At 39.4% G+C, this 116,110-nt stretch overlaps 1 protein-coding gene across 2 annotated transcripts; it reads right to left on the bottom strand.

Moving 5' to 3' along the window:
- Nucleotides 1–323: 323 nt before the first annotated feature.
- FAM171A1 (family with sequence similarity 171 member A1) lies at nucleotides 324–88,217 on the bottom strand. 2 transcript variants are annotated; one of them, XM_058832910.1, is made up of 9 exons: nucleotides 88,147–88,217; nucleotides 87,501–87,646; nucleotides 37,977–38,204; nucleotides 32,101–32,193; nucleotides 26,908–27,066; nucleotides 21,813–21,989; nucleotides 7,643–7,759; nucleotides 5,024–5,138; nucleotides 324–4,399 (listed from the first exon to the last, which is right to left on the bottom strand). In XM_058832910.1, exons 2-9 carry the CDS (start codon nucleotides 87,592–87,594, stop codon nucleotides 2,698–2,700), a joined length of 2,685 nt encoding a protein of 894 aa, XP_058688893.1. In that variant the 5' UTR covers nucleotides 87,595–87,646; nucleotides 88,147–88,217; the 3' UTR covers nucleotides 324–2,697. The 2 variants fall into 2 exon arrangements, with proteins under 2 accessions (XP_058688893.1, XP_058688895.1); XM_058832912.1 differs by lacking the exons at nucleotides 37,977–38,204; nucleotides 88,147–88,217 and having other exon boundaries at nucleotides 87,501–87,931.
- Nucleotides 88,218–116,110: the final 27,893 nt, after the last annotated feature.

Here is a 116,110-nt window from a genome sequence, read left to right as displayed (position 1 = left end):
ACTGATGTATCTTCCTTGGTAAGTTTTTGAAAATTAAAACATGGAATTTATCACTGGACTTTTAGATTAGGCACAGCATACTCTAATCCTAACCTGTTACCTGATCTGTGTTAATTCTGTTCCAGTTTCATTTAGCATATGTGGATGTAGAGAAATACATTTCATAAATGATATATTTTACAAAATTAAACTATCACACCAGTTAAGAAATGCTGTTTTAAAGATTTGAAACATACCTGCATTGTGTTTGTTCAAGTATATTTGCTGTATTAGGACCACAAATCATCAAATGAAGTGTTTTGAACATAAAACCAACACAATTAAAGAAACAAAACACTGCAATTTAATAGCAACAATCTCACTTTACAAGATAGCAATGATGGAAACTTTGCAAAGGAATGTGAAAAAAGAATGTAATTAAAAATGACAGATTTAAGACAACAGAAAACTTGAAATTAAATAGCACAATAATTCTAGTATGTGGAAATTTTATTCAGAATGTTTACTTATGCAGCATTCTGATTAATAAGTGACACTGTATTACCGGCACTTACTGACATCTGATAAATACTATGCCCTTAAAATAGTATTTTTCTGTTCAGTGACCTTGCACAAACTGACAATAAGTAACCCAGAGCCCAAAACCAGTTCACAAGTGGTCAGTACAAAATTCCTAAACAGAACAGGAAAGGACCTGGCACATACACAATGAGTAAAATGTAATTTAGTGCAAAATGTGGTGATTTCAATATTCAATGCACTCCACAATATTTTAGATTCCTTTTACAACATATACCACTTTCAAACATGAACCAAACGAAAGGTGATCTGGCTTTGTGCATGGAAAGGAGCATTGACCTGGGAATTAGGAAATATCGGGATTCAACTCCTGTCTAGAGATCAGGTTCCCAGGTAAGACATACAGTAAGATGGAAATTATAAGACTCGCTTTCTATGAAAACCTTGAAATTTACTGAAAATAAAGCAATGAATATGAGTTGGGGCTTATTATTACAAATTAAATAGGAACTATATAGCACTTAAATCCCTTTGGAGATTACTTATTAACTTTAGTAAGCGCAACTGCTGCTGATCTGCATAAAAGTAACTGAATGAAACATGATAAACTGAATGTATACAAAGGATTTCACAAAAGTGGAAGTCACATACTTCCTCTTTGAACCCAATTCATGAAAAAGTGAGAAGAGTGCAGTAAGTTAGAGTACCCACAGAAATTTCAGATAGGAAACTGTCCCATGGGAAGTGTGACTCCACAGGGAATTTTGGTGATACCAGGATTTAATTTCCAATGTCTTCAATGATACTTAAGCAAATCATTATGTATTTATCAAGATAAAGAAGACGCTTTTTTGAAAAGGGGTCTAAATTTCAGTATTGACTTAAGCTCAGGAGAAGGCCAAAAGAAAGTCACACGAGCATAAATATGCATGGGAAAAATGAAACCCAAGTATTTTTCTTTTAAAATGACATTATGTGATAACCACTAACAGAGGAAAAAAATCCACAAAGATACTTTTTGCAGTTTATTTTCAATTATAATTTTTGGATAACCAAGCAGCTCTGTATGGAAAAAACACAGAAGAGTAATTCTGGCACTTTTGGATAGTACATTTGTTTTTTCCCCAAATTTTTCTAGACACATTCAGTCCACTTGCTCGGTCGATAGTCCATTTTATATGAGCATGATTAGCTCATGTGATAGAGGAAGCTAACAATATATACAGTCAATGAAACTATCTTCTTGGCTACTCTGGGCCCTTTAAAATGTCTTCTAAGTCTATCCTGGCTAAACAGAATCCACAATATACATGATAGCTACAGAATACACTGTATTGAAATGAGAAATGCTCAGCACAAAATGGGACTCTTGGCATGCAGCTTAAAATAAAAGGTAGAAGTTCAGAAGTTTATAAAATCTCAAATGGGGTCAATTAAAAGGACTTAGCAAAAGAAGGGACTGTTCATTGTTACTGTAAAAAAGGCACTTTGAGAAAATGGTACCAGAATTGGAGGAATCTTAATCGACACAAAGTTCAGTTTGGTTTCATAAAAAGGCTTCAATGCTAAGGGATGCTACTCAAGTTTCCTGCAGTTGTACATTAAAATAAATTGCTGAGTAGTTTATAATAAAGGACATAAAATGTTTACAACCAACTTGTAAAATTAAGAAAAGCATAGTATAAGCGAAATATTACTAAAAGCAGCAATGCATAGCCTTTCATTGAGATAATGCACGATTTGGGACACCATGTGTCAAACTCCTGTTTTTAAGATACTTTCAGTAGCATTATCAACATAAAATTGGCCTACAAAACAAAAGCTTTACCAGCTCCCATTCATAAGGAGATTGAGGTCATAAACCAACCAAAACAATTTGTCAGTATTTTCAACATCCTGGATGACCAGTATCAAGTATATGGAATAACAATCACACTCTTTGTTCAGCCATCTCACTGGAGGCAGCTGTTATATCAGAGGAATGATTTTAATTCTTTTCTAACATTTACACAGTAATGCATTTAAGTTCTTTCAAATGTTGCTCACCACAGTTTGTTTTTCTCTTTTCTCTCCACAACATAAAAAAAGAAGAAAAAAAGAAAAAAAATATCAAGCACTTCCACAGAAAGGATATTTGGCAATTTTATACTCCACTGAAGGGTGGATTTTCACAATAGCTCACTTTAGATTGAAAGTCATTAGTGGTCTTTCCTCTCGTTTCTGCCAAGGGCTCTTCTTATCTTCACCTTGGTCATCTTCCTCATCCTCCTCATCTTCATCATCATCTTGAACGGATGTTCCATGTTCAGGACTAGTTAATGGCTCTGGTTTGGTATCCACAGTTCTGGTTTCCTCCTGCAGGCTGGGCAGTTGCACACCACTTCTCTTACTGGTGCCTTCTAGGAGGCATCGGAGAGCATTGTCCTCGGGGCTACAAACTGCTGTTCCACACTCGCTGCCACTTTGGTCCATATCATCCAAGTACACGAGCTGTGTGTAGGCTGTGCTATCTGAAACCTTCCGCTCTCTCTGCTGGTGCTCCTGCACTGGGGGGTGATTCTGTGGCGCAGACAGATGATCTCCTCTTCCCTTTCGGGCAGATTTCGGTTCATTCATGTCAACACCGGAGTCCAAACTGGCATCATTACTCCCGTTCCTACCAGCTCTTTGGAGATCAATGTATGAATGTCTAACGTGAGCATTTGAACGCCCATCTAGAGAAACAAACCATGCTCGAGGATGAGGCAACGGCTTTCCACCTCCTAATTCCATCAAAGCCTTTTCTGTAAGAAGCTGCACTTCACTATTCATCTGAGCCAGGGATGCATCGTTAAGAGAGGCAGGAATGGAAATAGATTCAGACATGGAAGCATTTTGCTGACTCCACTCAGCTGCACCTGCATCTTGTAAATGTTGCTGAGATATTGCTTGGGATGCCAACTGCTGGGGCTGCAGCTGCTGGGCAGAGTGTGGGAAAAGCCGTGTATGAGGGTTAGGAAGCTCAGCCTGAAGTCTTTCTAGATCAATCTGCTGGTCAGCTGGGACAACCAGGGGCTGGCTAACAAAAGGGTGCTCTCCGGGCAGCTTCATGTAGTGACCTGGGATGACCAGTGCAGGCAAAACCTTTCTGTAAACACTGTCATTGACTTGGTCAACAGAATTGCAGCAGATTAACTGACCTGGTCGAGGGAAAGATGTAGGTCTTTCAAGGTGATCAACTGAACGAGACATCATACAATCAGTTGGTCTGCAGTCTAGCAGCTCTTTTTCAGGGGCTGAAGGTGTGGGGTATATTTGTTCCTGAATATTGTATTTACTTCCAGTAGCAATATGGTTCATAGATACTTGAATTTCTCTCTCTTGCTTTTCAAATAAAGGCTGAGACAGCATAGTATTGTAACTTCTCCTATACTCATCTTTGATAGGGGACTCGTAGCCTTCAGCTGTTTCTGTAGATTTTCTTGTCTTTAGAGGAAAACTATCTGCTGACTTGTGGTAGTCTTTTCTTAGAGACCCACTGGGAGTCAGGTCATCCAAGGAAATTCTGCTCTTGTCTTTCTCCTTGTCAGAGAGCAGTTCCTCTCGGGAGCTAAACTCCTGGGAAGTACTAAAGGAGTGTTTGAGCATAGGTGTATGCATATCTGCTTCTCCAGTAGGTGATACCATCTCCATGTGGACAGCACTGATTAATTCCTTTGCCCCTGAGTTTTCAGCGTGTCCATTGCTAGCAACAGAAAATCCACCTGGAAATTCTGACTCACGACGTGAAAATATTAAATTTATATGGGACATTGAGGTTGCTTGATCTTTCTTAGAAGTGTCCAGTGCTGTTGAAAGTTGCAGTTTCTTATGATGTTGACGTGGTCTTAGACATTTTCTTCTATAAAAGCCAGTAACAAAAGAAGTTATTATGACTGTTGCGCACAGAAACAAGAGAAACAAGTGTGTCTTTAAAGAAGACTTTTAAGCAGTGATTAGTATTAGGGGAATTGAACTTTTATTACATAATCTAAAAATTAAAAGCTTATCCCAGCAGCAAAGATAAAATTAAAGAATAACTAATGTCATTTGGGAAATATCGCAAGTACCAATTACACACTGGAGTAAATGTCTAAGAAGACAAATATAAAATCACTAATTAGTAGGCATTTGCTGATAATTTAATGTTTATTTTAATACAACACCAATAGAAAGATCATTTGCAAATGCGTAACAGGTACAGAGATCTTGAACCTATGCCCATGTTTGGTAGGAAGTTACATGGAAAGCACAGGTACAGATGTGTGTGATTCACTCAACTACCATCCTCCCAAAGGCAGGGTTTATATGCTGCATAGGAACACAGGAAATTTGATCTCACTGTTTCTTTCTATTTCAAGTGTTTGCTTGTCTTTTTTTGCCCCCCCAAAGGAAAAATGTTTCAATACAAAAGTTTTTAATCGCATAAGCACAAGAAAGCTTGTATTTTCAACATGAACTAAGTAACCAGGATGGTGAATCTTACCTGCAATAATACAAAAGCAGACACAGCAAGACAAGAAGTATGAGAGCCATCCCTCCTAAAATTGCCAGAAGAAACATTGTGTGATAGCTGGTAATGTCGTGTGTTACAACGGGACCTGGAAGGCCAGAAAAGAGCATTTAGACCTGTAATAATCTGCAAATAGGAAGAGAAAGAACAGTCCAACAAGGAGAGGGACACCTTCCCTTATTATGAGGGTGCTAAGCAACACTGCTGCTCATAGCCCTGGTGCCTACTGAACAGACCATCTCTGGAGAAGGGAGCAAGTTGTGGAGAAAGCATGTGCTGGTTTTTGTGACTGCAAGTCCAACTAGCTCATTCTGTGGAAAAGCAGTTAGTTTCCATGGGAGCATGCATCAGTGAATTCTGCTTTCCAGGTCCTAATGCCAACACCGTGTGCCAAAGCTCTCACCACTGGAGAAAATCCATCCCAGCATCTCCCAGCACTGTAATGCACGAAGCAACACTGTGGGCAAAACTGCTCTTTAACACCTGTGGCTCTTCACAGCAAACAGTACAGCCACTGCAGTACAGGATTTGCTGGAAGATGTGTTGGTGCTCTGAAGTCTAGATCAATCCAAGCCAAGCAGATCTTCAGTAGCTTTAATTAACAGGCCGCTAGTGAAACACTGTTGTAATTCCAGGTTTAAATAACGCATAGTAAATGTTCTAACACACAAAGGAATGCAGACATGTGGACAACATCTGTTCACAATTATGCATGTGTGACCCAGTTGATTTGTAAAATCCTTATGATGATTTTGAAATAAAGACCCAAATTTTCATCTGCAGGCAAGGAGGTACAGCACCAGCTGGCAGACTAACATTCATGTACTGTGAAGGACAGTAAACCTGGCCAGCTTAGAGGGTCTGGGTCATAAGGTTTGCAAAACCTCATTTGTGGATCTTGAGTGGTCTGTAGAGCCACTGCTAGGAAAACAAAGATAACTTTTGTCGATTTTTGAGATAAGAAATCAAATAGATTCAATTAGGAGATAAAATATGGAAAAATACATTAACTCATTAAAAGTAACATATATTATATTACATTTGGGAAATCTAAATATTTATACATTGTCCCACCACTACCATTACGTAATAGATTTTGCTGTTGCTTTAGGACATTAAGCAAAAAGAAGACAAGATAAATCACTTGAATTTTTCAGGAAAATATTGTTCCTATTGTAACAAAGTTTTATGAACTCAGATCTAGCCTCAGGGGGAAGGAAAAGTTAAATACAAGTAGAAACTGCCATACAAGGTAAATCACAAGGAAAAATAAGCCTTCTCCTGTTAAGAGTTACATGCCATGTAACCTCAGAGTTACAAGCACATTAACTAGAGTAACTTCCTTGCAATCTGGGACAGAGCTGTACTGAGAAATGTTTGGCTCAGAGCAGTTACTTTTTCTTAAAGAGCAATTATTTTGTAAAATTCCATTAAGTTTAATATGATAGCTTATTCAGATCTGTACCTGCCTCTAAATTCTGTTCAGCAATGAATCAGCTGAATATCCCAGCATTTAATATCTATGATTTAATAGAACCTCAAATAAAAAGCTCATATATTATGAAATAACTTCATGATATGTAGGAGTAGACTTTAAAACCTTTCCTCATGTAAGAATTTGTTTTGTTGGTTATATTTAGTTTATTGAGCTTGCACAGCCAAGGCAAGCATGCTTTCATTTCTACTGGATAAGATTTTTAGCTGGAAAACATAATAAAGAAAATCTGTAAGGAGTTCTGGGTTGTTTTGCTTTGGTTTTTTTGCTTTGTTTTGATTAATTGATTGGCTTTTTTGTACACAGAGGTATCTCAGATAACTGGTGGTTGAAGAGCTAATACCAAGAAATCTGAGGCAGCCACAGATAGAAAAAAAGGAAGCATGAGCTGCAGCATTAATAATCTCCAAAGCACATGTAATTAATGCCTAGTTCAAAGCCATTTTTTACAGTTATGCCGAGAGGTTTTTTAGATGACAACCAGTCAGCTCTATACTAATGCCACCCTAATATACCTCCTAAGTTATTGTCCTAGTTTAAGGACACCCCAGGACAGTTATTCACAGTGTAAATTAATCAGTCACCAAAATGATGCAAAGCATTACTCAGGGCAAAATGGGCATTTTCAGCACAAAAGGAAAAAAATGTCAATCCATCCATCCATCCATCCATCCATCTGTAAGTATCTAACCCAGGATAATGCTGGTTTTAGGTGAATCCATATCTCTGTGAGTTTCTGTACAGAAACTCCACAGCACCTGTTTTTCTACCTGCTGGAACACCAACACACTGATGTTACAACTCCCATAATTTTCTAGCAATGGCTCTGCCAGGCAGTGGTGACACAAATGCATCAAAGCAGGAATACTTTGAAATGCTACCCATTAAAATGACAGACACATTTTGAGCACCAGGGTTTCCCCACACAATTCTGAAAAGATTTTAACCCTTTACTTTCAGATTTCTGTTTTCTAATAATCCATTATTGATCAAGCTGTGGCATCTCAGATGAGGTCATTCTGAAAAATATAAACATTATATTTGAATAAATAATTACCCAGTGCTGCAAATATCAGTAAAATCCAATTCCATCTTACCTGGTATAGTAGGTGACATAGCTGCAACCCAGTAGCCCAGCTGAGGTGCAATATAAGTCCAAGTCAACTGGTTTCCTTCTTGTTGTACAATGCCCAAACTACTCTTCAGCCATGTCCCTGTAAATGTAGAAGTTGTAGGAAGATGTTACAGATATTCACACATTCCTCTGCAAAAAAGAGGAAAATAAAGCAGTAACAAAACCTATCTATGTGTGGTAGAGATTGTGTGTGCTGCTGTGAAGTGGGAAGTTGTGCCTTCTGGTCACTGGCATTTGAGAGCGCCCATGGCTTTCTCAGAAACAAAAAAAACCCAAATCCAAAACCTTTAAGATTAAATAAAACTAGTAAATCTTCCAAACCTGTTAAAAGAAAACATTTATTGTTATATTGGGTTCCCCTATTTTGAAGATGGATATTCCTGAAGCTGATTACATGCAGCCAGCCGACTTAAAAATGTAGTTCAAGAGACATCACATCTCTCAGACCACACTGGAGTTCTACACACCACCTTTCCACCAGCCCTGGCTGTTAACTTGTAGAAGACAGAGGAAAATGCTTCTTCAAAATGGTTTTCCTATACAGAAAGCAAATTATTGCCAATGACTAGAATTACACTGTACCATCACTGTGATCAACTCCATTCATCAGTCAGTATCTCCATAATACCCCCACAAATACTGTTTCGTAACACATGATTTTTTAAAAGCATGTTTCTTAAAGGAAACAAAATACTTTATTTTTTAATTTTTTTTTTAGAATTATGAAATGATAATTCCAAAGTAAGACTAACAATTTTAAAGCAATGTGTTTAAGTTCATGTAACTCTTGAGTAGTCCAGATGAACAATCTGCATTAGATAATAGTTTCTCTACTTCCTGAAGATTACTTTTGTTCCAAGAGTTGGGTTATGAAAACCTTTACAACTGTACCAGCTGAATGACTTTTTGTAATTCATTAAGACCCCTGATTCTGGGGCTGTCACCTTAGTTTCTGATGTAATAAATGCCCAGAATGGCTTGCAGACTGTTCCTGTATTCATCCTCTTTGAACAAAACACAGAACTGCTGGCCTTGACATGGAGAGCAATCACTGAGAGGCCACTCCTGGTGCCAGGCAGTGTTTCCTAAACCTGCAGTCCTGGCTTGGCACCTCCAGTGGGTGCCACAACAGAGGGCTTGGCCTCCTTCAGGCCTCACATATTTTGGTGGCCACTACCAGGGTGCTGATCTGTGTACAGAGAAGGCATAAACCCCTCTGCATTTCTGTAGAGAAGTTCTGTATTTTGTGCTGAAGGGGGAAGAATGCTGTATTTCCCTTACTCAGCCTCAAATGCTCACTTGAAAGGCAAGCTGCATCATGTATTTGCGATTCCCTTTCCTTTAAAAAAGTCTCTGCTTGTAACTCCTGAAATGGTGCTTTTCATGAGATGTCACTTAGGATTAAGCAACAGCATTTTGGATGACAGTCATCTGAAGACAGCAGTGAGTACAGAACACACAGAAGAGGTGCTGTGGCTGGGTTTGTTGTGTTTATAATACATTAAAGATGCTGACGATTTCTTCTGTGTTCCTTGGATTATCCACCTGTGCAAACCCTCTACACATAAGAATGGCTTTTTTGAGTATTCATTTCCTCCCTGCTACTGATTTTTCCTATGCAAGACCACTGTCTTAGGCTAATGATAAACCCACTTGAATACAGTACAAGTTTTGGAAGTATACATGGTTGAGAGGATTTCTAGATCTAGGTGACTACTACTGCCAGACGTCAACTGTATTTACAACCAAACTGAATTTGTGAGCAACAGGGAAAAGGAATTACTAATGTAATTATCAGTTTTCCAAGTATAATTTCCAGTCTGTAGAGGGTAGAAATCATCTGTTATTTCATAAGGAAAGTCACACAAGACAAGTAATTTTGATTTACAGTACTAAAAGGACTAAAATCTGTGTACACAGATTTGCATACGTGGCATTCATAACTGCTGCAGCAGAACATCTTGATGTAGTCACTCATTTACCTCTCTTAGGGAAACATTTTCAGGAAAAATAGAATGGAATTGTCCACAGTTATCTGTGAAGTTTCTGGAAAAGCTAGGAAAAGTACATTTATTTTTCTCCACTAACATGGCCACCAACCCTTCAGATTCTCCATCCATGCACTTTCATGGAAGATGTCATATTAATAGCCCTGAAGGTGAAAAATAGCCCTTAAGGTCACAATTTGCTTTTATCTGGTCTCTAAAATTCCATTTGATTAAAAAATTCTGTAACCTTGAACCTTGCAATTTTTCTTCTTCTGCAAGATCTGGATGATGAGAATACACACCAACTATTGAAATACACAATGTGAAATAAAACTTTGAGATAAAAAGTGCTGATTAAAAAAAAAAAAAGACCTGGGTGATGAATACATCACGACTCCTGTATTTTTCTTATCATCTCTAAGCCCTTTAAATTCACACACAAGCAGAACGCAGACATATGTAATTTAGCCAAGTTCAGTACTTTTGATGTCTATTGCTGTAGCTGCCTCCTCGAGCAGAAGCTATTACTGATGCCCTCACTAGGGGGAGCTTGTGTCCAGCACGCCTTACCCACATGATGCTGCACGCCAAAGAACGCATCCTCCAGCTGCCTCCCGAAAAGCCTTGTGCTCAGTAATACTCTGCATAATGCAGTGATCAAGAAGCTCAGAGAGGCTGCAGGCTTATCGCCGCCCGCAGAGCTCTGCTGCCGTCCTGCCAAACGAACAGCAGCTCACGTTGCTCATATTTTAGCAACAACAGGAATCGCTTATTTGCGACAGAAGCAAACAAGAGTCTACTGCACAAGCCTCAGACAGGTTTCACACTTGTTTGCTGCTCACGTAGTTTACTCACTCTTGCTCACCACTGGACATACCCCAGGCAATGTGCTGGTCTGCGTAAACCAAGGAAAAATGTAATTCCCTCTCTTTGTTATGGATAGTTAAGAATTTCAAATGCATAAAAGATATATCCAATACTGGTCATCTTTAAACAAAAGTGATGCACCTTTTGTTGACCATACCTACAAACTGGTGTATTATGACAGAAAATAGTAACTTTTAACGGCATTGTCCCAAGTTCCTTCATCAGGACAACGCCAAGTGTGGGTTCCTGTGAACCATGAGTACACAACCTTATCATCAGCCTTTTTAATACTTTCATTGTCCAACACTGTCTCTGTTTCCACTAATGAAACAGAGAATCCTCCCACATCATGGGATGAAGAAAGCAAAGAACTCCATCCTTTACAACAAAGCAACAAAACAGGTTTGAGTGGAAAGAGCTGAAAACACAAAGTCCTGTATTGTTTCTTTTGTGATCAAATAGCTGAAAGCTAACCTAATGTTTCTGGAGGGAGTTGACATACCTCCAGTATTCTGCAAATGCATCAGTATTTCCAGGTCTCTCATATTTCTTCCTTTATAGATTCTAATTTCCTGGTGTCTTGGTTTGAAAAGACAGGTGTCTGCTAAGAAAGGCAGAAGCCTCCCTTGAAATGGAAAATGTAAATTCCTTCCTTCCAAATTATTATAATTTTGAAATTAAGGGGCTGTCAGGCAAAGGTATGGGAATAGGAATAACAGTTCTACTACAGTTTACCACTATGTATAAATAAAAAAATCTTACAACTTAATAGAAAAATTAAAATAAAATGCAGTGGTATAAAAAAACACTGTCAGAGTCAGAATACAACTTGACACCCTGTTGGTCAGGGTGTTGGTAGCAGTCTGATTAAATGGTGGCTGCAGTCCTCCTGGAGTGACAGATGTGGTTCTGTTGAAGCAGTGATCCTGTAGAAGGGTATAGTTTTCCTCTGAAGGTCCAGTGGGAATGTAGAACAGTCTGGTCTTCCTCTGGGAATCCAGTGGAGAAAGGCTGCCTGTGGTGTTCCAAGTCTCAGATTATATCCAGGTAGGAATGTTTGGCTCCTCCCCCTGGGTGGAGCATCTCACCATGGGATGATGTCATTTTATCAGTCATGCAGTGAGCCTCAATGGCCCATTAACAGAAGAGATCCCTCTGGAGGGAGGATGGGTCTTGGAAGAGATAAAGAACACTGCCCCACCTGGTTTCAACAGATGGTAATAGAATACATACTTTTGGTTACATCTTGCATTGCAACTCAATACACCTGGTTGCTTTTTAAGTATCATTAAACAAGCAGTGTTCTTGCAGCTCCTTACATGCAATGCCTTGCTGTCATGAATAATGTTGGACCTTCTGTTGAGCAAAACCCAACTGCCTGGTACTGACTGGCTGTGCTCCTACCATTTCACACTGCCTTAGGTGACCAAGAGCTCATTGCTGTGCAGCCTTGAGAACAAATTCCCTATCCTGCCTCAGATTCCTCCTTGGAGTGAAAAACAAGATGTTTTCCTGTTCTAAAAATGAAGCTAATTACCCTCTATGTCCTCACACACTTGCTGCTGTAAGCAAAGGAGGAGACTGGGGCAGTCAGTGAAGAACTTTGTCCCATTTTTCTATCCATTCCTATGCAGTAGCCTGCAAATGGAAGAAGAGTAAGCAGCATTCATTCTTTCTGTGTTGTCAGGTTTACAACTGCAGAACTAAGCAGGAGGATGTAGAAAGAAGAGAGGTCTTACCTCCCTGTATGCTGTGTTCTAATAATTTAATTTGTTATTTTCCAAATATCCTGTAACATGACTTCTTCCCGCCACCCACCAAGTCAGCAAAATCAATGACCTTCACTGCTTATTAATACTTATACTTGATTTGTAATAATTGTTAAGTAACAAGCAATGCAGAATTATTAAAAAAAACAACCCCAAATCAGTAAAAAGACCGGGATATAATGGAAGCGATCATTTTTGTTCAAGACTGTGTCGTTCCAAAGAAAACTTGTCAATGCCTCTTTGGAGAAGAAACAGCAAGCTCAGTACAGTTTGTAAGCACTGCATGATTTGGGCCAATTCACCATTAATTCTTAAAGACTTTCTGGTGCTTCACGGAAAACTTCTATATATAGAGACATTCTTGCTTATAGATCATTTTTACATTTCTCTTCCTCTTTTTCCTCTCTTACTGCTCAGTGGAGCCAAGATGCTGATCCAAGATTCAAGTCAGGGGATGTTTCTCCTGGCTCAAACTAACAGCAGGGGGAGAACCTTGATGCTTAATGCTTTTCTCACCAAAATTATACTGCCTGTTACTGACGTTTTGGAATAAATGATGTAATTTAAATTTATTCTTCATTCTTTCTTAAAAAGCTTTTGAAGTATCTACCCATCACTCTTTCATATATGGAACTCAAAAGCAAGGTAAAAGAACACAGCAAAGAATATAGACATTAGAGTACTTTAAAGACACACAAATCAAAATATGATCAGATAAAGAAAACTGATGTCCATCAGACTGCAAAAAATATCATAGAAGTTCAAGATTTCAGGAAAGCAGGAGAGACAAATTCTGCTAGTGAGAAACATCTTAATTCTTTGCAGTACCTTTTATTGTGATGAACATGCTTATTTATGTCAGGCAGCATTTAGGACTCGCCAATCTCCACTGGCAAGTCCTAAATGCTGCCTGAGATAAATAAGGGGGGTTATCATAAGCAAATTTAACAACAAATGATTTGCACATTAAATCTCTATGTCAAGACACATTCAACATCAAACAACACCCTTTTTGTAACTTAATTTGGTTTACTTCTGAATCAGACTGAAAAATGTTGCTTTCAGCAAGGAGAGTGCCCAGATGTGCAGCTATTGCAGAAAAGCCATTGAAGAACAGCTATTCTAGACTTTCCCCCTGCACAATCAGGTCACTGCAGGTATGGCTGGTTTGCCCACAAAAGAGATGTCCTGTTGTCTTCAAAGACATCAACTATTTGATGTGACAGCTTGCTGGAACCAGGCAGCATGAATGGATCTGCTTCCACAGTCTAGATACAAAATGCATCTGAATAAGACATTGTTTCCATATTTTAAAATGAGACTTTATTATTTTAAATTGATCTGTAGTGAAGTCCAGGGAATTGAATATCCCTCTGGCTTCCATGCATGACTGTGGACACTGATAATCCCATGCTGCTCCAGCTCAAGCAAATGGCAAACTTCCCACTGGCCTTGTGAGGCAGGAGTGCCCCACAGAACCATCTGCTCCAGGGATAGATGCACGGGACTCTTGCTACAGCCAAGAAGAGGGGGGACAATCTCCCCTCCTGTTATCTGGCTGCGATGGGAGTTCTCTTGCTGGCACCCCAGCACAGAGCTTGGCTGTCTGGGTGGATGTATAATGCTACCTGTTTCAGGTTTATCTTCCCAAGCTGACCATTTCAGAGCCTTCCAGATCACCACCGCTGCAGGGACTTCTGCTGATGTTGCCTGTGTGTTCTTTCTATCACTGATCAAAATAGTTCTAGTAAATGACTGTCAGATGAGAGTGCTGCAGCCATCAGCTTCCCCCAAGGACAGTCATAAAGCCTAAAAATTGCTTGTGTTTAAATATATGGTAGCTATGGTGGTTTACTTCCATAAATTACTTTTACATGTGAGCTTTTGGTAGAAAATTCTTCCATTGATCAAATATAGTTTGTTTTTCATTTTGTTTCTTTTAATTTGCAATAGGATCATCCAATCCCACTCAAGCAGGGAACCAAAACTGTCTTATTTACAACATTAATTATTTCCATCCAAGAGGTTTGACAAATAAAATTATTTAATTAGTAAGAAAGCAAATTAAACATAATCCCATTATATGAATTTATTTTTAGTCACAAGATTATCTTCCCTGGACAAAAGCACTTCGGAAAGAAAAGAAAGGTACTTTTAACTGTACTGCTTTATAGCATAGATATTTTAAATAAATATTCCTTAATGAGAAGTGCTTTTCTTTCAGCATGGATCTCTTTTGTGCTGTCTACTATGTCTCGTCAGATTGCCCTGCTTAGGCAGAGATTCATAGTTAAACAGAGATATATGTGTCAAAAGGAATGAGGCAGGTTGTTATCAGACCGTGTAGGACAGCAAAGGATATTCAAAACATACTAAAAGTGATTCTAGAAGTAATTGATTTAGACACTGCAAATGGCAGCGTTATTATGAAGAGTTAATCAAGGGCAAGTTTGTGAAAAGAACTTCCTAAAGCATGTTATGACATACATAAATTGTAGCTTTTCATTCTACCAGTTGAAAGCTGCTTATCAGATTTCTTCTTCCAACTGAAAATCACCTCTAATCTGCATCAGGAGGGGAAGTTTTAGTAGAGAGGGATGGGATTTTTGGTTTTACTTTTGTTAATTTTCTAAAAAGCTAAAAGCTGAAATGGAAGTTGAAAATTCCTTTGTGAATATTGGTGGAGCTTAATCTCCTCCTTACCTTCCCCCCAATACACATGGGTTTAAAAATTCATAGTATTTAAGTTAATATTACAATTTTGTTTTCAGGGTTGCTAGGCAACATCAAAAAATAAACGTCCCTGCTCTGAGAGCCCATACCCTCATTATTCTTCCACTCTTACAGAATCTGTTACACAATCCTTCCAGGACTAAATCCTGCTCCTGTTCTAGCAGCACCACCATTACTTCGTTAACTAAAAGGGAAATGCTTTTACCATCATACCTTGAAGATTTTGGCAAGGAAATCTATGAGTTCAATTTATCGTTTGTGTCTGAGAAGCTCTGTGGGTTTTTCCATCTCATCTTGTTTTTTCTCTTAAATCACCTGCCAAGTGTTTAACAAAAGAACACACCAGTTTTCATTATTTAATATTTAATAATCTTAATTATATCTGGGCAGAAAGCAGGGCATATTACACACAGAACTGCTCACATTGCTTTGGTCCCCTCAGTATTTCCTTCCAGAATGCCAGAACAGAAGTGACATATTAAAGAAAATTACTTCCATACATAATTACTGGTTAATAATTGTATTTCAAAAGGAAAAGCTTAGTTATGCCTGTTGGACTACCATCCCTAGTTACTGGTATACATGAAAGATACTGCCTTTAGAATTTGCTTTACCATATTATTAATCATATTCAGTTGGTTACTAACAAAATTATTAGAACAAGTAATAATTAAAGCACATGCACAAAACCCTGCATGCCTTTTCCTACCTTCAGCCTCACATCACACAATCAGTTCCTATTTTTCAAACTGGAAGTGGAAGCAGAGGCGCACTGGGATTTGACCTAACATTGCAAGGCTGCAGAGGGAGGGGTTCCCAGGTCCTCAGCCTCTTCCAGCCCCATGCAGGCACTACCCACTCCTTCCTGGACATTCCCACCAATCTCCAGGTCCTCCTCAACTGGAAGTTGCACAAGCACAAAGGTCTTTTCTCCACTTCTGAAGTTTTAATGCCTGCCTCTTCCCACCTTCTCCTGCCATGGTTTCTATTGGTGGAGCTACAGGGCTATCTAGATGATACTACATTATTAAAACCTGCTCCCAGAAGCCAGGAATCTGTTTCCAGTTTTATTTCCTTGACTACATATTAGTAGATTATTTGCACAAAGATCACTCCACTTTGGCACCAACCTGATTCCTTCAATGTTCCTTTAAGCATCACCATCATGCCATACCTCATCCACTTGGCTATAAATGCAGTACAAATGGTGTACGAGGTGAGCAAAGGATTAAACAATCCATTCATTTCCTTTTATATGTGTAAGCCACAGCATCCATTTTGAAAACACACACTAATAAATAAGCACAACTGTTTCCTATGAGCCTCTCCAGAGGAATCATGAGAGTGAGAACATACCTCAGTGAGCTAAACTGTGAAGCATCAGAGGAAGAGCTTCTTTTCCTTTCAATGCTGAGGACTGTCTAATACTCTGAAATAGTATCGACACCTATTATGTAGACATTGTACATGGTAAAAAGCTGGGTTTGGTAGCTGCCATTTCTATGGCAACACACAAAATATGAAATTATTTGAGAGCAGTTAAGAACCTGTATTCTTTAGTGCATTTAGTCTTTAATTTAAGCTTTCCAGCTGAGATTAAAAAGGAAGTCAAAATCAAATAGTCAAGGATTTTTAAACTACAGAAATAGCTTAACTTTGAACTTCTGTGGTTCTCACCTTTGCAAACCAATCTCCGTATCACTGATGAATCTGGTCTAGAACCATGTATCTGATTATACTAAGCTCAAACCTTTGGAGGTGAGAGATGTGATTTCCTGAGCACATCCATTTCTCATGCACAGAAAACCCACTAAAACTCATGGAGAAGTGTATGAAGTCCCAGGTCCTGTGTGCAGCTGCATGCACTCCAAATGCAGATCATCCCTCCATGGTCAGAGACACAAACTCACACCCAGTGTCAACTCCAGTGACAGGCTGCGACTCTTCCTGTTAAATTATTATTTTCTGTCAGTCACACAAGGTTATGAATGTGGTGGCAGTCAGAAATTAATCAAATTCACAACAAAAAAAAAGTTGTATTTTTAAATTATAAGGCAGTATTTTCTCTGGCTGGATTATCACTGCTACCACATGGGAAGCTTAAATCTGAGACTTTTATAAATCATCTTATTTGCAAACAATGCACAATGAACTAGACAGGTAAATGTACAGTTATCTGCTTACAATTTCTGCCTGACAGTAGCTGTCACCCTCTCCATAATAACACTATAAACAAAGAGCATCATTTCACCTCTATGAAATTGTAGGCAAGTTTAAGTAGGCACCAATACTGCTTACACATAAATATATCCTCATGACTTCTTCTGAGCACAGAAAACATTATCTTGATTTTGCTGAGGAAGGAACATCTGGAAATTCTGGTTCTACAAAAATCAATACAAATTTACCACTGACAGTGGAACGTCACCCAGAAAAAACAAGTACCAAACTTTTAAATGCATTTCGAAATATATTATGGCATTAAATGCAGACAGAAAGCACCAACCAAGAAGAACAGATTATGTAAAGTATTGTTTTTTATGAAGTTACAGTGAGTTCCCCAAGACGCTTTTCCTCATATTCTGCTCTTACTCTCCATGAACACATGGCTGAAATTTCAGGCACTGGGGAAACTTCCTCCTCTGCAAAGAAGCCAGTCATTTAAAGACAGCAAGGTCACGTCAAAGACGTACAACCAAGTGTCTGGGGAGAAGGAAGAACAGAAACACAGTATTCCAAACTTCATTTACATGTAGTGCAAAAGGAACAACATGTTTTAAGGAGGATGAACAAAAGGACTAAGGTTAAACTCTTCCACTCCAGAGTCCTTTGCTGCACAACTGAAAACAGTGTTGAAAATATTTTCCTATTATTTGATGGGAATAATTAACTATCAGCATCATGTTAATAAATCTTATTTTCATATTACGCATACTGGAATGTTTGGTAGAATTTTCAAGTCTTTCATACAGCTCCAGATGTGGATCTAGAGGTCTAGGTGCAACATAATGCCTTCACACCACATGGAATTAAACTGAGGACTTTAAATGGGGAATGCTGGACTTACAGTTTTGCTCACTGAATCCAATGAAAACCAGATACCTTAACATAAAACATAAACCATTTAAATGGAGGCTGAGGAGAATACAGCTGAGCAAGTGCTGTATTATTCACTCCAGCTGGTGGGAGCTGGAGATGACACAGGAGGCAAAAAGTTTCATTTCTACTGGGATCTGTGGTATTTCTGACCGAGGAGGACAAGGCTAGAAAGAAGTTTTGAACAGAAATTTGGTGTCCAAGAATAGAGAGATTAATTATACTGCTGTAAATCCTACTGACATCAAGGCAAATATACACGAAAGAAGTCATGATCCCAACCATCTGTTTACATATAAAGAAAAAAATGATTTTTTCAGCCCCCTTGGATTTTGAGAAATCCAACACAGCACTTGTTAGGAAAAAAAAAAACCAAAACCAAACCCCAGAAAACCCCACTGAGCAGTCCTGATTATAGAAATGAGAATCCCTGTCTCTATGTCCAAACCTTTTAAGTGCATACTGTGAAATAAAACCACTGTCCCACAGTAGTGTGAAACATAAGACTTGGGTGTATCCACAGCATGGAGCGATTAAGTTGCATTTCAGCATGTAATGTCTCCATAACATCAACGCATCTGTGTTTATTATTGCCAACACTCAAAATGCTGCAGGAAAAGGTGGTGGACCAACACAAGAACAAGGTTACATGTATTCACTTACCCTTAAAACATCTCCAGGGCACTGACAGCTGATCTTTATTTTATTAACTCTTCAAAATGGTATTATTGCTTTAATTTGCTTGCTGTGCACACAAGGCAGTAGGTTTGTTTCACAATGAAAAATCTCATTTGGAGCAGTATGAAATAGATGCAGCAGATTGTCTTGTTTTGATGTCAGCCTGTTTTTTCTGGCTGCTTGTTTCATCAGTGTCAGCAGAGCCACTCTCAGCCTTAAGCAGACTATACTGCTTCTGCTTCTCTCCCAAGGATAGAAAGCATGGTCATGAAAATACAGATTGTTTATGGTAAACATCCTAAAAAGCCATTAGTTATTTTTGGCTGCCATGAGATGTAAATACGCCTCATTTTTGTGGAAACTATGAAAATCTCTGCACTTCCAGTCAGATGCCTCTGGGTTCATATTAGTTCATCTTGAACTCAGCAAAATGTAGGAGATACTAAGGATTAAAATACCTCTGTAGTATTTCTGTCACTTCTCCACGTCCTCTAAAAGTGAAAAGTACTTCTGCTTTTGAGTGCAGAAATCGTATTTCATGCAGTAATGATGACAACCGCATGGACTCTAAACAAAAACAATGGCTTGCACGAACAAGTGTCCACTGTACTGCTAATCCATGAGAGAGAAGTGCTGTAAGCGCCCGGTAAGGCAGTCACAGTTTTCTATCTGTGGCATTTACTCACTGTTCACATAAAAGCATGAAAATTTAATCTGCTGGCAATCTATTAAGGAGAGACCAAAACATAACCAGCACTGAAAAAAGCAGCCATGAAATGAGAGACAAAATCAGAATAATAAAGTTAGAGGTCCTGTCCTGACAAGGCACAGATCTGGCAGTGCAAATGAGTTACAACAACTTACCTGCCAGCTGAGGATTTCTCCAGTATGGAGCCATCCCAGTCATTATCCATCCATCGCACTTTGTAGTCCAAGCACAATAGGGATGTGGAATGACAGGGTACCACCATGTTCATGCTACATATGGCTAGTTTGACAGCCCTTAGGGTGTTAGAATAGCTTGCACAAGATAGTGTGGCTGCTCTACTTATTGAATTAAGCTACTCTAATTTAAATTGGTTGGGATGTGGCCAAAATTCTACTAGAACTGGCATGCTGCAGTCAGGGCTTAAAATGCATCTTTGTTCAACATCTTTGGCTGCACAGAAAGGTGCTTACTTCAGCTGAAGTGTGAGCTGGAGCCTGAGCGTATCATCTTCAATACCTTGCTATCCAAGCTTTGTGAAGTTAAGTGTCCTGACAAAGATGCATTTTGTTTAGTCGTCCCTCATGCCTTCTCCTGCCAATAACATAAGTGCTCCAGCAATTTGTAATGAATCTAACGAGGCTGGACGTGTCTCAAGATTGGGAGGCTCAAGCCTGCAACACTAATTAAACTAACCCATATTGATCTATACTAATATATATATATATATATATATATATATATATATATACTGCACACAATAGGATAACTAGCTCTTTATATATGAAATTAAAAACCTTATTCCATACTAAGAGAGAGCTTTTGTGGCCTCACTGCAGGGGCATGGAAATTTGGTCATAAATGAGAAAGCTCCATAATCAAAATCAGAACCATTTACTTGTAATTACGAGTAACTAGCAATGAAGCAGGTTGCAGCTAGCACAGCTGACAGGAAGGAATGGGGAAAGACTGCTTCTTATGGGGAAAGTAAACTCAATCTTCACTGTTTTGCTTTTTTTTAACAAGGGGAAACAAAATAGTTTCTAGAAGAATTATTCAGTTTCAGGAAGAACGTAGTGAAACTTATTGCCAGGTCAGCACAAGAGTAGCTTCATTTCCACAGTTAAGGGAAAAGCCAAATCCATTCATTGCACTATTTTTCTACTATTCTACTTTAAATCATATGCAAACTTAGTCTTCACTACATCATACTGCTTTACCCTCTAATACAGGCAACTTCTGACAGAAAATTCATAGGCATGCTGTTTGAAATTACATCATTTTTTTCAGTAAACAGAGGCAGTTAATAAAAACATTATCTCCCCCTTCACCTCTCTCTTCCTCCTTTCCTTCAACACACTGCTTTCATGCTTGTTCCTCCACTTCTAGGTGTGATGATCAGCTGCCTCAAAACATTTGCTTGCAGGACAAGCCCACACTGACTGTCTATACAGACCCATATTTCTGGTTCATTTTTCCTTCAGCATCTACCTTTCTCACCTTCCATTCTCCTTTTTCTTAAAAACCATCTGGTACATATTTCAGAAGGCACAGTACACTAACTGAAGAGGGATCACCAAGACAAGACTCATGCACTCCTTTGTCCTTTAAAATCCGAAGCTGTAAAGAAGGCCAGTACAGTGTACCAGCTAGCAACAAAATAAAGAAAATAAATTTGAAATAGAGCCTAAAACATGTATTTCTGGGAAAAGTCCTGTTTGCAATGGCAAACACTATTCTGTAGTACAAAAACATGAGTGCACTTTACAAATTTTATTAATTAGTCATTCTGCTCTTTCAAAATATTTAATGAATTTTTCTTTTTAAAATTCATTTAAATCATTTACATGTATTTTCCTGACAGTATTCATAAATCTCAAAGTGATTTACAAAAGAAGTCAGTACTATATTTTCGATCTGGCAGGCAGGAAACAGAGCCCGAGCCAAGAGGGGGACCCAAGGTCAGACAGCTGGCTGCTGGCAAAGATAAGGCAAGTTTCCATTTCTACACATTTCCAATTCAATGCTGTAGTGAATACATCTCTCTTCTCAGTATGTGTGTGAAATGCAGTTCTCTCAAGTTTTTAAATAAAATTATTTAATTTATTTTATATAATATTTAATAGTCAAAATATGGTACAATTACCAAAACTTTTGTTTAAAATTGGCACATGATGCTAAGTCAAGTATATCTGCATATAAACCATATATTACTTAATCAGTAAAACTCAATTGTCTCTTCTTTTAGACAGAAAACAAAAGCCATCTAGGGAGCCACAATGAGATGTTACCTACCAAATTTTTGGTCAAACCTCCATGCTGGAACATGTGCATTGTGTTTCAAGTTGCTGTTTGCTGGCAGAGGCACTGTTACATAGATGGGGCCATTCACGGGGACGGGGGTGCCATCGCTGCTGAGGAGGTGGACGCTGACAGCAGTGACAGGGGTGAGGTCGTACCTGGTGCTGTTTCCTAACGAGAGAGTGAATGAACACCATCACTACAGAATGTACAGAATTTAAGGGATACCTGTGTGATACCTGTGTGGTTCAACACCGCAGTACTGCATCAACGTAAATCTCAAGGGATGGTAGCAGCAATTTCCTCCCTGCCTCACAAAAAGAACTTTAAACCAACCAACCAGCCATCCAACAAACAACCCTCCCCCTGCCAAAAAAAACCAAACCCAAGCCACAAAATTGAAGGAAGATGTATATGGTCTTTTTTTCACATAATTTGGAAAAATGTGAAGAGAAAAAAACTACAGTGTAAAAATCTCCTGCATGTACTTTTTCATGTTAATTCAACTTAAATAAACCTGTATGAGTAACAGTTTCATCGCAAAAAAAAAGTAATTTTACAAGTCTTTATTATAACCTCAGGTGCCCATATTGTTAACTAACAAACACTAAAATAAACAGTGGCATCTCACCAAAGATTGGTCACATGTTTAAGAATGCCAAGTTGCATTTCCTTTGGCCTTTCACTGAAAAGAACCTCGCTAAATGGATTATTAGCATATACAGTTATTGTCTTATCTAAGCCAGTAATTATTCTTTATGTTTAAACTGCATGCCAATGAATGTTGCTTCATGACAACATACTTTTAAAAAGCATTATAACCATTTAATGATTTAACCAAATGAATGAATGACAGGGATAAATATCTCAGATATATGTAAACAGGAGAAAAAAAACATATTGAGCTTTAAAACCAAGATATGGAGCTCAAAGCAAGAGCATGAGTAGTTCAAAGTGGAAGAGATGGAGCTTCCAGTTTTGTAAGGGGCTTGAGCCCCACAGGCCCACGGAGCTGCTAAGAGCACCATCCCTGCTGCCTCTGTTGTGCTGGCCCTGGGGCTCTGCAGCTGCTCTTCCTGCCAGGGGGTGAATCAGGGAGAAGGGAGAGGGATGCCTGGCTGGTAGGGATGGGGTACTGCCCCACTGTAAGCCTGGTGCCTTACAATGCACCCTCCCAGGCATACTCACACCCAGCAGTGGTGGCACAACCACGTGGCCTTCGTGTATCCTGAGGTCTCCCGGCAACAGTGCTCAATATGATGAGTATGCTTGAGGGAATGGTGGGAAAACATTGAGACCTTTATGATTTCCTGTAACTCTGGTTAAATCTCCAGGAATGGCCTTTATTACATTTGATGTCTCTGAGCAACAGCTCACCAAATAAAGACATTACCAGGAAAGGGCTTGGGGAAGTGGTAAAGCAAAGGGAAAAAAAAGGTGACAAAACCTTGCTGAATTTTAAATTCCTTGGATTTTGCAAGACTGGCAAACTGAAGAAATGGAAAATAACCAGAAGTAATGTTGTATGTGGCTCCTTTATGAAGGCATCTAGTCTGATGCACACTTTGCCCGGATTTCCAGGTGGGTGTCAGTGTTACACAGCTGATGTGCAAGGGACACACGCTGCCCTCAATGACTGTGAATGGAGGGGCAGATGCTGGCCTTACAGGGGAACTAAAGTACTTAGAAAACAGGCATTCTGAAGGTGCCCATGTAGGAGAGACACAGAGCTAGCAGATTTAAAACAGACAAGTAAGCTTTGAAAATTCAGCTAGGGTGTAGGGGAAGGTTGCCAGCCTACCCATGCATCTGTAAACACAGGCTCCAGTGGTGCACAAAATTGGTCCCTTAACACATTAGAATATAAAACAGTGAGACAGAGGAAGGAATTGTTGAGGGAAAAGTTGTTTCTTTATTCCTGATCAATACACTGCCTGTGCCTGCACCTATAACTTCTGTCAGATTGATGCTTGACCCCAGGTCTTGGGCCACTAAGGTTCTCAGGCTGATATCAGAGAAAATCCTTTTGCCAAGTACTGTATCCTGAAGACATTCTTGTGTATACAAATTTTAAATTCCAAACAAAAAATGGTATAAACTCAGATTTTAGATTAATATAAAGGATTAAATAATGTTTTATATTTTGCATCTTTTTAGATACTGAAAGTTTTGAAGTTTTCTTTTATTACTGTCTTGACATAGCATATATGTGAAAAAATTACCTTTCAGTCCCAGAAGAAGCATTCTGATGGTGAAGCACAATTTTAATTAAGATGCACTAATACTTTGCTCAGCACTGGACTGAACAATTTATATTAGATGATGAAGAAATTTCTGAAATCCACTGACCTCTAGCAAGAAGAAATCATTCTCCAGTTTGCCACCTTGGACAGTATGTTAATGCTCATTAAAAAGATAAAATGTTTCTTTTTTTTGTTGTGAAGGCAAATTAAAATCAATGCTTTTGACACTCTCGCATCCTATAAAACTGATAAGCACACACACAGATTAAATGGGAAGGAACTTTGATAAATGCCAGCTTTGATTTATTTCTCGTCATTTTTGACATCTGGTGACCTCTAAAGAGCTTTAAAAATAATCAGATAAAATTCACTGTCAGGTAAGACATGATGCTTTATAAAGAAACAATCAGGCACACAAAAAGCAATGGTTATCATCCAGCTTTGTCCATAGAGGCAGGTGATGAAAAGTTTCTTTAGTTGGGTTGAAAGGACAAGATTTTGGGAAGCCATCCTCCTGCTCTCCAGCTGGTGATTAATATAAACAATAAGCTAACACTATACAGGCTTGTCACTTGCAGTGACACTTTAAGTGAAATTCTTCAAATTTTTATGTTTACAACATGCTGATTCATCCAATGAATTTTCACTGCTCTGTATTACTACTTCAACACCCAGTTGGGATTTTATGAAAAATGCTGAACTCATAGAGAACCGATATTATCTAAAACTACTATAAAGCCACTCTGGACAAATACTTAGGAAAGTAAATGAAGGGACCTCACCAAAACACTACAGACATGTAAATAAACTGTGAAAGAACAGAAAAGTAATTGTGGGGGAAGGGGAGGAGGGAGAGAGGGAAGACAGTGTCCTGTGGAATTCCAAAATTTCCCATTCAAATCAATGTTAAGCTTTTTTAGAATTCTAAAATTTGTAAATATTCTTTTTCTCTTGAGAACAAAAATATTCTCCAACAGGTGTTGACCTCATTTTTTTACGCTTTCAAAAGTTTTCCAGGCCAAGTCTTCACCAAGTCACTTGCAGATGCAGAAAAGGATGTCAATCCAACTTCAGGATTTTAAAGTTTCATATTTCCACATCAGGAGAGGATTCTACTAGAGATAGAGGACATTTCACTTCTACTATACTGCATAATAAAACACATTACATTTGTAGTCTGTGTTACACCATATTGAATACTACAGTATTCAGAAAACAAGGCTCTTCTCAGTCACTTAAACACCATTTCTTTGACCGCAACTTTGGTCTTTTGCAACAGTTTTACCTGAAAACTAGAAGTCAAATCCAGGGTTCCTGTGATCAAGCAGAAAAGTTTCTGTTGTGCAACAATATAGAAGACTGAAAAACCTAAAGCTGCATTAATCTGTTTTAAAGGGGGCTGTTTTAAAGGAGATGAAATAGGAGAAAAACAATATCCTGGTTGTGCATTTCCCATGAGATGGGATCATCTGAAACCTTGGCAAGACCTGTGATTACTAAGTAAATGCAAGAATGGGAAGCTGGGTTGCCGTGTACTTAAGAAAGGTTTGGGAAAGAGGAATCCCACACACACTGCCAGCAGTTTGTTCAGTTGGTTCACAGATAAAAAGAAAGGAGATGAGGAAGTAGACAAATGAGGAAGATCAAATGCATTCCTTCAATTTAGAAAAGATAAAGAGGTTTTGATCATGTCTGAGTATGAAAAGTCAGACAAAATGGAAGGCTGAAGATGAGAATAGGAAAATGACAGGAAGAGATGTACTCACTGGAGCAGACAGAAGGACTGGAGTAAGGTTGCAGACACGTTTCTTGTTGTAATAGAAAAGGAGATGTGCAGATTTGTACAAAGGGAAGAAGGGGGAAGCTAGCAAGCTACTGTTTACACACATGACCTAGCATTCAAAGTCACTTAGATCAACATATCACAAGTAAATGCATCCTGAGAAACAGGAGGGAGAGATCTCAAGGGGATATTCAGATGGCCTCTGCCATCCTCACAGGTGACTGTCTAACTCTGTGCAACACCCTCTAAAAAGTAAATCTACAGCCTAAACTATCCTCACCATAGCAAGGTTTTCCTAATCACTAGCCTGACTCTCTTGCTACACTGCATGGCCACTGATATCTTTCTAACCCACTATGGGCACAGAAAACAAATTACTCTCCTTTTCACACCAGCCTTTTAAGAATTTGAAGGCTTCTGCTCTTGATTCTGCTATTCTTCTATTACCTATGAAATACCAATTGTTTCACTCAAGACTGGATGAAAAGTGGAAAAAGACTAGCAAGCAGTTGCAGTTGTAAAAATGTATTACAACCTTGAATTTAACAGTGGTTGTGCTTCTACTATGAACATTCATTGTTTTCTCTTTGGTGCTAGATGAATTTGCACATTTTGGCTACATTCAAAAGTATCAATGAAGCCATTGAAACAATGCACTATTAAATTCTTGGTATGTACACATTTTATTTTTAGAAAAAAGAGATGAAGAATTTTATGGCATCCTCAAGTCAAATCCTCTCTTGTTCCTTCACATTAATTTCCATCGTTTATGTGCATATGCAGTGCATTTGGAGACTCAGCTTTGAACTGAAAGTGTGACCAACTTGTCTGATCTCCCAAGGCCAAAGAGTTTTCATCTTTGCTATTCAGTGGTCCCATTTAAGGGACAGCAGACCTTGCCCTCTTGCTCACTGGAACAGCATATTGGTAGGGCAGTTGAAAATATCATGTCACCCAAATATGAAAGAATGTTTGCTGGAATGGGGAATGGAAAAAATTAGAGGAGCAAAAGCCAAGTCCTGGACCAATATGAAATCAGAGCAAAACCAAAGCAGTGGGTTACCTGTTCCATTTCCATCTAATCCCTGCAAATAAGGGAAACTGTCCACTTCCCAGGGTGAACTGGCTGCAGTCAGATATGCTGTCAGATCACTGTAGCTAGTGTTCTCTGGCAATTTCACAGATCTTCTCTGAAAGTGAACTTGTGGCTGAGTCCGTGCACCTAAAAATATTAAAAGTGACTTTATATCCAAGGTATAGAGAGTATTTAGGTGTTCATATTCATGGAAGCAATTTTACATTTTTTCATTATAAAATGCAGTAACATGAGAAGAACAAAGACATCAACAGGCTACTATGAAAGACGGAAAAACAGTATTTTTACATTTATTTTGCAGTTGCCATTATTTCTCCACAAGTATTCCAGAGCAAAACTTTGGAGGCACCTACTGTCAGAAGCTTTTCTGGCTATGTTGTTTTTCCTTCACTTCCATTACATGCCTCTTTTAATTAGTTTAACTGAAACTAAAACTAAGTTCAGAGGTAGGGTATGCAAAAACTTAGGAAAACATCCAATTCACCATATTTGTTCAAATTTTGTTTTCCCTGAAATACCAAGAAAAATGTAGTTTATACTTTTCAAAATTATTTTCTAAGAGACAGTTCTTACCTGTAGTCTCAATTAAGGTATGTAGCTTTTGTATTTAGATTTTGCAAAGCTTTGCCCATGAAAACTAACTCTAGAACTGAGACCAGTCACTATTGAAATCACTGGATGAAAAGATTCACTTGATAAACCTTGGGTGAAAAGATTTTCTGTATTTTCCCATGCAAAGAACATATCTAAATAGGACCAGATTACTTGGCATGTAAGATTTCTCTCTTTTCCTCTGTCTTGTACAGTGTTAGCGTTTCTTTCAAGCTCACTAGGTGTTAATTGAAGGATCTTTGCTGCAACATGATTTTAAGACTGTTTCATGTACTATGGCATTTCATGTCTCATTTAAATCCCAGCTTATAAAGTCAATAGACTTTTTCAAAGGATACTCACCATTGATACTGTTTAGCAACACACAGCAAGACTCCATCTGAAAGTTTGTGTGCACATGCAAATTAATTTTTAAATCAAAAGCTGTTGTATTCTCCAGAGCTCATTTTGAATACACACAGAACACTTCCCACACAGCACAAAATCAAGAGGCAAGCATTTTTCTTTTTAATTCACATTGGACTATGTGTTTCAAAGATGTCAACTCAAAACCATTTTGCATCTTTTCCCCCATTAGTCTCTGGCAGCACTTTTAGGTTACATGTAGCTTCACTGTGAGAAAGAATAATGAGCCTGACTTGCTCCTAAGCTTTGTAACTGCCAGTGTCATTAACCTAGAGAGTGGAATCTTTTCTTGCATAATTTTCCAGCAGGAACTCTCGCTGTGAGAAAACAAAACTCAATAAAACAAAATGTTGTATTGGTCAAGAAAAATGTCTGTGTACAGGAGTAAGCACTTCCAAAGAGCTGATTGTTGTTTAGCTATCATTTCTTTGGTAATTCATCAAGAAAAAACTGTTATATTGCTTTTATTTTTTAATTTCTGAAACACATATTTAAGTATTTACAGTAGGCTCTCAAGACTGGCAGTATCCTTAAGTGTTTAATACAGTCACATAAATACATAAACAACACCTGTATGAAATGGGAAGAAATCTTTCTTATCTGATTTCTAGACATAAATGGAAAACTATATAAAAGATTAAGTAAATTGACTGCAACAAACTCAGGCAGGATTTATCTCCTGTGTGCTCTGCAATACTGAAGCAGTTTGCTGTGCCTCAGGGACTGATGTGCTCAGGCACTTTGGAATCCCCTGACTGCACTGCTGAATGGGCTCCTACAGCCCATGGGTATATATATCCACAGTAACAACACAGGGAAAAAAACCCACAATGAAGAAACTGGCATTAGGATTATCACCAATAGTTGTATGTAAAACTGTCAGATTTTCCGCTGTCTAAATCTCTGGTTAAGATGCATTATTCAAGCTGCCAGGAACTGCTGTTTTATTTCCAAAGATACAAACTAAGCAAAAATTAGAAACCAACTTGCTGCATCTGTAATACAGTAGTTTATGGGTTTTCTATTTAAAAAATTGATGGGTTTTACCACTGAGAGAGCCATGAGCTGCCAAGTTTTAACTAGATAAGGAAGACTCAGAAAGCCAATCTCAGTTCCTTCAATCCTACAAGCAGTACAAAGCCTTCTTATGGCTGAGCCCCAAACCTGGCAGGAAACCTGCACAACAATGAACTCAGATACAAGCCTTGAGGATGAAGAAACTGCCTCCTCTGTGATAGTGCATACACAAACATTTAATAAATCAGTGCAGAGTAGTCAATCCACACCCTAGAAAAACAATTTCCTCCATACTAATGTTCACTCAAAACCTGCTACTCACCCTGACTCCCCCTTCAGTTCCTCAGGTGGTCTCCCACACCTGGCAAGAGACTCCAAAGGGGCAGAAGACTGGGAGCTTCCAGAGAAAGGCTTGTACAAAGGGAAGAAGCGGGAGGAAGGGAAACAGCTACCAAGGCTTTCACCTTCTGTCACCACCAATCCAATGTTCTTTACCAGAGGCCATAGAGGGTTTTGGGGGGTATGTCTGGGGATAGATTTATTAAAGGAATTGAAGTGGTAGAAACTTGTGGTGACCAGACTCTTCAGAGCATTTTTCCACAAGTCATCACTTATCACTGGGAGTGGGTTATTAGCATTGCTTCTATTACTGAAGATACCTAGTTTTTACTAATAAATTGCAGTTTTTACTTCTAAAACCAAGCACATTCAAGTGTAAAATGTGCATGTGAGCTTCTTCCACATGGTGTGCGTCATGAGGTAAAGACTGCTGAGCACTGATCTTACCTTCTTTAAACAGCCTCTTGTCAACACATCAGCCAGATTCCTACGCCGTCAGCTCTAGTTTGCCAGTACACCCCTTAGGATGTAACCTCAAGGAGTCCCTGTAAAGTACCTCTTGTCACACTGGATGTGTGACATGTGCCACCACACCAGCATCTGAAGTTTTATCTATGTGAAGTAACATCTGAAGTCTCACCAATTCATGCTCTGATTGCTCACAGGTCAGAGACAGAGAGTCCCCATACAGCTTCCATTCACTGAACGCTGAAATTCCGCCCATCACTTGCTGGTATTAAATAACTTAAATGACCCAGTGGTTGGCAAGCCCCATCCCTCACAATTACTGACAGAGCACAGCAGTGGACTGTAATGCCATCATGAAAATGAAGCTGCCTGCATCAACTCAGACAAACTTCTCAACTGCATAATACATCACTTGCTTGATTAATTATTCAAATGCAATTGGTAACTTAGTGTACCAAGACAGGCCTTTCTTTCTCTTTGACTGGTGCTTCAAACACCAGTGTTCCCAGCCTGTTCCTCGTATAATGAGTTCTGGTTCGCTCTCATTCTTGCACTAAGGTAACTCCTGATCAGCTCTTTTGAAACAGTGTGAGGTTACTGGGAAGTAAATTAGAGAAATAACAGAGGAAAACTAGGTCACAAGGATTTTGGATCGAGACTAGAGAGGCTCCATTCAAATACTGGAACAATGTCTAGGCTGTCTTTCTTTTAGGCATCATCACAAGAGAAGTCCCAAGAAAAGAAATGCGGACTGGACCCATAAAATAGATTTTACTGGGCAAGACTACAAGTTCAAATCCCAGTCCTTAGCACACTCCAGGTACCACTTTCTTCCTTTATCCTTTTTTTCTGCTATCCCAGTAGAAGCAGTAACATTATTCTTACATATATTGTTAACACACTGGATCAATTCACTGAAGGAAAGAAGATTATGTTGAAAATATTTATGAGTCTCACTCGGCTGTTAAATGTCCCTCTAGTCCTCTAGAAACTCCCATTTTTTTGAAGGAAGATGTGAACATGAAAATACTGTTCTTTTTCAGTTAATTGCATAATATTAGCACATTTGCGTAAGAATAAGAGTATTTAATACAGCATGATAGTGGAATATTGTTGGTAAACAATATTTCATGTCTTGCCTAATGGAATCCCTTGTGTTTTAACACAGTTCACTGTCCATCTAATTTACCTCTTAGACAATGTCCAGCTCTCAAATTGCAGAATACATGTAGAGCAGCTCTTTCTCCAGCTCCTTCTGAGCATTCTATCAGCTATCTAATTTGTTTAACGCATTTTCAGCTCTAGTCATATCTAGTGCTATCATTAATGAAAAGCCTATTGTGTCTGGATGCCTTCTAACTAAAAAAATACGTCAGGAAGGCATAATTGCATTATATTCTCTCAGATAGAACAAGGTTATCTTAGAATACTATTGAGGGCACTATTCCCTTGTTTAACTACCCAGTAGAGTTAAAAATGATGGCAAGCTTAAGACTTATTGTGAATAAGACACCATTTATGCACAATTAAGAGTGCCCACAGGAAGGATACGCCCTTGTTCTGGTTCAAAGTATCTTTAAAAACCCCTGTTCTTTTATTAACAGACTTACCTCAGCCAGCACATCAATTGGAGTAATTTACGTCAGACCCCTAAGCCAGATGAACATTTTATTCTTCACTGTGCAGTTCAGAACTGTTCCTCTGACTGATACTGCACTTTATTATTACTTTAACATCTGTGTTTGGCCTTATGAAAAGGTTATTCAAACTTTATTTTTCTAATACAGTGGGCTTCAATGTGTAGGACTTAGGTTTGCAGGCAGTCTGACAAGGGGTCCACAGGAAAAGCAAGTTTATACAGTGTATACAACAATGCAGGCAAGAAATTTTCAGTTTTTCTATGCCATAAACATTGCAGTCATTTACACTAAGAAGCAAGAAACAAAATAAAACCAGAGGAAAATCTCAGACATTAAGAACACCAGAATATGTTTACTTCAAGGGTGGTTAAATGAGGCTAGATGAAAAAACATCCAACAGATAGCGTAAGAAATTTAATCTCTAGCTCTCAAATGGCACACTAAAGTCCTAACTCATTTATTACCATGTAACTTGAATTCCCTAGTCATAGCAGTTAGGGATGAATTCAGCTATTAATTTGGTAAAACAATCCCACAGAGAAGCATTCCTCAGGGAACTCAGAACTCCCCACAGAATACCAGTCTCATTCACAGGACAGAGTTCAGAAAGCACTGGGCTGTCATGCTTTTTCTTTAGTGTCCCTCAAGTTTCAATTCCTGTTCCCCAAAGCCAGCATACCTTGAAATCCTGAGACTATCTGGACTACATCATCATAGACCATCAGAGTAGCTGAGCGTTCAGGAAGAAGGCCGAGGCTCAGTGAAGAGAACACTGTGGGAGAGAAGTGGTTTAAGCGGGATATATTTAAATTCTTATAAACATAATCCAACAACAACAGTGCTTACTTTCTTCACATTTTTGCAAAAGCAGGCCACCCAAAGGATTAAAATCATATTGTATACATGACAGAAACCACATGCATTTTCTGAACCAAACAGTTAAATTGCCAGAGTAACTACTGAACTAAACAAAATGTTCTATGCTTTGAGTCCTGCACGTCATGCATGATAGCTCAAAGCACTGAAGAGTGCAGTGTAAAGCAGGGCTTCATGCTTTATATGAAGCAATTCCCAGTTCCACAGAAAGACAAGAAATACATAATGAGAACTGAAATGCTAACTCATTCTGGCTGAGTTATTTTTCTGTGCAACAGCTCTACTTCTTACCTCAGGAAGATTTTAATGAAATGCAAGTTTTAAGAACTTTGAGATGCTTACATAAGTTATACAGAAAAGCAAAGTATGATGAATAAGTCTGAATAATTTGCTTTAAAATGCAGCATGTACTTACTGAGTCACCACCTACACCAGGGAAGTGCTATTTATAGCAGAACTACTGTCATCCTACCAGTGGTGTGAAAGGGGATGGATAAATGGTATTTGCTGCAAGAAGTCTACCTGCAAGGACCTCCCTTCCCACTGGGTACTGACACTCCTTGCAGAGAGCTGTGTCAGTGTGCACACACATCTTTGCAGAGTGAAAAACAGGATATAATTTCATGCCAAGTTCTTCAGACCCAGAAGACCCAAAATATGGAAGGAATTATCCACCAAGCCCACCTACCACTGCCTGCAGTCCACATGTGGCTTTCAAAGATAGAAAGAGAAGTCTAATGTAGACTAGATATTTTTGGTAACTGAGCAGCATCCCATACCTGGAGAGAACTCATCCTAGTCTGAAGTAAACGCAAGCTGAGGAAGGCATTCCCAGAAACAGTCAACATAAGAACAACACAAACTCTTCTGATTTTCTGGAATTTTATGAATTTTCTCTAAATTAATACACATTACTTAATCCAAGTAATTGGGTTATTAATCCAAATAAATAGTAAGAGACCGTATAGATGTTGGCTACCAACAGGGAGACTACACTTTCTGCTTTAAAAAATATATTCTCCTTTTAAAGACTGGAAATTTTAGAGTTTGGAAGAAGTACCAGACAAAGGAGAAAAAATTACAAGAAACACACTGAAAACAACTACCATCTAAAAGTTGGTCTTAATAATTTATATGTATAAATATTAAAATATAAAAATAAAAATTAAATATCATGCTACTGCAAGTACAGCTGGGCATTTTTTTCTTTCCAATGCCCAGCATGAGAAACAGATCTACACATTAAGCAATGTAAGTAAGAAAGCCTAGTGCAAGTAGCACTAAGGCCACACAATTACAAAATTTGTCATTACTCCAATAACTTCATTTGTACGAAGAAAGCTAATATAATTTAGACACCCTGGGGAGCTCAATACAATCAACCATGCCAACATCTTCCATATATGCCAGCCTATAACAAATATATAACCTCTAAACTTCCCTTGGGCTTTTCTGCACAATCTTTTCTCAGCAGGACAAAGACAGAAAGACACAGCTTTTAAGGCCAGAAGGACGACAGTGATGATCCAGCCTTCTTCCTGTATAACTAAAGCCTTCCCTGAATTAATTATTGCTGCAGATTCAACAGCTGTACCAAGACTTGAAAACATGCTGTAGAAGAACTCCAGTTTTATTTTACAGGTGTCTAGTTGTGAAGTGGTGGACCACTACATGAATGTTCTAATAAATAATTATGAAGGCAGCTAAACTATGTGCCTCTTTACCCATCAAAATTTATAGAGGTTCGATTTCCAGCCATTTGATCTTCTTTTTATACAGGTCTGCTAGACAGAAGAATTCTCTCTTACCCGTTTCCTGTTCTCTGTGAGGGTATTGATGGACTATGATCAAATTACCCCATGAACTTTCTTGCTAGTGAACAAAATAAATTAAGCACTTCCAAGTCATTCCCTGTAAACTGTATTTTCCAATCTTTTAATCACCCGTGATAAAAGCCCACAGTTTTAAACATTCTTCTTGAAGCGTAGATCCAGAGCTGGACACACATTTCCCTGAATTGCTATGCCAAAGACAAGTCCTGAAATGCTATACTCTGCTTTCCCAGTTTTTAACCTTATTTTACAGGCAAATTATTCCAGATGAGCTCTCCTCTCCCAGAAATACCATAAGCATCATCCTCTGCTCCTAAAACTGTATTTTATCACAGTGAATACCACAGTCTGCTTTGACTGACTGTCCTGGTTTCAGCAGGATACAGATATTTTGCTCTCTGTGGCTGGTACAGTGCAGTGTTTTGGATTCAAGATGCCAATAACATCAATAACACACTGATGGTGTGGGTGCTCCTGAGTAGTGCTTACCCTAAGTCAAGGACTTTGCAGTTTTCCATGCTCTGTCAGTGAGAAGCTGCAGAAGAAGCTGGGAGGGAGCACAGCCAGGACAGCTGACCCGGACTAGCCAAAAGGAAATTTCATACCATAGAATGTCATGGCCAGTATATAAATGGGGGGGAGTTGTCTGGCAGGGGTCAACTGCTGCTCAGGGATGGGCTGGGCAATTGCATTGTGCTTCACTTGTTTTAACTTGTTTTATTCCTCACTCTCTTTTTGTTAAGTCTCATTCTTCTTCTTAAATTTTACTTTTATTTCAATTATTAAGCTGTTTGTAACCCATGGGTTTTACCTTTTTATGATCCTCCTCCCCAACCCATGGAAGCTGGGGGGAGGAAGCAAATGGGTGGTACTTAGTTGACAACTAGAGTTAAACCATGACACTGCCTCTACCAATGAAGTCTGAACTGTGTTGTCTCAGCAACTCCCTCTCTTTATTGCACACACTGCTGCAAAAGAAGTGTCCTTTTAAAAAAGGATTACCAGTCACAAATGTTTTCTTCCAAATTTTTTACAAAGAAAAATCTAAGCATAGTTAAGAGCAACCAATGAACACATCTTCCATCGTGAACACTTCAACAACTCAAGTGATGTTAAATTAATGAACCGTTAATAAGTGGAGTCATGGCTCTGCTGATAAATATTTAAATGGAAGAAGAGATCTTAAATCTTTTCTCCCTACCATTTATCACTACGTAAATAAATAATCCTCCTGCTTAAGCAGTAAAGAGCTAGTAATTGTTTTCGTTAATATATGAAAAGTTAATTTCTGCACTCCTTGAAGCTACTACAACAATATCACAAGTTCAGTGGCTGCACAGCTTTTCAGCATAACGCTATTATTAATGCATATTGCCTGTGATGGAGGAATCCTGATTCTTCGGCAAAGTTCTGCTACAGCACTTTAAACATTACCACCTTTTAGCTTTCAAACCTACTCCCTACTCATGGTTATCATTCTCCTGCTTGAGGTAAAATGGCCATAGTTCATTTACCACAGCACACAGGATGGCACATCAGCCTCAACACTGCCCTGGTGGAATGCTTCTCCGAGTGGGGGACCTGCTTTGTGGGGGAGAGCTCCTAGCACTGTTAACAAGCATTTTGGGAAATGAGGATCCAACTGTATGGCCGTGCCCAGACTGCACACTGCAGAACAAAGATTGAGATATTCTACCTGTTCCCCATCATTCAAACCAGATTAAAAATAACAACAAAACAACTTGCACATTTTTCCAAAGTTCTATAATGTGCTAGTTAAAAGCATGATACGCATCTAAATACAGGGCATTTAAATACAAAAAGTTTTTTTAAAGACTATAGGCATCTTAGTCCATAAACAAACATAAAAGCTTAAGTATCTTAACTTTTATATCATGTACCTTTTCAGGACTAATTCAAAGAACAACCCTATTAAATCTACATCAGGCATATCGGGTTGTAACTTGTTGTTTCTTTAATCAAAGAAATGAATAGGTTCAAGGTACAGAAAGCAAAATAAAGAATTCTACTTCCAATTAAATCAATGGCAAACTATCTACCAGTTTCAGTGGGGGAGGATCAAAGGTGAAATGAATCTACTTTCTGAGCTAAGCTCACATTTCAGCCATGGAAAGAAAGATTTTGTGGAACCTATACAATTACTGCTCTTTAAACTTCAATTATTTACTAAAACAGAAATGCCCTGTTTCATTCTTTTCCCTCAAAAATCAGTATTTAGGAAAAACAACAAGCAAAAAACTAACCAAACAAACTCCAGGCTATGGAACAGTACATCTCATTGAAAAAACTTAGGGTATGAGTCAGAAAGAGAAGAGACACAAGGCAAGGTTATTGCATACTTTAATCATTTAAAAGCACATGAAGTATGCTGAGAAAACTGCACTTTATCTTATTTAAAGAGAAGAAAACCCAAAGAAATTTCTAAACAGAGTCACAGAACAATTATGGCTGGAAGGGAGCTCTGGATGTCACCTCTTCCAGCAAGCAGAGGTTCTCCAGTTGAGCTCTGAATGTCTTTAAAGGCGGAGATTTCACAACCTTTCTGCATGACCTATTCCAATTTTGCTGCTGCTGTAATGAATTGTTGCCTTCTACATATTTTAAACTCTCCCGGATGCAACTCTTTTCAGTTGCCTCTTATTCTTTCACTACACCCCAAAGAGCTTGACTTAGTCTTTGCTTAGCTCCATTAAGGAGCTGAAAAACATGGCAAAATACAGTTCAGAAAATCTGAAAGAAGTCACTCTTATCTTATCTGAAGCAAGTGAAAGCAGATAAGTAAACAACATGTTGAAATGCCTAAAGCATAATTCTGGGTTTGAAGAGATTCACGTTCCTTTCCCCTTCTGAAAATACATTTTCTACTTGACCTTGCAGCAAGTCACGCAGTCCTTCTGGCTATGTTGGTATTAATAAATAAAATGGAGCCAAGGCATGGAATTCAACACTGCCCTGGGAACATATACACTATTTAAATATTACTGCACTTAAAACATCACTTGGCTTTGGTCCAGGCTAATTAACAAACCTGAGGCATGTGTTATTTAGGTGTGATTTGTGTATAATACCTGGGATCATTACCAAATTACATGGACCCTAATTGTACCTGAGGATTACAAAAAAGGCAGATGAAACTTGGGATGTGATCCTCATATAGATGTTACATCTCAAGGTTTGAAAGCCACCCTCAATCTGCTCTTTTCAGCAATACAGAAATAGGGTTCATGACTCAATTTTTCCTCTCATATAACTAATGTAAGGTTCTGAGGCATTCTGATAAAAAATAACATGCAACTATTATTGTTGTATTTGTTTGCCTGTGGAAGAAGCAAAACCATGCCAATTAAGTTAGTAAAAATCTTTACACTTGGATAACCTAACTGCAGATTAAAACTGCTCTATTGACATGGCTAAGAACTAAAAGACCAGGACCTTTTTTGTACACTGCAGCCTGTGGTGCAACAGTTGTTGCTACACCTTAGAAGAGAAGCAAGAGTACATCACAGCTGCTGAAACAAGGTTCTTGGAAACAGAGTTCCCATAAAGAAAAATATCTGGAATAGATTTCTATTTTCTATGGAGATGCAGGAGCACCAACAGTTGTTTGAAAACTGATGTAGCACTGTATGAAGGACCTCCAGGAGAGTGAATCTCTGCTCAGCCTTGATGCTGCAGTTTAACTGAGGAATAAATGTTACTATTTTTGAAATGTGCAGATGCTTCTCCTCCCACCCAGGATATCAAGCATTGAAACACATAATACAAAACTGTGTAGCTTCCTTTAGATGCAATATCTTACCTCAGAACAAAAATAAAGATCTCTTACCAGGCAATCTTACAGGTTTCCATGGTGCAGAATTTGGCACATATGCATGTTTACTAGCAGTCACTATCAGCTGATTGCCCAACTTATACTGAAACTTGAGGAAGGCAGTGCCATCTGCTCCTGAGGTTCCAGATGCAATGGAGATCTGGTTGGTAAAAATCTCAATGAAGGCTTCAGTTACTGGCTGATGGGTGCTGGCATCGCTTACATGGACCTTCAGCGTTACTTCTGTAATGACAAACAACCACAGCGATTATCGTCTGAAAAGCTTCTGTGGGAGGCAGCAGTTAGAACATGCTGACACACCAGTGTCCGAAGACACCAGCTCTGACATTTTGGTGCCACGTACGACTTTTTATAATGGTCTGAAGTTCTCCATCTCAGGCAGTCACTCTTCAGGGACACTGCAGATTCTGCTGCAAGCCAGACCAGGTCCTGAATTATTGCCTGACAGCTAACTTCAACTGTGGAGGCATCTATCTTCCACCTGTGACCCACGTGCAGCTGGGCAGCACATCTCCAGAGCACACTCTCTTTGAGGGGCAACATGTCAATCACAGAGTATTGTTGTACTATGGCAATTCTAAACGTGTGCTATCCAACATCCTGTGTTAGTCATGCAAGCAGGGCATGGAAACTCTCTGTAAGGTCCTTGCTGTGCCTCTGCTCCAGCCAGCCTCCTCCAGCAGCAGTGGGGAGAAGAAAAGGCTGCAAGTGGGGTATGCTCCTCACTCCTTCCCAAAGCAATTCTCTCTGTGCAGGAATGGAATGGATGAAATCTGCTGTCATGGAAGCCCAGGAAGAAATAGAGTAATAGGGCAATAAAGTAGGCTGTGCTGCAGTTGGGTATTTTCAGCTCTGGTGGGAGAAATTACCCCAGCTAGCACAGGACCTCCTGGTGATGTCTAACCAAGGTGGAGAATTCCCACAGAATCATGTCCATGTCCTCAAAGCACAGGGCAACCAGGTGGGATGCAGAGTGCCAGCAGTGACAGCAGCAGCTGTGACATTACTGTATGATCTGTCCCCACATACTACTGGTGAGAAGCAAAGAAGTGATGGTTAAAGCAGTCAGGAGAATCACACATCCTGCAGATATGCAGACTGAAGCCAACACAATAGACTACATTTCTCTTGAGTAATTTGCCATTTTTCCAGAAACTAATTTACTAGTTTAAATGGTTCCAGATGTACAATATTTGTCCACTCTGGGCACTCCTATGACTAAACCATGCATATTGTGTCACCAGGCATTTGTTATATAAAATGGAGTGGCTTGTGCAAGACAGTCCCTCTAGAAGGCATTCTTCTGTATCTATGATAGTTTTTTGTGCCTACAAAAGTTCAATTGTCTCATGCTCTAAAGCAGCAGCTGTTGCCTTTGTGCAATAACCATGACTTAAATGCAGTTTTGTGTTGAAAAGACCCAGCAATGATCTACTGCTTCCACCAAGATAATCCTTGGGTTCTTTTCACTTACAGTTGCCTCTTTCTTAAATGAACACCTCCTCTCCCTCTTTTCTCTCCATCTCTCCCCTTTCCCTCATTCCCATCATAATGTCTGGGAATTCTGCTGTTCTTGCATGAAGTTCCCTACCTCAGTTTCTCCATTCCCTAAGGTAGTAGATGGTATTTTGCAAACTCCCTTTTTGTCACAGGAGACTTCAGCCTCTCACAACCATGATCCTCCCACTTCACGTGCAAACATTTTTGCATGTGATGCCCACAAAAGAGAGCATGACCTCCTGCTCACATATACTCAAAAACATTACACTGATTTCTACAGAACAACACTGGTGGCAGAGTTCTACAGTTCATCTATTATTCCTTATAAGAATTTATTTTGGTGTAAGCCCTGAGCCAGCAAGACATGACACCAAGAAGAAAACACAGAACTTAAAATCTTTGCAGCGAGTTTTAATAGTGAAATGACACAACTGAGTATGTGGAGAAAAACACTGTAACAACCTAAAAGTTTAAAAGGACATGAGGACCTAATACAAAAATATCAGCACATCTGTCCTAAGGGCATTTCAGCCAGAAAGATCAATTTGCTGTGCCCTTTCATAAGCAGAGACCTTCTACAGTACTGAAAATATCAATATCAAGCAGCCCTGAACAAAAGCCCCCGTTAGAGAAATTCATCATCATTGCAGCCATTGCTTTAGAACTTGCCAATGGAGGATGCCAATTTAGACGGGATCAGCATGAAATATATTCTAGCTATTAAAGATTCTGGACTTCCTCCCAGTTTTGCATTTAGTAGTCAAAGGAAGCAATGTACATTGAAAAGCAGTGTCCACATACTCTGGTGCCCAGTACAGAGGTTGCTCCTTAGAAACTTTGCCTTGACCACCAAGAAACTTGTGAAATCTTGTGTATGTGAAAGGCAGCCACATTAATCAATGAAGGAAAATATACATATTCATATATTTACAAACATGAGGACAACGAACAGTATAAGTTTTAATTTTCAAACGAGACAGATATGCATAGATCCAAAGCCAGATAGCTGTGCTCTTAGCACTTCCCACTTTGAATTTTCTACTAAAGAATGCAAAAACAGATGAAGTTAAGAATAATGGGTGATGCATTAAAGAAAAACCAAGAGAACAGGACAAGCTGAATACTGCCGTTAGTAATTTCAGTAACATGGAAGTTTAGCCTTTTCTAAAAAAAACACAGAAAAGGAGGAACACCAAGGAGCTCTGGAATATTAAATACTAATTAAGGAAGAGGGAAAGAAAACAAAAGAAGTATCATATCAATTTAATTCCTTATATACATACAAAATTCTAGAATAGAGACTACTACTAAAATTGATCATGAGAGAAAAACAATAAAATTTTCCTGTATACATAAATCCATCTTTCTCTTCCCAAATCAGAGAGCTAGTCATGGGTATCTCCAATAGGGAATTTCTTTATCTCTCACTCCATAGCTATGTAAGGACTTCTGTTTGCATACTTCTCTCTTTCTGCATCCCTCTCTCTTTCTGGTAGGGAAGGACAGGGGCTTCCAAAATCCTTCTAAACAGAAATGACAAAGGCAATCACCCAAGACAGAAGACTGATGTCCTTAAAGGCAGCAGACTGGAACTGCTGTTCTAAACCACACAGTCCCTAGATCAGACACTGTGCTTGTTTTCTCCTTCTTTTTGATACTTAACATGTTTTTTTCCTGGGCAGATAGAGAAAATCCTAGCAGCCTGAACAATCCTAATTCCTTTTCATGCGTTATTTTCCCTGAGAAACACGTGAAATGTATACAACTTGCTTAATTCAGGGCCTTCTCCCACGCGACAGCTCCTTTTTCTTATCTAATGCAGCAGTGAAGTCACGAACACTAAACCTACATTATCACTGTAATTTCCACAGCAACGGAATGATTAAAAGCTTAAAACTGGAAAGAAATTGTAGAAGAAAACATCCTCTCAAATAGTGATGTCATGAGAAGAACCTATAGAAAAAGACAGTAAGTTTCAGAATTGCTAGGATATATTCAGGCACTTCTTGAGGATCAGGGGAGCCCGAGAAGAGAAGTAAGGCAGCAGAGCAAGGACCAAAGTGACCCAAGATCAGTCTGATCTCAAATTAATAGGGAGGTCTTAGATCGAAAGACTAGGTATACTAGATGAAATCAATTAGAAGGTGTTTAGAAGACTTACTATTAACTAAGGAATAGAGTATTTAAAATATCTGGCACATTTTTTAACTGGAACTCTCAGCAAACAGTGGGTATAAACCAGGTACATTATTCTTGAGGTTTGCAGCCTGTCACAGCAAGGAGCTCACACAAAATTAAAGACATGTGGACTCAGAGAAGAAACACAGCTGCAGATGAAGGCAGGGAACTGAAAGCACTGCAAAAGATGAACTACCAAAGGGAAACCTGCTTCATTCTCACACTATAGTTTGTACAGTAGGAGTATTTGCTAAGTTCTGGAGGAGCTTTGTTCTGCGCTGCTAGTGAGGTCCTGGAGGGAGGAATAGGACATAAAGGTAAAGAATGATGATGTTTCCTCATTTAAGAGTAAAGAAGAGATGGCAAAGGTGACAGACCCTGGGCTGATGAACTCACCCAGGGCAGCTGTGGTCTCTCACTTCCCCAGACAAGCCAGCCACAGTCAGAGCCTGAGCCATAGCCCTGTCTGATGTACCTGGCTCCTGACTGGTGTGGTGTGAACGTGTGACTTTCAGACCTCATCTCTCTGGCAAGTATTTCCTTGTTGGCTGGTAGCACTGGTGGGCATAGGTACAGAGCCAGAGTCACTTGCCTGCACCAGTAGTGTGTGTCCTGCCATTTTATTTGTACAGGAAAGATTCAAGTCCAAAGCAAGAACCACTTAGGATAACTGTCATTTCCAGAAGATAAACCATAGGCAAAAACATCTTTTCTAGATGGGCAAAAAGCCTGTGTCTGCCTGCCTAGAAGTGCATGTAGGAATAGGCCACTCACAGATGTTATATAGTGAAACCTCTCTGCTTCAAGAATCCCAAAATAAAGTGGGAAAAGAAGGTTAGTGGGAAAAGAGCAAATAAAACCAGCAAATGCAGGTGTAAATTCTACAAATAGATCAAGGTTGATGTATAGGTATGCTCAAACAAGTCCAGTGTAAATCTGTTCTCTTATAATTATAGTCCTTCGTCTTCTTTTAAACAATAAACCTCCTAGTTGTTTTTCAAATGAGTGCAAACCAAAACTACAAGTTACTGTGAAAACAGCTGCTTAAGTGCAGCTCCCTCCCAGTTTTCTAGTGCTAAATTTATTGTAAGCTATATAAAAAACTCCAGCATCTTCAAGGTTATAATTCGGGAAAGTGAAAAAAAGACAAAAAAATCCCTAAATGGTAGCACTCCAATCCAGAATCCCATCTGTCTTCTTAATCTGATTTTTGAGATTTTACTAAGTTTAAACTTTCTCTGAGCAATCCTTCCTGTGCCATCTGCTCTATGAACCCTATTGCCTAGCCCGAAATACAATTAACCTTAAGAAAACTACTTCTGCATTTGTAACCCCTTCTTATACTCACAACTGCTCTTTACTTTGCTGTGAACTCTCAGTTTGGGAATGGCTTCTTTTGGAACTGCTATCATCACTGCTTCTATAACTGAACTCTTGAAAAGCACTGCTTTTAGGTGGTTTGGGGCTTTGTTTGTTGTTTTTGTTTCTGTTTTTTTTTGTTCTTCTAAGTCAGTAATATAACACAGAAAATAAAATCCATAGTGACCTGAGCAAAGGCAAACTGGCAGATCCCACATACTGTAATAAACAGAGAAAAGTTATGACACAGATTGGAAATCAAAGATCACAATCCTATTTAGATCCCAATCCTGCAATTTGGTTTCTGTGCACACACCCCTCTGTCAGGCAGACTCCCGCTGACGTCTGCTGGACAGATGATCTCTTTTGGGAACAGGCTGACACAGGCAGCTGCTATCACTTAGCTTTTCCTTTGTGGGTCCCTTACCCATGGACAATGTCAGGATATAACCACAGAAAGAGATATTTAAATTATCTAGGTTTTGATTAGAAAAAGAAAACTTCCTGCTCATTTAAAAAATGCCATTATGAACTTTATGTAAAATTGTGTCTTCTGCTCTGATTGAGCTAACTGGCAACATGCCTGGCTTTGAATCCTATGTGCCAAATGGATAAGCCTTTCTGTCTCTTAACCTTTTGCCCATATGTGAGGTCAATCCTCAGCCAAACAATAGGATTTTCATTTATCTAAAGGAAAACATTTTCCTAGAAAAAGGAGTGTTCCACATGCTTTTGCCACAGATGCCAACTCTAGCATCTACATCTTGTATCTTTCTAATGTACTGCATCAAGAAGGCTCTACTGACAATCACACTTCAAAACAGCAGCAAAGTTTGTATGAAGAAAAGGAAACATGTATGTAACACCCCTCCAGAAGCACATAGACTCTGATCTTCATTGATGCTGTCAGCTGAGCCTAAGTTCTCAAGTAGCACCTCAAATATGTGTACTTGAACAAGACCCACAGTGAAGATGATGACATCCTCTATTCAGAACTGGCTCTGGCCCTCATTACAGGAAAATCAATAGTGCTACACAACCTCTCCCTCCACCACAGGTGACTCAGGTTTCAGCTGGGGTAAGTGTCTACCAAAGATTTCCAGGGAACCCAACCATGGGAGCCCAGCAGGAGGTCTCCTCAGTGACTGCTCAGCAATTCTCCAAATGACACCAAGGCTGCTGCAGTCCTTGGCATCAAGAAAAACATTCCTTACTACACTGCTCAGAAAATCCAGTAAGAACTACAGAACACAGCTTGGTTCTCAGATCTAGATTCAGGAAGGATTTAGAAAGCAGTAGTTCAGAGAAGAGACACATAAAAACCCAAGAGACAGAGAAGTAGCCTTAGGACTGGCCATCTGAAGAACATGACCTCCTCTTCTTGCAAGAGAAGGCTGGATCACTGTGTGTAACCATGAAACTGCAAAAGATCGAGTCAGCTGAGGACCTCTAGTCTTGCTAACAGAGACAGCAAACAGCTGTACACTGAACCTAAACAAATTCAGGTGTCACTTCTTCCCAACAAGAGAACAGATTACTAGACTCACTCAGCCTGTGAGAAAAAAGTTGGATTAATAGCTTTAATTTTAGTTCTAAGTGTTTAAATTAGGCTTACAATTAATGTTAAGAGTTAAGAGAATTAATGTTTCATTCTAGAACATTTATGAAGCCAGCCCAAGTGGTTGGTTGTGGCACTTCTTTTTAGCACTGCAATCTGAATTAGCTAAACACTTTGTACTTCAGAGGTCAAGGGGATGACTATCAGTAGGGTCCTCCACACTGAGTACTTGCAGTGTGATGACTATAATTAGCCCCACACCTCAGAAGTCAAGAAGGAACCTTCTTCCTCAAATGCACAACTGATTATTTCTGAGTTTTTCTTTTATTCCTCTCTCTTGCTCTTCCTCAGAAACAGCAGAGGTCAATGAGAACTGCATATTCCACTCTCTTGGCTGACACAGAGAAGCCCCTACATGATGCCTGATCAGAGCATTCTGCTGACCTCATCTCTGTGGACAATCAGGATCCAGGATTGTGGAGGAAGCTACACTCAGGTAGCCCTTGAGGCCTTTTCACCCTTCTCTGCAGCTCAAGTTGATTCATCCGTATTTCTCATCTAACATTCCTTGCTGCTCCAAGTGCCTCAGGCATTGCTGGCACTGTGGCTGGTTCCCCTAGCGCACAAGAATTTAATTTCCAGGGGATTGAAATAATTTATCTTAACTAAAATAATTAGTTTTAATCCTCAATCTTCAAATAAAGCACAGTTGTCTGTGATACGAAGGTCAGACAGGTGCCCTACTTACCTCTTCAGGTTTAAAATCCATTAAACAAAGTGTTCATAAACTAAAATGATAAATGCATTAATTTATCTCACTATGCACTATCTCCTAGAACTAATGCACACAATTTTTAGTAAAATGTCACAAAAAGAATTCTACTATATGAACTAGAGCAATTTATGCCACATCCAATGAAAACCAGGCTATTATACATCCCCTGTATTCAAAGGGGAGGGAGGGGCAGTTACGGGATAATAAAATAAAGACATCCATCATGCAACAGTCCAACATGTAAAAGAAGATTTGCATATCCTGACCTGCTAGAGCCTAGAGCATTACCACCAAAATTAATTTCTTGGGAAAAAAGGTAGGAATTTGCTTTAATTAAAAATGTGGGAGCTATATGCATTATGCCCAGATGAGACTCTGATACCCTATTGTTAAGTGATTAAACAAGCATTTATAATTAACTTGAAACTCACACGGCTATGAAACTCATGAATAGCAATAGTTGCATTAACAGGTCTGCCTTTGATCTCTACAGGAACTGTGCATGACACAAACTAATTTCATTTCCAAACCTTGTCTCTTAGACATGGAATTAAATAAAATACTGTCATGGAGTGCAGATGGAAGTTGAGTTTCAAAGCTTTAGCTTGCCACACGCATAATGTATTCTTTACAAGACATGAAAAAGTAATCCCTCCTTAAACCCCCCTTTTTTTTTTTTTTTGTAATAGAGTCCTTTGAAAGTCTGTTTGGGGATCAATATGGAATGAGAAGTTAATGCACTGATATTTTCCAGTTGCTCAGCATTAGAGCTCTCCACTGACTCAAGACCCCAGCTGATTTTTGACATCAGCTCTGAGGATAACACCACATCGAGCTCAACCAGTGGGTGCTTTAAGCAAACTTTATACCTACTGCACCATCAGCCTAGTTTGGGGGAGGGCAGAAAGGAAAAGCTTGGATTTGCTTAGCCACAAAGGCACGTGTTACATTTTCTCAACTTTATCCTAAGTCTATTAATAAAAGTATGCATCTGATGAAAGCAATTTAAAGCAGATGTATTTTATGTTTAAGCAATCCAATATATATTCAATGGGGCAGTGAGGAGACAAGCACCTTTTTTTTTTCTCATTTTCAAGCAGTTTTAATCTTAGGTTTAATCTCTAATTTCCAAAGCCTGTTGTGAAAGCAAAGCTAGATATCACTTTGGAAGAAGGTATTTTCACTTGGCTTGTTTGTTTTTAAACAAACCACTGTAACAACTCAAACAAAACCATCTCAAGGGCCTCTCTACATTCCCATTGCAGTCTGCAGTGCAAACTTCCACTTTCATCTCAGTAATCCACTAATGTAAACTCATGCACATACAGAGGCAAACTATTGCGCTAAAATTTTATCTAGCCACTTGCACATTCCCTTTCTTGAAATAACTCGACAGTCGATTTATAATCACTTCATTCCTTGAAGAGGTTATCCCCAGCTGGCAGACAGGAAAATTAAATCGTAGGTGAAGCTACACATGGTAACTATCTCATTCCTCCAACCCAGCCAGCCTGAGCAGAGAGCTCTGCTGAGGGATAAGGAGTGCAGCACCACTGTTCAGCTACCCCACAGCAAAACCACCACCATCCCTTCCCTCCCCCTCTCTGTGGCCTGCTGTGGACTCTTGTTCCTTCTCTTGGGCTCCCCCACTTCTCCTTGGACCTGCTGCTGTGCTGGTTGCATTCACTAATCCAGCACTGCACCAGCCTAACAAACTGAGTGGCTCAATGCCACTTTATCAGGCTGAACTGCTGAAGCAATGCAGCCCCACATGCCAAAATCAGCAGAACAGGCAGGTATGGGGGTGGAGAGTGGTGGCCAAATGCAACACTGACAGGAAAAGAAAGGATTTGGAACCACCCCTGCTGGTTCACAGGCAATTCAGTCAGCTCTGCTGCATGCCTATGGTCACTTTGGAAGGGTACCTGCCCGTCTCCTGACCTAGGCAAGCTTAAACTCAGTATTTGGCATGTACAGTTGCAGTAAACCTTTATTCTGCATTAATTCCAAATCCCATACTGACTCCCCAGTAACTTCCCAACCTCTACTGCTGCAGACTGGCACCGCAGCAGTAAAATCTCCTGGCTCCATGATGACAGGATGCTTGTGACAATGCCAGGAAAGGGTTGATATGGAGCAGCAAGGCCTTTTGCACAGGCATTACAGTGTTTACAACAGCTCTCGAACACCCAAAAACCTCTACAGTCCATTGGTATGTGCAACTGGGTGGATGGAGAAGGTTACTCTTGTTTCCTCCTGACCCTAAAAAGCTTCCATTTATTAACATCTCTATATGCCGCTTCCTGTGACTTCTGTCACAATAGCACCAAGATTAAATACCAACCAAGTTGTCTATATTGAAATTTTCCTATCCTCCAAAAATATTTATTTCCAAGTTTTTGAGGTTTTTCTGTTCAAAATAATATTTCTACTTCCTCATTTGGAATAGCTTAAAATTTAATTAACCAGAGATCTAAGTCTTCTTCTAGATAATAAAAACTTTAAATAAAATAGGACCCATTACAGTTTCCTTTATCTTAACACTGTAAAGCAACCCCAGCTTAATACATGGCCATTCATCATTACACTTTGTTTTCTCCTTCAACCAACCTCAGTCACATAGAAGAAGAAACCTTCTGATCTGAGTCAATTAATTTTTCAATTAATATTTTTGAACCAGGCTGCTGTACTGTCTATACTTCAGCTATGATGACTGCATGTATAGCACACATAACTGACTCAGCAACCAAAGCTTGCATCAGTTTAAATTACTGTAATAGCCATGGTGATCTTAATTCTTGTCAGGAGATTAATTTTTAGGGCCATTAGGATTTCATGAGAAAAATAATTCTAATCAGATTGAAACTATGAATTTTGAAAAATTTCTTTCTATTCCCCCACTCTGGAAGTCAGGTATGTAAATCAGAAGTTATTGGCTCTTCCACAAATTCACAATCGTAACAGAAAGGTACAGTTACACTTGAAACATTCAACTTTCTTAGACTCACTGTATTTAAAAACCACAATGTGACAAAGATGGTTTGACATACTGCTCGCACACCTTATCTTGCCTTCCAAGATGGGAAGAGCACTGCAGAATACCTTTGTATTTCTTGGTTGCCTTGCAGCTCTGATTCCCAGAGCTGCTTATCAGTCACATGATTACCACTGTAGCTAGAAATGAAGGTTTGGAGGTCCACAAACCAGGCTTTGGGAACGGGTGAAAGTAGCTTGGGAGTAGCCCGTTTAGGTAGTATATATAATTGCCTAATCTAAGGGGGCATCTGAAAGGGATGACACACTCTGCTGAAGGACTCCTGGGGTTCACAAATCAAAGTGCTAAAAACAACGAATCACAGCTGATCAAACAGACCAGTGAATTATCTGTTCTACTTAGAAATCAATCTTGATGTAAAATGCTGTGACTGGCCGATAAATGACAGAGGAAGGCTGAGAGGAGATGGGCATGGGCTATGTGCACTGAAGCTCAGGAAATAATGCAGGGTGGGACTGACCACAGCCGCTGCAAACAGGGCTGACTGTATCTCAACACAAATGGCACCCAAGGGTGGCCTTTGTGTTAGATGAACAGCTATGTCATTTGAGTGAATGACACTGCTGAGTGAATCAAATATTTCTCCAAGTTCATTAAAAAGTGAGAATGTCTCCCAAGCTAGCACAGGGAAGGCATATGGGCATGGCTCAGACCAGGAAAGTGTCTAAGAACTGAACAATTAGCAACATAAATAAACAAATAAAATCAAAGATAGTTGTGGGCTGGTTTCAATCTATGAATTCCATCTCAGCAGCTGGTAATGGCCAGCATCGTTATGGTGACCAAGTTACAGAGACCAAGAATATGTACCATATATTGGTGTAGTGACTGAATTATTATTGTTGCTTATGTATTTTGCATTAACAAAGTAATGCAAAATTGGCATTGTGATTCTGGTATATTTTTTATCATTGTGCTAAATCAAAAATCCCACATAATGTTAAACGTATCTTCAAATAAATAAACTTGATATTACACATGTGCCTACCTAAAAAAGCACAGTCAGAGCATACAAGATTCTGGCAAATGCTCACATTATTTACTAGTTTGTCCATTTGACAACATAAAGAGTTATTGCTTTCACTCTGGCACAAACCCATTCTAGATATTTATAGCTGTAAACAGCACTCTGCTCAAGCTCTTTCCCTCAGTAAAGAATCCCTCAAACTCTTTCATTTTACCTTGTCTGTTTCTTATACTTGTGTTATAAAACACACATCTGCTTAAAAGTAACACCATCACACAGGGATTCTGGTGTTTTCAGTTCCATAAATACGGCCACTTTCCCATTTACAAGCAGATATGTAAAACTGAAAACATTCCAGCAGCGGGCTCTGCTTCCTTGGCACAGACAGCAACATGAATATTTTGTAGGCTACTTAGTCTATGCATTAAGCAAGCATTATAAACTATTATTATACTGGTTTAAACAAACAGCTGTATGTCTGGAAAGTGATCTACTGTGTGCAAACAATGCTTACAGGAGAAGCAGGAGGAAGGCCTTTCAAAATACCCAAATCATACAGACACTAAACTTATACACAGAAGTTGCATTAACAGGGTGTGCTGGCGAAATTTGCTGGGATGCAAATTAAAAAGGAAATATATGAGACCAATAATCAACTTCTGAAAGGGTACAATATGCTCTACTACATTTTCTACCCAGAATGAATATTAATGGTAGCACCTGGGGACATGGTTTTGTGATGAACATGGCAGTGCTTGGTTAATTATCGGACTTGATAATTTTAGAAGTCTTTTCCAACCTTATAGATTCTATAATAGATAAAAGGTTCATGTATGTTATGAACATACATATATATGTATGCTAAGTTGAACTGAAAACACAAGGTACAGCTAATCACACTAAAAATGACCGCATTTACTTAAAAGTTTATTTGGCAGTACCAGCCTATATTTCTTCCCTGAAACCCATTCAAAAACCAAGTTTAGATATTGAAGTTAAGAAACCATGTATTTCATGCAGGGGTATCTCCTCTTTGTTCATTTGTAACATATTCTGTTCTCACACTTACAAAGGAACTGCTAAGAAAAATTACAGTATTCAGCAGTTAATCATCACTATAAAGGAACTAGCCCAATAAATTTAAAACATACTATACCATATTTAGTCATAAATACAATTCCAATGAGTAATAACAGAGTGCTAACCTTCTAGTAAACATGCAAAATAGAGGTACAGATTCCTCATCTTCCCTTCTTGAATTTAACAGCTGTAGGAAATCTATAAATACGAAATTTTAGCAACATATTCAGTGTCACTTCATGCTATGTCTTATTTTGACATTAACTTCTCTAAATCACCATACATTTAATTTTAGAATTCACATAATTTCAACACATCCTGAGATTTGGGAAATTAACATTCCACAATACAAAAGTAAGGTATTCTTTTGCTTTGCTGAGCATATGCTCTAAATCAAAATGGCTCTTTACTTTTTTTGCCCCTCTTCACACTAAGACTCAGAAAAAAAAAAACCCAACCCACGTAACTCAAAGGATGTGTGTAGGTATATACACTCACAATCTGCAGCACACAGTTATACAGGAAGGTTGATTTATTTATTTCAACAACAGGTCTAACAACACAGTGGTCAGTTGTTCTCTTGAGGTTGCAAAATTACTAAAGGGAAGAGGAAAAGGACAGTAGATTGCTATTACTGCTCAAAGCCAGCCTGAATTCCCAGCTAGCCTTGTGCTACCATACCAGCACAAGGGAGACTTCCAGACATCAGCTGGCCAAGTACAACATGCACCCCTTTAAAGAGCATAGAAAGTGGAGAGGTTAGGAAACCCCACAGCACCCATCCTGTAGGAACCAGAGGTCTACTGCAAGGATGACAACAACCAGTTCAGATGCCTTAGATGTTTATAAAGACAAAAGGACTTTGGGTCCACTGCTCTAGTACAGGATCAGCAACAAATACCATGGCAAAACACTTCTATGTAGTTACAATAAATTTCTACAGACACATTAATGTCCTGCACCCACACACATGCGGATGCAATATAGAAGAAACAAAATAATTAAAAATGCAATTGCCTTAAATGGCAACTTAAAACAGCCTATCTGCCGACTCAAGTTTCTCCAGAAATGGTGGAGTTACTCTAGTGCTAAAATGTTCAATGTGAACAAGAAGGATTTTAACTTCAACTTTGGACCATTCAATCAGATACTCCATTCTGAGTTGGTAGCTAAATAAAGAAAAACTGAAGCAAGTAAGAATTATTACCAGCTAATTAGTATTTGCACTACATCTTTCTAGGCATTAAATGAGTATTAAAATTAGGCTGAAATTATTTTGTAGTTACTTTCACATGAAGCCCAAAATGCTTGGGTCTCAAGCAGCACATAACGGCAAGGTAATAGCTCAGATAAGTACAGCAACTCACAGCGTATAGCTACTCCTTTAAAACATGATGATTCTTACGTTTGCTGCAATACCAAAGCCAGGCAAAATAAATTTAATATTCTTTTCAATGAGTGTGCTTACATATAAAACACTGCTGCCTACTCTGGAGTTCGGTATAGAAATTCATTTTTGTTACTGCCAGGCTAAAACTGCAGTGAAGTGGGTGGAATTTCTTAAAATCTCTTTTTAACTAGGAACCTCAGCCAAAGTGTTTTTGGGAGCCATTGCTCCAATTCCCTTGGTAGAAAGGACTTCTAGAAAATCAAATAGGTAACTGTGAAGCAGAACGGGTGAGATTTCATGATCCATTTAGGGATGCAGTGCTAAACTTGCTGTCAACACAGACAGTGGTAGAAGCAGATGGCTCTGCAGGCCGTAAGCTACTTTTGCACCATGCCTATCCTTTTCCACAAATTAGAGGGGTTTCTTGGCAAAAGGCCCTGGGGACTGCCTGTTACACTAGCAGTAACAAAGCCTGGACTCTGAAGATGTGGCCTTCACCTTGATAGTTCTCCAGTTTCTGCTGCCCAGGCTATATCACATGCAGAAAGGGTCTGTGAAAGACAGCTGCACTCCAAGCCAGGAATCCTATCTGTCAGGCAAAGCCATTGCAAAGCATCTTCACAGCCTGAGTCCCTGGAGCAGCATAAGAATCAAAGCTGAGGCTTTGTGCTCAAGCCTGAGGGTCTCACCCAGGAATCCCAGTCCAGATTCTTTTCTGCTCTTGTGCCGAAGACTCACTTGGCTTAAAATCTGCCATCTCTTTGGCTTGCTGAACTACTGCTGAAATAACTTGGTTAAGATGACATATTTAGAACCTCAGCTATTAATTTTCAGAACTGCTTGTGAAACACCTTACTTTATATTTAGTTAGCTACCTTTGTCCTACTGTCCTTATGTTCCAAGACTCCATCACTTACTAATACTTATTTTTATAAAAACAGAGAAAGCTCTGCTAAATGCAATTAACTTTAATAACATGAAATAAATTGATTCACACTGGAGCAATATGTCTTGTTTAAGCTTAATTTTATTTAAGTAGCAGTTGTAGTAAATGTATTTAAGTAGAAGACCTGCCACAGTTTAAAAAACAAAACAACAAAACACATGTACTTTACTTTGGCTCTCTCTACAACAGTTTAGGACAAACCCTTCCAAGTTTCACACGAGACTGAATCAACATGGAGAGGAAAACAGTCTTCAGAAGTTCATTCTACAAAATGTACATCGAATTTAAAATTACTTTTTAAAATAAGAGTTTTCATTTTTCAACAGCCTCATTACAACCGTTGCTACATTGCTCCCCAAAAGTGTCCTTCTGAAAATATGCATCCTTTTTAGATCACTTGCAGTGACAGCAGGCATCCTGATTTCAGCTCAATTGTGAAGTCACCAAGCCTTTTTGCCAAATCAATCAAACCCAGATTTACAAGAAGCCCTAAAGCATGTAGTAAAATACACTGAATATCTGAAATGTGGTATGATCATGAAGGTCAGAGCAGCAGGAAAGCCCCTTGGTATAGCAGAGTCCTGGAGCTCCTCTCTCCAGAGTGAGGATGCAGGCTCCAGCAGCATCTTCCTGTCATTTTGTGTGGGCAGCCTCAATTGCTCTTGCCTGACTCAATTGCAACAGTTAACATATGGGACTTGATCTACTCCCTTTTGAAGAAAGCAATCACCTGCCAGGCTGTTCAGTCTGTTTTGGTTTTCCCCTCCCATGGCAGTTTTTTTCAGGCTCCATACAAGGCCCTTGAACCTACAAATTACATCAAGAGTCAAAAATGACACCTGAAAAAGAGCAAGTCACAAGGTCTGCCAGAGTAATATTGCCATTTTTATTGTTAGTGGATTTTAAAATATATTTTAAGTAGGATCCATAAAAACAAAAAGGTTAATAAATACTGGTGAGTGATGAAGGAAGTCTACTAAGGTGGCAGTGGGGCTGCTTCTTGGTTTAGGGTTCTTAGGAAACAATCACAGACTCTATTTAGGAAAATGAACTCTGAACTCAGAAAAGTTGTACAACAGAGAGTGAAAATGTAATGAAAAGAGGGCAGGATTTGGCTTTTGTGTGCACTTAATGAAAGCCTATGAATAAATTTATTCTAACAGTTTTTTAGCTTGCAGAGAATTGACAAAACGTTTCATGTTCAGTGGGACTTTCACTTCCTCTTAGATAAAAAAAGATGAGTGATTGTGTACTTGTGAAAGGAAAGGCCTTTGGGCTGAGCTGGCAAGAGCAGTAAATGGACCTTAACACCAGAGGCACACAGCTGGGATCCTGCCTGGTTACCTGCCACATCTGTCAGCCTGGGTAAAATGGGAAGGGACAGAATAGGGAATGAGGTGGACAATCTCCATTCACTGAAACAGGGAAACAAGAGTGAGGAGAGATGCTTACATGAAAGTCACGTGTCCACAGATGTTGTCCCTCCATCTTCGTGAAGTTTAGAAAAAAACCTGCAAATGGGTTTTTCTCCCTCAACACCAGACTCTCCTTCCTTTTTAAGTCCTTATCACATTCCACTAATTCCTGTCAGCTCTAGACTGACTGTTGCTATTTGCTCTTACTTGGACTGGCCTTAAAAGTGACCTTGAAGTGTTCAGAACAGCAAGATGCAGAAAAAGCTTTTCCTTGGTGCAGTAGTAAAAGACTAATACTTACATGATGCCACAGGCCCTCCTCACCGATACAGCCATCGCTCCACTTTCCTGATGTGCCAAGGTGTCTGGGCTGGAGATGTGAGGCAGCAGGGGCAGCACACAGCTGTGTTCCCTGCCAACAGCCAGGAGCTCTGCTGGGGAAGCTGCCCCATCCCCCAGCCTTGGGTCTATGCACTTCACTGACATCATCCAAGATTCACTCCCCTTCCAGCATATCCACGCCAGATACTGACAACATCTGCTCTGGGCCAGAATACCCTGGCCTTTTGACTCCCATTTCTCCTTTCTCTTTGGGATTATTTGCTACATGTTATTTATTGCAGCAGCTGGATGTTCAGCTTTGAGATCCTCCAATGCATGTGGGCTTTGTATATGCAAAGTGTCATCTCCCCCTGGATATGGGGGTGTTGGCAGGGGAAGGAAGGAAAAAGAAGAGAAGTTGAGTTTTTCAAGCCACTCCCTTTGATTTGCAGAATAAGTGCATGACTGCTGTGTGCTGAGACACTTTGGTCCACGGGCTGCACACAGCTGTCATGGAGCCAGGTCACAGAACCAGGGCAGCTCCACTCCAGTGCCAGCATATGGGTAATTTCTGCCTCTTCCCTCCCACAGATACCATCCTCAGCCCACCACCTCAGGGCTTTCAACCAGTTGGCAAAGAACTGAGGTGGGGAGGGGAGACCAAAATATTACAGGCTCTGCCCTCTCCTGTCACAGCAGTCAGGACAAGCTAAGAGATACAAACACTTGCCTACCACACACTGTGTGGTGATGCTGCTCAGGGTTTGCAGGACTATTACACCCATCCCCTCAGAGGCACACAGTGACTCACAGCAGCACTGACTTCACACCCTGCAAGCATCAAAACCAGCAGTGGGGTATTAGGGGAAGGAATATCGAACAGCATGCCCCAAATCCATCCGAGCTGTGCAAAACAGCAACTCCAGTCTTGTGCTATAGGACCCAGGGAAACACCCTGGGATCTGTACACACCGCTCCAACAGATCCCAGTCCCATGCTGGGAGGACACCATCCCTCTGACTTCTGCAGCTTGTTCTCCACAAGATGAATTTTGAAATGGCTGTAATCCATCTGGGTCCCACCCTAGCCAGAACTGCAAAGCACATGGTGAACCCCTTCTTCCCCTGAAGCTTTGGCATAGCTTCTGTGACAGAACTGAGCATCTGGGACACTTGCAAAATAAAACCAGAGCACGTTGCAACCAGAAAGGCATCTAACACTAGCATGGCTCTTGCAAACACTTAAGCAAACCATAGGTTAAGTAGCGATGTAAGTGCTAGAAGATGATCTGCACATTGCTTTATGGGGAAAGAAAAAAAAGAAAAAAAGTCAAATGGAAAAGACTTGTCACTCAGGAGAGATGAACGGTGGTGGTGAACATCTATAAACATCAGCAGTCAGATACAAAGCAATACCTAAAAATAACCAAAGGGAAAACTAGTAAAATAATATGCTTAAATGTAATATATGTGTGTTATATCTGCAATATGTGTGTTATAAATGAAATATGATATAGATGCTTTTTATATCCTGCCTTGCCTCCAAAAACCTTCGTGGGTTCCTCTGAAGTTAAATGTCTACAGACTATTTTTATTTTGTAAATCAGTTTGATTATGTTCCTTGTGGACAGTAAAATATTTGCTAGCTTTTAGACAAGAATTTTCCAGTAGTTTTACTTGGAATGCTCACTGGTTCTGCAAAGGACAGCTGTAGGACTCTCACTTGCACATTCAGCTTCTTCAGAAACTGCAAGCTTTAGCAAGTCCAGAAAACCAAGTTTTCTGAGTAGTCTGTATATAACTCTATGACTCCAAAGGCTGTGAAGAGTCACGCTCCTGTGACATCAGCATACCTTGGAGAAAAAGTCAAGCAACATTTGGAGTGTATGTTTAGGCACTATTTTTGAATGCTCTGCCTTTATACATGTAACAAACTACTTCTAAATTGTTCAAAGGTTAGTACAGGAAGAAAATAGTTCTTAACACTAATACAATTTTACTTGGAAGAACCAGAGACCATACAGAAAATAAAGAGGATTTACCAGACAGCTGTTTGGTTCTATACCCTACTCATGTGCAGCTAATAGACCACCACAAAATGAGCACCCAGAAAAGCAAATTTTTAAAGTTCAAGCATAAACACAACACCTCCAAGGCCAACAGCACCAGAAGTGTGAATAGCATTATGCATCATATCTACCTCCTATAGACTCGTCAGCTTCCTTTGCAGTATTTTGGCTTTTACTATACAGGGATTTTTAAGAGATTCACATGTGCCATTGGTGAGGACAGCTTATTAATAAACAGAGATTATTCAAGTTTTATATACCACAATATGAAGATTTTATCAACTTTATTTTTAAACAGAACACACACAATAAACTCATAGTTTACCAAAGAACTTCAAAACCCACACAAAACAGGTATTTAGAATTATTCTTTCTTATATCTGGTCTGAAAAATGCAACAATTTCTTCAGGGAATTGATCTTTAAAAAACAGTTCTTAAAAAAACCCTAAATCATCTGATGTGTATGAAACTTGATTCCAAGAACACCACTTTCACAGTGGTTTTAATATAGTAAATGGGCTGTGAAGGTCACCAGGTGAGCAGACCTCTCCCATTTTCAGCCTGTGGCCCACCTAGACTTGGAAACAGAGGCAAGTAGGAAGGAGACTGGCTAAAGTTTTCTAAGGAAGAAAGGATGACAAGCACTCCTGGAGTTTGAAGGAATAGACTATAGTCAGACACGGGAAAATTTTCTCAGTTCTCAACACCTCATGCCAAGGAAACTGGCATGTCTAGCCAAAGTCCTCTTTCCCACATTACTCCCCTCCAGGGAAGCGTGACAGATGCTACAGGAAATTGATGTTTCTATTAATTTTTTTGTTGTTGTTTGTTTTGTTTGGGGGTGGTTTTTTGTTGTTTTTTTTTAAACAGAGATTGGTAAGAACTTGGTATTTTGTGAGTTGTGTGGTGACCACATAGAAGTATTTCTTCACTGTGCTGAAGGGAAGACTGACTCCCTGGCAAGTATGCTCACAATGCCTCTTTATTCAAAGCCAGCTCAAGAGGGCTCACAAAGGGGTGAGTGGGCTGACGATGACAACCTCTTTGGAGAACAGGCAGAGATCTGGTGACGCACTAATCGCTGCCTTGTTTTTTTTCACTGCAGAACCCCTTTTGTGCCTGTTTCAGAAGCCAACTCTCACCCTGCTTTGCTGCCACAGCAACACAGAAACTATCATGTGGGAGTGCTGAAAACAGATTTCCTTGTATTACTGAAACCAAGAGATCCAGCAGTAGATGAGGAACCAAGAATAACTCTTTTACCATCTTGTGGACACATCACACTCGAGTCTCAGAGACAAAGCACAATCTGAAGCTCTTCCCCTCACTCAGTCTTTAAATTAAACACATGCACACACACTCCTGCCCCCACAGATAATACTAGACAAGAAAAATACTCCTGGCTTTTCTTGTTCTTTGAGAAGATGACTTTTCTCAGCCTGGCCTTATGCTGACTCGAAGGTCTACAAACCTTCACAGCATCTCAGTGGAAAACAAAGTCTGTTATTGGGATTTGGGCTTGCTTTGCTGAGATGCTGTGGCCTCTTTTCACTTTATGGAAAAAAGAATGTGAAGGAGAAAGAAAGGCTGTACAGATTACTGCGACATCTAATTATACTTTGCTTTTTTAACTTCAGGTAGATTTGCAGTTTTTTGACAAGTCTATAATGATATAGTTTTTCATTTTGCATTACAAATGTTAACAGTCAGTACCCCGACAGCTACTGAAACAGACAATAGATTGCTGAAACTCTGTAATGTAGAAAATTCAATCTGTGAGTGGTGTTTCACAAGTAGCAGTTTCCTCCTGTGCCCACAGGGAGGTGAAGGTAACAGCAGGACACTCAGTAAAAGCCCACTGCTTCTGTCATGGTCTATGCTACAGACAGAGCACAACTTGGCCACCACAGGAATCCAACACATTTTATTGCTATACACCCTCATATAGTTTACAGCTATTAGTAACACTACCATGCAGCCTATCTTAAAATTGAATTTTCATACAGGAGAAGGAAAGAACATTTAAGATGAGACATTTATTAAAAAAGGAACAATTAAATGTGAAGTTTCTAATTTCTTTCAACCAAGTTAGAACTGAAACATATGAAAATCAGAGTATCACTTAATTTCACTGCCTCAGTGTATTCTCTTACTTGGGTGATTATTTTCCTACAAAAAGTTTTATGCATTACACTTCTTATGCATTCCCTCTTTTATAGAAGTACTGGTTCAGAGGCATAAAGGAGAGTGAGGAAGTGAGGACTAACTTCCTTGCAGTTAAATCAATAATTCAGAATTTTCACTTCACATAGGCTTTGCTTCAGGGCTGGAATAATCCATCACATGGTATTAATACTGAGATAAGAAATCTAATCAGAAAGGCCTTAATTATACTACAGTTGTAGATAAACTTCAGCTCAGCATCATTCAATTTAGTGGTTGTTTAATTCTAAGTGTCAAGCAAAAGCTTACTGTACCTGATATTTGGTGGACTAGAAGATTCCAGTTGTAGCTCAAAATGAGCAAGGAATATTTATTTATCACAGTATGAACATAATATGTTTAAGAATTGAAGTGTGTCATCTCAGAAGAGATACAGTAATGTGGTGTGACTGCTGGAATCATCATCTATGCACAGCAGGCCCACTGATAAAAAATTACCTTGATGCAAAATCTTACACTGACACAGCCAGAAGCAGAGCTCTCTGAAGATTCTCCTTTCCCCCTGGCCAACCAGACACCACATCCTGGTGGTTTTCAGAGAGTGCTGGGAGCAGGATGATTGTACCACAATGGTCTTTGGTGACCTCCAAACCCACTGAGGTCATTCCCTATGACTGGAACTCCTCAGGGGCTCTGCAGGTTTCACCACCACAAGAAAGCAACAGGAGTGCTCCATGCAGGACTGCTACTCCCTGACATTTGACTTGCTTTTCAGATCTTTCACCTTACCTTGACTTCTTTTCTTTATGGATCAAAAAAATGCTGCAATTATCAGACTAAGCTCCAGGACTGCAACAATGCTGCACTGAGAAACATAATGAGGGATTTTATATTATCTGTTTTATGTTGCCAGAAGCGTTCAAATACAGCAATTCAGGGAAGGTCAATATTTCTCCAGTGACAATGTGGAATACTGTATGCTTTTTTTTGGTACCTCTACTTGCAAGCAAGTTAAACACCCATACTAGCTTAAAATTGAGATGGAAAAACATTACATATACCTACATGAAGATTTATGTAAAAAAAATCATAAGGCAATTGGAAAAAAGTTTATGGTCACACTGTCTCTCCAGGGAGTACCTGGAAAGCAAAGGGAGAAGAAGACTGATGGAGAAGCATTCCCTTTAGTTAATTAAGTTCAGCTGTATTAATTTATTTAACAGATGTGAAAGACAACAAATCATTATTTGTCAGTTTAGAGCAATTTCATAAAGCGATCTTTAAACCTCAGTGGTATTATTTACCTTTACTTTCTGAACACTACAAAGCTGCTGAAAATGTACTTAATCAGCCTGCTATCAATGTTGATACCACTATGAAGGTGAAGAAAAATTCATAAACCCCTTAATTTTATAGAAAAATTATCCAAGGCAATGAAATTAAGCAGTATTATAGTTTTCAAATGTTTCAATTCCAGATTTCCTGGAATCTCCATGAAATCAATCCACAAACACACTGGTAATGATAAAACCTGCTTACAAAATTAAGACTCCTGCATTTGATATGCTCACTTCCCCTTTTAATTATACCTAAAAATTAAGAGGGTTGAGATTTTAGTTGAGATGCCCCATGTCCTGCAACAATATGTTTTTTTTTTACCTACTGTCAATTGTGTTTAAAAGAGAAAACAGAGTGGATGTTCTAGAATTTTACATAGCAAGTAACATGCCTCATTCAAATAGGGCTGCAGTAAGTTATTCTAAGCCATAGTGGAAGAGAGAGCTTGCTGAAAGATGTACTTTAGGAAAACGCAGTGAAAGAGTTCAATGCAAAAGACAGACACTAAAACAGCCTGAAAACTGATATAAAAAGCAATCAGTTTTTTTCTCCATACTTAACAGAACATCTTGATCAAGCCACTTTTTAAAATCAATTTGATTCCATTTCTTCTTGTGAGTGCTTTCATTCCTGGTGCCTCCTAATGACTGTCTGCACCTCAATTTCCTTTGACATTTAACATGCACATTAAATGCTACCTGAAGGTGAAAGTAACTTACTTAACACTTCCTACATATGAATATAAAGGATGTATCACCTGAATTACAGCCAATCTCCCTCCCAAACAACAACCAAAAAAGCCCAACCACAAGGAGAAGCCAGAGCTGTAACAGCACATTAATTTACCACAACGTCATAAACAAATGACAGTAGTGGGCAAGCTTGCAAAATACAAATTTTTCTACTGTGAGAGTCCTCCCGTTTTCAGTCTGTTACAACTAAATGTCCATGCTCATTAAAAGCATGCTTTGCACAAAACAGGACTTAAAGAGCAATGAAATGTTTACTTTCAAGTAAAAAATGTGATTGCTCACAAGACAACATGATACAAGAAACCAAGATGCAAAAGCAGTATCACTTACCTGTCAAGAATAATATAAATCAAACAAACCCACATTGCTTCATTGTATTTCTTCCAATACTACCTATAATCTTTCACTTTTAGCCAACTTAAATTGGCTTAGATGACTACCATAGTTTTTGTGTCCTTAAGCTTCATAGTCAATTTAAGCATTACAGTAAATGACCAAAAGTTTGGTAATTCATACTTTTGGTAAATATTTAGTAAAGTTATTTGAAGCATGCCTTCAATTATATCTCCTCAATGAATGTAGAACCTACCTTAGTTTGCATTTATAAAATACACAGTACACATGACTTCAGACAACCTTATGGAAAACAGAGGGGGGAAAAGCTACATGAGTGAAAAAAGAGCAAATTTAAATCTTAAAACTTAAGCAAAGTTATTCTCAATTAACTGCATGAACATTTGACTGAAGGGATGTTTTTTTCCTGAGAATTCAATATACAAGAATATGGCAGCCCCCAACCCTTACCCTTATCTGCCTTTGTGCCTTGGGCTGGGGAAGGGCACAAAAGGAACAAATGTACACAATTTTCTTCTGAGGATAGAAAGCTCCTCTGGCACACACCACTGGAAAACAGCACTGATGCAATTACCACATGGAAGCAAAGCACACAGAATTTCAAAGTGTAATCTGACTACTTTCCTATTTTTTAAAATCACATTTTTTCTCCAAGATACTAATTTCTGTAAGATACTGGTAAGTACAAACCTAACTGGCATTATACGCATGTTAATTGTAATGGGCAGAACTTCACATTCGGCTGTACCAGAATTGTTCTGAGCTCCTTTGGCAATAGCACAGAGATGCCACCCATTTTGGGACTCTGGATTAGGCAACACACCCCACAGAAAGGATAACATCCAAGAAATTAACCATTAAGGGGGTTCTTTTCTGTAAAAGAAGCTTGATTAGGAAGATCTGGAGGGTCTGCAGATTTGTCCATTCAGTATCTCTCTTGCTCTGTAACTTTATCAATGCTACTGGAATATGACTATACTTTGGATAGGAGGGGAAAAACTACATTAAGAATGTTCATATTTATGGGTACTTGAAGTAAAGACATTTATATTTTTAGTAGCCTCATGATCCTGTGTAATGATTCTTCAACTTCACAGGAAGTAACACTACAAGGAAAGGTCTCCATCGTGGATTCAGGAATGCTGGTTATTACTTTCTCCAAGCCTTGGCTTGCTGCTAAAAAGAGTGAGTGTGAGCATGTCTGTGTAGAGGAGGAAAGGAGAGAAACGTGCTATAAATACTGATACATGATGACCTTCAGAAAATACCAGATGAAATTCCAACTTCGTCTAAAGATACTTCGTTTTTTCCCAAGAGAAAGATATATTTCCTCTCTCTTCTTATGCCCAACCATCAGCTTTTTGTCCCCCTACATCTTCGATATCATTTCAATTTAAAAAAGCAGCAAAAAGTCAAATTCTTCTTTGGTCTTACTCAAATTGCTCTTCCCTGGTGCTGACTGTACCCATAGTCCTCACGTGTCTACTCCATAGATTTCCATCTCTGTGATAAGTCATGATAGTTGCTTTGTTATCTTTAAACATCAACTTTTCCATAATCCACACATCCTTATAATCTTGCCAGTGAATATATCTGAAGCAGGTTGGAAAGAACACAAATGAACACATTTTCTGGTATGAAAAGACAATCAGACATCACAGTTCCACTGAGACAGAAGAAGGCTGTAGCCTCTTGAGCCATAAGAATTTTGAAAAGTGCATTTTCTCAAGATAAGAAAGCTATCTAAACAGAAGACTCTTCCCCAGGCAGTTCAGAGTGTCTGAAATCAAGTTCAATGTAAGCCACTGTCAAGCATGGTTAAGTAATATCTTGACAGCAAAGGCAAAGTCTACAATGGAGCACGAATTGCCATCAACCTCCTCAACTAACCACTTAAAACCAGAGAGCCTCTTAACTGGCCAGTCATTTTATATTTGTTAAGATAACAAAAATAATGTAAAATCAACTAACTTCACTACTGAATGAACATTTTGGACTGTATGGTCTCAAAAAAATAGGACTGTCCTCAAAAAACAAACATATTCCAATTATTCCCCTACTACATTGCAGGGCACAGTGTCCTTTAACTGACAACCAACAGGGCAGAGAATTGACTAACCCATTGATTCCTGTTTGTGTGTTTGAGATAGGTTTTAGCCACACAAATTTAGGGTTATCCAGAGCCAGAGGGTAGGTACAGTGCACCTGATAGATCCTCTGTGACAGAACTCAGTCAGTGCTTTGACTAAAACCAAGTATCAACGCTGGGAAATGAGGCTGAACCACTAAAATGTGCCTTCAGGCAGTTTGGGTGTTTTTTTTAATGGCAGCTGCAAATGTTACTTTACAGATCAGAGACTCCTGAATGATATATATGGGCTAAACTCAAACCAGTGATCCTATAAGCTGCATTATCTTTTGCTGGGTTCTGCAATTTACTAGTGTGACTACTGAAATAATTAAACCTATTCACCTGATTAAACCATTATACTGACATTCCCAAAGGCCATACATCCTTTATACTCTTAGACACAGCTTATACTACACTCAGCCTCAAAACACAAAATTATTATAAATTATTTTAAATCAGCAATATTTTACTGTGGTTTGGATTAAGTTAATCAGACTTTAAAGCAACAGATACATTAAAAAAAAAGAAAAAAAGAATGAAAATAGGATTTGCCACACCAGATCTAACAGGCCACCACTGTATCTAACTAATGTGCTATTTGCCTTCAGCATTGGCTCGATACTGTGGACTGGCAAGAAAGTGACACAGTCAGTCTAATCAGAAAAAAAAAGTTACATAACATACATATATGAAAATAAAAGAATAAAGGATAGTGTAAGGGGCAAAGTGTATTGTCTTAGATAAAATCATGTAATACATCATGCATTAGTCCAAGAGTTAATTCACTCTTCAAGGATATAACTCTGCAAGTAGTCCAAGGAACAATTAAGAACAATGTCAAAGTATTCTTACAAGCACTACAAGTGAGAGCAAATTTAGAAATACAACAGATAATGGCAAAATGACAGATGGGGCTCCGTCTGTCAAGCACTTATATTTGATAAAGTAATTTCAAAAGAGCTAATGGAGATGAAAATTTTCCAGTGGGTGCAAGAGACACTCTTCAGATGTCATTCCAGAAGAGACTTATCCTGGGTACAGTTGCACTTACACACACACACACACACACACACACACACACACACACACACACACATATATATATAGGCTGGTTAACAGACCTTAGCTAAAAAACTTAAGTAAGAAGAGAAGGATAATTTATTTTATTAACCCAAAGCAAGTCACTGACATGGTGTGATGGTGGGCAGTGATGGTTCTAGTACAGCCAAACACTGGTAAAGGCAGATGAGTGTTTGGGGCCAGGAACAGTGGAATTGTACCCCAATTTTCACATTTGCAGAAGTACCAGTATATTAATTTTTCTTACGTAATTGTGCATTTTGTCAGGTGAGAATAGTTGCTCACAACATACAGACTTTAGGATGATTCATGGTTATAAAGGAACTCCCCATGAGAGACTTAGATAATCAGGAAACAATTTCCGTATCAATATTACTGCGGGGGTGTTTTTCAGGCAAAAACTGACCAGTTCAGACTGAACTAGGTTAAAAATCTACACGTCTTGTAGACAAACACAACAGCCATGGGATGGCATAGTATGCTCTGTTGAGGTTCAACAAAATTCTTAAGTAAAGGATAAAGAGAGTTAAAAATGAAACCAGAAAAAAACCCCAATCCATTCCCCTGTGCCATCTCCTTCCCTCTCCCCTGACAAAAGAATAATCTAGGAAAACACTTGAGAAAACTAGCCAGAAAAAGATCATCTTGCCAGTTAAGCCATAGTTGTGTAATATGTACCACACTGGCACAGTAAGTAAGGCACAAGACAAGGCCACACAGCAGATAAAGATCCTGTGCCTGGTATCAACTTTTACTGCCATTTCACTTTGATGGGTTTTCAACTAGCAACCTAACAACTAACCTATCAACTAACAATAACGAAGTCAAATGTAAAAACAGAACATTTGTTGATTAAAAAAAAAATTAAAACATTAAGCATTACTAAAAATAACTAAATAGTTATTTGCAGTAAACTTAGACAGACTTAGCTGTGTGGGGGACTTTGTGAAGGAAAGTATTCCATAAGTCAAAATGTTTTCACAAAATCCTAACCTACAATTCCCACCAAGAAGTAGGCAGAAAAACTGAGGTAAAATAAAATATTGCAATTTAAACAGAGATGTGAAATAAAGGCAAAGGAGCATGCAGAGGAGACTGAATTTCCCAGGACAAAGTACAACACATTAAACTGAAAGACTGCCATTAGCTATTTCCAAGATCATGATTTTCCACACCAAAATCTAAAGGTTCCTGTTGCTCTCCTGTGAAATCCAGCAATATGACGTACCCAAGCTAATACCTGTGCCAAGGCCCCGTTTTTGGCACTATGAAAGGCAATATTTTGGCAGCTTTATGACCTTCTTGAAACAAGTCAGACCACTTCCTCTCTAAAGCAATTTGGTTTGTTTACTAAATGAGTTGAGATTCATTAAAACTTTATACATTTTGCACAAAAAAACCCAAACCCTAATGTCACTACAATTCCAAATTATTTCAGTTGTTGGTCAAAACATCACACTATAGCCAAATATGACATCAATTAGCTCTCCAAAACAAGAGTTTCTCTCTGTTCTTATCGAAATGGTAAGAATACTCAAGATAATATTTTTAAAGCTTCCATTTATGCTGCTTTATCATCCAAGTCTTTTATACTAAAATGAGCACACAAAGAAACCCACAGACTAATGTTCTGGAAGCAGATTTGGTGGAGAACACAGGCACCATTAGATATATCTCACTCCACCAACTCCAAAGGCAAGGTGTGCAGTAGGCACACCTTTGTGTGATCATGGAATAGGCACTTAACAGACATTTAACTCTTCCCAAAATTAGGAGCTACAAGTTTCCTTTGGTTTTCAGTTACTCTTGCTATCCAGTGGTGGTTTTGTATTAGTGTTTGACAACAACCGAATCCACCAAAAACCAGAAAGCAAATTTTTCCATATTCAATGGTCATTCACATCATCCCTGAAATGCAGTTACATGCTTTGCCTTTCAATCCCTTATCTAACATATTAATTACTTTCCATGTGCACTGAGAATAAAACTGTAACTACTTTCAATTGAGTACAAGCTCTTTTGCAGCAAGAATGGAGAAAGTTACTTTGAAAATAGTAATCTGTATAAAAATTATCAAGGAATACTAACATCCAATTCCTAACTGCAACACAAGTACAAAAGAAACTGTAAATCTAAAAAATTTGAGTCATTTTTTCCACTTCTTGTGTTAACTTTAGTATTTAGTTATTAATTTTATAAGTTATTTAGTATTTAGTTAAATACTGAGTCACCTCAGGCCATTTTTAGAACAGGGGTTTTTGTTGCATTCCACTGAAAAGCAAAAACTAAAAACAAAGGAAAGTATTTTCACTGGACCTTCACTGTACTATTACCTTTTCTTGTGTTTCTATTCTTCTCACTTGTTCTTAGTAGGAGTATTTTAAATTAGAATAAAGAACAGACACCAATCTTGTGGGTAGTCAGATATAGGACTCTGTTACTAAAAGAAACATGCATCATAAAAAACAGTCAAGATTTTCAAGTTCTGTCTTAAAAGAGGTAATTACTTCTCTTCCACACCCACACAACTGGCTGCCTGCCAGAACCCCACTCCTCAAAGGCTATTTCTCTTACCTGCATACTTTTCTCAAGGCCAGACTGTCAAGTGCTATATTCCTTCCTTAAAGAGGTCTTTTCTATATCTGCACTGTTTACATTTCTCTGGTGTCTTATAAAATAACCAGTGATTGACCAACACTCTTGTCTATGTTTCTTCCACTGTAGCTAAGAGCTAGTAAGCCTCCAACTTAGAAATTAATGTTATTGGTCCCTAAATAGAGAAATTTATACTGTAATGTAGTTGGTTCACTTTGTAAAGACTGTTATAAAAATCAAAGCTTTATATATATTATTATTAGAAACATGAATGAAAACCTACTAATATAAATATTCAGCATCTGTTCACAGGCTACTGTGTTTGTCACACAGAAATACTTCTACAGTGCCAAATGTAAAGCAAGATCCTTATGAAACTCCACTAACAGCTTTGGGGACATCATCTGAAGAGGAACAATATTATTATTCCATTCAATACTAACAGGAGCTTATGTGCAATCCTAACATGTTAGAGAAAAAAGACCTAAAATAGCTTCTGCAACAGTCAATCAAAATCTCAGCTTTGTAGGAAACAACTCAAACAGTCCTGAATGTTGCTTGCAACAGTAATTTCCCACCTCTTACAAATAAAGAGCAAAAGTAGTATAAAATGACAGACTATCTCCTTAACAAAACAAACTCAAGAAACACAAACAACAAATCCCAACACTGAAATTCAATTCAAGCAAGGTAGGGCAGCAGATCATATGGATTAACCTAGGGATGGCAGAGCCCAGCCTTCAAGCAACCAGCTTGAGTAAGAAACACCAAGAAATATCCCCCAAGCCCTCCCTATGCCTTTTTTTTTTTTTTTTTTTTTTTTCCTTCTTTGAGAGTTTTACAAGTACCGGGATGAAGTGCTAGGTCTCAGAAAACTGAAATTCAAAAAAGAACACAGCAATCTGTACTAGACAAAAACTAAGTTAATTATGCCATGAGGAAAAAAATGCATGATTGAGCAAGTTCATGTGTAGTTCAAAAGCTAGGTAGGAATGAACATTATACAAACAAACCATAACATTTAATAATTCATTTATTATCTCCAGTCATCACACGGTGATGTTTAGATGAGTATTTGGGGCCTGAAGTGTCTATTTCCTCCTTTCTGGGAAATGAGGAAAAAATTGAATGTAATGGAGCTGTGCCAGGTGGAACAAACTGATAGCAAGACAATAAAAACAGTCCCACATGGCTTCACCAAGCTGTGAGCCCAGACTAGCTATGACAACCTTTTCTGTATAGGTAAATAACATTTGCCTCTGACAGCAAAAGAGTAAGACTGCTTTTTGCTTGGGATCAAATACTACTAGAATGGCTGCTCACTGCAGATACCAAAGGTGTGTGAAACACTGTAATCACAAACAGCAGCAGCAGATGAAGATGCTCATGCTCAAGCTGCCTAGCACCATCCCTCATCTGAATATTATTACTGCTCCAGCTGAAGGACTGCAGCATGTTATGTGAGCATGCCTCATCCCTGTCTGTGCAGACAAGCACTGACTCCACGCACCAACACTGCTCAACAGATTTGGTGAAAACTGGTGAAATTGGAGCTCCCAACTGTGGAACAGGGGTCTTGCAGTAACTGCTGCAACATCCAAAGCTGATTATGCTAGATCTGAAATGAAAATAGGGTAATATTTTAAATATAAGGAGGAAATAGTACAAGGAATATGTTATAAAACTGCTGATCAAATAAAATATAGATGCCAAAACATATGGCATTAAAAGCATACAAGCAGGGCACTACCACAGCTCAGTATATATTAAATTCTACATAACCAGAGCACTGAATAGACAGATAAAGTACGACATCAGTGTTCCTGAGGCCACAGGCAAAGGTAAGAAATCCAAAATTTCTGGCAGCTCACCTGGAATCATTGCTGTTCGTATTTTAACAACAAATGCTATGAAAGCAATACAACTCTACTCAAAATAACTTGGCATACTGTATACTTCTTGGCTGTGGTGTGGAATTAATTTTGAGGAAACATGCAAGGCTTGATTTCCCAGACAGGTATCCTTGTACTGAAAAAATAATTAGTGAAAGTTTGACAATTTTCTCAAACACAGAAGTCTTTCTACTCCTCCTGGTCTTAAGAGTAATAGCACCTTCCACCCAGGTAGAACTCAGAAAAAATAGCTTTAAATGTGGCATAATCATGCTATTACCATATGTCACAGTTTTCCTCACTTCCTACTTCACTGGAAAGATGATAGAGTCAGGCACTTTCAGTGGTGCTCAGTGACAGAACAAAGGCAGTGGGCACCAACCAAAAAAGGAGGTTCCCTCTGAACATCAAGAAACACTTTTTCACTGTAAGGGTGCCTGAGCACTGGCACAGGCTGCCCAGGGACGTTGTGGAGTCTCCACTGAAGTATCCATGGAGATACTCAGAAGCTGTCTGGAAATAGTCCTGGGCCACCAGCTCTAGATGGCCAGGGTTAAGAATGGAGATTGGACCAGAGGAACCTTCCAAACTCAACCATTATGTCATCCTATCTCCACACTATTTCAATGCCTACACCTTTCCCCAATTTGATGGATATTACCCATCCTTATTTCCCCCCTTCAACTTATCTCAAAATTAATAAAATTAAAGTCAGAGCAATTGTACTGAGGTATGTACAAGTTGAAAAAACATTTGTCATAGAAATGGATAAAATCTTCATGCCTGCAAGCTTCTCTTCTTCAATTTTCCAAGGTGGTCCAAATTATTATTGTTCTAAGAAATAGGACCATTTGTAAGCTACATTCGTTTGGATAATACTAGAGAAGGAAAATATGAGGGATTATCAGGTTCTAATTACCTTACTACCTGAATAAAATTTACCTTACCTTATCAACTGAATAGAAATTAACTGGTTTCTTTTCTGAACACTTGTGGTTCTGTACAGCTAAGCGTTTTCAGCATGTCTGTTGGTACTGACCCCATGTGCTGAATCTTTAGCTTGTAAAATTTTAAATTTACCTTTTTTTTTAAACTGGGTATCTGTACAACTGCAACTTTCATTGCACTCACCCAGATGAATCAAGCTGTTGGGTTACAACCCTATAACCCCATCTGTGCACAAGGCAGTAAAGGCCAGCAAAATACCATATTTCATGGACTTTATTATTTCAGTTGATATGGCAGATAAAGTATTGAAAAACTTGCACAATATTGCTAATAACAGTGAAATGCTTGGAAACATCCTGTGACTCATAATGGTGAAGTCAAGCAGAATTCAGTTTAAAGATGAGGTCAGTGAGATTCAGAAAACGCTTACAAAGTACTTGCTAAAGAGATGAAAATCCAGTCTGTTCCAGTACCGTACTCCTACACTTTCACAGGGTTCATGATTCATATTCAGAACTGCACTCCAAACATTTTTGGTCAAACACAGAAGTTAACATATTGCTGCACTTCATTATCTTTCCCTACAAAGTGAGTTGTGGGCACATCTTGGGCACCACCTGTAATTTCTGCAGTATTACATTCGCAGATCAGAGGGCAAAAGGGCCACTTGGTGTGACCCACAATATAATACTAAGGAATTTCACCTAATCCCCACTTCTGCTCTACATAGAAGCACCAACATGCAGACCAAGCTACTCTGAAAACAACATGCAGTCATTCTGCACACTACAAAGTAGAAATGAGACAGCCTCCCTTTACTTTCAGCTCGCAAATATTTGCTTTCCATGTTCAGCAGGTAACTGATTATCCTGCTCCTGGCTGAAAGCAAAGCAGATGAGGTAAACTTATGAGACCAAAGCAGAGGGGGAGAAAAAAGTTAAAAAATTAAAAAATCAGTAATCCAAGAATCAAGTATAGGCTGTTACTGGTGCCTGTAATAGCTCTCAAAAAGTCAAATAAACACAGATGACTAGCAAGGAAATCTGAAGTTTCTGTAATACACAAAATCTCGAGACGATTAGCAAAAATTATTAAGTGTTCCAAAGTCTGCAAATGGCCCCTGAGTAAATAATTCTAAAATAATAATAATAAAAATTAACCAGAAATCACAAATTGCATTTATTCTGGCATAAGACCTGTATATCTCCTGGAATTAAGTATCTGTCTTTCTATTAAAAACATCCATGTCTGTTCATGCTGGGTTTAAAACATGACCAGAAGACATTTGCTAGATTAACACCCTTGCTATCATGTTTTAATTCTTCAAAGAATCACACAATAAAAAGTGAGCATCTGATTCTCATCAGTTGACAATAAGGTAAATTTTTTTTCATTAAAAAAAAAAATTAACTTTACTCATAATATAAACCAAGAAAGAAACTAAGGAGTTAAAGCTGTTTGGCAGCTGTTATTTTAAACTCCTTTGGGTTTTACAATTTGCAGAGCATGTCAGTTCCTACACATTGGAACTTTTTAAAACACCCAAGCAGAGGAATGTCAAAGCACCATCATCTGCTGTAAGTACAATAGTCAGAGATATTATACAGCAGAGGACCTCCCCCTCCAAATCTGTCACTTGTAATAAATTATGGTGTAGCCAGGAGCTGGTTGAGACCAGACAGACAGAGAAATCAAAATTAAGAGAGTATGTAGAATCAGACATGACCTATATAGAAGTGATGGCTAAAGCTGAAGAGAGCAGTATGATTTCTTAGAGGGAGAAGATATATATGGATGAGGGACAAGGACAGAGCCAATGACTGCTCAGTGAAAAGGACAAACAAGAGCATAAAACCTTGAGTACTGTTATTAAAAAGTAGCAGTTTGAGGCTGTATTCAAGCACACAACACACTGGTTTCTTGTTACCCCATGACAAGATGCTCAGAAAGTAAAGATCAAATATGGCACTAAAACCCAGCCACAGCGAATTTAGCTCAGAGACAAAGTCTGCATTGCAAGACCTGCAAGTGCCACACAGCAATCAGATACTGTCTTTGACCACAATACCTAGAACAGAAGGTTTTGCACAAGTAACAAAAATAAATGCTTATGTTTATAATTCTTCAAACAAATGCCCTTTTTTCCATAAGATCATCTTTTCCACATCTATTGAGAAAGGCTATTCCATCATACAAACATCCCGTCACTACATCAAGTCCCTGTATCTGGGTACTACAAACCCTCTCTCAAAGAGAGACACAATGTGAATTGAATAAAGAAAATAGCATTTAATGATAGATAAAATGCTACCCCATCATTTCATAACCTTGCACTAAGTTTACTTCCACTATTTTTATCTACTTCCATTAAGTCCAAGCTGTCAACATGAACTACCCTCCAGCTCATACTCAGTACTGCAGGACAGCAGCTCTGAAGCGCTCCGAGCATGCCAGCCTTCGGCAAATAAAGGTGGTCACCTTCACTTACCAGATTACAACAAGCAGCCAAAGCCAGTAAGACACCAGTAAGTGCCTTTCATGTTTTCTATTGTGTTTACCTTTTCCAACTATTTGCATTTTCAGATGAACTCTTTTCCTGTTTCTACATTATTTATTTTTCTCTGTTGCACAGATTATAGGATTAGAAGGGGTCACAAAGCAGAACTTTTAGTATTTAGCTCCTTGGCAATGGAAAACATTAGAAGCCACAACACCTTGACAGATTACAGCCCAGCAGAACTCCAGCCACAAGCTGGGGCCCTCATGCATATTGCTATCTACAGGTACCTAACAGCCAAGCAAGAAGTTAAAATGATGGTAAGCAGTGAAAGCTTAGCATCTGCAAGTATTGAGAGCAAAACAATGAAACATTTGTTCCAAGCTCATGCAGCAAGACAAAAAACAACTGCACAGCAGCCACCATTCTTCTGAACAGGAGCCAGCAAGATGAATGTTTCTTCATTTTCCCCAACAAGTTCACTAAAATGTTCATCATTTTATTTTAATTATTGCACAGATCCATACAATCTGGATGCTCTTCCCAAAAAGTAGCAGCAGTGGGGTGTAGATGAGGGTGAAGAACAGGAGCACAACCTGCTCACTGCTCTACATTCAGCCATACCAGCCCATGCTGAAGAAGCTGCAGTTTATGATCCTCAGTTGACAGAAAGCCAACACAACAGACCTTCTAAATCTGGATGCAACATGTCAAGAACACAAAGGACTGGCCAACATGACAGCAGCTGGTAGCCATGAGATACTGCCATGGCTGTCAAGCTAACCAAGCTTCCCTCAAGTATGAACAACAAAGAAACACAATGCTCACTCCAGCCTCATCTCTGCACATCCCTCTGTGGTACTGAAGGTCAGCAAAATGTCTCGTTCCACATACACATTGAGCATCTCTGTCCAGGAACTACTGAGTAACGAAATCCTTCTCATTCTCTTCTGATGGGGATTAAGAATCTGGGAGACGAACAAGACACATGGATTAGAGCCCTTCAGTAGCTAAAATGCAGTTGTATTTCAAGCAACTGGAACAACAAGTTGAAACACTGCCAAGTTATCAGTGACTTACAGTAATTAGCAGGGACATAACTAATTTCTTTATGAGATGCAGATGTGGCACTTAGGGACACGGTTTAGTGATGGACTTTGCATGGCTTAGTGACAGAGTGTTGTACTAGGTGATCTTAAAGGTCTTTTCTAAATCATTCTATGATTATTTGAATAAACATCCAGGTAAGAGAACTGCACAATGCACAGTTGGAAACACAGGTCAAAGGCAAGCTCAAGTGAGCCTGACAATGCATAAAATGTCTCCAGAATGGACACAAGGACATGTCTGGACAGCCTACAGAAAAAAAAGAATCAGGAAATAACTAAGCAACTCTTAGCAAAACTCCATGATGAACTAACTACTCATCTCCTTCACACTTTGGCTTGAGCGTGCTCCTTGCTCTAAGACAACATAGCAGTAGACTGAAGATGACACATGTTCATCTCCTCTGAAAGTCACGACTATGTGAAGAAATTACTGGCCACTCTACAAGGTGATTATCTACACCAGAACTGCTGGCAATTGAAGTCCTGTTTTCAAAAATTACAAGTATGGCAGAATATTCAACTACCAGACATATTCTAAAGGGATGGCTTGGAGTGCTTACAAACCATTTAAAAAAGAAAACAAACCAAAAAATCTATGTACAAGACACATCATGTTACCAAAACATGTATAATTTTTTTCTGTTGTTTTATATTCCTCATAGAGAAAAATAACAGCATATAAATTACAAACAAGTATATAGGAATAGTTAGAACCCAAGGACCTACTATGACTACCAAAGAGAAAAATCTACCAGTACTGATTTTCAGTAATGTCATTTACAGCATAAGACATCTGATTCAGCATTTGGTCAGTATTTAGGGTATCTTAACTTATTATTAGGGTATTTATCTTAATACAGATAAAAATATAAACAGTAGGTCAGTTCCCCATTTTAATGCTAAGTGTATTTGTGTGTCTAGAAAGGATAATTTTTAATGGTATCAGAGGCATTATCACAGCCTAAAGGCTGAATTGTCTTGAGCTACTAGAATGAAAAAAAAAATAAATTCTAAGTGCTATAGTTTTATGAAAAATATCTAAAAAGTCTAATATTAAAATTCACTTTTTCTGATAAAGTTGGAAATTTCTAAGAACTCCCAATAATAGTATGAGATACCATGAAAACTGCAGGAAAAAAAACAAACAACCAGGAGCCAGCAATGTTTAACTAGAGGTCTGGTTGTTTAAAAATCCTGAACAAGGGAGTACATATACTCATACACTCAATTAGTTCACATGCTTTCTATCTGCAAGGCAAGGGTTTGTTTCAAATCTACTACCATGAACAAGAAGGAACAAATACATCTGTATGTATTTGCAAGCCAAACCTGCTTAGAACAAAGCCAATGAGCAGAAAAGATGACACGACTTCTGGTGTAATTGAAATATCCATAGCAATCCAAGGACAAAATTGAAGCTAAGTATCCTGGAGAACACATTAATTTCACAGAATAATGATCATTAACAAAGGACAATTGCTGTAAGTTGCTCAAAGTACAGAATATCATGCCATGAACACGTAACTGAAAATGGTGGAAAATGCATTACAATTTTACTACTGTGAGGTAAGCTTTGATTCATACCATATGGCCTTACAAGACAAGCATATGTGCACATCTGCACATGTGTGCATGAATGCTGAGGTCTCCAAACAACTGCAGCCATCCCAGTTTCTTAGCAGTAGTAGAGAGAAGGCAGAATTCCAGCAAACAAATACATAGTTTTTCAAGAGTCATTCAGAGAAACTACTCCTACTGACTCACAACTTTTGTCTCAGAAACCTGGTAACTAAGACAAACTGAGACAAACTAAGGTGCAAGTATTACAGAATACTAATTGTTATGCTCTTATTTGTTTTCCTCTTTACAAGGCTTAAAAAACCCTTTAACAAAACCAATCACACTAATATGTGAATAATTCATGACAAGGAAAGGGATCAATGGACTTTCCCTATTCTTTTTAAGGTGGTATAAAACACAGTTTTTTCTTTCACCCTCAGGCAAGGTCCAGTGACTATAGAGCTGCCTCATAAAAATCACAGGTCATCAGTTTGGGTTTAAAGTAAAAAAATGTTAAACTAAATATTATACTGTAAGCATGGAGAACATTGAAAAATGCAACTGGTTATCAGCAAAATTCCTGAAATCAATATTTATCAGTGTTGTCTCACTCTCTGAATTGAAATAATTGCTTCCTATGGTATTTTCTGCATTATAACTACAGACAAGTATTGACTTTTAAAAAGCACCTTGAATTTGAGGTGGTTTATCCTCCTGCTGCTTCAGAGCATGAAATGAGATTCTGATGTTATCTGCAATGTCAAGTTTTGTGAGTATGTTTGAAATACAAATTTGTTTACACGATTAAGTTTTAAAATGTAGGTTACTTTCTGTCAAAATGGAATAAAGTTAAAAATTAAGCTCAACTCAGAAGACAAGGAAAGGTGAAGGAAAGTGCAAGAAGGAAGAAGGATTTTAGTACTCGTAGCTGGAATCCATTCAAACTTAATTTCCTATATAGGAACTTTCATACCTTCCTATCACCTTTATGCTTTTTATTTTTGCCCTCTTTTTTAACATCTTCTTAGTTTCTTTACATACATATATTCAGAAACAAAGCTTGCCATTCATTTTGGGGACAAGTTGCTGTGTACATGAAAAAAACCCCCCTTGGATCTGAACATCAGTGTAACAGGTGGGGGTTCTCTGCCTTCCCAGGGGACTGAAAGTAAGCACAGACTGCTGACACACCACTGTGCTGCCCACTGCCAGGCTTTACCCTTTACACTCATGCAAGTGTGACAAACAAAAGTATGGAGCTGCAAGGAGAGGTGGAATAAATCTGAACATTATTTCACAAGGGTCCAAGCAGAAACTTCATTACTAAGTACAATTTAATTCATTAGAAGTTCCCTTACCACTGAAGTAAAAAATGGCATGAATTAAGAACAAACTCTTGTGTGGGGCTGATTTACTTCCCAGCCCTGACCTAGACAGTGTATCATTATGGTCACTGCACTTTCTCTTTACTCCTGACCTTATTTTATGCACAACAACATGCCCTCCTCATCCTGTGACTAGAGAACAAGCAATAAGCCTTTCTTTTCCAAGGAGGATACACTCTTTCATTAATTTGAACTTTTATTACTTTTATTATACACTCAAGAAGCTGTAAGAATAACTTAAAATATTAAACTCAGCAAGAGAAAGTGCTGTTCTAGTTGGCAAACAGACCCATCACCTTCAAAGCCTTTGGGCTGTTAAAAGTTCTTCTGAACTTTAACTTTGGAGTAATGAAGGTTGCATTTTACTATCTCCACAAACACACACCAGAAAGTAAGCAATGACCTGCAACCCAGTAATGTTAGATACCATTTGTTTCTAGCCAGCCCCTACATGCACCAAGGCTCTTCCAGGATGGAACATTTTGAGTAAATCCTTACTAGCTGTTAACCTGTACAGCAGTAGACAGAATGGCATTAAGCTACAGTGAGGCCATGAGATTTTCTGCCCCAGGTCAGCATCACGGTAAGGAAACAGTGCTGTGCATTTACTTTTCCACCCATTCAATATATTCCCTCTTGAAAATGCGAACATCACCATAGGCACAGGCACACAGAGTACCTGAGAGAACTTGGCCATAAGAACTTAAGCTTTAATATTTTCTCCCATGCAATCAGGCTAGGTGTAATTTGATTACCCTGAGCAGCTAACTGATGCAATACCTGATCCTCAAATGCACCAGATATTAAAAAGCATCTTTGTTTATGTGCAATCATCTATGGTAAGCAAAGATTCTCTACCACTCTGAAGGAACCTCCAGGTCTATCACTTATTAATGAGTTTCATCTTGAGAGCTTATATACATTTTTAAACTTTTTTTTCACCACAGAAAAATTAAAGTACACTTTAAAGTGTGCATTAACTTGCACACGGGAATAACCATTACCCTTCTAGGAGCCCACCACAAAAGCTGCTCTACTTTTGTTTGCCAAGCCCCTCACCCCTCAAAATTCAAGGCTATTTTTCTGTGCACAGAAAGTCTTGAGACATGACACTAGTCCGACGCTCTTTTTAATGACAACATCTGCTGAGAGGGCTCACTCAGCTCTTTATGCAGCAATAGTAAACCATGTGTTAAAAAAATCTCCCAGCAAATGAAACAACCCCTCCAAGATTCATTGAAAGATGACATACAGGTAAAATTACCAATTAAAACAACAACTTCACCAAGACTCTGAACATAGCTAAAGAACAGCAAGTAGTTTTTGCTGAGGTAAAGCAAAGGTAAAGTTAAGGTAAGTATTCAAATCTGTCCTTAAGAAGGACTGTCTTATCAAATGTCTGGAAAAACTAATGGTTTTCAGCAAGAACTGTAGTATGGCAGATTCTCTTCCTTCAACAACTGATTTTTAAAGAACTTTTACTAACTTAATATTCTAAAGCCCACTGCAGTTATAGCTTTCAGCAATAAGCAAACTTGAAATTCATCCCATTTTCAGTTCTAGCTCCTACTGCTTCAGGCTGCTTGAAGCAAGTGTATATTTAATTTTCATGTAACATGCTAACAACAGTATTTACGCTGACTAAGTTTAATGCCATAGTTCCCTCTAAAATGATTTAACTAGCAGTATACTAAAGAATGAAATAAAAATTCCTTTTTTCTAAAAGGATAGTTAACTTCTGAAGAAAATTAGTGTCTTCAAATTAAGATTTTCATGGAAGGAAAAATATAACAGTCCCCACACACAGGCTCACCACAAAACAATGAAAATACAGCTCTCATTTCAAACATGTGCTCCTGGGTCCTGTGAATCATATATCATGAACCTAGAGATTAGCCCAAGCATAAGTTATTTGCCAGGACTTCAAATGCTGAAATAAGCTGTGAATAATGCAAGAATATTCTGGGTACTAGCAGTAAAGATAAAAACAAGTATATCGGCATGCTCCACTGTGTCAGTATTATTACCCCAAGTAGCCTTCTTAACAACTGTAATATTTGTCCAGGTCAGCATACTACTCAAGTTTCAAAACTTGCTGGGACCACAATGCAGAGAGAAGTAAAGCAAACTCCTATCTTGAGCTGATGGCTCCCATTCTGCAAGCACAGTACAAAGCCTGGACAAGTTTATCCCCTCCTGCCCAGCAGTGTACTACTGCTCTTGTCCATCTCATCCCCTGCAGACCATCAGTCCTGCCTCCAGAGCTCTGGGACACATTCATTTCCCTAGCAATGCTTCCCCAACTCAAACAGAAACAAGAAAAAGCCATGAATACTCCCTAGCACACTTTCCTGCCCGTCATCAGGCCAAACCAAGCCTTTCAAAATACCAGAGGGCCAACACAGGGACACAAGGAGGAGGGGTAGAATGAGGAGTTAAAAGTTCTTATCTCTCAGCAGACACTCTAGTCTTGGAGAAAACAATGCAAAAGCGCAGTAGCTAAGGAAAGTAAGGCAATTAGCTGAAGGAAGTTGGGAATCCCTGGCTAGCAGACAGATCAGAGAGGGGTGACCAGACACTACCAGGCATCATGCACTAATAATGTCAAATCCTATGCTGAAGATTTGCTGGGGAAAGTTACTCTACCAGAGAACTATGGTAAGCATCAGTACTGCCCCCATGTTTCTTTAGCATTCAAATGAACTAAAATATGTAATGTCCTCTCAAGCCATTTAGAACATCCAGAGAAAAGATGACTCAGGTACTAACTCACCTGTTGCCCTACAACTGGGAGAAACACTCGTGAGCACTTGATCTGTCACAGTATATATCACACTACACTTGAGCTGAAACTATGGATAGAAGTCTGTTTAAACTTCCACACAGGGTACAAACTGGAAATCCTGGGCAGGGACAAAAACCGGTTCTAACAAGAGACAGTGGCAGCTGAAAGTGGCTCAAATTATCTGCCAGCATCCAGATCCAGGTCTGCTAGTATTAACTGTATAATGCAGATTTTTTTCCTACTGTAAGCAAATTTTTTTTTCAAAGAATTCTTTATGCTTTTACTTTGAGCAATGGGATGGTGTCATATTTCCAGATAAGAGCAGTTTCCTTTAAGTAGTAACTTTTAAAACAGTTACCTTTCAAAATGCTGTGCCTTTCGTCTTATGCTTTAGTTCTACAAAAAAATGTAATCCTGCATCAGCTGGCATTGCTGCCTTGAAGTCCTTGTTTTCCCTTACCAGCTCCTCCTAGCCCTTTCTGCTGCACCAGCAACAGCATTTGTGTAATTTCTGATGAATCCAGTCAGGGAAATGATCCAGGTGAAGACTGAGCTGATGCATACAGGAGTTTTCAGTTGAATAACTTCCTTGATCTGGTTTACCACATTGCAATACAAATGCCAGTATGAGAAAATAGACAAAGATGAGAGTAACAATGCAATTTAATCCAGAATAAATCAACCCCTGGGAATACAAAGCTAATTAAAAACATGGCAAAAACATACAGGCAAGTCCAAACAACTCTGCAAGCCTCCTTACTTGTTTCTAAACTTTTCTTTTTGTTTATTTACTCTTGGGAGTGAAACACTTAGGTTCATAAGCATAACGCTACAAAGACAAATGGTTTAGAAATGTAAATAGACAATAACTCTTGTCTGAGTCTTGAAAAGCACATAACCCCACCAGGTAATCCAAGAGTGTGCTCATTCACATAGTTTATTACACTGTATATATTCAGTAGCTTAAGGCCAAGCCAGAGGGCAACACCGAGGGAGGCAACAGTGAGGGCGGATTCATCTGACTAAATGGGAATTCAAATAGTGTTGTGTAGGCTGTCAGGCTCTTCACTGGAGATTCACACAGTGGATATTCACCAGAGCAAATGTGCTTACTCCAGGTGACAGGAATGATACTTGGCTCCACTAGCTGAGAAGATTAGATCTTTTTGTCTGTAAAAGGACCATGGACGCAGTACAGTGCAAACACTTGAAGACTGCAGATATCCAAGTCAGACTCCTACTCTGGATGCAAGCTCCATATCCCTCAGATGAGGAGTACTTGATATGTACAGACTGAGATATGAGCTATTTGGATCTTAACCCTTCACAACTTTTCACAGTACGGTGAACAGCAAGAGGGCTGGACAAACTGGCTGATACATTCATTTCCTTGCAGCTGCAGTACCAATGCCTATTTTACCTTAATTTATGAATGCTGTTTTCTTAGCAAGTCTCACAAAATTACCTGAGAAATACTTGTTGCTGTGTTAGTACATGCCTTTGCTTATAAAGGATGAAAGACACCATATTTCAATAATGACAATCACAAAGGTGGGATGAAACAAGAGAAAGAATCCAATACCACTATCACTTCTGTTAATCAATGTAGGAAGAAGAAAGGGCTCTGTTTTCTTTAACAAAGCAGGAGTACTTTATCTACTTCTACCTTCTATTTATCTCAGCATTTATGGACTGTCAATGTGAGCTCCCCTTTACTGTTAAACACTGTTATTGTATTATATCTACCACACAGTGCAGCAGCTCTCAGCAGTCCTGCAGCTACAACTAACTGGAAGCATTATGCACTTCGTTGGATTCAGCTTCTTTGTTGTCCCCAAGTCGAAAGGATGCTGCTACTTCCTTCCCCTTGGCTTCCGCTCCGTGCTCCATTTCCTCTCTGCTAACTTCAGCTGCCACTGTGTCTCCTCAAAGCCCTCAGGGCAGAGAGGCTAAGGGTGGCCCCTAACTCCAGCAATGCCTATGAGGTGCCCTCTGTACTGCTGTATGCTCTTGCCTCTCCATCTGACGAGCACCCGTGACAGCAGCAGTTTGCCATGGTGCAGTTCCCACTCACAGCGACACAGAGGCTTCACCTGCCAATGCTTGAGGTGTACAGGAATTCACTCCCTAGGATGCCTCCACTTAATGGAACAGGTAGTGACAGCTCACAGAACTGCAAAAAGTAGGAGTAGGAACAATTAAAAGATAGCTTTGGTGTTGGATTTCCAGGGACTTTTGTGCCCTGCTTGCATAAACTGCTTTTACTCAAATCATACTTTTATACCCACTGCAGCTCTGTTTAAATATTCCCAGTCACCCAAGTAGCTAGTGATGACCCCTAAGTAATAAGGAATCAAATTTAGGGATTATATTGTACATAAATGAATTTTTCCTTCAGTTTTTCCTCAAGATCTGGTGCACTTCAAGCTAGCAAGAGTGGCGTGGGTATATCTGAATCAGAACATCAGCATTTTACAGAAATAAAAATGTTTCTCTATGTTGAAACATACTTAAAAATACTCCTTTCAAGGGCTCAGACATGCAATTATGTCAACTGTGATTCTGTCTTATTCTAAAGTGGAAGATTCAAGGCACTTAGAAAAAGCAAAAAGAAATGGTAGTATGTTCACATTCTTATGGCTCTGTATTTAAAAATACATACATGCTTTCCATTTTCTAATAAAACTAAAAATTGTATTTGTAAAAACCATGTGTATAATGCTTATTACCCATGCACAGCAAGCCAGATATTACATTAACTGAAAGCTTAATGTAAACCAGCCTTCAGGATAATGTTTCTGGAATTTCTGAAGGAAAAAAAAAAGCACTCTGTTCTCTTTGGCACTTCCTAAAACAAAGTGTTTTAGTGTACATAATTAACATGAATTATATTAGTATTATTACACTGATTTTTTCTAGTAAATACCATTTACACATGCTTCTTGCCTCCCTTATTTTTGCTCCCTGGCATGTATATGGCAAAACCATTGGAACCTTTGGGAGAAGCAGAATACCAACACTACAGTTCTCTCAGAAGTTGCCTTTTGTCGTGTCTTAAGGCAGAACAGATATATATATACATAGATATAGATATATATAGATATATATACTGGAGCAAAGGAAAATTTATCTTACAAAAAAAATGTAGCTTGCATAAGATAATGAATGTATAAGTCAACAGAAATAATGAAAGCGCATTGTTTTGATTTCAAGTTGCATGTATTTCTCAGTTTGTCTTTGGCTGACCAGAAGCAGAACTCTCCCTGAATTATAAGCCTGATGTACACAACAACAGTATTGATCCAATGTACTGGAATTTGAGATGTGGAATGGAAGCATCACTCCCAACCACACTGCTACTCAATGGTGAGACTTAGAGCAGGGCTGTTAATAAATGCCATTTAAGCTGATCCTCCAACCTTCCAGGTACGCCACGTTCCTACAATGACATGACCAAAGCATTGCATTTCCTTGCATTTGCTTTGCCCATGGAAGACAAGAGTAAAAAACTAATCTGGAGTTTGCAATAGGAAGTGGAGTGACATTTCTGTTCCTCCATTTACCAAAATCACTGGAGATTTCTTCCATTTCCAAAAAAATCAAAATGTACAATTCCTCTTCCTCCCCAGCACACAAATACATATAGCCAAGCTTCTGTTAACCATTACAATTAAAAACTGTAAAATTACATTTCATTGCTACCAGAAACTTCTATTTGAAACCATTCACTTAGCAAAAAGTTAACACAGCCACCTGTAAAAGTCTCATGAACCCAGTTTTAGTCTCAAGCAGGAAAAGGCATCAGTGTAGCGTTAGACAAAAAAAAGACAAAAATAAGGAGAGAGGGAGAAACACATGGCAATTAACACAATCTCAAGACACAAATGGGCAAAAACAACACAAAACACAAGTGGGACCACAGGGAAAGCCAGCATATGAATTTGTCACTTCATAAGTGCATACATTATTAAAGGTAAGCTGAATCACTTAGTGCAAGGTATTACAAGCCAAAGGGTGAACACAAATGCTCAGAAGAAAAAGACTGCAGTTTCAAACCCTCAGATCACCTAGGTAACTTGTTCATCTGACTGAGCAAAATCAGTTACTAGGCACTTGCAAGCATTAGTAGTTAAAAAGAAACATGAAAAAACCCAACCTAGTGCTTACCTGGATCTGTTAACTGATCAAATCAACAAATTCCTCATCATCATTAACATTTTACAACACTATCTAGTACTGAGTAAACAATTGGCTCCCCCACTAGCATCTACTCTGAGAAGTCCATTTGCGGTCTCAATTAAATAAACCTTTGGATTTGATGGTCATTAGTAACTTGCAGCTGAATCAGAAGAGACAGTATGGCTGTGCAAGAGGAAAGAGAGAGACTATAAAGACTATTCCTGCATCATCTAAACTTTAGCATCATTGTTAAAACTGCAAGCTTGGGATAACCAGTTTAAAAACAAACAAAAAAAAAAGACAACCCAGAACTGGAGGGTCTTCTCAGAGCTGTTACTGTGCAAAAGCAGACTTTGCAGAATGTCCAGCTGAAATGGCTGTGAAGTTAGCTTCCACTAAGTAATGGAATAGCTGCTTGCAGGAAGGCAATTCCAAACAGCAGCACTCAAGCATCAATCCCCCTGTCCTCCATGCATACAGGGGGAAAAAACACTGCAGATTCTGACTAAACAGCAACATCTGAATTTTTATTCACCATCATACTGGAAAATAATTATCTACCTAAACTCATTCTGGGATTGTGAAGGTGGGATAACCTGAGTATATCCATCTACTAGTAGGCTAGTACTTGAATTGGGTTAATTGAAATTGTATTTTATTATTCATAATTTCTTAATTTTGAACAACTAATAAAATAGGAAAACCAACTGAAATGAGTTAAAACCAATACACAGTGCAGCAGACAAATATAATGCCAGATTTCAGCACTAAAATAAAATATTCTAGGATTTCTCTAAAAAGACCTCCCTAGCAGCTACAAATGAATAATCCTCATCTTCTACTGAGAAGCAAAATTTACAGGATAAAGAAATTTAATCTCTTCCCAAATTACACTGATTATGCTTACATTCTCCCTGGATTAACGTTGCATCTTCATATAACTCTTTAATTCCTGTTTGCCAGGGGTCTGTTGTTAAGTTTTACACAAGACCTACTCATGTGAAAAATGTGCACTGTATATTTTGTATACTCACCAAACAAATCACCAGTGCCAATAGGAATTCAGCTTAAGGGTTAGTTTGGGGGCTTGTTTGTTTGTTTTAAAATTTGCGCACATTCATTTCAGCACTGAAAAAAACTGAAGTTCTGTTAGAACAATTAAAAAACCCAAACAAAACCAAAACCAAAGAAAAACCCCACAAAACCATGATTTAGTTCTCATCTGAATTACCTGTCAGGTTTTATATACTTGAGAAAAGTTATAGAGGTAAAGGTTCTAAAGGATACCTTCATGGATATCTAACAGCCTCACTGTTGGAGTTCCAAGCACCAACACTGACAAAAGTTAACAACTCATCTGTGAGAATTTTACCCTATTATAGCAAGTTACTGGAACTTAGAGGAAACTCTGTGACCTTCAGAGGCCACAAGAGATCTGCATAAAAAAGTCATTCAGTTTTCTAAATACAGTGCTAAGTGCAGAGCTTAATAATCAGTACTTCCATATTCACAAATTACGTAATCAGTCTGGCTGAGGAGAATCTGAAGCTGGGACTGTCTGAACATATGTCTCAGTGAGGGAGAGAAATGCTTGATGCAAAGCATCCCTCTTCATCCCTTCCTTAATCAGAACACTGACTACAAATCCCACCTTTAAAAAGCTCCAAATCCAATACCTATTTATTTGGTTTGTTAACCAGACATGAAACAACCAAGTCTCATTTGATCTGTCCCACCATCAGGAAGGCTCTCCACCCTAGTCTCATGTAACCTATCCAACAATAAATATTGCAGCTGAAGCAATTATTCCTTAATGGCTCGCTCTGGTTTTCCAACCTCTACCTTTATTTCAATCACTTGATTTTTAACTGATCCATTCACAGCCACAAAGGGAAAGGCAGTCATCTGCAAACATCCCTGAACTTTGGCAATGGCCCTCTACTTGTACCTACAGCTGTGACCATGGACTAAAAGGGCAAGAGGGAAAACCAGCTAGTTTAGGTTTTACAACCATTTAGCACATACTGTACCATGTGTATACAAACTGGGAATGTACCTGGTACTAGAACTCTTTTCCCCAGAAAATCATCACACCTGATGTTCAGGAAGTTATTCAAGGCTACAAGCTGACATCACATAAACTTTCAAAAAAAGATTCATAGTAAGGAGGTGGTAATTAGGAAGTAGAATACACTTGGATATGAGATCAGCTCTACATATCCCCTTGTACCAATGTAGGTAGTCTAAAGAATAAAGATTGAGCTTGTAATCAGGCTTTGGAAAGTGATAGTATGAAAACTCAGATGTTCTTACATGGAAGACTAAATTAGAGATTTCTATTTCGATAAAGATATTCTCAACTCACTGACGTAGCTGTTACTACTCAAATAATCAGCCATCAGTCTTGATGTGGATGTAGCAGCTACAGACAAACCCTTCCATGCCATCTGAATTGCGCTTGACAATAGAAGACAAGATCAACACAGCAGCTGAAAGGCACTAATTCTGCCAATACCTCACCACTTTGAGCACATGAAAGAGATTCTCCATATGATACAAAAATTATAGCAGATTTTGATATTACCTTCGTATCTGAAGTGCTAGCTTCATGGGCCACACACAGTTTTGGTTTTCTGGCATGCTTATCAATAAACTCAATATATCCCGAGTTTAGTGGCCTTTGAGTTTTAATTAGTGGTTCTTATTCCAGAACAGCTATTTTTTTGTTTTTTTGTCCTTTAAAAAAGGCAGGAACTGGTATTACATTTGATGTCAGACTGCCTGGCATGGTAGATTTTCCTACAAGACACCTCTGCCTTCTGACTACTCCGTGCACATGAACACATGCCCACCCAGATCCCACTTAGTGTACCTAAACACAGCCATGAAAGAAGAAGACTAAAAAGGTTACTTTTAATGTTTTATTTCCTGCAGCAGGCATCACTTACTGATTGTTACAACCTGTGTGAGATAAGGAAAGCTCCTAGGAAACAGGACACAAGCATACCCTCCACATGGTGCCCATCCACCCCAGCATTGCAGGAAGGAGGCTGCCAGCCCACTGCCATGAAGGCTCAGCCGGTGTATGATCGCTCATCGCAGATGACACATTTAGCCATTTGACAATACATGCCACAAGGCCAACACAGACCACAGGGGAGGATGCATTTCCTTCTAACATGTCTTGTACCCCTATGTACACAAGTTTTCTGCATCCTGACATACCCATGGGCCCGGTAGGCGCGATGCCGCCGCAGGATCCCTGTCAGAGCCCGACCGAGGGGTTGCCCTCCTGCCACAAAACGCAAGGCCGAGGGCAAGGAGGGTACGGCGGCGTCTCGCCCCCTCGCCGAGATTCCACACGGGGGGAGGCTGGAGGGCAGGTGCACCTCGCCGGCCAAGGGGCTGCCACACCACGGCACAGGTGAAGATCAGGGCTGGCAGCCCAGGGCAGGACCCGCAGCCCGGCACAGGAGCATCAGGAGCTGCTCCAGGTGCCCCCGGCGCGCTCGGGCAGTGGCTCGCTGCGGCTTCTGCGCCCGCCCGGGTGAGGGCGGAGGAGACGCTGCCCGGCCGGGGATCGGTCTCTGCCCGGCTGCCCAGGGGCAGCGGTGACAGACCCCGCCCGGCCGGCGGGAGCCACCGCGCCGAACAAAAGGCCCGGCGGAGGCCCGGAAACGTCCCGGGGCCGCGGCCGAGCCGCGCCGTCAGCCCAGGGGGCGAACCCCAGCCTGGCGGCCCCGCACGGCCTGCGGCTGCCGGTGCCCCCCACCCACCTCTCACCGCCGCGTCGGGCCCTGCGGCGGGCACGGTGAGGAGAGGGGAAACCGGGGAAAAAGGACGCAATGCAACAGCTCCAGCGGCGCCAAGGGACGGAGGGAGGAACGGAGGGGGCAGCACAATGAGGCCAGCGCAGCCCCTGCCCCTGCCAGTAACAAAAGCTCCCCAGTCCCGGGGCTGCCTCCGCTTCTCCGGGCTGCGGGGTCTGCAGCGACCGGTGGAAGCCGGGAGAGGTCTCACATCACCGACCCGCTTCCCCGCCGTACCCTCGGTCCGGCCCCCCGCACAATGCAGCCCCCACCGCCCCGGGGACCACCGCACAAAGCGGGCCAGTCCCGCCGCCCATCCCGCACCGACCTTGAGCCGCCTCGGGCGCCCCTAAGGTTTTGGTCACCGCCTTCCACACGTTGCAGCCCAGCAGGCACAGAAGAAGCGCCGCCGACCTGCTCATTTCCACCCGCCGCCGCCAGCCGCCGCCAGGGAGAGAATCGCCGCCGGAGCCGCTGCCCGGAGGAGGAGGAGAAAGAGCCGCATCAGGGGCTGGCCCGCTCCGCGCCTCCCTCCATGTTGCCGTGCGCTGCCCCTCCTGCTTTCTCCGCCTGCTGCATTGTCGTCCCGCCGCTGCGCCCCGGCTCCGCGTCCCGCGCTGTCCCCTCGGGCGGACGGCGGAGGCGTGGGGGAAGGAAGGGGAGGCGGGAGAGCTTCGCGGCCCCGCTGCCTGTCCGCCCGGGTTTATTCTTTAATTCCGCTCCCGTTTATCCCCCCCGCTCTCCCCGCGGGAGCGGCCCGGACTCCCCGCCCGCCCCTTAACCCTTGGCGGCACCCCCTGCCCTGCCCGCGCCCGGCGGCGCAGCGCCCCCTGCCGCCCGCGCCCCGCCCTGCCCCGCCGCGGGGCTCCCCGGCAGCGCCGGTGCTGCCTCGGGGCGGCCGCGTGCCCCGCGTGCCCCGCCGGCCCGGCCCGGCCCGGCCCGACCCGCCCGCCGCGCTCACCTGCCGCGCTCACCTGCCGCGGGGTCGGGTCCCGCCCGGCCGCGCCCGCCGCCCGCTCTCCCTCCCTCAACGGCTGCAAAATGGCCTCCCCAGCCGTGCCGGCCCCGCTCGCCTCCCACCGCAGCCAGCGGGAGGGACGAGGGGGAAGGCGGGCGCGGTGACCTGCTCTCCGCACGGCTGGGACGTGTCGGGTCGCAGGGTCCCCCGCGGCCGCGCTGCCACGCGTGACCTCCGACAGGGCCCCTGCCGCTGATGGAGTATTTAAAGCGAATTTTAAAAGCAAAACGAACCAACCGACTACAAAGCAAATGCACTCATCTACTGGTTTTAATACAAAATAGTTTTAAAAAATGCTACAGCAAACTGCACAGGAAGGGTGAACTCTGGGTTGGAAACCCTGGCATTGAGGGCTGAGACCGGGCACGGAGCCTCCCGCCCCGCCCCGTGCGGAGCATGGCAAAGGTAGCGCTGGGGACATTCTGCGGGGGCGGGGTACTCTCCCTGGGAGCTTTCTCACTGGGGTGGTTTGCATCTTCCCTAAGAGCATCTCTCGGCTTGCTTTCCTTCAGGCTAGCAGGGGAACACAAGGGGACAGCAGTCACTCCTCCCTTCCCGGTCTCTGCTGAGCATTACGCGTCCTAAGGGAGGGAGAACAGGCGCTCCTCATGTTTCCTCCAGCACGGAGATTGCTGCTCCAGACAGCTATTATGGCAAGTCTTTACACAGCTGTGCAAAGCAAAGCCCCTGCCCCACTGCCTCACGGATTTCCCACGATCTGCTCCCAAACACTGCCAGTGCTTCAGCTGGCCTCTAAGACTGAAGTCTGTATACCTACAAATTTAATATCTCACTGAGGTGTCTTAAAGTTTCAGGATTGATTTGTAAATCTATTTTTTAAGTAAAATCTTCCAATAAAAATGTGATATGTTATAGATTGATTTTTAGAAAGCAGTACAGTTGTTTATTTTGTCATTTGAGTGTTTGACCAGAGTAGCTAAATCACAAGCTACAGGTTATTTTATGCATTTTATGAAATTCTGGCACCCCAGAAGTGTTAAAACTGATTTAACAGATCACTTTCAGAGACATTACAGTTTACAGCATACAGATTACAGATTGCAACATATTTCACTTTGATTTTGCTGTTTCCAAATACATTTTCTGAGAGCTGATAAATACTGTATAGACACCACAACTTTATACTTTTATCCCAAGAATTTGGAGGATTTATTTGTAAAGTTCAGTTCCATAAGAAAACTAAGTACAAAAAGGCTATTCAGTTCACAGAGAAGACTAAATGAACAAATACAGATCATGTGATCTTACTCCTGCTTGTCATAAACAAAGATTTCAATATTGTAAACTCATGGCATGTCTTAACTGTGAGGCAACTGTTCCTAAAGAAAGGAGGTTGGCTGTGTGGCAAATAATACAGCTTTTCGGTTTTTGGGGTTTTTTTTTTGAGATTCAGTTTCTCTTTCTCTGGATGTTCATGAACTTAAATTAGCATACATAGGATGATCTTAGAGCTGGAAACTGATATAAAACTTATTTCTGTCCACAAGGAAAGACAGAGCATTTTGTTACAAAGAGGAAAATACATTTTGTGAATAAAGCTGTATTATTTTCACAAAAAAACAGATACAACAATTCTTGCAACATCAGTGGATAACACATAATGACTAAGCTGGAAAGAAGTGAGATATTGCACAGAGAAATCACTGAATAATCAAATGGTTTGGCCTGGAAGGGACCTTAAAGATCATCTAGTTTCAATTCCCCTGCATAAGCAGGGATAGTTTCCACTAGACCAGGTTGCTTAAAGCCTCATCCAATCTGTCTTTGAACACTTCCAGGGATGGGGCATCCAAAACTTCCCTCGACAACGTTTTCTAGTGTCCCACTGTGCTCACAGTAAAGAATTTCCTCCTGCTATCTCATCTAAACCTGCCCTCTTTCCATTTAAAGTCATTCTCCCTTGTCTTATCACTACACGCCCTTGTAAAAAGTCCTTCTCCAGTTCTCTCGCTACACGGTTTCCCCAGAGCCTTCTCTTTTCCAGCTGAACCACCCCAGCTCTCTCAGCCTGTCTTTATAGGAGAGGTGTTCCAGTCCTGTGATCATCTTCATACCCCTCTTCTGGACTCCTTATTTGGAGGCCCCAGGACAGTTCACAGTACTCCAAGCAAGGTCCCATGAGAGGAGAGGGCAGAATCACTTTTCTCAGTAAACCAGCTGATCACTTCTTGTGATGCAGCCCAAGGTACAGCTGGACCTCTGAGCAGCAAATTTTGAAAACACAAGCTGTGTATAATACCACACACTCCCTGCATTTCTCTTTATTTCAGCCCAGATATTCTTACAAACTATGCTGGGCACACAGGGCTTATCTCTTACCTGAAAATTTATCTATATAATTACATGTTAATACTCACATAAATGCTGCTATTCATGTAATGAAACTGAGCTATTCCTCCAAACAGCTTCTCTTGAAATGATCTTTTCTTTCTTGCCCCAGTGAGCACTGAAGCATCTAACACTGACATACTGGTAATGCTGTTGATTCCTAGATGAAAACTCCTTGTGACACAAGGGATAGTTGATATCTTATAACTCAGTTCAAATCCTCTTCAAACTTAAGCAGATATAAGTTATACCCCAGTCACGTTTCCATGCCTTGTTTGCTGACACCCATTGGCTAGACACCCTTAAGGGAAAAAAGGAGACATTTTACTGCAGCCTGAGTAAACACCACAGGAGCAGTGTCAATAAATAACATTAATACAATAAAATTACCTAAGCAGGCTGTAGTGAGAGCTCAGTTCTAATTTGGGTTATACATGAGACAGCAGAATGCTTTTAGAGCAAAGAAGGTGAATGGTATCCCGGGCTTCATTATTCAAAGCATTGCCAGCTGATCAAAAGAGGTGATCTCTCTCCTTAGTGCTGGTGAGGCTACACCTGGAGTGCTGTGTCCATTTCTGCACTCCTCAGTCCAGGACACACTTGGGAGAGTCAACCAAAATGTCATGAAGATGACAAAGGAACTGGAGTATCTCTTCTATGAGGAAAGGCTGAGAGAACTGGAACTGGTCAGCCTGGAGAAGAAAAGGCTCAGAGGGAGTCTGATCAATGTGTATAAATACCTGAAGGGAGGGTGCAAAGAGGATGGAGCCAGGCTTTTGTCAGTTGTGGCCAGTGACAGGATCAGAGGCAATGGGCACAAACAGAAATATAGGTGGTGCCCTCTGACCATCAGGAACCACTTTTTCTTGTGAGAGTGACTGAGAACTGACACAGGCTGCCAAGAAAGGTTGTGGAGCCTCCATCCATGGATATATTCAAAAGCCATCTCGACATAATCCTGGGCAACTGGCTCTATGAGGCCCTGCCTAAGCAGGCAGGCTGAACCAGATGACTTCCAGAAGCTCCTTCCAACCTCAATCATTCTGTGATTTCTATTCAGAAAGAATACTTGAGCCCTAGCACTGGAGGTGAAGTGGCAACTAGATGGCTTGGCCTATTCCTAACCCAAGGTGGCTACTTTTTCCTTTCTGTAGCATTTCCTATTTGTCCAGTCCATGCTGATGCTACACACAGTACATTTTTACATTGTACAAACAATGTAAATTATATTTTAAATTGCACAAACACATTTTCAAATAGCTGACTATTCAAGTAATAAATGCTAACCTACTTAGAACATGAGTACCTATTAATGAGGCTCTCTGTACCAATCATTAGTAGACAGACACATTCAATGAGTGCCTTGGAGACTATATGGATTAGTTTGCAGGTAGGCTACAATTAAAATTTCCAATTTTTAATTCTACAATATTCAGAGACCCTTCAAAGGTATGCTGAATATGCTTAAGGAAAAAGTTGGGCTAATTAGTTCTTGTCTGTTCCTTCTCACAATGTCTACTACCGTATTTCTTGTGGTAATATTTCCACATAGACAAACACAAGTTATGAAAGCAGTGCTCAGCCAACAAATTTATAATGGAGGATTAACAGTTAAATATTTCATATATAGCAAGTGAATTCAGTGAACCAGAAGGTACAAATATTTATGATAAAGACATAACTCTAGCAGGCTGTTATCTAGCCTTTCTGGTTAGCAATAGCAGTGTGTGCATTTGAAAATTGCTTTGAAGTACTTTTATAATTTCTAGAAGAGTCTTTGTTTACCACAAGTTACTTTACATGGAAGATCACACAAACCTAAATCTAAAACAAACAAAAAGAGTGAACATCAGATACAAAGCCCTGAAGATTATTTTGCAGCGCTCCTGATAAATTGAGCCAGCTACAGATTATGTGGTATTAAATATTTTACATGAAAATTATAGAAGCTATTTAGTCATGGATCTTTCAAAGAAAAAAGCAAAGTTTTATGACCAGGACAACAATTATTTCATATTCTTTTGAGATATCTAGCAGTGATTGAGTACGACTGTTGTTTTAGTTGTAGCCATGCTGAGCATGGATACCAAAACATAATGCTGTCTTTGACATAAATACCTTTCACCCTGAAGATCTCAGATAATTTCAGTATTGACATAGACATGCTGTGCTATTAATATGAGACACAACTACTGCCTATGTGTGTTTGCAATGTAAAGAAATGTTTGGCTTAGGAAGACCTAAGTACTTGTTTACTTAGGGAAAGCAGAGCGAAATGTATGAATTATATGTGAAATACATTCCCATACCTGACTGAACGCTAAATCCCTTAGTAGACAACTGAATGTGGACCAGCTCAAGGCTTCAATAAATATCAGAGCCAAAAGTAGAATTTACTGCCCTATTTTTGTATTAAATAAAAACTATATTTATCTTACGGGAGCTGCCAGAATAGGAGTAGGCTGAGATTAAAAAAAAAAAAATCTATAAGCATTGCATAAAGGTTGTAGAGGAAAAGCCAGTAGGGTGTCTTGAAATTAATATGAGGGTTTTGGGAGGCCAGGCTCAGCAGCTTAGAGGGGACTGGGAGATCAGAAGCAATGATGAAAGGATGACCAAAGAGTCAGTGGGTTTGGGGACAGGGGAAGGAAGAATGAAGGAAGGGTTGTGTGGAGCCTCTGGAGATTTCGGAAGCTATGGGGGATATCAGAACATTTTGTAACAGGCAAGGGGGTTTTTCAACCTCTAAAGTAGTTTCGTTTTCCAGATCTTCCTGCATTTCTGAAAGGTGAATTTAAAACAAACAAAAATATCTGAGAGTCCCAGATGAATCCCTGACATCCTTAGCTGCTCTGAGAGTTAAGGATTTATTAAGAATTCCAACATAACAAAATTCTGAATAAAATAAGAAAAGGTGACAACATTCATACTAAGGATAATTATAAAGTTAACATAGACTATAATTAAGAGGAAGTTGTTATTCAGCATAAAAATCCTTCTTTTCCCTTTTCTGTTACTTATGGCTCCATTCAGCTAAAAAGATGTCTGTTATTTGGATATCAGCTAGGCGAACCTGAAACTTTTCCTAAAGGTTTGATTTAAATTCTGCTGGATATTATTTACATGATTGTCTGAGCTGCCACAAAGCTCTTACGATACAACAAAAAAAAAGATGTCAAAACAAACCAAACTTTCTTTATGCTACAGCAAGTGACAACAAAAGATAGCAGTAAAACAGAAGCTTTCAAAAGTATATTTTGGTATATAGCCTTACTAAAACCACTGTCTTCCCTATAGCTTTTAATACCTAAATCTATGAGCCTTCCCTCTCTGTTTAATCACTTTGATGAAATGCACTCAAAGCAGTTTAGATCTGAGTTCCTCACTACCAAGTCACACTGTTGCTCTCAGTTCTCTCCTCGAGGCCACCAGAGCAGTACAGCTCCTGTGGAAGTTGATAGCAACATAAACACCCATCCAGGCACAGCTCTGTTCACAGAGTTTGTGAGTGTTTGTGCTTCCTTCTACCTCCTGATGACAGTCAGCAAAAATAAAATGCAAAAGTCTTGCTTAATGGCCCTGAGCTGTCATTACAAGTCCTGGACTAAAATCTAAAAGAAACTGGACTGGACTAAAACTGGACTAAAAAAAAGAAACCATATTATAAATCAATACAAAACTAGCAAACATTCCTCTCAGAAGCCATTATCTTACTAAGATTTTTAAAAAATAATTTCTTTTAAGTTCTAAAGTCAATTATATTTTTCTGTGGCTCCCCTTCCTCTTCTTTGCCTGTAATCTCTATTCCTGTCATCCACCTCACTTCACTTTTCTCATGGTTTTGGTTACTGCCTATATTAACCAAAATCTAATTTATCTTTCTGCTCCAAATTTTGTTTACTTCAAACTTTAGTTTCAAGGATATCAGCTTTACAATTAGAAATTTTAACATTCTACTAAAAAAATCTTGTATTTTCTTTACTACTAAAAACCTGCTTACTGTTCCTTCTCATCCAAACTTCTAAACAGCCCTTGTTTTTTTTTCTTTGTCTTTTCTTCCATTTGTTTAATCTCACGCATTTATACCATCTTATATTTCTTTGTCATACCTACTGCCATAGTCTTGTTCAAGCAGTTTTATGTAATTTCTATTATTACAGGTACTCCCACTTTCCTACTTCAACCTCTTTCCTCCTTTAATCTCAATTGAGGAATGGGGATTTTTTACTGATCAGAACCCATCCCTTATCTTTGGCTGGTGTCAATATACTTGCTGAGTCACACAGACAACGCTGCATCAGTATGAATCATTCTTTCTTCATAAGAGGTGAAAACTTGCCATTTTTAAAGCTCAGCTTTTTTGTTGGTTTTTTTTTTTTTTTTTCAAATGCCATTATGCAGCAGCTTTAAAATAGTTCAAATTTATTGGCAATTTGCAAATACCTCTGTTCCAGGATAGAATACAATAGGATATTGTATTCTATAATACAATAGTCTGGAAGGGACTCACAAGGATCATCAAGTCCAACTCTGTCTAAAAAGCTTGACTTTTAAAATATTTCAGGTATTAATTTCACCATTTTATGCCACCGGTTCCTACTGGAAATAATTTTGGGAATATTTTGCCTACCTAGTTAAAAACTCCAAAACATTGTGGCACTTATTGATATAATTTTTCTCAGATGGCTGTTCTGCTGCATCTCACTGCCACACACATCCCATCACGCCTTAGTAATCCCTTCGACAGCTACAGCTGTGCCAGCAAATACAAGTAGTTTCTTAGCTCCCAAGGGCCCAGCTTTAAATTAGTGAGTGCTAAACACTGTCCCTCCCACAACAATTTATATGATGCATTTTGTGATGGTTTTTGTTTTCCTTCTGTCACTAAACTCAAGCTCAGAGTTTGCTACCAAGCTGTTTCATGTGACATGTAAGTAATTAAATTCTGCAGTATTAGTGTGTGGAAACTGCTTGGGTTTTCACATGTGTTTATGCTTATAAATGGTTCTGATGGTTTACTTGCTACTATTCTGAGTCTTATGGGTCCCAGGATGTCTCAATATCTCAGGAAGCATCTTGGTGTACTTGAGCTTTTTTCCTCATCCTGCCACCTCCCAGTATTTTGAAAACAACCAAAAGCCAAATCCATAATCCTTTAAATTTTTGTCATTCCCTGCAACCTTTATGCCTGAAAGTAAATATAATCACAGTCCTGCTGTTTTCAGGTTACTCCTGAAGACCTGGAATGCACTTGTTCTCTGTGCATTGCACAAAGTGGGGAAGCAATAGAAATAAGTTTCTAGATGAAGCAAAGTGTCAAAGGAGCATCTGGCAGGGAAGGAAGTAAGACAATGTCAGAAACCTGTTGGAGGAAGGTGACCAAAGGACTGATGAATAATAAAAATGTTTTTGTCAGCTGGGGGGAGAAGAAATGTCTGTGTTCTCTGTGCCAGAGTTTAAGAGAAAATTAACTTAGTCCCTGCTTTTATGAAAAGGAGATAGCAGATCTTTCTCTATGCATTTAAAATACAAATGATACAATTAAAAATAAAGGGTGTTCACTGGCAGACTAAAAGACATTTTAATGCTCCTTCTTTTTTTTCTTTTATTTTTTTTTCTTTTTCTTTTGTGGCCATGGTTATCCTTTTCAGAACAGAACATTTTATGTAATCTAGATTCAGCCAAGAAGCTAATTACCATGGTGGAAAATAGTTATACACTTCTGCCAGAACTTCTCCAGGTTGAGGTTTGCATATCTTCCCTTGTATTTCCTGTATACCTATTAGAAATGCACAGAACTCTGTCTGCACACAGTTCTCTCCTTCTCATTTTTCCTCTTGTTTGTCCAGAGCATGTTGTGGGTCCCTTCCAACTCAGGGTATTCTGTTATATTCCATTCCATTCCATTCCATTCCATTCCATTCCATTCCATTCCATTCCATTCCATTCCATTCCATTCCATTCCATTCCATTCCATTCTTGAATATTCTGTTCATTTTAACTGTGACACTTTTCACAGTAAGTTTGTATTATTCTTGATATACAGCAGTACATACTGACTGAAGACATACTGACAGAACCCATCCCTTACTTCTAATTAAGCCTGAAATCTGTGCTGTTGATTACAGATGTATTAGAATTGAACATTTGTTGAAATTTTTATTAAATGTCATGAAAAAGATAGGAGAGTGGTTATTGTCTCAGTTGCTATCTGAGAATTATCTCTTCCCAACTTTTTGGAGGACTGTATGTCTGAAATAGATACAGATTTCCAAGGGAGGGGAGCAGGAATGAGAGAAGGAGCATCTGCAGATGGTTCTGCCTAAATTAATCATCATCTGGAAAAGACAGTGCTTAACTAGTGTGCGAGGAAAACACAGTGAAATGTGAAATACTGAAATGATGGGCAGGACTGTATTATTCGTCTCATGAGTGAGTAAGACCAGGCATTGTTATTCATCAGAAATAGAAATGGCTGTGAAGAATTTGTCTCATAACTACTTAGGAAAAAATTGAGGCTTCTTCAAGAGGCACAAGCCTCAGGAGATGGGGACTGAAGTGTTGTGAAATGCTTCTGTCTCTAACATTCCAAACCCTTGGAACACTTGTGAGCAGGCCTGGCTGTGGGAAAGGCAAAGTGGATAGTTTTCTGCTGGAGCAAACTTCTGTGAGCAACAAGCTTCCGCTGTTCACTGAAGCAGAGATTAGCTGCTTCTATGTAAGGCAGAAAACCTCTGGCTTTCCCAAGCCCTTCCACTAAGCTTGGTCTCACAGGCTTTGCCTGATCTGTTGGTGTTCCCACCATGCTGACACACCATATGCCTGCTTGATTATGGATTACCCACAGGAAGGCAGGCAGGCAGGCAGGAAGGCAGGCAGGCAGGCAGGAAGGAAGGCAGGAAGGAAGGCAGGAAGGCAGGCAGGAAGGCAGGAAGGCAGGAAGGCAGGCAGGCAGGAAGGCAGGCAGGAAGGCAGGAAGGCAGGAAGGCAGGAAGGCAGGCAGGCAGGAAGGCAGGCAGGCAGGCAGGCAGGCAGGCAGGCAGGCAGGCAGGCAGGCAGGCAGGAAGGAAGGCAGGAAGGAAGGCAGGAAGGCAGGCAGGAAGGAAGGCAGGAAGGAAGGCAGGAAGGCAGGAAGGCAGGCAGGCAGGAAGGCAGGCAGGCAGGAAGGCAGGCAGGCAGGCAGGAAGGAAGGAAGGAAGGCAGGAAGGAAGGAAGGCAGGAAGGAAGGAAGGCAGGAAGGCAGGAAGGCAGGAAGGCAGGAAGGCAGGAAGGCAGGAAGGAAGGAAGGAAGGAAGGAAGGAAGGAAGGAAGGAAGGAAGGAAGGAAGGAAGGAAGGAAGGAAGGAAGGAAGGAAGGAAGGAAGGAAGGAAGGAAGGAAGGAAGGAAGGAAGGAAGGAAGGAAGGAAGGAAGGAAGGAAGGGAGGGAGGGAGGGAGGGAGGGAGGGAGGGAGGGAGGGAGGGAGGGAGGGAGGGAGGGAGGAAGGGAGGAAGGGAGGAAGGGAGGAAGGGAGGAAGGGAGGAAGGACTACCAGCTCCTGCATACAGCACAGAGAAAACTAAGGCAAGAGCATTTGTAGCCATATGCTGGGTATAGGATAGAGGGTAATATGAAATCTAAAAATGTGGGGGTTTTTCCACCAGGATTGGAGAAACATATGGTTCTGCTAAGTGTGGAATAATGTCCACAGATAAAAGACATGTTATCCCTGTAATGCAGGGCTCAAGGACACAAGGACTACTCTGTTTCTCTTACAACTCTTGTACACTGAAAAGGAATATGGGAGACAAGAACTGGTAAAATATATTGAGATTACTTATTGATAAAAGTGGTATGGACATCAAACAGAGTACAGAAGTACTGTGCCACAAAAACTGGAATTATGGCAGTTTCTGCTTTCAAATGAAAAAAATATGCAAATAAAGACTTTCATTGCAATGTTTTCTCCAGAGCATAATGAATGTAGCTTTTCTGGGGAAACCCAGGAAATGAGAGGTGAGCTCATTACATGTATCCTATGGTGCTGTGATTTTATGAAGCTTGAGAAAATGAAGGCACAAATGAATGGGTTTGGCCCAAGAAAAATAGTCAGGCCCCTAAGTGGATCACAAGCTTGCAGAGAGAGATGCTCAGGAAGCCCTGCATTTGGCCTGGTTGCAGGGACATAATTTCAGCATGGGAGTGACTCAGACTAGTCCCAGAAGTTAATCTATCCAAATGTACACTGATTTTTTTTGCCTCTGCTTCAGACTGGCTTAGCACATGCCAGCTTGCTTTCGAGATGGGCTTGCTTTGTGTTGAAGAACTTCAGTACCTCCATCAGGCACAGTGTTCACAAGAATGTTTAGATATGCAATTCCTATTAAAATGAAGGACTCGTGAACACTAATGAGATGTGCACTGTAGGAAACTGAAACTCTTCAAATGTTAGGCTTAACCATGCATGGATGCATTTGCATGTGGATACACACAAACTATTGAAAATGGAAATCCAGTAAGACCAAGTGAGAAGATGTAAAATTTAAGCATGCTTTTCTTGGATTTCCTTTCCATTGAAAGCATTTGTTTATGTGTTTGCAATGCCACCATAAAAATTGTCCTTTTTCAATCTTTCTGTATATACTGTAAAATGAAATGTATATATGTATATATATGTAAAATGAAATGTATAATTATATATACCAAGACATAAATACATGTAGGTGTACAACTGTAACTGTACATGGTAGGCAAATATATCTATAAAAATATACAAGGAAAGTATTAACTGAGTAAAAGACTTTTATCCTTTGTTTAGTTTAAAATCTCTTGAGTTAGTATAATTCTTTTAAAATTTCTATACATATATAAAGACATACAAACACCACACATTCAGCTAAAACAGCTTGACAAAACAAAAGCACATTGGTACAATCTTACAGCTCATGTTCTTGCTTTCCAGTCAAGAAAGGTGTGCTTCAGAATAATGACATTAAAGGCTAAGCATGGCTGTGACTGGAGACCAGGCTAGCAAACCCTGCTGGGATAATTAGCATGACCTCCCTGCTATTGCCATTAAGAGACATTAAAATGAGGGAATTTACAAGGGGTAAAACACAAGTGGAAAGGACCAAAGATGAAGTTTAGGGACTGGGAAAGTGGAGAAGGTGGTTGCAGGGAGTTCCAGCCAATGGAACAATGGTTTCACGTTCTGTAATATGATCTAATGATCCCAGCTGGTCTTAAGCCTGAAGGAAAGATTTTGTTTAAGAACTATAAAAACCTTCATTTTTCATAAACTCTAAATAATCTGGTAAAAGAAAGACTTTGTCTGATCTGAATTATGTGGTCTTTGTTCACACTGTAATCCTTACTGAATCCAGGGAACAATATGAGAGCCCTCCTGTGGACAGCTGAACACCTGTAAATTCCCTTGATTGCAGTCAAAGACAAGACAGCCCACTAGATCATTACCTAGTGTCTGATTTCTTGTTCAATGGGAATAAGTTGTTATCATCACACTATTTATTGTGTAGAGTTGTGCATGGCATTCTCAACAATAAATCAAAGGTGGCTGTCAAACACTGATGTTAGAACATCTAAGTTAAAGCACAGACAGAATAAAGTGAAACTCAGAGTTAACACTAGTACAGAACATAATGACTTATTATCTACTGCTGTAAGTCAGCACAACTCCACCAACATAGACAAAAGAAGATAAGTGGATTGAACAGGTAGCCATATGGAACACTTCAACAAAAGGCAGTGGACTTGAAGTGGAAAGGAAGGCTCTGAGCGCCAGTCTGTGTCTTCATTCACAATGTGCTGACATTTACACCAAGAAGGAAAAGATGTGAAATCCTGTGCTCTGACTGGGTATTTTTAATATATCCCTTTGCAGAATGTAGATACTGCACAAGCTACTCAGCAGGATTCTTGTTAATAGTCTCCCACATCTAAGCAACTTGGACCCTCCTGGGCTAATCCTCATTCACAGCAACTTGGTTTACAGAAGTATCAGAACAAAAGGATTCAATAGCATAAGAAAGGCTGAGATATCACATTTTCAATATCCACAACTTTTCCAGTAAAAAAAATTCCTTTTGCTAAAGGGGCAGAAAAAGATTCTATGCAGCCTCTTTAAAAAAGTGAGTAAAATGAGTAGCTGGTCTAAGTACATAGAGATCTTGAAAGGTTAAGAAAATAACAACTTCTATTATAAAGAATATGAACCAAAATAATCCCTTTAAAGCTAAGAAATTTGATAACAATTTATCCCTTTCATAACTACAAAAATGAAATAATCTTTATTTTATACAGTCAAATTCAAGAGGACATACTGAGGAGAGACAGCTTAGCTCCTCTGAACAAATATGCTCGAAGCTTAGGCTGAAGAATAGAGTGTGTGCCCTATACAATGCAATGCATTACATTACTGAGCTCTTTAAATGGACATAGGCAGCTAAATACCTTGGGAGAGCTGTCAAAGACAATTTACACAATTCTGGTGATGACTTTCATTAGCATGAGTAAAGGTGCAGGAAGAAAATGCAGTATTTGATCCTTTCAGTGCAACATTAATCAGTGTTGCCTACCATCAGGTTACCAGTTTTACATGTTTTTGTAAGTCAGAGCAAAATGCTGTTCAAATAATCCATATCTGCAGTTTTTTCCAGCAGCCGGTCAGCATTATCCAAAACCCCTGAATAGTTGCTCCATGAAATTTTTGAGTTTCCCGATCCTTCTAGACTTCTAAATTTAACTGTCTTTGGTCTCCTTGTCAGGCATGCGCAACATGTGACAAACTCTGGCTCAGTACAAGAATTTTAACTTGTGAATTAAAATCTACAAATCCAAATCGGTCCAAGTGGGGGGGCCTTTTTCTCTTGGTAGTACAGCCAATTGATCGGTAGATGGTGGTGGTGCACTGTCACCTGATTAAGTTGGCCGACGATAGTAACCAGCTGTTAAACCATTTTTATTATAGAGCAGATAAGTACAAGTCTCATACATGACTGAGTTTTCAAAGTGTCAGAACATTAGAACATTAAGAAAAGAGAAATACTAAATATATGTGTCTTATAAAAGAGGAAAAGTTGTATTTTCTTTTGTTTGTTTTCTTTTTCCCCTAGAGTTTCAGCATCCTGTATTTTAATCCAGTGAGAATGGAGTCCTTTAGCTTTTGCTGTTTTCATATACTAAATAAAATGATAGAAGCGAGGAGAAATAAAATAAAGATAGTAAGATGCCTAATGAAACTGGTAAACTCCAGAAATCCTGTCAACATGGTTATTTGCCACTTTCTCTCCCACATTCACTGTCACAGCAGCAACTCTCTGGAGCTGAAGAAGGGACAGAAAGAGCTGGTTTTAGTGTCCTTTTCCCAGGCTGGTGAGACGGAGAGGACAAGCACTGGGGACATCCTTCACCTGTTCAGGCACATGATCCTGGCATGCCTTTATCTCTGAGTCTTGATCTGTTTGCACTGCTGTGGGTAGTTTAGAGCCTCTTTCTAGGGATATATATGCCATTATGCACCTGAAGCCAGGGTGCTTCTCCATGGGGATGGACTGTATTGATTTTGGGGCTTCTGCTGAGAAAGGAAGAAATAAAGTCTTGGAGCAGGACCACAAATGAGTGAATTAGAGTTGCCTTTCTGAGCAGTACAAGTGCTGAAGCTTTACAGCAGGATGTCTGATGGGAGTGGCATGCTGAAGGCAGTTAGGAAATATTGTAGGCTAGGAGCCACATATGAGGGACAGATCAGATTTCTAGTTAAACACATTTCTCACCCGCTGGCCAGATTTGCCTGCTGCTGCAGTGGGAATTAGCAGCTTGTAGTTATAAGTATTTACATATGATGGATGATTAGGATGTAGAAAGCATAGCTTAACAGTAGAATATCTTTGAATATTTATAGGCTTTTTTTACAATTTTAAATGTAATGACTCCAGAACTGGGCAGTGACAGGGCCATATTAACACTTTTAATTTGCAACTCACTTCTGCCATCAAAAGCAATATTTTCTCATTTCCTAGGTCATGCTTTCTAGGCTGACTGACAGATTATGTGCATGAACAATCAGAGCTAAAGGAGCAATTTCATTTGGGCTGTGCATAAAACCTATTATGAAGGTAAAACCAGATGTTAGTTCAAAATTGAACTAGTACTTGAGAAGAGGGTGAGAGAGCTGATGCAAACTGTTCCTTTTCTTCAATGATCTGGTGCCAGGAGAATCTGGTATCAGAAAAGAGAATTGAGGGGGAAGTCCAGAAGACCTGGCTGAAAGTGTCTTTCAGCATGATTGGTTCCTCTTCAGTTTTGGTTTTGTTCCTGTCTTCACCCAAAACCAGAACTGTTTTGTGGCATGGACGAGTCTCTATCTCATCTCAAAACCACTAGTATAAGTTGGGCAGAGAAACAAAGAAAAATGTGCCCCAAGGCTAGCAGGCCAGAAACAAGAAATGACCTTTTCAGATTTACCTGTCATGAGTCAGATTATTTTTCTCCTTTCCTCCCTCCCTACTTCACTGTAATTTTTCTATCACCTAGAAAGAAAAGCATGTTTAAAGATGTAATATAAAGAGTAATTCCCATGCTGCCCCTTTTGGATTTGAAAGCTGGTAAGAATTCATTGCTCAGTAAGTTAAACCTGATACTGTGACATTTCTAAGGGCAATGGTTATGTAAATACATCCTTATACTATCTCTAGGGTGCCACTGCAAACAAAAAATACAGTCCACACAGGGCAATGATATCACCTTTACATGACTGAATGTAGAAAATGGAAGACTCTAAAAAAAATCTTTTATGAATAGTTTCTCTTTTATTAGGTCCTGGAAAAATATGTATTGTTTTAAAAAGAAACAAAGTAGTGAAGGAGTGAGAAATTCAAACAATTTTTCATGTTACTTCAAATATTAAAAAGGGAATACAATAAGATACAAAGGAAACTCTGATTGCCTTGACATAGTTAATTTTGCACTATGAAGGTGTCAGTGCAGAAACATCCATGTAAAAGAAAATAAATTCTCAGGATAAAATTAATATCTTAAAGATCATACCACAGCTTGTAATGTAAGGCTTAGTCATTAGTGAAGTTATTTAATAAAGCTATTTCATACATTATAATTAAAATGACAAGCTAACCATAGTCATGACAGTTCTTTCTTGATTAGTGTATATTATTCTTACATCAATCTTAGAGTCATGAACTTTTGGTAAATTTGGTCTAGAACCTCCATATGGATTAATGAGGTTTTACATGGAAATAGAACTTCTTACCCTACAAAGACTGAAGAAAATTTACCTACATTTAAGTATCTCCAGCAACCAGATGGAGCAAAAAGTACTTTAAGGCATATGAAAGTCATTACTCTCTCTCTCTCTCACTCTCTCTCCCCCCGTATATAAATATATATATTTGATATAGTGTTAATGTTAGTTATCGCACCTACCCATTCAAAGTGAAATCTCTATTTTTCTTGCCTAGATGTATGGCAAAAAGGAACCAGGTAACACCTAAAGAAAAACATAACGGTCAACATTGCAATAAAAAAACCCCAGGTCCCTCTGTTCCTTACCATGTTATAAGGCACAGTACTGCAATCCCTGACTCTGCCTATCTGTAAAGAAAGGCAGACAACAAAAGTCAAAATTTGGTCTTACTTTGACTTGAATGCAGTAATTTATTTTGTGCTTACTATTACCTCATCGTTTCCAAGAAAACAACACTTAGTATTAAAGATCAATTTCATGCTTTCCAAAGCATGCTGTGGGAACTTTTCTGTTGCTTGAGGAGATAAAGAATTTTTCAAGATGATCTTAAAAAAATTGCCACTTAGCCCATTACGTCTTTCTACTGCTGTTGATAGACTTATGAGCAGTACTGAGAAGAACTCTGCAGGATTGCTCTTGCCATTTTTCTGCCTTACGCTACACGCAGTCTCTGCAATTCAGCCCAGTTTTCCAGACTGTATGTCCCAAGTCACTCCCCAGGGAAGATGATTTGTATGCTTCACTGCTTTGCCTGTTCAGAAACACTTTCTAACATCTAACCTAAACCTCCCTCAGTGACATATAAAGCTTTTAGGTTTTATCCCATACAACATGAACATAGCAAACAGATTACTTCCTTCCTTTTGCAGCAGCACTTTTTTCACATTGGAAGCTTATGTCTATCTCCCTCCTTATTCCTCCTGTCTTTTGGCTGTCAGTCTTTGCAGACAGTTAATCATTCCTACTGCCCTCCTTTGGACCCCTTCCAGATCATTCACATATTTTTAAAAATAACTGGAGTTGCCAAACGTCCCTTATAATGTGGGATTTCCCATGTTTAAGCCTCAAACTTCACATGCCATTTTAAAAACATGTGAAATATTGCCTGCTTGAATATTTCCTCTTTATTTGAATAGGTGACATGGGTTCTGAGGTTGAAACATAGAAACTTGTAGCTGCTCTCCTGCCCATTCTTCAGAGCTGCCTTTGGCATCACAGAGCCATGACCTGGATGTGGCTGTGACAGAAGTAAAAAAACAAAGTGTCCCTATAGGAGCTGGGGAGGTCTGAAGAGCAATGCACACCTTGATGCACAAGGAAGGCATATCAGTGTTTTAAAATTCAGAACTCACCAATTCTGAGATACTGGCTATCATCAGATGTAATCCTTCATCGAAGGACTCACCAACATAAGAAAAGAAATACTCCTGTGTTTTGTAGAAAATGCTTTTGTTTGTACAACTCAGGAGATGACATTTTAGGTCCCTGACTTCTGTTTTGTTTGGGATTCTCCATGGTCTCTTCTCTGCAAAATGCTATCCAGCAAGTCATGCTCCACCCTGCATTTGCTCAGTTGCTTATACATGATTGCCTAAAAACCTTGTCTTCATTGTACTTCCTATTTTTCTTATTAAAACACTTTTTTAATTTGCCAAGATCATTCTGAGTTTTGGTCCTATTAGTCCATTAGTCTTGCTGTTTCTCTCTGTCTGGTGTCATCTGTGAATTTAATGCCTGCTCTCCTTTCAAATTATTAAAAAAAAAAACCCAAACCAAAACTATAACCAGACCTAGACCTTTGAACTTTATGTGCTGTATCTTTAATTTTAACAAAGAATCATCTGCTATGTTATTTGGAGCAAGTAAGAAGCAGAACAGACTTTACTCCTCAGACACCATTTCCATGGATACGATGCAACACAAAGGTATGAATTTGCTTCTTCTGCTTCCAGATGTACAGAAGTACTGTGACGCTTGTAGAAGCCTGATAGTATCAGCTCTTTTCTGAGGAAAGACTGGAGAGTCATTCTGAGTGTCCTTAGTCCTGTCCACTGTGGGAGAAGCCCTGTTTCAGAGATGTGAGTGCACATTTAGCTGGGGCAGAACATGAGATCAACTCAAAAGAATAAACATCTCCTCTCAGAGCTAAGAATACTCCAGCACTAACAATGTCCTCTGCAAAATATCTACTTTGGCAAATAGGAATGCTTTTTCTTGGAGTCCCTAGGTAACTGATAATAACAAGAGAGAAACTACAGCCTTTTTCAAGCTCTGAGATCTGTGTAACTGCAGCAGTGTCCATCACTTCTAAAAATGTAAACTGTAGCAGACCCTAATTGCATGAAAAGAATTTCCTTCAGCATCATCAAAAAGTATGGGATTTCTCACTTCGTGAAGAGTTTTAGAGGAATATTTTAAAAATTTTCAATGAATATGTATGAATCTTTTCAGTCTGGGCCTATCAGAGAAGAGAAGCTTGGCATTTAGGAAATGCTTGAACCTAACTCACTTCATTTTTTTCCTCAGCACTCTGACCGATGATATTTCAGTGTAAAAGAAGGCTTTGCATCTGACCTTTCTATTCCTGCCAAAGAGACCTTACAGGCAGTGGCAAATTCTGTCATTACCCAAGGTGAAAAAGATACTATTCATCCCTATCCAGTCCGGACATCTTGGCAGAAATTTATTTCTAGTTATTTCGGTCCCAGTGCCAAGCTTTCAGTGACCAAAGTGGGTGAAAAGGAGTGAAGAAAAGCAATTTGAACTATGTTTGAAAGTTAATTTCACACACTTATGCTATTTCCAACTGAATTTCTAACTTTTAAACCAATTGTTATTATTTTCCAGACCATTAAAAAAGAAATTCCTGTTATAAAGTGAGATGGTGGTTAACACCATCCACTTGCCAACAGTGAAAGTAGAGGTGGCTGGAAAGATATGAAATGCATAGCCTGTGCTGATAGAACATGGGCTCACAGGATTTATATGCACTCGGGGACCACTTACAGGACTGTTTTGTGCTTGTGTGGCCACACATGTGAATGTCATGGGCTAGTTTTTCTTTGCAATGATGCAAGGAGGCAATAATTCCCACATTTTTCTCCCAGTGACAGGAGGAAGGTAGCTTTAAGAGGTGGAAGGCTGAGGATTGGGACCTGTAGTTTCTCTAAGGTGATTTAAAAAGATTCTTTAACTCCAGACACTTCATATTACTAAGATCCTTAAAGATTTATGATGTCTATGACAATCATTTTTCCTTGTGAAATTTTCTTTCTGCTCAAGTATTTACAGGAAGAAAAAGTTTTCTTTTTTCCCCTGTCAAGTCAGCAAAGCTTATCCTGTGAGGATTTCTGAATGTAAGGGGGAGATTAGTGTTTCAGGAACATACCTTAATTTACTTTAGAAGCATTTACTGGACTTCCTGCCATGCCTCCTGTCCATCTGGCTGCACAGTCACTGCTCTGCCTCCCTCTGGGCTTCAGCTTTATTTTATTGAAAGGAATTGGGAAAAAAAAAATCCACAAACAAGATTTGAAATGCTTTATATCATAAAATCCCACTTGGGATGTGATTGTTTTTGACTAAAGCAGGGAGCTTCACTTAATGGGATTAAGTAAATTTCCAGCTGCTTAGAGATCCTCCGTTTCTCTGCCCCTCATTGACAAGGGAAAAAGAAGTTCAATCATAATTGTATTGCAGGACAATACAATTATTATCCAGTGGCTTTTGACTCAGTGCCCACAGCTATCACTGCCTCAGCTGTACAGAAGGGAGCCAACTCAGGGGTTTTAACAAGATCTATTTCTCACAAAGACAGAGAATATTTATTTTGGTCCTTAGATGCACTTTGACATTTACAGATTCAGAGAATCATAGAATATACAGCATTAGAAGGACCCATCAGGATCATTAAATCCGACTCCTGGCCCTGCACAGGATCCCCCAAGAGCCACACAATCTGCCTGAAATTAACAGCTCTGTTTTTTATGTCCTGCTCAAGATGTTTGGGAAAAAATGCAAAACATCTTTTTTTTTTTTTGAACATTAGCTTTTCACAGAAAATCACTTCAAACTGATTTCCTTTCCTACATATTTCAGTTTTGGAGTATGTTTCACTGTGATAGTGATGGATCTGCATGGTAGGATCACGCAACTGTTTTGTTAGGACAAAGTAAGATCTAGAAAGCAAAATACAGCAATCCATCTTAAAAATACTAACTCCCATACCACTGCACAAATTACTTACATTATGTTTTTGAGATTAGCACAGTGTGCTTCAGAAAGTTACCCTTTCACCCTACTCTACAAGTTTATCTACCTTCACTGAGCTTTGTTTCCCCAAAATATTTAGAGGAGGTATTAAAAAGGGGCTTTTTTGAGGTTGAGAATTACATGATCAATATGCTGTTATTGGGCTTTTTCTTTTACAGCATAAATTATCCTTAGTTGTACTTTTTGCATGTATGTTTTGTTAGTATAATTGTATCTGGCAGTAAGTTCATAGTTAAAGAATTGGCCTTATCCATAATGATTTCTAAAATCAAACCAGTCTTAGAGAATGGTGTCATTTTAAAAAGCAAAACAGTACTCAATTATCTGCCCAAACATGTGTTGTTATTTAAGGTTGGTATTTAACACTATCAGTAACTTTTTATAAGGGGAAATGAAAATTCTGTGCCCTAAGGAGTTTGTGAAAAGTTTCATCAAAAGAAAAAGGTGCAAATGTTCAAAAGTATGCCTTGCTCCAGTTTGAGGCAGAGAAAATAAGTGTGACATTCTACGTACTTAGAAATTTTCTGCTTTATCTTCTACTGTCCAAAATCTGTTTTACCATTCCATTTCTCTATAAAAGTCTGTTATGCAGGCCTATGTCAATGACAATATCCCCTCATGAAGGAGCAGAACCAGCAATGCTGATAATCCACCAGGATGCCAAATGCACCTGGTGCAGGGTGTGTGGGCACTGGGGTCCTCATGGAGAAGCCCACTCTGCATCTGAACCATCCCCACCATGGAATGCTCTGTGCCCTCCCCCCTTTCCTTCATCTATGGGCCTCTATACAAATATGCATGACTTCTGTATGTGTGTTTAATCTTTGATATTTAATTCAATATATGAAAATAATAAACAGGTACAGTTGTCTTAATGAGTATACCACCATTTTTTTCCTTGATGGATTTGAAGAGAAGTGGATAAATTTTGCTTTTACTTTAAACATTTTCAATGGAAACTTGTATTTTCAAAGGAACTATAAAGCTTGCAGAAACTCTTCAACAAGGTGTGGCATTATCTTCTAAGTGAGTTTTCACTTTTTCCTAAGGAATCCAAAATATTTGGAAAGTTGAAATTAATATTCTTTGATTTTACTGTAAGGCTTTCAGGAAGCCTCAGAGATTTTTATTAGGTGCTCTATCACCTTAACATTTCTTTATGTAAATGAAGCTCTTGTTAAATGCTAAGTAAGGTTAAATCATGCTCTGCAGAGATTGCTAAGAAGTTTGACATAAATTTATGCCCTTCTCTTGATGACCTGATTTTCTTAGGAATTCATAATTTAACTACTTCTCAAATTGCCAAAGAAGATAGACAACTTATTGAAATGAGCCAAAATTTCCAAAAACTCCCCAAAACTGCAGAAAAATAGAACAGTAGCAGGAAGAGAAAAGGTTCTGACCAGTGGATAGGAAAAAAAATTAATAGTGTATTCTTCAGAGTGTGTCCCACTTGCACATCATTCTTCAAATTAATCAATACTGTAAGAATACCGAGAAAAAATGGGCAACCTCCATATTTGTTAAAAAAGAAATATATAATATTACATTACTTTTCATTAATATGTTACTTTTCAGTGCTGTCTCCTCACCTTTTTTTCCCACCACATTCTCCAGCTTTCATCCACAAGCCAGCTAGAGGAGCCCCAAGGCTCCAAAGTACAGCTTGGATGGCACATTAATCACTATTCAGTCTTCATGCTCACCTGGTTCCTTGGTGCTTACATAACTTAAGCATATTTTTAATCCAAGCATCTCCCAAATGCAAGCCCTCCACAGATTACATGCTGCCCAGAGAAGTTTTGTTATTTAGCTCTTCCTAAGGACTGTTGGCCAACAGGAAAATGTATATCTGAAAAACTTAGGTTATATCCATATGGACCAGTTGAAAATTTGATTAAATGATGAACAATAACATATCCAAAGTGTTCAATTTCCATAATGCAGCAGGCTCATGCCCAGTCTCTCCAAAACACCAGGAGACAAAAGATGCCACAGTAAAAAATACTTCACAAATACACAAGCCTTCTGAAACATCCCCTGAGAGGCTAAACAAATATCTACTTGTAATTCTTTTATAGCTCCTTTAAGATAATATTTTCTTCCCTAAATACAATGTTGAAATTCTACTTTTAACATGTTCAAAAAGAATGAAAGTTACATTTTCAAAACTGAAAAAGAAGTCTCTGTGAATAACTAAATCTCAAGAACTATAGCTACAGAGCTATAGATACAGGCATTACGTGGGTCAAAATTTTCAGAAAATACAATGTTTGAACTTATTAAAGCTAGCATCACCTGCAAGTCAGATTAGTAAAAGGGTATGGTCTCCTGCCAAACTTCAGGGAAAGTTCATATTTTCAAGAGTTCATAACTCAGCTGTAAAATGTTAACCACTGTTTTCCAGACTTCTCTTTGGTACACAAGTTTCAGTCCAGAAGTCCTTCAATTTAATAAAATATAGTTCACGTTAAGGGACAAAGAAACCAACTTTTAATCTATTTACAATGTTTTGTTTATAACACTGAAGTTTTACCACTGGGAATCAATGTAAAACATAGAATACAAACAGTTATGTTTATTTGGACAAATTGCAGAAGCAATGTTAACTATGTAAGTACCTAGTTTTGTATACTACTTTTCACCAGTAGATTTCATGAAGTCAAGATCTCATACTCCATGTTAATTAGAGGAACACCTAGTTCTGTGCAGTACTTTATACCAGTAGTTGCCAAGAAGTCAGGTTTGAAGCCTCTGATCTACAATCAAAGAAAGTTGAGTGACATATAAGCTGACCTACCAGACTGGGAACTAAGGTAGGAAAAACATCTGGGGATCTTTACTCCCAACTGGGCCTGCTCACCACAAAGCAAGTTACATGTGCAGTAAAAGTACAGTGCACTATCTTCACACACAAAAGTGTATTACAGAGTCAGGTCCATAGCAGCCAGTTCACCCTACACAGCTCCAATCATGGGTTTAGCCATGGCTTGCTCTGGGCAAGAGAGATCAGTAGCTCCACATGGCTTCAACTGCCTCTCAGGGACAACAGGAGTCTGTCATCCATGAGTTTGGAGCATGCCATGCTGGTATGTTTCTTTAACAGTGGAGATGTTATAATTATACTAACAGTATAATTATTATACTGTTTTAGTATCCTAAGAAACAGGCTTTAGATAGAGATTCTGCAATTGTCCTGAATACCTGGATATCTAGATATTAAACCTGCAGGTTTTAGTGGTACAGAAATTCAGTTCTCACTCATCCCCCTGAAAAACAAAGCAGGGAACAAAGTCACCCAGTATTATCCTTCACCTGAACACCTCTAAGAGCAATCATTTTGTAAAGCTTTCTTTTACAGTATCTATTGAATATAAGCATTGTGCCCTTCATACAGTAATATGTGATATGAAATTGTCTTCTATTGCAATTTGTATTCCTTAGTCTATGAAAACTATACAAAAATAATAAAATTTCTAAAAAATTAAATTGAAAGTAGTGGTCTGATTCCTTGCTGCAATATAAAGCTTAATCTTCAGTCTTCAGTCACTGAAGGCCAAGCATGCCTGTGACAGTACAGGAAGGAACATCTGTTTATACAGAGAAAACAATTATTACCCATTATGAGGATAGTGCTGGAACAGAGATATAATTAATTACAGTAAATTTAGCACCATGAATTGAAGGACTTGACTCCCATTTGAAAACAGGGGAGGGAAGCTCAGCAGGCAGAAAACATCTTTTATAAACAGGGATCATATAAATGCCCATTTCACACTTATTTAATCTTGAAAAAGCACTATTAGGGGAAAAAAATTGTTCCTGAAAAGCATATAAGTTATCCTAAGACATTCAGACACCTCCATACAGAGTCTGTGTTCAAGAGAGCCCTGAGCAGTCAGGACAGCCCATGATCCAAACTGACAGACCTACTGGGACATGAAGGAGCCCTGAGTGTCCCCAAGGACAGATGCAGAGCAATGCTGCCAAGGTGCCTGCCTCACCCTTTGGAGGTGTGCCAAAACAGGGATGAACCAGCATCCATGCGCTGCCCCACAACCCACATGTGGTGCACACAAGAGGCTGCCTGGGGTAAAGGATGTCAGGTGGGGCAAGGAAAAGGGTGCAGGGCCATGCAGGCAACCTGCTCAGGGTTTAAAATTCAATAAGGTTCTGCAGTGAAAAACACCATGTGACTGTTGGCATACTGCCATTCTCTGGAGGTAAGAGCAGCTACCAGAGTGGGTATGTTCTTGTGAAGATTCCTGAAAATGAGACCACCGTATTTGGGACCAAAGTGTTGTAACACCTTTCTCTTTATTTCCTAAGTGTGCATCAAGACAAAGCAGAAAACAAGTTATTAGGAAAACATCAGTGGCTTTGAGATGGGAATGTAATAAAAAACCCAGAAAAAACAGCTCAGTCTACCCTATCTAAAAACCCAACCATCTAAAACTTCACCTGTGGAAAGCTCAAATAATTTATATATGGAGTGACCATGAACTGAGTCCAGCTACATTAGAAGCTAGATGTTGAAGTTTCTACAGGACTCTCTCTGAACTACAGGCTGTATCAGAGAAAGTAAAGCAGGAAATACTTCCAGAGATGGAAAGTTCTGTTACATTTCTTAAAATATTGGCATTTAGTGCTGGAACCTTTTTTCCCTAATAAGGTACAGGTGATGAGAACAGCACAACAATAAGGAAGGCCCCTTGTGCTCTGGGAAGAACTAAGAAATCTGTAAGTGCTTTGGTAGTTTTGTAGTCGTTGGACTATGACTGAGTAATTGGTGCTGAGGATTCTGGATTAGGCAGCAGTACCCTGTTTTTGTATAGCCACTTTTTTCATAGCTTGCAGGTAGGAAAACTTTAATTTAAATCTTACGGATAACATACAATAGAAATAGCTATTGACTTGATAGAAATTTTAGCATGCAAGATATTTTTAGAAATTATTTGGAACCTCTTCTTTATCTTCACAGATAGGTATATTTCCATGTTGCTTCTGAAAGAATATAACTTAAGTGCAAAATGTTTGTGTTAATTCCTCTCTGATACAACAAACTTTTCCTTACTTACATCTGTAATTTGATGATAAACACCATCAGTTGCAGAATTCTGTAACGTAATATTTAGTTACTCAAAACACACCAACATGTCTCCAAATTATTGCAAATCATTTAAGTGTCCAAGTTAGCTGCTAACCCTGTGTGAAACTGAAACTTGGGCACCAGGAATTTTGTCACGTGGCCTAAGTCTTCATTAAAAATGACAGAAGGAAAAAAGACACGGGGAAAAAAAAAGAAGTACATTCAGAAAATTAAAATCTAAACCCAACACCTGGCTGAGACTTGAAAACCATAGTTTCATTTGTAGTTTTCTCAGGATATCAGTTAGAAGTCAGTGCAAGTGTGTACAAACAAAGCGCAGATCTGGAAATACCACTGTGTCAGAGTCTCAGCTTTTACCACGGAGAGTGCCTGGGTGTATATATTAAATTGTTGTGGCTTTAGCAATCACACTGTCTTCCTCATCCTTCATCCCTGACCCCCTTGCACAACTAGAAGGAATGCCAGCAACACCAGTTCCTGGCCTGGCAAGTGCATTGTCCAGACCAAAACACCTAAAAAGTAATGTTAGTGGTTAGAGGGAAACAAATGTCCCATGGCAGCACCCACAGAACTGTCTTTCATGTTTTTCTATCATCAAAGGGCTAAACAGTGATCAGTGTATGACTCCACAACTGTTTTCATGAATAATTTTTAATTCAGACATCATGCCTCCCCAAACTTGTCATTTGTAAATAACAAGATGTATTTAAAAGCCTGTTTCTTTATGAAGCACTTAAAATCATGTCCTGTGCCCTACAGCTGTGCTCAGATACTTTCAGGTCAAGTAAAATGTGTAGCAAAATCAAACAGGGTATACACAATCACCTGTAGTTTCTTTAAGCAAGGCCACCTCAGAGAAGCAAGAATAATAGTCTAGGAAATGTTGGAGAGCCTTTTTTCCCAGCCAACACACACAAATCTACAGCTACTTTGTTCCCAGAGGCCAATTTTCCTGTATCACATCATGAAAATTGTTGCTTCACTTGGCCTGAATTATGGTATATGTTTGACAGTGCTTCCCTAATGTCACTGTTCATCTGCTATTATAAAACAATACTTACAGCTTGTTTACACTTCTAGCTGATTAAATTCATATATTCTTCATAGAACAGTTTTCTACAACAGCTCAGGAGCCACCACCCCAATAAAACAGAATGATAATCCAGTACAATCCTTCCCATCCTAATAGTTGGAATTTACTTCTATGCAATTTCTGGATCAGTCACAGCCTTTGCAAATCTTATCTAACACTGTCTCATCTAGGGAATTTTCCAAAATCAGATTCATGCACATATAATTGAGCTTTTTGTTTGGCTTTGCTTCAATTTCTATTCTGTAGCAAAGATAAAATTCATAGTTCTGACAAACTCTCAGAGTTTGTACCTTATTTGAAAGTCATGTATTTTGCAGATAGATAAAAGCATCTCTGTAATTTAGTTACAGTATACTTGTCCCTTGTGGTGATGACAACAGTCAACTTCATCTAATGATACTTTCTATAAGGACATTACATTTTTATATCCATAGACCAACCTCTACTTATTTGAGCTAATTTCTGATAGTACTTCTGGCATCCTCTAAATGTGCAGTTTTCAGGCTACTACTGCAGGAGATCTGCATTAATGCACTTTATTGAAGTCTAATTTAGACAATCTGGGTTTGTTCACCCTTACCACTGCTCATGAATCCCAGTCATTTTGTCAAGCACCAATCCCAGATTTTCCAATTACCGTCACCTTGCCACTTCCTACCATTACACTTGTTTTCAGGGACCCACGTTGAGTTTAAATCTTTAATTAATTGGAAAAGTTCTTCCTCCCTTTAGAAACCCTGTATTAGGATCTCAATGGTTCAACTAATCTGGCACCTAACACCAAGCAAGTCTCAAGGTAAGGATGAGTAGATGGGAACCCAAGGGGACAGGAAAGACTACAGCAGAGGCCACAGTGGGCTGGAGAGAGAGCTTCTGGTTGTAGGCACTCTGCAGCTTTTCATGCATGTGAAGAATTGCAGCTGCTGATGTTGTCAATATGCCAGAAAAAGAAGCAGCTGCAAGAGAGAGAGGAAGGGAGGACTGTGTAGGACCTCCTGACTTGACCCCACACTTCTGTAGTGTAAATTTTTCCTCCCTCTCCCCTGCCATACTCCACCCACAAAAATTTGATTACTATGATTTCATGCAGGTGAAGTGAATTTCACTTTTAAGGCTTGAAAGTTGTTTCATTTTCAAACCCTAAAGCTTTACAGTAAGAGAGTGGGAAATGAGCTGTGAGAGATCACGGGTGTGATTTTACATGTGGGGTTTTTGGGCACTCAGTTTCAGGAGCTGAAAGAACTCCACACTGAGGATTGCAAGGTATCAGGTGAATGCTGTAAAATGAAATACCATCTTTGCAGGATGTGGTTTGTCTGTGTTAAATTTCACATCTGCCAGCTGTAATAGCATCCTTGTAAACCTAAAAAATTCTATGTTAATGTTATTCTGTATTTAAATAAAAACATTAATTAAAAACCTATTTTAAAACCTGTAATTTCTTGATTCATGTCTTACAGAATAAGCTATGACTTTTCAGTATATAGAGTGACTGTAAATGAGAAACTGTAATTTCTTATATAGTTAAAAATTTTCCAGAGTCCTTATTGCTTTTCTAATATATTTTGGTCATATAATTTTTACATGTCCAAGGGAACATGAGTTGTTTCCACAACCGAGCTCTTTAATATATATATATATATATTGCATATTATATATATGATACTTCTCTTGCAAAACAATTCAGAATGTTCCATTCTATTTTTTCCCTACAATGCACAGAGATTGCATGTTTAGTCAGACATATATTCATGTTGTAGCAGATTTTGGTTTTTTCTTCAAAAAACAGTGATTCTTTTATTATTTAAAATATGTTAACATTTTATAGACAACTTTACAT

Source organism: Poecile atricapillus, chromosome 2 (assembly GCF_030490865.1).
Source record: "Poecile atricapillus isolate bPoeAtr1 chromosome 2, bPoeAtr1.hap1, whole genome shotgun sequence".
In the NCBI taxonomy this organism is placed as follows: Eukaryota; Metazoa; Chordata; class Aves; order Passeriformes; family Paridae; genus Poecile; species Poecile atricapillus.
The sequence above is the reverse complement of the archived record's forward strand: the minus strand, read 5'-3'. Positions and strand labels throughout refer to the sequence as shown.

Coding starts and splice junctions, on each gene's coding strand:
- FAM171A1 (XM_058832910.1), bottom strand. CDS start 87,594: ATGAGCAGGTCGGCGGCGCTTCTTCTGTGCCTGCTGGGCTGCAACGTG. Junction 27,067..32,100: donor GATAGTCTCAGGATTTCAAG/GTATGCTGGCTT, acceptor TAATATTTTTAG/GTGCACGGACTCAGCCACAA. Junction 21,990..26,907: donor ATTAGATGGAAATGGAACAG/GTAACCCACTGC, acceptor CTCTCTCGTTAG/GAAACAGCACCAGGTACGAC.